The sequence below is a fragment of the Bos grunniens genome, chromosome 12 (genome assembly GCF_055505025.1).
Source record: "Bos grunniens cultivar Pamir isolate PY7600 chromosome 12, Bosgru_T2T1.0, whole genome shotgun sequence".
NCBI lineage: Eukaryota > Metazoa > Chordata > Mammalia > Artiodactyla > Bovidae > Bos > Bos grunniens.
The window spans coordinates 22,120,071-22,242,759 of record NC_141176.1 but is presented as its reverse complement, the minus strand read 5'-3'; the positions used below and the strand labels follow the sequence as shown (position 1 = coordinate 22,242,759).

The window sequence follows — 122,689 nt, the reverse complement described above, 5'->3', positions numbered from 1 at the left end:
TAGAGAATAAAATATACAACAGCCTCGAATTTAAACTCTATTAGGCGAATTGATTTTTGCAGCCAACATATGGTGGTCACGCAATTCAGCTGGAATTTGACAAATGCACTTGCATATCAATCCACTCTCTTCTCAAAAAGTTTAACTGACATGGGAATTCCTTGGCAGTCCAGTGGTAAGATTCTGCGCTTTCACTGCCAAGGGCTGGGACTCGATCCCTGGTCAGGGAACGAAGATCCCAGAAGCCATGCAGCGTGGCCAAAAGAAAAAAAAACATAACTGACATGATTTATTGTTAAGTCATTTCCCACTCTCGTTCAAACTGTATTTATTAAACTGAAACTTTGTTCAGCTTCAGCACCAGCAGTGGCAGCATCCCCATCATAAGATACAAGTTCAAACACCTCCAGAGTGGACAAGAGACGAGGGCATGATGAGTTTTGAGTCTTTACTACCTTTTTGTTAATTTTTTTTTGGCTGTACAGCATGTGAGCTTACTTCCAGGGCCAGGGATCAAACCAGCGCCCTCTGAATTGGAAGCACAGAGTCTTAACCACTAAGTCCCACTACTTTCGTTTTTCAATGTAACTTATTTAGTAGTAAGTTTCTCTAAGTCAATTGCAAACAACAGTGGTTTCTGAAATCAGCTCACAGGATTCCCGTAAACGTAAGCATCACTTCCTGTGAACTGGCAGTCAGGCTCCAGCACACAAGTCCCCCTCAACCTCAGCCTGGTTCTCTCTTTTCCTGTCTTAACAGGTCAGCCTATAAGGGCACATGGAGTTGGCAGTGTCTGGGTGAACATGACTGAGGTGAGGTCAAGGTCAAATTGTCTAAAACTGTCTCTCTCAATTTTCTGCATATGGGTCCACAGAGGATTTCTTGGGAAACAAATATCTCAAAAAGTTTAGACTAGGCACTTAGCAGGTTTACAACTCACTATGTGTCAAGTATTTCTGGAGTTACCAAGGAGAGGTGACAGACTCTCCTGGAGTTTGGGTCTGGTAAGATGTCCACCCACTTCCTGCGTAAGAGATGGAGGCCCGCAGATGGGAATGCAGAAATACGATGGAAATGGACCAAGCAGTCCTTCTGCTTACCCTGCAGGGAGCAATGACTATGCAGAAGCCCACTAAGGAAACAGATCTCCCGAGTCCTACCGTTATCTATGCTGACACCAGCTCCTACAGGGAGGCTTTTCCAGAGAGGGGACGCCATCTGCAGACATTATCTCATCCTCCAAACCTCACATCAAACCTGTGAGGCATGTAGCAGACGGTATCCTCAACTTACCTCACCTGTGGGGAAATCGCTGCCCAAGCATCAGACCAGCTTAGTGGCCTGCCAACACTGCGAGCGCCCCGCCACCAGCACAGACTGAGCAAGTGGGCATCTCTAGTTTGTTCTGCAACCACTTTGCAAAGTGCAAAACAGAGTGCCCCCTACCCCAATTCACCAGGGAGAGAAATCCGTTTTAAAATGGCCCCCTGTGAGCCCTGTTCTAAGCAGCTAAGACCATCTTGAGGGAGTGGCAACTGTATTCATAGTGACGTTACAGCCCCGAGTGTATCTGCAGAAACTCCAGCAAGTGGGTCACCATCCTAGGCCAAGTTGAAGTTTTACGGGAACTCGAAAGTTGCTTGTCGGGGGCTGGAGCTCATGGAAGGAAGGAGAGGTAAAGAATGACTACCAAGCCCTCACCAAGCTGCCTCCTCCTTCCTGAAGGATGTAAATCTCTACTTCCCACCCATGGCTTCCAATGCAAATAAGCCTCGCTTTTTGAAGATGTGAACCTGATAAAAGTACTAAGGCCAAAAAGTTTCGTTCCGCCTTTGAGTTCATGGGCGGGAGGGAAAAGTTGTCCCACTACCAGTCGAGTTGAGGAAAGCTGGCTTCAGAAAGCTGGCCTCCATCTCCCTTTTTTTCTCCTTCACAGGTGAACTTCTTCCCAGCACAGAGCTCTCTCCTCTCAGAGCCATGTTGGGAAGCCAGGGGTCTGCCCAGAGAGCCTCTTCTCCCAGCCATCTGCAAAACTCAAAAGTTCTCTCTTCACCTTTCAGAGACCCATGCCACTCTCTAGATCCTCTGGTCAAAGGATCCAAGGGCCTACCCTTGACCTTCAGCTCACACCTCGGCTGTCTCCTTCTCAGATCCGGATGACCCCCCACCACCCAGGACTACCTAACGCCCAACAAAAACCTCCCTTTCCAGTTCCCAGTAACTTCACTCGTCTTCCAGGTAATTAAACTGGTAAATGTCCTAGGAAGCATGTATCTAAGTGATCACCGGGTGATTTCCTACACCAAAATAACGAAATAGTAAATGAGAATAAGGAAGCCTTGCATAAGCACCCTCTCATTTTGGAAGCCATGGCCCAGCCCAGCTGCAGGCTCCTAACCCACAAGGTTCAACAGATGACACAAGGTTCGATGTCTGTGTGACAGTGACTACTGCCAAGGCTGCCACTGAGGGCTATACCTCTTGAAGAGCCTTCCACCTACCTGACCACACCAAGCAGTCTAAGTTTAACCAGCACCATCATTGTTTCAGTAGGTCACACAGAGACAATAGCCAAGGCAAAGTCCTGGTGGTGTGGCAGGTTCACAGGTCAAGAAACAATCGGTCGGTCTCTGGTCACAGCAGGCGCCGAGATACTGTCCGAGGAAGGAAGTCTCTCCCTCCATGTTAACCATCCAGCTCCAACCACGCATCTGTCCCTTCCTGCTGTGTTGCTTCCTCTTATCAACGGACGTGACAACGTGGGAACCAGCCCTAATAAATGACACTTAGATGTGTGATTTGGGGTACGTGCACGGCCGGTTTTGAAAGGAGCCTGCTGGTATGCTCTGGCAGTGCAGTCAAGGCGTTTTCCTGCATTTGGACTAGATGGTTGTGTTGTGCTGGCTGCTCAGTCGTGTCCGGACTCTGCGATCCCATGGACTGTAGCTGGCCAGGCTCCTCTGTCCATGGAATTCTCCAGGCAGGAATACTGGAGTGGGTTGCCGTTCCCTTCTCCATTGGATGAGATGAGTGGTTTTCACAATGATGTGTGCACGAGCCCCAGGTCTGAGAGCAGATGGGGTTATCTGTTTTGCACTCTGGGCTTCTGACTATTGTTATTTTAAAGCAAGGGTTCCAAAGCTGGGAGGGAGGGAGGAAGAAGAAAAAAAAACCCTGAAAGCTAGACTGATCTTCCAGTGTCCACATGGGTCAACACTAGAATGACCTCAAGCAGCAGCATGGAAAGCCAGGACTTAATTCTGGTTTTAAGATGCATTTTAACCATTATTAACCTAATCCTGGATGGCTCAGCGGTAAAGAATCCTCCTGCAATGCAGGAGATGAAGGAGACACCACAGGCTCAATCCCTGGGTCAGGAAGATCCCCTGGAGGAGGGCATGGCAAATGCCATGGACAGAGGAACCTGGTAAGCTACAATCCATAGGATCACAAAGAGTCACATGACTGAACTGACACGCGCACACACAATCTAATCCTAGTTTATTCCTCGAGCATCTTCTAAAGAGAAGCAAACATAGAAACCTCCCACCTGCAGCCACTGAATGGAAGAACTGCCCCCCGCCATCCCCCTTCATGTGGCCCTGGGAAGCCACTGTTCCCACCACCACCCATCCCCGCTCGGCGACTTCCTAGCCAGGGCCCTCCCCCCGTGACCTTCAGGTATTTTTACCTTCAGCTCTGCCTACTCCAGCACAAGCTCTCCTACAACCTAGTCATTTCTGTGCTGATGCTGTGTCAGGCACGGACAGATGAAGCACTCCAGGGTGGTTTGTTATCACGGACCCAACTTGCTCTCCAACCTTCGGGGACTATAGTTTGCTTCCAGAGGGAGTGTCTCCACATCGACCCCCCTTCACCAAAGAAACACCAGATATGAATTAAGCATGGCACTGTGGCTGCCAAGGTTTTAACTCATGTGATAGCTAAACGAGAAGGGGAAAAAAAAAAAAGAACCTAATAAAGAGCTTACTTTGCACAACTAAAAAAGAACGACAACAAACCATTTAAACATGATTTATGTACATTTATGGCTTTATACAATAATAGCAAAGATTGTTCTTGTGTCTGTAAGTACATCAGCATCATCAGGCACTTTTCATTGTATTGGAGCGGGAACGCAGGATCTGCACGGGTACTAAACTCGACTGGCCAAGGGTGCGGGGTCTGTCTGCGTCTGGATGGGATGAACGTGGCCAGGCCGCCAGGCTGTCACCCCCCTCAGGGAGGAGGCCAACAGTAATGCTAGGCTGTTTTGTCTACATAAACCACACTGCGTCTTTTACTGAACGATTACTCGGTAATCATTCAGCTGGGGAGAGGGGTGGGGGTGGGGAGATTGGTAACACTTATCCAGCAGCTGAATTAAGTCCAAATCATATACTTTGGGGGAACTGTTTCCATTTTGAGTGTCTTTCTCCTCCTTCTTGGGACCTTCCATTGATTTACTGCTCACTGGGATTTTAATTTAGACTTTGTCAGTTTTTCAAAGCAGACCTTTCCAAGTAACACATCGATCACCTAAATATACTCCATACGTCTATATTACGGAAACAATACTTTATATTTAAAATATCTGAATAGCTCTATAATACAATATGCTTTTAATAACAGTACAAACCAGAGGAAATAAATCAAACAAGGCTGCATAGGTGATATCATTTGCACATTTCACAAAGCAATCATGTACAATAACTGATATACTCATTACTCCAGAAAGTCAGTATTCGTACAGAAAAAGAATTACCAGAGGTCACATAATGTTTGTTTTCAAAACCGACAAGGTGCCTTTCACTGAACTTCACTGTACCCTGGAGAGCTACCCAGGATTCCTGTTAGAATTTTAACACACACACACAAAATTTGAAGGGAAAAAAAAAAAGATATTTACACAGACTCAAGAAGAAGCAACATCTTTTTAAAAGTCACTCTATGAAGTAGTAAGATTTGAACAGTGATTTTTTTTTTTTCTTTTGTAGCTAGTTGCCTCATCAGTGAACAATGGGCCTGATGAGGCTCGGTGTGTGCTGGCCTGGGGGGCAGGAAGTGGTGGTCACAGAGGGGAACACAAGAACTGTGGCCCCAATGAGTCCGAGCGCAGGTACAGGGGGCACCGGTCAGAGGAACCAGGGTTTCTGAAACCAGACTTATTTTGGAGTGGCCAACAATGAAGATGGTTAGAGGGGTGGCTGTTTAATGAATTTTCAAAAGTGTAGAAGTCACTGTGGAAAGTAAACAATACAGCCTGCCTCCTGGAGGAAATCCATCCAGAAAACTTGTGTTCTTGTTAAACTTGGAGAAAAAACCAAGCCAGGAGAGATGCAATTCTTGGGCAAGACAAAGCCAGTGTGATGTGGGCTAGGTCCACAGAAATCAGAGCTTCCTCAAGAAGGCCAGAGGAACACTTTTGCGCACCTGTTCCTTTCCTTGTGCTGACTCTGGGCATTCCGCACGACTTGAAAACACTGATGGACTAAATGGGATGCAAAGCCAGTTAACTTGGGTCTAATCAGTTATAGATAACTGGAAAATATTACAACATAATGACCATAATTATAGTTTGGGTTGCTAAAGGGGAAAGAAACTCTCCAATTCTTAATGCAATGGCTTTCTAAATAGATTCAAAGGTATAACTTACTGCTGGCTTGTCGGTTTTCAAATTTAGTGCCCGAATTTTTAAGCAAGTGCTAGTCTCTTTGGTAGCCATCTGCAATCATGAACACCAAGCACTTTAAAAATCACTCAATTTAAAAATTCCCCCGTTCAACCTCACTTTCCACAGTGCACCAAGTAATGTGCAGGACAGAAGGGGAAGGGGGTTGAAGAGTGAGTATGGACACAATTCTCCACAAGTACAAAGCCAACACCCGCCTAGACCAGGAAGAGCACAGCGTTACGAGGCAAAACTTTTGCTGAAGTTCAACTCAAAAAGGTTAAGTTGATCAAAACCCCAGCTTGAGAAAGGAGCACTGTTTTGGAGGTGGGTCTCCCCTTCTGATCTCCAAATACTACACAGCCTCCCCCCAGGAGTACTTGAAACAAAGCACATACAGGCACTGATCAGAAGATTCAATGCCGGGCAGGGATGCCTAGTTCACAAGGACAGCAGAAGCAGATGGGATTTCTGTAAAACACATACACAAAAACAAATCAAGTTCTCAACGTGAAACGCAAAATGTCCGTAACTATACATCACTCTCGTGCCAAGGTAGGGCCAGAAATGTTGGGTGTCCAAGTACTAATTACAAGGATTTTAAGATTAGTCAGAAAACGTCACCAAGGAGCATCCCCAAGTATACAAACCAGTGAAGCATGTATAAAATTAGTACTAGTCCAGTTAGAAATACAAAAGGAAAATCACGAATGCTGCTTCAAATGTCTGGGATTCCACAAATTTACAAGCAGACTATGTAACAAAGGTAGACTCGAGTTTTAAGAAAACATTACAGTTCAGTATCTATTCCAAAAATGATCTCAAGTCCCAACAGTAACATCAAAAATCATTTATATGGAAATTAGAACCATTTAAAGTGTTTGTACAAATTTGCAAATAACAAAATAAACAAACGAAGAAGAAAAAAAAAATAGAAAAGACCTGTACAAGGCTGGAGTTTAGTCTTTTTTTTCCCCCCAAAACAGTTTTGATAAGTCCGTTAATTCAGCAGATGGACAACAGGCTACTGGTTCTCCTGTGAATTATGCGGTGCCATGAACAGATGCAGAGCTGTCCAGTGGAGCTGTAGAACGGAGAGCTTGGTTCTCTGTGATTCATCAGTTCAGCAGAACACAGGTAGTACAAAACCAAAGTTTAACTTACCAAGGACATGAGACCATCACAGTATTACAAAAAGAGTATAAACTTTCCTTGGACCAAAATGAATATTAAAAAAAAAAAAAAAGCACACAGATACAATTCTGTAGCTACGGCTTATGTACAAAAGTTGAAAGCACACCAGGATCCAAAAGTCTTTTCTGCAATTATATGGTGTAGTGAGTTTGGCACTTCATTGTAATGAATTTCCAATGGCACAGTCCTTATCTGCAGCAGCACATAACCTGCAAACACTGGGCAAACATCCTGTACAGGAAGCGTCTTCGCTGCCAAGTCTGACGAAAGGAAAAAAGAAATGCGTTTTGTGTGTGTTTTTTTTTTTAAATCAAGAAAACGAAAAGGTAGGGTGAAGGACATCTTTGGACTGCTTCTCTCAGTTCCTGCTGTCAGACAATCTGAAGTACTTTTAAGTGTAGCCTAGGAAAAAACACATACACACATACAAGCATTGAAAACAACCAAATGAAAATCAATTCAACTTAACATATTAGGATGACAGACATACTTGGGGGGGGGGGGTTGGGCTTTCTCAAACAGCTCTGAAATCATTCAATGGGAGAAAATTCCACTTTAAAAACCCCTTCAGCATTTGATTTGTATCAAATGTATTCATTTATTGAAGAGTTACTAAGAAGATGCAGCCTTCTGTCAAAAGAAACTCTTTAAAGCCATTAGAGGAAGCTTCCTTATGTTTCGGCTCAGAGGAGAATTTATAAGCTGCAAAAAGGGCAAAGAATGAATGATAAAAGATGCCTCTACAAGGGGCAGCCGACTGACATAAAAATAAAAAAGTCCCGACCCTGGAAGATACAAGGCAAGTTACTGGGCTCCTCTCTTTAAGTCCTGTTTTCAGAAGGTCTTTTGGTATCGGGGTGCTCTTACCTGCTTGCTCGCTTGCTCACTCTCAGCCTGATACCCAGCTGTGTGTTGTCGTCTTGACACTGTGTGGGAAGCTTTGGTTGGGCAAAACGTTGTCAAAGTTAAAATCCAACGTGTCTCCGTCCATGAGGTCGTTCCGAATGATGGACTCCATGTCACAGTCCAAGCGCTCGATAAACATGCCGTCCAAGTCACTGGGGAGCTTCTCCTGGTGGAGAACGCCCATCCGGCCGTAGCCATTGCAGCTGCTCACAGAGGAGTAGCCCCCCAGGGCGCTCATCTGCATGGGGTGGGCCAGAGGCACTTGTAAAGCTGTCTTCACCGGGGCCAGGCGGTTCATACCCGAGGTGTGGGGCATGGTGTTTACCGCGTGGGGCAAGGCACGCCCGTTGACTGCGGATGTCGACTGAGCGTGTCCGGGGTGGGTGTGGGAGCTGGGGGTCATCATTTTGTTGTGAGAGGCCTGGCCGCCGTAGGCCGGCATGACCGAATTGGGGCCCATCAACACGCTCTGGCCGAGCACTCGGCTGTTGGCTTGAGCCACCCCCGGATCGACTGGCGTCATGATGTCGTTGTGCGGAGGAGAGTCGGACGTCAGCAGCTCCTTCAGGAGTCCCGGCGCACAGTACTGGCTCATGCCTCCATAACTCGATTTGTTGTCCTGCAGCGTCTGCATGGGCATCTGAGGCAGGGGGCTCATGCTGGACTGGCCGTATGTATATTTTTGGTAGTTGGGGCTGGGTGAATTCAGACTGGTGTTTGGCGGTGCAAAGGAGTAGCAGGGCGTCTGCTGCATCATGGTGCCCGGGGAAGACTGGGTGGACACAGTCAATGACGTTGGTGACGAGAGAAGGTTGAGATTATCCAAAAGGTTCTCCATGTTCTCAGGGTTACTGATCTCGGACAGACTGGGCAGAGTAGAAGCCATCTTTGCGGCAGACGGCGGGTACACCATTGAGTGCACGTCCCCGTCTCCCAGGTCGTCCTGCTCCGTCATGATGGGAGAGAGCCTCCCGCTAATGGTACTAGCGTTCGAGCTGGTTCGAGGGCGAAAGGTACTCCAGTTGTCGAAGTCGTCATTGCTGTGGGAGCCGGGACTTGCGGGCCACTTGGAAAACTGCGATCCCGGGCTGTCCCCGGCACCCTCCTGGCCCGACTGCAGGGATGCTTTTTTCTTGGCAGCTCGGCCTCGGCTCTTAGCAAATTTACTGTTGTTGTCCATGGATGCGGCTCTTCTCCTGGGGGATTTCCCACTCTTGCCTCCCTCTGGATTGAGCATCCACCAGGAGCTTTTTCCAGTTCCTTCATTCTGCACGCGGATGAACTTGCTGTGCAGGGACAGATTATGACGAATTGAATTCTGTAAAGCAGAACACCACGTCAGAAATACAAATACTGCTCTGGCTGAAGACCTAATATTACACACAGACATGTCTCACATGGAAGACACGTCTCACATGGAAGACAAGTCATGTTTTCAAAGTTTACGGTACAGATCTGTACCATCACTACAAGACAGCTCCAAAGAGTAAAGTAGTACTGTATCTTAAAAACAGTATCTGTATTTTAATTTAACAAGGGGAAAAAACTAAACAGGCATTATTATAAACACTTTCTTTTACATAGCTCTATTTTCCATGGAAATTACAGGACCTGGTTTTTAAACCACTTAGATTTGCGATGCAAATACTACTCCATTAACACAGTGCTATCAAAACCCCTATCCATCCAATCATCCCCTAGAACTACTGCAAGTTCTCTGGGGATGGTACATGCGCCACTTAACACGAAGTGAGAAGTTCTGTATTATGGGGTCCACGTGATCACCAACAAGAGAGAAAGCAAGCAGATTATATCCTCAGTCAAGACTCAAAACCCTGAAAACTAGCTAAGACCTAGGTTCATTTATGTTCTTAAAGTCCATTAGGCAGATATAGGTGAATAGAAGGAAAACGAGGCGGTGCTTGTGATTTTAATTTTAGAAAGTTGAAATACCAAGGAAAAAAAGACTTAAATTCAAGTGCTGTTCACGACCCTCTCTTCCCAGCTTCTACTCGAGCCAAAAAGCTGCCCTGGGAGGGAAGGAATGGTGGAAAGGGCAGAGAGCTGGTGGCTCTGATCCACTGAGTATGGCTCCATGACTAAGTCGTGACATATACAACCCCCAGGATGGTCAGGACAGAAAAACCAACTTTGAGCCCCTGGGTAGCTCTGCTACTCACTGGCTACAAACCTTGGGAAGCTGCCTGGCCCCCACGTGCTTTATAGCCCCCTTTGCGCTGGTTCCACGGGTCCAACGAGACAAGGTATGTCAGGAGCTCAGCCAGTGTCCACCATGGTAAATGGTTGGTGGGAAGAAGGTATCAGATCCCACCTTGGCGGGAGGGCACAAGGCACCACCCTTTCTGAGCCCATTCCCCTCCTCCTAGTCACTGGGTTGTGGGTAGGAGCTAAGTGGTATTACAAACACAAACCCGCAACTCCAAACACACTGCGACAGGAGCCAAAGACAGCGCAGGCCCCAGCAGAAGCGGTGGGGCCAGGCTGTAAGGGAGGAAGCCCGAGTGCGACTCCTGTCCTGGGTAAAGCGTGAGACTGCCGGCAGCTGGACAGCCTGCTGTGGACAAGGAAGAGGGGCTCCAGGGAAGCAGGGCGCAGCCCGGCTGGCTCGGCCCCAGCGCAGGACAGGCACGCAGCAGCCTCTCTCTCTGTGCACTCAGTGCTCTCTGTCATCAGGGCCTGGAGCAGGTTCCGGGCGTCCTGGACTCCCGGAGCAGGACTGAGCGCGTGGCCCCCACACGTCTCTGGCTTCCTCTGCCAAATGGATGCCCAGCTCCGCTGAGTGAGCCCCTGGGACCCCTGAGGCCCCTTCTCCCCGACCACGAAGCGGCTCTGGCTGGATCTGTGGTCACCCAGAGATGCAGCCACAGCGCCCACATCCTCATCGCTGTGGGACTCAGATGCTTGAGTGCCAATTACTGTGCCAGAACAGAGCCTCTGCACGTGGAGCCGGCCGGGGCTCCACGCAAACCATGAGCTCACCATCTCTCTCATTTAAAGGAGATAAAAAACAAACAAAGAGAAAGAAAAAGAAAATAAAAATCTCTCTTTCTAAAAGGAGACGCAGAAGTCAGAATGGGTCCAGACAGTCAAGGCTGAGAAATCTACATTTCAAAATGCCCTCTGACCCTCTGTCCTACATTCCACGCGAGGATTGCAACACAGCAGCCCTGGGACAGCCCTTCGGCCAGGCCCAGGCGAGCGGGGTCGGTCACGGCCCTGGAAGGGGGCTTCCAGGCTGGATGCTGGGCAGGCATGTACGTGGGTGGTGGGGTGGGGCTTCTTCTGTTCCCAAGACTCTGTCCTCTTTCTTCCCGCCTATAGACCTCACCCCAAATCCAGACTGGAGCCCCTGAAAGAGGCCAGGAGCTGCATCTCCCGCATATCCTATTCCATCCCCGTCAGATTCTCCAAACCCTACGGGGAAGGTTTCACTGACACAGACACAGACACAGACAGTGCTTCCGTGCTGGCCCCCAACCTCCACACACACACATACACACACACACACACACACACACACAGTGCTTCCCTGCTGGCCCCCAACCTCCACACACACACACACACACACGGCCCCCCAGCCTCTACATTCCTCCTCAAAGAAACAGGCCTGCTCCTGGGGCAGACCTGGAACTGAGTCTGTACAGGCTGGAAGTCTGGGCATTTGCACAATATTCCATCATGACTATCTTGTTCTTTAAACACAATAGAAACACAGATAAGCTACGATGGAATCTCTGGAGGAAAGGAAGCTTGACTCCTGTCCCTGTCACATTTGGTTAATGATGAAGGGGGAAGATCTTCCTAGATAGTGGCTTCCTGGCTGTCTGTACAGCCTGGGGGGCAGGGGCTGGTGGTGGGGGACACAGCTCTATGATACATATAATTAGGTCAGATCATTTGTAACTGCAACTGGGGGACACTTCCATTAAAGATGGAATCTTTAAGAAGCTCAGGAAGAAAAAAAAAAAAGGCCAGGAAGTATTCACTAACTGGGCAAGACACACACTGGCTTACCAAAAATGGGGGAGGGGGGGCGCGCGTGGGGGTGCACACGGGGTGTAAGCAACCCCTTACTTACCAAGACTTTATGCTACATACTTTCCTAAGAGGACATTTCAGGTCACTCTTTGAGTAACAGAGCTGTCTCCTAACTTTACCAACAACTAAAAAAAATTTTTCCCCAAACAGGAAAAGGTTTGCTGTGCAGGGCTGGTTACATAAATTCCTGTTTTTCACATAGCCAGCAGGACACTAAAGAAGCTATGATAATCCAATGGGAGGAATTGGAGTGGGAGATGTTGAGTAGGTAAAGCTTGAAAAAATACATGTCTCTAGTCATGATGTTGGGCTTCCTGGTGGCTCAGACAGTAAAGAATCTGCCTGCAATGCAGGAGACCAGGGTTCGATCCCTGGGTCAGGAGACAGAGGGCGAAAGAGGAAGAGATGATTGGATGGCGTCACCGACTCAATGGACATGAGTGTGAGCACGCTCCGGGAGATAGTGAAGGACAGAGCAGGCTGGCGTGCCGCGGTCCATGGGGTTGCAAAGAGTCGGACACGACTGAGCGACTGAACAACATCAATTCATGATGTGACGTCTGCAAATCTCAGCAGGACGCAGTGGACACGGCCGAGGTGGGGCAAGCGTGGTTCCCGTGACCTGGGCAGAGAGCCACACGCAGCCAACAGGGCTCTGAGCTTCAACTGGGAACGAGTATCACGTGAGGAGAGAGGCAGGGTGTGAAGACAGAAGCGCTCGCGCACTGCAAACAGCTCACCCAGATCCCGAATGTTCGCCCGAGACCACCAGAGAGGAGGAGCCCTCAGCAACTCCCCTGCCACTAGCTGTCGTCTCCGCTGCATGTGCCCCTCGGCTGCCTGTCCCCTGACCCTCCCTCACCATCTGCGTGCCTGGCCACCCTGAGCGTCGAGGCAAGTCTATGGGGCAGCGGCACCCTGGACCCGCTGCACCCCAGCCAGGGCGCCCCGGCTTGCTCAACCTGCTCTAGTGGCTGTTTCTAGCTCACGGGTTCATTCCGTGCCCTCTGCAGACCAGATTCCACACCTCTTGAAGGGTAAGGGTTTTTTTTTTTTAATCTTATCTCAAAGCTCATAGAAGACGCCTTACACACAAGACACACTCAATGAACGGCTGTTGACCAACGTCCCAAAAATATCACAGGGAAGGTGTCATGCCATCCACTTCTTTTCTCTGTCCATTCGTGCATCGCTTCATGCCAAGTAACTTTCATTAACACTGGGGCTGATTTATGCTGGGCACAGTGAGGGACGTCAGAAGGAGCTACTCACAGAGTCTGCCTTCTGGGTGTTCTATGATCTACCTGGGGAAGGAACCAGTCCACCTAAATGGCCACTCAGGACAGGAAATGTACAAAAGACTGTCCAGGAGCCTTGATGTTTTCCTGCCAAAGGTCACCACTCCCACCCCACCCCGCCACTTCTGTCTCAGCCCGACTGTCTCTTTCTTCTGAAAGCATTTCCCAAGAACCCATCCCATTCTGCAGCTAACACACGGCCTGGTTTGCTCACCACAAGCACAACTCTGCTCTGCCTGGCTTCCTACAACCCTGTGAGTTCCAGGAGCTTGGAGACCTGGGCTGTCTTCTTGGGCACCGTACCCTCACAGCTCTACTACCGAAGCATCTACTGGATAGATGAACAGATCTTACATTTACAGGCTGTTTTCAAGATTAAATGAGATAACAGATGCCCTTAGCTCAACCGATATCAGCCGCTGTTTTGATTAGGATAATGGCTGTGTTTCAGCAACTCATGCATATTACAAACATCGGTCTCATTCTCATTATTCCTTTATAACTAGATTATTATAATAGTTAAATTATTCCTTTATAATGAGAATGAGACCATCACCTCTCAGCCACCACTCTTCACCCCAATTTCTGCTGGGCATTCTAAGACTACTCTGGTCTTTGTGTTCAACCAAAAACAAAACCAGCAACTTAAAGCTGAATACATCCTGCTCAGGATCCCCTGGGCCTTCATATTTTACACCTGGATTTTACTTTAGCGCTTACAAACCGCTTTCAATACATCATGTCTCATTCTATCCTTGGAAGAGTCCTGTAAGGCAGGTTATCATTGGCCCCATTTTGAAAATGGGAGCACTGAGACTCAAAAAAAGAATCTCCTGCAAAATGTCTCTGCGTGCACCACCACTGCCGGCTGGAAAAACCATGTTTTGGCTTCACCATCATTAAGAAGAATCACAGGAACATATTACTTAAGACTGAGGTTACCTGTGTGCATCCTTGAGGGAGCGGAAATAATTCTGTTTACAAATACTAGTTTAGAAAGCTTGTTTTCTGCCTCAACGAGTAATAAATTTACAAAATATGATTTGTTTTTAATTCTAACTGGTTACTCTTCGTGGCAGGAAACCAGAGCAGCTTAAGTGTGAATTTCAGACGTGAGTGTTGCCTCGGGGAAAGCGTGTGCAAAGAGGCTGTGGGAACCCACAAGGAGAATGGAAAGGCCCTCAGTAGGCCGCACAGCCCAGAACTGCCCATTGCCTCCACGGGAGGGTGGGTGTGAACAACAGCCGGCCAGCCAGACAAAGAGAACTTCAAACCCAGACGCTGGGACACATGACTAAATGGACTTGTTGTTCCAGAAATTCTAGAAATTCTTTCAAAAATGCGAGACAAACTAGATCTTTCCCAGAGCGTTTTATCGAATTCCTGTGAACTCTGTCCGTGTGTGCGATGCCTTCGCAGGCTCCCGGCGTGGACGTGGCTCCTCCTCCTGCTTCCTCGCTTTTTACAAATCCCTTCCTGCACTTCCAAGAGCAAAAACAAACCAAGGAGAAAGTGGGAGTAATCTCTGTTCAGCAGAGCTCCCGTCAGAGATGAGAATAAAACAACTCTGTAAAGCAATGCATGGTGCTTGCAAACAGAAGGAAACGTGACCTTTTTGCCCATCCTTTTTTACAGGTGATGGTGACAGACTTATGTTACCAATCGAAGCATGTACATTCAATTTTGGAAAGTGCTGTAATGGTAGATCTGCTGTGGAGGGCTTGATCTACTACACGTGTTCACGTTAGGCTCCGGCACCCAGCTCTTCTTCTGGAAAGCTGGTTTCACCTCCCCGAAACCTGCCCTCCTTGCCTGCAATCAGTGGCCCCCAGTCTGCACTAGGATTCGTGCTTCCCCAGGAACCTTTGTGGACAGAGGCCTCACAGCCTCATTAAACTTGTGAGCCGGAAAGTCCTGGGAAGGTCACCTGTCCTCACACCCTTATTTTGTATTAGGGAAAATAGAGTTCGGAAAGATTAAAATGCAGATGGAAAGCTCATTTACAAAAGGCAGGAACCACGTGGTGCAGAAGCCCTAGACGAACTGTAAAATCAGAGTCAAGGGCATGCAATGGCCCTCCCCTAGACCAAACCAATCTCAGCTGCACATTCTCCAAAGGCTATAGGTGCACATTTAGCTCCAAAAGCAGCTTTATCTCTGACTCAAATCACTTCAAAGGAAGGAAAATATGACTACATTACATCAGCTTCTACTAAAAAAAAAAGCATATGGCAGACTATGCTCTCATGTGAAACAGAACCAAAAAGGCAAATGTAACATCTCAGAAGTTTCAGGTTTTCGGGGGCAGTGGGGAGGCGGAGTCCAAGGTCGGACGGTGGGCTCCAGGTCTCCCCACGTCCTGACACCCGTGACACAGCAGCGCCATGACACAGGGTCACTGGGGACGGAACGGCACCCTCTCCACGGAGAGTGCTCAAAGAGTCACCTGGCACAAAGCGGGGAAATGAAGGTTGGCTATTTTGTGATAGGAAGTAAAGGGATGTGTAAACAGGAATTTTTTTGGCCATCATGAATGGTTACAACTTGATTAAAAACCATTCATCACAGACTTCCTGTTCAACAAGGCAGCCAGCCTTCCTGAGGCTGTTTCCATGTCCTTGCAACCGAGCTGCGACCCTTCTTTGACAGAGAAATTGTTCTCGCCCCTTAAGAGGACTTTAAAGATAGAGATCTGGATCGTTTAACTAGTGTGCTCGCTCAGCTTTGGGGGTGATCCCTGTCAGAACCTGTGTCGTCTGCGAGGTTGTTCAAGGAGAGAGGCGCGCACACTGCTGGCTGATGAACAGCTTGTATTCGGGATGGCAAATAGGAGAGGGGAACTTGCTTCCTCGTCTCTTCCCACACTGGCCAAGAGGAAGCCTTGCAACAGAGAACCAGGCGATGCTCCACAACTGGCCTGATCCTTAATAAGCTTGTATTCGCCAGAAGCCTCAGTGTTTCAGGGCAAATCTTCAGCCACTAACATCAGATATTGAGGACTTAAGGAAAAATCTTCAGGATGGAACAGAAATTTTACTTGATGATATTAAAACTATGCCAAGCTTTGGCTCCTCCGAAGGTCGTAAATGAAAAGAAGCACAGTGTTTCCCCGTGCTGTGCCCTAGAGGCAAACTGTGTGTCAGAAAGCTGTATTTCATGAAAGGAAGGGCACAGCCCTTGATTTTCAGGATGTGAAGACCCATGCCACGCCATGTCCTGTGTTCTACACACAAGCAGAAACTACGAACTCCAAGAGGCAAAGCCCCAACATTCCAGGTGAGCTCGGAGCCTCAGAGGCAGGCACCTCCCTCTGTTCCAGATGCCGAGGCATGCACCTGAACCCCTGGTCCAGGTACAGTCTCCCCAAGAGCGGCTGACGTGGAGCCCTGCTTAAGCAAAGCCTGGAAAACAGAAACCACCTCCCACAGTCACACGCTTGGGCTGGAGGTTGCCATGGGAGCCAACAAGGCCAACTCTCAGGTGAACGTCATCACCCCTGGCTAACAAGGTCCCAGGGGTGGATATACAGAGACTCAATTTCATTTAGCTAAAACTCTCTTAAATACCTCAAAAAGGGGGATGGGGGTGGGGAGAGGATGTGTCGGCTACTAAGGATTTCAAAGTAGAGCTGGTTTCTCCTGGGATTAATTTAGTTCTAGTGCAGCAAGCAGGCAGCCCCGGCCCTTTAACCCACTCACTGCTTCCCCAGGGAGGCACAGGGGCCGGAGGGCACTGCCAAGTCCATGGCGGGGAACCACCACTCCCCACTTTGCCTGTCGGCTGACCAGAAGGACCCCTTCCTTTCTGAAAGGTCTTTTTAGTTAACTGCCCAGAATAGGGATTTTTTTTTTTTGCTGCTTTTGCCTAATGACTGTTTCAAACACATAAGGCCCTACCAGAACAGAATATTAAGAGGAAACTCATTTGTTGAAGCGATTTTTCCATTTGCCTAATGAAAGTCTTTGTCTATTTTATAGGCCATACCATTTATCGAATCTGCAATGGCTTTATAAACACGCTGCTTTACAAATGCAATTAACTACCTTACATATTTGGCTACCAGAATGAGCCAAAACAAAATAAAAACCAAAAAACAAAGAATACGTTAGGATTTACTTTCTTCTGGTGAGGAATTTAAATCGGGCATACAGTGAAACCTCATATAGCATGAGTTTGATCCATCTTAAGTTCTTCTAAACAGAACTAAGTGAATCTCAAAGTATTTGGTCAAAGTTAGTGATGAGCCCATTAAACCTGTTCATGTTAAGTAAATGTTTATCCAAGGTGTGCACCTAAACTGCTTACAAGAACCAACAAAAAGCTTTACGAATGTAAAGGCGATGTTGAAACTTGGGACAGATTAGAATCTGCAGGATAATATCCCACAGATAGGATGTACTGTCTTCAATTGCCTTTTACCCTAAATATGTTAATATGTTCACTGTCTACAAAATGCTAGGAAAAGATGAATCCACTGAATGCATAATCTACTTACGAAGAGCTGGTACACACAGTAAACAGAATTACAAAGTACAAAATCTAGGTTTATATGGATTTTTTTTTCCTATTTTGGAACTCAAATATGATAAATCTATTTGAGTTAATAGATAATCTAGATAAATAGATAATCTAGATAAATCTATAAAATAGATAAATCTGATAAATCTGAGTTAATAGATAATCTAGATAAATAGATAATCTAGATAAATCTATAAAAATAGATAAATCTAGATTGCAAAATGAACAGCAAGTTGCAATAAAATATGCCACTCTGAACCACACATTATTTGCAATGGAGCTATACAGAACCTTGAAACCAGCTTTCGGGCCATCATTCTGGCTAAGGAATAAAGCAACAATGATTTCTTAAGTACACATTGTTGTGGGGCCACCCCAAAAAAATTCTTCAGAGCTTGTCCCAACTCAAATAGTTACAAATATTCACTGACTGACCCAATACGAGCAAAAACACTGGACCCATTTACTTTAAGATAAAGCAAAATTCCACCCACCATGGGAGACTGGGCTAGCCAGAGCAGTCCCCACACCCTGCAGACGGCAGGGATCCACCTCGGTGAACAGATCACAGCCCTACTCCCCACACCTTCCTTCCTTCCAAACAACAAAGGCTTCGTCAGCACCAGCAGGACCCATGCCAGTTCAGAGACCCCAAGCTGCTGCTGCTGCTAGGTCACGTCAGTAGTATCCGACTCTGTGCGACCCCATAGAGAGCAGCCCACCAGGCTCCCCCATCCCTGGGATTCTCCAGGCAAGAATACTGGAGTGGGCTGCCATTTCCTTCTCCAATGCATGCATTCATGCAAAGTTGCTTCAGTTGTCTCCAACTCTGTGCGATCCTATGGACAGCAGCCCACCAGGCTCCTCCGTCCACAGGATTCTGTAGGCAAGAATACCGGAGTGGGCTGCCATTTCCTTCTCCAAGAGACCCCAAGAGAACCCCCAAAACACATCAGAAATGTAGCTTTCCATTAAGTTACCTAAGTGCCTACATATACGGGTCCCTCGGGGCCTTTCATAATGTGTCCACCCCCAAAGCCGCACCTTCTCACCAGCACAGCTTGTCCGTGCATGAGGCTCGCGCCCAACCTGAGCAGCATCTGTCCGAGGTGCTCCTGCCGCAACACGGTGCCGCTCTTGTCTGTCACCTATGCTGTGAACAGCATTTTCACATCGGAAAACTGTGCATCAACTGAACAGAGAAGGAGCCCCAGAAGCGGTCCCCTCACTCTGCACAGTCACTGACACTCCACCCGAAGTAACACATTTATTAAGGGATGCCTACAAGGACCTGCAGCCTAAGTCAGGCCTCAGGTCAAGATTAAGGCCAGCTCTCGGAGAATGTGCTTCACCAAGACCTTCCTGGGCTCAGGGGGCTGGAAGGCTCCAAATTGAGTCTGCCCTGGAACCTGATTTAGATGACCTGGGGACATCCTACTAGGACTTCTGTGGATTCCATTATTTTTGAGCTTAGCCTGAGTTAGACTGGTCCATATTCCAGAGAGAAGAGAGAAAGAAAGTCAAGTAGGACAAAGTGAAGTGAAAAGTGAAAGTCGCTCGGTCGTGTACGACTCTTTGCGACCCCAAGGACTCTCCATTGGGTTCCAGAGAGTTGAACACCACTGAGCAAGTGAACTGAACTGGACTATACAGTCCATGGAATTCTCCAGGCCAGAATACTGGAGTGGGTAGCCTTTCCCTTCTCCAGGGGATCTCAACCCAGGGATCAAAGCCAGGTCTCCTGCATCACAGGCGGATTCTTTACCAGCTGAACCACAAGGGAAACCCAAGTAGAACAAAAAGGATCCCCAGCTGAGTGATTGCAAACCTTGCCCATCTGGAAAGCTCTCCTTGTACTAAACCTTTTACTCTCACACTGCAGTTTGAACTCATAACCTCTTTAGAAACATGAATGACAAAGTCAAGAGTCAAGAATTAAAAGCATAAGACTATGTTTACAAACCTCCAAAGACAAAACCTCACAGCTACTTCTGAATATCATTTTTAGGAGGTGTTGATCTCTTCAACTGCCCTGGCTTCACATATGCATTGTTTTGCGTTGAGAAAGCAAGGAGAGAATTTTGTACAGTTAAGCTCTATCTTAAATACTAGAGGGAAATGGACAAAGGAAGAATGAATAAATGATTATATGAACTCACTTTCTTAAGGTGAGTCAAACCAATGGAGAATGAGAACTTCTCGCCCGAGCCCAAAGTCTGTGGTGGTACACCTTAAACTCCTCTTTGGAACTTTAGTGCTCAGTTTTCAATTTTATCACTTTGAATTTTGCCCAGAACGAACTGTGAATAGCAAGCACTGTGGCTGGAATCTTGCACAGGGCACAAAAGTTTTGTATCTCTTCTGAGCTACTGAATTCAAGTTCACTCTGAACCACTGCTACAATTCACCACAGTATGTTAGTACATTCGGGGTGCCTTTCCTCCACTTTGTTAAAACTATGCATTTGCCAAAATGCTTCAGTATTAGGATCTTCGCAGAAGAGTAAAGGTTTATACTCATGTCCAAGTTAGGCCATTTCTTCTGCATATGAATCTGAGCCAGGTAGGTGACGCCCTTTACTTTACCATCATATAACCCAAAGAAGCATGGTGAAAAGGTAGTGACAGCACATTGGGAAAACACAATATTTATTATTAAAAATGTGAAAGATGCTAAAAATTTCAATTTCTAGAAATCTTTGATCATCTAAAACAAAAGCAAGATTTTCTGGATTTTGTTGGGCCCATTATTAGACACTTAAACTATGAGCAGTGAGATAAGTCTAATTTCAACTCCTCTCACTTTGTTCTAAACAACAGGTTAGTGTCTTTGATATTAGTTTATTTCCTTTCTATTTTTTTAAACTACTTGGAAAACTAATTGAGACAAATTCTGAAAACCCAGTTAAGACTGTTAGAGAGATTAGAATTTTAAGCAGGTGAACTAAGTTTGAAACACTCACTCTTCACTGCACCTCTAACCCCAAAGGTAAGAAGCTTTGTATTTTAACCATTTTGAAAGTCCATGATACATTTCTATCAAACAGTTAATGAAGATAGGCGCCAATACATTGGGCAACTATTTTGGTCCTCGAAGTAGCCATAAATTAAGCAGGAGTAGCATGAAATTTTAGAACAAAATATTTTCTTTACAAGAGTCTTCAAGGTTGGGTTATCTGTGTTTTTATTTAATTACACAGACACCCGACTGTTTCAAAAGGACCACAAGGCCAGTCAGGGCTGGAGCAGGACGTGTCCGGTCAGCTCTGCCCTAGTGGATACCAGGGCCGTTTTGCTCTTGGAGGGATGGAGGGGGCCAGGGTACCATGGATATCACAGGACCCAAATCAGTCATTTTTATTGCGAATACAAATGGAGGATAAACTCTAACTTTCATTTTTATCATTTAAAACTCCATCCAAAATTTATCAAGAAATCAAACAAAGCTTGGTTGAAGTGGGTCTACTGCAAACTATTTAAATCCAGACCACCTCAGAAATTAACATTTCCATTTCCATATCAGTAACATAAATCAGGGTCTTCTACAATGTCATTTCCATTCAACAAGTATTTATTGGGCCTCTACTGTATACTAGGTACATGGAAAAGCAAAGTAACACATGCCTCCCAGGCTGACAAACGATAGGAGGCACACGCTCGAAACAAGGAAGGAAAGACCCTGACCTGGAAGTGGGGCGTGAAGAAAGGCGAGAGTCAGACCTCTGGATGAAGGAGAAGGGGTTCTCGATGTGAGTGCAGAAACAAATAGAAGGTGATGGGCATACTGTGTAACAGCCTCCCAGATGGCTCAGTGGTAAAGAATCTGCCTGCCAATGCAGGAGACAGGAGTTCAACCCTGGTTTGGGAAGATCCCCTGGACAAGGAAATGGCAACCCACTCTATTCTTGCCTGGAGAATCCCATGGACAGAGGCGCCTGGCGGGCTGCAGCCCGTGGGGTCGCAAGAGTTGGACATGACTGAGCAACTAAACCAGCACCACACACTACAGAACGAGCTCTAAAACCCGAGAAACCTGGATTCAAATCCAAACCTGAACACTCCTGGGCAAGTGACTTACAACCTAACAAAAGTTTTACCTTACTGAATCACAGTACTAAAATGCTCAGTGCGTAGACAAGTTTGTGAAAAGCACTAAAAATGTGTTTGGAAGAGAAAGAAGGGGTAAATGTGGCCGTATTTGAGTTCAGACGCCAAAAGAGGGGGAAACAAGATGGGAGGGGACTTGTATTAATAAAAACGAGCTAGGAGCCTGTGTTTCATCCCACATGCAATGCTCAGGAGATCAAGTGAAAAATCGGAATAAAGTTATGACATGAAACCTAGAGGAACGAGCCAACCTGTCTTCCCACGAAACGGCAGAAGAGGAGACTGTGTCCCCGCTTGAAAAGCAGATATTAATATTTTTGATTATCCAAAAACTTAAGAATGTGAGGGTGTCTGTATTTTTATGTGCACACAAATGCTTGCTGATTAGCAAAAGTATCTCGGGAAGGTGCTGTCTTTGTGTGGTTCTTCCTCACCTGGAAAACTGTCCTTGGTTCAGATCACCAAGGTTCAGATCACCCCAACCTCACCACAACCGGAGGTGGCTGACCGGAGGTGGCTGCAGCTTGTGTGGAAAGGCTGAGAAGCATCATCTCGAGGACTCCATGCATCTTTCTCTCTAAAGCTGCTGCTGGGCTTTTTTTTTCTCATGATTCTAACGCTGCTTGGTGGTTCTAAGACTCATGGCATGATCTCAGAAATATGACTGATTTTTTTTTCATAGTCAGAGAAGGGCAGGATACTGGAGCTGGGACCATTTGTTTTGAAAACAAATTCTAAAAGTCGTGAAGTCTGCTGTGTTTTCATATTTTTATCCATCGTTCACAACATTTGGCATATGAACGGCGTTCTTACTCTTTGAGAGGTTTATTTTTGTTTCTTGAGGTCATTGTCTAGGCTCAACCATAACATCTTTCAGGGTGTTTTGAAAGGCTAAAGGGAAATTAAAGGAAATAATGCCCTACAATGTAACCATGGACCGTTCAACATAAACAGGGATAAAGTTGCTACAGATCACTCAGCTATTCAGTACCCTGGTGGGTGCATGTGAGATCCAGGGCCAAGACCAACCCGTGGCTGGACGGCAGTGGTGTGAGGATAAACAGATGGCGTTTTCCCCCCAAACACACTCCCTCCACCACACATCACACATCACCTCCATTACCGTGGAGCACACACCACCACCCCCAACCCACACACACACGAAAAAGGTCTAAATCTTGGCAACTTAATGTTCAATGGCGAACTATCCAGTCAGAATTTGATTATACAAGTACATGATTCTGGATAAAAACCCTACCCTCAGCAGAGTCCACCCTTTCTTCTTCCACAGCCCAGGGGCCCTGGCCTCCGTCTGCTTCCCTTGCTCTCTGCCGCTGAGGAACACTTGCTGAGAAACACCACACCTTTCGTTATTAACGTCCCATCTATTTCACGGCACTTTCTCCCAACCGTGGCTCCCTGTGGGATCATTTTATTCTCCCCATGAAAACAAACAGAACCAAACTAAGCACTTCCACCGATTCAGAGTTTCTATCTTTTGGATTTTAAAATACTTTATGTGAACTTTCCATCTACATTCAACTCCTGAAACAGCTTAGCTGAGGTGAGGATGAAAACAGGAAGAAAGAAACTAAGACAGAAAGAAAGAGACCCAGAGAAAGCAGGGAAGGAGGGTAGCAGGGTGGGGAGAAGAAGGGGGCAGGGGGAGAGAGACGGACGAAGGAAGGAAGGAAAGAACATCGAGTATACTGCCCAAGGATCAGGTCTCAGAAGGTGGACTTGCTTCCTTAGTTTGAGATTTCGGTGCAAAATATTAAATCATTCCTGCCTGGCTGGAACAATGTCTCTCAAAACAGAAGAGTTCTGCTAAGAAGCTCTGCTTCTCCCAAAGCAGAGGGCTGACTGATAGGTGAGAAGGACGCGGAATCTGCCACTCGCACCTCCACCATGCTCCCCACACCCGCCCCCGCCACAAACGAGCAATCTCCAGAGAGCAACAGAAAGCGGCCAAGGCGAATACTGGATATTAAGGACGAGCTGGGGGAGGGATGCTGACACACAGGGCCTCCCTCGGGGAACGGGCCTGGTCCAACACCTGCCAAAAGGCAGCGGCACGCTGCTCTGGGTCCAGGTTTCTGCAGCCCGTCCTTGCCAAACAGAACAGCTGTCACCCAGGCTACAGTTTATGAATCTTTACCTAACAACCCTGACACGAGGGCCTGGGGCGCTGATCCTGGTTGCGTTATGGTTCAAGTCCTGCTCCACACAGCTCCAGCTGAACTGCTGACAGTGACAAGGTGACAGACAGGACTCCCCACGACCAGCCTCTACCCCACCCCCACCCCCAGGGGAGATGCTCTATTCCTCCAGCTCTCCAAAGGTGAGGTGTCCCTCTCCCCACAGAGGTCGCCTGGAGCACTTCCAGAGTAAACACTGGACAGAGCAGCACGTTCTGGCCAAGCAGAGCGTCTCCAACGTCTGAGCCAAAGCAAGGACTCCTCAACTTACACTGGACTCCCAACTGTAGGGTTTTTAGAGCCTTTAATATGCTAACTTCATGTTCATACACGAAAGCAACACAAAGCAAAACGCAACAGCCTTCATTAACGCGGACCTTTTGTTTGTTTTGTGGGTGTGATCACGTGCACCCGCCACGTCTCTGACACTTCCTGACAGACCATGCTGTGAAACCAATGTTTAGCGGCAGGCACACACTTTGGGAAACGCTAGTCGACTGGCAAGACAGTGGTCAAGGGAGTGAAGGTCTGGCTCTAACTCTGTATAGACGACTCTGGACAAATTTCATCTCCTGTGTCTCTCCGCTTTGTCCTAACTCCAGAGAGGAGCTGAGCCGGGTACAGCGTCTTCAGGAAGCACACAGAGGGTACTGTGCACTTGTGAGGTCTCAGGATCATGCCCAGGGTGGAAGGGCAGGCCATCCGAAAGCTGCTGAGCTGCCTCCCAAAGAGCATAGCTGTCCCAGGCGCCCCGGGAAGCCCGGGTGCTCGCTGAAGCCTCCCTCTCTGAACGATGCAGGAGACACAGACTCCCCTGAGCAGGCCAGGAGACTCAAGACTGCGGGTCCCGCACAGACTCTCGCCCACGACCTCACAGTAAGAGCCAACATCTTCAATAATACACAAGGCAGACTTACGAAGGGGCCAGAATGAGCCCACTCTAATTTCAATTCCAAATCCCTCCCACCCCTCCTGAATGCTTCTGTGGGAGGAAGGAAGGCAAACACCAGGTACAGGAGGAGGAAGAAGGGGAGGAGATGACAGGAGGAGAGCATGATAGGCCGATTGTTCAGAAGACAGGGGAATGGAAAAAATGATTTGATTCCTAAGAAGTCTCCTACGTCAGGAAAACATACCCCAGCCCTGGCCGTGACACTATACTGGGTAAGAACCATGATGTGAGCAGGGAGCCAGTTTCCAGGGTCATGGAAACACAGTCCGGAGGAGAGGGAGCTGCACACCTGCTCGCCTAGTTAGTACAAGGCGTTAGCAGAACTACTGCAGAACTAGCCTGGGCAGAAGCAGCAGCCAGGATTGGAGGGCTCATTTACATACATTTGACGAATGCCAACGATCATGTCCCTGAGACCTCCAGTGCGTATCAATGTACAGCAGCTAGTATCAACGGTGATCTTCACTGCCCGTTACATGGAATCTGTATGGTCAACTATTTCTTCTACAAGACAATCTCAACGAACATAATGATGTCTCTCAGTGGTGAAGGCAATGGGGATCTTTACTTTCTAGTTGTACATTGTCTTTTTGCTGTTGTTAAAAGAAAGAGCACATGTAACTTTCAAAATCAGAATAAAGCTACTTCCTCTGGGGGGCAAGACCAAAAAAACTCTGCCTGTTCCTCTTTCATTTGTTCATTCAAAAAAACTGATTTCATATCAAGTGTCAAGACCTGTATCATACCACACACACACACAAATATTTTCATAGTCAAATAAAGTGAAGTTCACAAACTATATCCTGGGATTTTTTATTTTTTCAGGAAACAATAGTTCTTTCCTTAAGCAGGAAGTAGAAAAAAACAAGTTCTATAACAAAACCAGTCAAATATGGTGGCTGGGCCAAAGAACCTGAGCCTGCTGTCATACAAACCAGATTCTAACAAGCCAGTCCTAGCACTGAGTGAACACGTGACCTTGGATGAGTCACTTCAGCTCTCCATGCTTCTTTAATCACCTCATCTGCAAAATGGGGACAGCAGCTGCCACTTCAAAAGACTTTTCATAGGAATTAAAATGAGATAATCACACAAAGCACTTAACAAACACAAAATGTCAAGCAAACGTCGAGCCGCTGAACAGAGGCAAGGCAAACCTCAAGTCACCACCCTGCACAAACTCAAAGAAAACCGAGCACTGGTGCGTTTTTTTAGGCAAAACACATCCCTGGGCACTGGGTCTTAATGTTGATCCAACCATTACTAGCAGCAGCAACAAAAGACGCTGTCACTTGGAGGTGAAAGTCATCCAGGGTATGATCAAGCAAAGTCAGAAGCTCAAAGACACTTCAAGCTGCCAAACTACTCCTTAGCCCTTGTCCACACACAGACACGATGGCTCAGATGGTCAAGAATCTGTCTATAATGCAGGAGACCTAGGTTCGATCTCTGAACTGGGAAATTCCTCTGGAGAAGGGCATGGCAACCCACTCCAGGATTCCTGCCTGGAGAATTCCACAGATAGAAGAGCCTGGCGGGCTACAGTCCACGGGGTTGCAAAGAGTGACTAACACTTTCACTTTTACACATAGACACACCAGGCTAATGTAGTTGGCGAGACATGGGCACCAACATTCTGAAACCCAGCAGGAGAGGGTGCTGGAAGAAATACGAAAATAAAATAAAATCAAGTGCTTGGGCATGTCCTCAGAGAATACAGAAAGGCATTTGGGCTTTTCCAGAGTATAAGAGGTGTCTGGAGTGGACAGAGCACCACAGAACATCTCTGCTATGTTTTGTGACCCCCTTCCTCCATCATGGATAAATCCGGAGGAGAAACTGCTTGGAGGCATTTAAAAAAAAATAGTGAACAAAAATAGAGTCCAACATCCCTCACACTTGTTGCTAAAACACATTCCTTCACCTTGGAAAGACAGTCAAGAAAACTTGTGGAGAGCTGTCCTCATACAATTGTACAAATTGTGTTTAAATTGGGAAGCCAGCTGCTCCTTGATCAGTCATCCTTTTTATCATCAACAGAACTTTAATTAGCCCCCATCTGCTTCCTGTTTTATACCACAAATTTTAACTTTCACCTGTCTGGAGCCAAACTGTAGTTAACTACACCCATAGTAAATAAAAACACTGAACTTTTCATACAACACACAATTAATTTTCATTAAGTTGATACTGGGCTATTCAAAATAGTGCCTGATTCAAGTCAACTATTTTCCCATAAATGACAAAGTTCTATACTAAAAATTCAACAGAAACTCTCTCCCACCCACATCTTCTTGCATTTTTTCCATTAAGAAGGTTTTCAAGCTGTCTGGCTTCAATTTCCTGATTTTACTGTTAAGTATGGGGCCATGTCAGGTCATGTAGTAACAATGGCTCAATCTCACACACACAATGCTGACTTAAAAAAAAAAAAAAAGTTGCAGAATGATACCTACATTGACAACATTTATATAAATGTAAAGGGGGGGGGAGGGGTGACTATATAGGATTTATGGGCCCTCATACATCAGCCCAGCCAGGGGACAGGCTTCTCTAAGAAAGCCAAGAGCCCACCTCTGAAGCAGTAGCCGCCTCTGGGGAGACAGGAAGGCACGGAGCAAGGTAGGTGGCATCTGTTAAAACCGCGCGGTGGCATGAGCACTGCTGCTGTTTAGTCGCTCGGTTGTGTCCAGCTCTCTTGCAGCCCCATGAGCTGCAGCCTGCCAGGCTTCTTTGCCCATGGGATTTCCTGGGCAGGAACACCGGCCACACTAGCCTCTGTGTACTTCTAGATGCTGGGACTATTTCATACAGTTGTAAGCCAAAGCCAGAGGGAGGGAGCTGCAGTCAGTAAGCGAAGGTGAGCCGGTGCCCTATGCCTTCTGACCCCACTTGAGAGCTAGGATGGCACTGGACACAGCTTGAAAAAGCTCCCCCAGATTCTCATGCCCTCACCCTTTGGAAAGGCCGAGTAACAGTCCACATGCCTCAAGGGCAGGCACCCCACTCACTCATCTCGAAACTGCCAGTGCTTACCTACCCAGTCAGGACCCGAGATGTATTATCTGAGTCAATCAATAGACAGCACAAGAGGATTTCTGTGCTGCTATTTCCTAGCCCAATAACCAAGCACATCAAGCCAATTTACCTTTCTTGAAGGAGTCTGAAAAGATGATGAATGGTTACCACTCCAGACTAATGACTGCCGACTTCTAGGAAGCATGTTGGAAACTGAAGCCCTAAAGCCCGTGGCTCAGAGGTTGGGATTCAGCAAGTTCAGAGTGGGGCCCAGGGCTCTGTATTTTAAAAAGTCCTAGTACTGGGACTTCCCTGGCAGTCCACTGGTTAAGACTTCACCTTCTTACGCAAGGGGTGTGGACTGGATCCCTGGTTGGGGAGCTAAGATCCCACATGCCTCATGGCCAAAAAGCCCCCCATAAAACAGAAGCAATACTGTAACAAACTCAATAATGACTTTTAAAACAGTCCACATCAAAAAAAATCTTTAAAAAAATTTAAAAAGTTATAATACTGAGCGTCACAAAGTTTGAGAACACTTGGACTAGCTTCATGTCCAACATTCCTTCTTTCAGTTCTAATATTCTAAGAAAATAACTCAACTGTGTCATTCCAAGAGATTCTGATTCAACAGGATGAAAAAGTGAAGCCCCAGAATATTTTTAACAAGCATCTCATCTGACAGCCAAGTCTGAGAAACACAGTGTTAGTGGTACTTTGCAGTCACTAACACCAAATAATATAAGGCAACTTACGGTATGATGTTATTTCATAGATAAGTATAAAAAGGATGATTAAAAATATAATTATATGGTTATGGATAAAAGCCACTGTGTTCTAAGATCAAATTTTAAATCATCGTTTTTTTTTCAGAAAGAAAAACAGAAGCATCGTTAGTGAATGAGGACGTGTCAACCTCACCTTTCAATTTCCTGGAATTTTCCTCCCCCACTTTCCTCTTTAATATATAGTATTTCCTTTGGACACACACACAGCCAGCTTCACAATGGAGTCTTTACAAGATCACGGCTGCAGATACCAACAGGCCAGCCAGCGACTCTGTGGGAGGGACCCTACTGCAGCCTGATTGCCCCCGCTTCCAAGGTTTCTGCTCTGGCCGAGAAAGGATAATCACTTCTTATCAAACACTGATAGCACCTAAAATTCCTTCTCCTTTCTGACACGCCATCTGACTCCAGGGTGGGGGCAGACATCACATCTGCTCGGGAAATCACCAGTGGAATGTACTTTCATGGGAGCAAAGGTTCTGGCTCACAGCTGACCACAGGTCAGGAGAACCTCAAATTACTGCAGAAGAAAAGGAGCTGAAACCCCATCCAGCAAAGTGGATGCAAGCAGCCGCCAGTTTTCAAGGGCTGAAAGCAAAATCTAGATGACCAAGATAGCCAGAAAAGTTCAACGTTATCCTGGCTAGGATGTCACATGGACTCACTTGGCATCAAACATGTAATTTAGCACATGCTTTTAATAAGTTCATGTGTAAGATAAAACCAATCCAAAAAGGGGCTGTGTGCCCAAGGGAAGTGTGGGCCCCCTCCTCCCGGTCCACGACCAAAAGCCATGTCTTCCATATACAGAGACATCCACTTCCCCCTCTAACTCCAAGGTGACTTCAACATGAAGGTCTTTTAAGAATAAATGTGGAAAGGCCCTCAAAAATCTGGATCACAATCCACAAAGTAGTGAAACCAATCTAGAGGGTGAAGGCGAGCGATTTTTTTTAATTAACACAATAGAAAGCTTTTTTATTTTGTAGAACTCTTGTGTCACATGTGTACACATGTACACTGAGTCATACTAGAAAATGGACTTCTTACTATGCATCAGGCTTGGGGGGAAAAAAATGAGAAAGCCACAGAAACAGAAAGAAAGGTACTCCTTACCAGAGGACCCGCTTTCCCTCTCTAGGAAAGGCCTAACGACAGAGCCCAGTGAAAAAGAACACGGTTCCGTCCCCGGGGTTTCCGGGAGATAATACCCTCAAAACCTTCAGGGAATGCCCACGCGGTGCAGGCGGCAGAAGGGCCTTGTCCCCGATGTCCTGTGAGAGGTGGCTTACCATCTGGGCCTGGGAAGAACAGAGGCAGGGAAAAGGTTGTGTGCTATCATGTTTGACTTCTTTTTTAATCAGGTAAGTTCTGGCCGAGCTACTTTTTCATCAGGAGAACGAAACGGGTGCTAAGCCTTCATAGGCTGAGATTTCAAAGAAATATTACTTAAGTGTCCATCTTTCCTTCAGGGAGGTGCAGAGTCAGCACAAGAAAACCATGGCTAGGGCAAGCAAGAAAAGTGAATTTAGATTATGTTTACAAGCCAAGGGAAGGAGAAAAGAAGACGCATTGAACAAACCCTCTACTGGAAACATTGCTGAAGTGTTTTGAAACTGAAGATTATACCACCACTTAAGATATTTTTTTTCTCTACTATTTTGCCCAGCATATTACAAAACTGCATCTAGGCCTGAAATAGCAGATTGCCTCAAGAGCAAATGACAATATTTGTACCAGAAATGTTGGCAACCAGCAGCACAGATGGGTTTCTGCACAGCAATCTTCAAAATGGGGCTCCGAGAATAACTCCACCTACTGCACCAATGCTAAATTGCTGAATCCAAAGTCAGAAGGGCTCATTATTCCAAATTTTCTCCACCACCTCCTTCCCCAGCGCACGTGTACCTGCCTGACCTCCTCTGCCTGGGAAGAAGAGCGCAGAACAAAGAAGAAAAGAGAGAAAGAGCAGAGTCGAGTGAGAAGGTCCCCGGGCACCAACAGGTGGTGGATGGTCAGTTATCCACAAGCAGCAGGATCACACAAATAATGGAAGCCAGTTATTTACATGAACAGTTTTCATCTTCCCCTTCAAATGCAAGTTTTTAAACACTGTACCCAAGTTTCATCTCCTCTCCAAGGCCGGGTACCTTGGTCAGGTGATGTCATTTTTGTTAGACTTGAGAACGGAGGGAGGGACCAGAAGAATTACTAGGATGGTCCCAAAGCTACCCTTCTGCACCTACAGCATAGCTCAGTGGACAAAAACCAAACCTCCTTCAAACCCCCGAAGAAGAAGAAAACAGCCACCTTTAAACAAAGGAGCTGGCACCTCCACGTCTGCTCTGCCTGCCAACTACGACGTGCTGTTCTCTCCCTCCGTTCCTCTGCAATTTCTACCAAATGGTCTGGAAAGGCAAATTAAACATAAGTCTTCACTTAAGGAGACATTAATTATGAAACCCATCCAATTAAAGCACTGTCTCTGGCAGTCACCCTATCCTTTCCCTGTCTCTGAAAGCGCCCAGAGGGTTGGCAGTGGAAATGGGTCTCTGCCTTTGCGCTCCGTAGGCTGACCTCCAAGCAAACCAGAGGGCCTGCCGCACAAAAGAGAACAAGCGAACAGACTTTTTTTCAGGTTAGGACGGTGCTTTTCAAGTTACATAATGCAGAGGGCAGAAGACGGCAACGTGTTCCGAGTTCCCGCACGGTCTAAGGTGGGGGTGGCGCAGGAGGCCTGCGCTCTCACAGAGCAAACTCAAGTATTAACAAGCTTAGGGCTTCCGGCAGACAGAAGCCCTACATTTAAATACTTGTTAATTTAATCCTGAAGAAACCAAGAGTGGAGGATTAAGGGAGTGCTAAATCTCCCACCCTTCCTCCCCTCAGACAGGCTCTGATGATAATTCCACGGCCTATAAGCAACAGTTAGAACTGGACATGAACAACAGACTGGTTCCTAAAAGGAAAAGGACTATGTCAAGGCTGTATATTGTCACCCTATTTATTTAACTTCTATGCAGAGTACATCATGAGAAACACTGGACTGGAAGAAACACAAACTGGAATCAAGATTGCCGGGAGAAATATCAATAACCTCAGATATGCAGATGACACCACCCTTATGGCAGAAAGTGAAGAGGAACTCAAAAGCCTCTTGATGAAAGTGAAAGTGGAGAGTGAAAAAGTTGGCTTAAAGCTCAACATTCAGAAAAGGAAGATCATGGCATCCGGTCCCACCACTTCATGGGAAATAGATGAGGAAACAGTGTCAGACTTTATTTTTCTGGGCTCCAAAATCACTACAGATGGTGACTGCAGCCATGAAATTAAAAGACGCTTAGTCCTTGGAAGGAAAGTTATGACCAACCTAGATAGCATATTCAAAAGCAGAGACATTACTTTGCCAACAAAGGTCCATCTAGTCAAGGCTATGGTTTTTCCAGTGGTCATGTGTGGATGTGAAAGTTGGACTGTGAAGAAGGCTGAACGCTGAAGAATTGATGCTTTTGAACTGTGGTGTTGGAGAAGACTCTTGAGAATCCCTTGGACTGCAAGGAGATCCAACCACTCCATTCTGAAGGAGATCAGCCCTGGGTTTTCTTTGGAAGGAATGATGCTAAAGCTGAAACTCCAGTACTTTGGCTACCTCATGCGAAGAGTTGACTCTTTGGAAAAGACTCTGATGCTGGGAGGGATTGGGGGCAGGAGGAGAAGGGGACGACAGAGGATGAGATGGCTGGATGGCATCACCGACTCGATGGACGTAAGTCTGAGTGAACTCCGGGAGTTGGTGATGGACAGGGAGGCCTGGTGTGCTGCGATTCATGGGGTCGCAAAGAGTCGGATACAACTGAGCGACTGATCTGACCTGATCTGATCTGATACTTCTCAGGGATTTCTTTGGAAGAAATGATACTCAAGCTGAAACTCCAGTACTTTGGCCACCTCATGTGTAGAGTTGACTCATTGGAAAAGACTCTGATGTTGGGAGGGATTGGGGGCAAGAGGAGAAGGGGACGACAGAGGATGAGATGGCTGGATGGCATCACTGACTCGATGGACATGAGTCTGAGTGAACTCCGGGAGTTGGTGATGGACGGAGAGGCCTGGCGTGCTGCGATTCATGGGGTCGCAAAGAGTTGGACACGACTGAGCGACTGATCTGATACTTCTCAGGAAGGTCAGGTACTGTGGCGAAAGGACCTCTTTCATTACTAGGTCTTGATTCAGCTAATGCTGGATAAGCCAAGTGATGTCACAAGTGAAACAAAGTTCTCTGCCTTCCTTTCCATTTTCCAGAGTTAACTAAAATCCAAGTAAAAATGAGGGTGTTAAAGCCTACACAACGGCCACTAGCAGAAGCAGACAATCTTCACAGAATCCCCAAGTCCCGGGGGAAAACTCTTGTAAGCTTTGGAATGGGCTTCCCTGGCAGCTCAAATGATAAAGAATCTGCCTGCAATGCAGGAGACCCGGGTTCGATCCCTGGGTATGAAAGATCCCCTGGAGAAGGGAATGGCAACCCACTGCACTCCAGAGTTTTTGCCTGGACAATCCCATGGACAGAGGAGCCTGGCAGGCTACAGTCCACAGTGTCGCAAAGAGTTGGACGTGACTAAACAAGTAACACTTTCATCTTATACTTGAATGAGTATATCAGGTTTGGAGGGGAATTTACTCCAAGGCAGAAAGACACCCAAAGACGACACTGGAGAGCAGTGTGATCATTTCCATCTAATTATCCACTGAACCTCCTCAGGTCACCCTGGTAGAAGGTAGGAGCCTCATCAGAGCAGTCCTCAAGCGGACCTGCTCTGGAGAATTCAGAATCCACCACGAAGCAACCTCCCTGGTAAAATAAAAGGCAGGTCCACCTCTGTCAACCAGACAGGGATTCAGAGATGCCATTGGCACCAACAGCCCAGGCGACAACCAGTCAGGGCGGACCATCCAGAAAAGCCACAGGAGGACCCAACACTAAAAGAACCCTCAAATATTCCCACCTGTTCTCACACACAGTTTCATTCAGTTCTCATTCACTCTAAACAAGAAAAGACTGGCGTGAAATTTACATTTTCTTCCCAATCAAGGCCATCCTCACCCACAGCAACATGGAATTTAAAAAAGAAAAAAAAAAAAAAGAAATTACATAAGCAGTCAGTATTATTTTTAGAAACAACTTTCATTTCCATTTCAACGTACTTAAAATTCAAAACTTGCTAATAATAGAAAGCACTTCAGTGTCACTAAAACCGGAAGTTGCTGCAAAATAAAATATGGTATATTTCAGAGTCAAATTCAAGGATCCCATGTTGTAAAATATTTGGTCTCTGTTACTCTTTCAGCATTCAATTTGTAAAAAGGAAACATGTTCTAGTCTGGTTAATTAACCAGTAACAGAAGTCAAGTCATGAATGCTGCTGCCTCCTAAATAAATCAGAATAGATACCCTCTGAGCTCATTTGGTTTCGGAGCCCACGGTGGCTCCGCCTGAAGTTGAGAGAGAAGGCATGTACTCCTGGGTGTCAGCAGCAGAGGTGTGCAGGAGTGATCCCGCTCCCGGGACGGGGGCAGGCCACCAGACTCCTGGGGCTGGTCACGGGGGCATGGCTGGGCTGACAGCAGAAGCGACAGGTGTCTGAGGGGCGTGTGGAGACAAGGCGAAGATGCGAATGCTGGGAACCCGCAGACACACACAGGCCTTACTCTTCTGCCATAATCTGCAATCAACAAGCTTTAGTAAAAGCCTGCAATCCTACCTCTGGCAGCCTCTCTCTGCCTACTGTTCGTGGCCCCTACCCAACTCCTCCCAGTAGCAATGGTGTTATTTTACAACCCCTCCAGCAAGTCTGAAAAATGTAACAGATTCGAAAGCCATCCTCTGTCCCGGAAGAGCTATCCCAGCACGGTGGCAGAAAAGAGACTCTCTCAGGTAAACAAAAAACCTATTTTCACAAAACAAGGGATTGGATTCGACCAGAAACGGCTAATAACATCTAAGACAAAGGATGCACACAAAGCACAAGAAAGAGGAATTCACACCACGGCCTAGATGCCACACACGGGGAAATCTTCTCCTTGTTGAGATGCCCGGGTCTCTTCTTACATAATAACTCCTAGCAGTTACTGTCCCTAAAATAAGCTTTCTTTCCCAAAGAACCATCATCCAAATGTCCACCCTTTCCACAACTAAAGTCACTCAAGTTTGAGAGAAGTGTTCACCAGTCAAGGGTGCAGGATGGAGACAAGACTGCCTTCCGTGGGCTCTGCTGGCCAGGCAGCTGGGAAAAGGCACTTCGTGTCCAGCGGGAGGCCGCTGAGCTGGCAGCCAAAAAGCCCGGCTCTGCCCAGTGTCACCTGCTGGCCTGGCAACTCAGACCCAGCCCTAACCTTTCAGGCTCTTCAAGTAAACTGGAAGCCCCCAAACATCCTTCAGTTCCTGTAGTCGTCTATGGGTCTAAGAAAACTGGGCTCCATTTTGGTAATTTAGCCAATTCTCGGGAAATAGAGGGACCTAAGAAAACCCTGCAGGGTGGATGCAGACTACATGCCAAGCTTGGAGATACCGTGGTTGGGTTCCAGACCACCGCGATAAAGGGAACGTGGCAATAAAGTGGGATGTGCAAATGCTTCGGTTTCCCAGTCCACACGGAAGTTATGCTTACACTATCCTGTAGTCTATTTAAAGTGTGCCATAGCATTATGTCCTACACATATATATATATATATATATATCTTCTTTTAAAAATAATGCTGTTGAAAAATGGTGCCAACAGACTTGCTCAACACAGGGTTGCCACAGCCTTTCACTTATGAACACGCACTATCTGTGAAGCGCAGGAAAACAAGGTACGCCTGTATCCCAAATGGGAACCTAGCCAGCCTTCTAAAATACAGAAACTCCAAACCGGAACTAGTGAAATCTAAAGATGAAGCCAAAACAACACAAACCCAGAAAATTCAACAGACAGAACTGAGTTTTCCATCCTCACAGCACAGGTTAATCCCAGTAGTCTCAAAGTCTCGATTTGTTACGATGGCTCAGACTGGCTGTGAAAGGAAATGCGATGAGGATGGGGAGACACGATGAAATGCCAAGCCAGTTTAAAGAACACATCCAGAAGTGGACTAATGCCTTCTGTGCAGATTTTTTTTTTTTTTTTTAAAGAAAATCAAATTGCTCTGGGGAGAGCAGTGGACTTAACGTTAACTAAACGTTTTGCCTGGCACATGACAATTTTTCATTTAACATTCCATTTTACAAGCTGCCCAGCAAAATCCTCTTTTACTTAACATCCACTCCTCCATTCTTCCTTTTATTCCCTTCAGGTTTTCAAGGTGGTGTGCGTGTGTGTGTGTTAATTGCTCGGTCGTGTCTGACTCTTTGGACCCCAAGGCCCACCAGGTTCCTTTACCCGTGGAATTCTCCAGGCAAGAACACTGGAGTGGGTAGCCATTCCCTTCTCCAGGGGATCTTCTCTGGAGATGGAACCTGGGTCTCCTGCATTGCAGGCAGATTCTTTACTGTTTGCACCACCAGGGAGGCCCCTTTCTAAGTGTTAGATGTCGCTAAAAACACCACGTATAGGTTCTAGAGCTCTGCAGGGCTGGAGCGTGGCTGATGGGGGCAGGATGAGAGTCCCAGGCAGAGAGGGTGACACTCAGTGGGTTCGTCAGAAGTCCATCATTTCTGCTCTGCAAATCCACTGAGAACCAGAGAGGTCCCTCTGCCAACAAGTATGGAGGATGGAGGGGAGCACTAAGAAGTCCAAGAGGGAACGCAGACCCTGGAAGAGGGTGGGTCGGCCCCTTGGTGCTGAGGGACGGCAGTGATGTAGACAGATTCCTTGAAGCTCCCACTTTCTGGACATAGAACACGATGACTAGGTCCAGACATGGTCCAGCAAACTGTGGCTCACATGGAGAAGGTAAGCATCTCAAAAGAAGAAACCGTCATTGGCACTGAGCTACAGCCACACTGGGCAGAGCTGCCAACCAGATGGAGGTAAAAGAATTGTGAGCAACCAAAGTCCCAGAACCAGTCAAGGGTAGAGGGGCCGAGGAGGTGAGTACTGACTCGTCCTTCCCCAGCAGGCCAACTGGGGAGAGCACCCACGACTACTGAGCATGACAGCAGAGTGCAAGACAGAAGAAATTCGCAGTTGTTGTTGCTGTTCAGCCGCTAAGTCATGTCCGACTCTTTTCTACCCAATGGACTGCAGCACACCAGGCTTCCCTGTCCTTCACTCTCTCTCAGAACTTGCTCAAATTCATATCCACTGGGTCAGTGATCCAACTATCTCATCCTCTTGTCCCCTTCTCTTTATGCCCTCAATTTTTCCCAGCCTCAGGGTCTTTTCCAATGAGTTGGCTCTTTGCAGCAGGTGGTCAGCATCAGTTCTTCCAATGAATACTCAGGGTTGATTTCCCTTAGGGTTGACTGGTTTGATCTCCTTGCAGTCCAAGGGACTCTCAAGAGTCTTCTCCAACACCACAAGTGCCAATTATCAATTCTTTGGCACTCAGTCTTCTTTATGATCCAACTCTCACATCCATGCATGACTAATGGAAAAACCATAGTTTGACTGTATGAAACTTTGGCGAAAAGCGATGTCTCTGCTTTTTAACATGCTGTTTGCCATAGTTTTCCTTCCAAAGAACAAGTATCTTTCAATTTCATGGCGGCAGTCATTGTCCGCAGTGGTTTTACAGCCTAAGAAAATAAAACCTGTCACTGTTTCCACTGGTTGCTCTAGCTGAGTAAGTTAAAGCTCTGCAAGTAGACTAAATGCAACAAATCACAAGGCTGAGTTCTCACACTGGCATCTTCACGCGTCAACATTCCACGTCTACACGCGTCGCTCTTCTCAGCTGGGTATATCACAGTGTGCAATCCCCATCTCATTCCATCATCATGCCACTCTCACCTCCTCTTCCAACAGCTCTCGGGTTACTTCTGCAGACAAACCAATTTAAGGACGTGTGAACCTGCCATCACTTTAAAAATAAACTTTTGTATTAAAAATCAAAACTCTGGACACAGAGCCAGTTGCTTCCTGCCCACTGCACAATTTGCTTTGAGAACTAAGCCTATAATGTCTTCCAGGGAGTTATCTTAAATGCTTAAAAGCAGCAGATCAATCTGTATTTCAAAGATCCAGAACAAAGAACAGTCTCTTTTTGAATAGCTGTGAAAGCAGAGAAGAAGCAAGACTAAACCAGAAGAGTGCCCGATGACTACATTCCCCGGGAACATTTTCTGAATAGCTCCGATTCTACAACTGGAACTGCAGCATCAGGTGACCCCTGCCTTGGATGTAAGCTCCCGGGACTAAAGCTCAGTCTGACCCTGTCTTTCTGCAGTGCTCAGCACAGTTGGGAAACCAAACTTCCAATAACTGAGGAGGATCTAAGTTACTCCCTCCTTCTTTCCAATTTCAATGGTCCTAATTTCTATTTTCCAATTCTTTACTGCTTAGCAGAGATGGCAGGTCCTTACTGTCTTGCCATGAAATATTAAATATAAGGGACATTTCCAGGTCTCACATTATTAAACATAATAAAAAGGCACATGGCTGATGATATTAACAATATAGTAATACACAATCACTTCACAACAGTTACGTTTATAAAACTTAACACTAATAAAATATCTACTACGCCTCAAGAATAGGAGGCATTTTGAATGAGATCATTTAAAATCAAAGACTTGAGGAGGAGAGGTATTGAACCTTGGATCACACACATAATACACTCATTAGAAAAGAGTTCACTTTCAGGGTCTCAAGCCCCAGTATTCAATCACTCAAAGAAGCTGCTGTTTTCTACCTACATGATATAAAAAAGCTTTTATACAGACTACAAAGAAAAGCTATTACTACTGCAATAGTGTGCTTTCAAAATATATTTCAAGTTCAGATATGAACTCTGGTAATAAATACAAACTACTGAACATCCCAACCTGGGATATCACAGGTAAAGAAAAGAAAAAATTTAGCTTTCTGTTTGTTACTTCTTCAAATGGCAATTTATTATATGAAGAATCCTCCAGCTTCCAGTAAAATCTACCCCCATATAACAAGGATTCAGGACTCTGGATCCTTCTTTGCTCCTTAATTAGATGTTTCATAGGCTTCCAAGTGAAACTCAACAAGTGGCCCTGAGATCATCTGCACGTAGCCAAACAACACGAGCCGCCCTGTCACCATCCTAGAGCACTGCCTAACGAGGTTCCCTTAGACAAGCCTCACTTGACAACAAGCCACAATTCAGTTAAATACTGGAGTGATCCGAGATTTCCTGATTCCTCTGAATTTGGAGAGGATGCAGGGAACCCTCCTCCCTAAAAATGGAGGAATAAAGAGAGGTAAGATTTCATACAGGGGTGTCTTCTGTTTGAAGGGCCCCCAAGAGAAAGGGCGCTGCATCGTTACCAAGTGAGCAATAATACACACTCAGATGCATTCACGAGCTTGCCCCCGAGTCCTTGGCAGTAGATAGACAGTGCACAAAAACTCCACGCTAGTCACCTCTATGCTGCTCTGGAGTTTAAGGAGGTCCGTGAACGCGGGAGGAGCAGAGCAGAAGGCAGGGCACTTAGGAGAGTAGGGAGGATGAGCAGAAAGAAGGAAGGGGTGTTGGAAGCACGCGCAAAAGCGGCCCCGGGCCAGAAAGAGCTGGCTGGAGAGAGTGGAGATGGGCTGGTAAGGGTCTCTGGAGAGTCAGAATCCCATGCCTTCATTTCAGGTGTGAGGAAACAGGCAGTGGTCACAAAGCCAGTAAGCGACAGGAATCAGCCCGGGCTGCTCAAGTCTCCCTGCTGGAGAAGTCAAGATGCATGGACCACAAAGGAAGACGTGCAAACCACACGGTGCAGAACAGCTTTCTACATGTTCACCTCACACTCCCCTCCAAGGAAGAGCACAAGATGAAGGCAGTAGAAAAGTTGTGCCCCAGGAGGAGGGGCCGTCTGGACCATACCGCTGGTCACTGAGCATCTATCTTCAGTGGCACCTACGAGAGACATTTGTAATTGGGTTGTGGTTGTTATACTCTTAAGAGGCCAAGATCAAGTCCTCTCCCCAAATAAAGGAACACCCTAGTAACTCTGGGGCTTCCCTGGTGGGTCAGACAGTAAAGAATCTGCCTGCAACATGGAAGACCCGGGTTCGATCCCTGGGTTGGGAAGATCCCCTAGAGGAAGGCATGGCAACCCACTCCAGTGTTCTTGTCTGGAGAATTCCATGGACAGAGGAGCCTAGTGGGCTACAGCCCACGGGGTCGCAAAGAGTCAGACAGGACTGTGCCTCTAACGCTTTCACTTTCACTAGAAACTCTGAATTACAAATGGAGAAAACTGAGATGGCGTGATCAAGAGGTTTAATAAAGGTCAGGCTTTGCTAGAAATGGCAAAATGCCCCTTCGGTGCTCAACAGCTGGATTTCTGTTCTTTAGGGCCTGGCTCCAAAAATATGAGATTATATTCTTGAAACAGGCTTCGTAGAGAAGAGAAAAATCTTCATTCAACAAGCTTAACCATTAACTTTAGGGTGGCGGGGGTGGGTGTGGGATGGGGTGGGGGGTGGGGGAGAGTACCATAAAATCCAGTGCTTCTCATATTAACATGCACAGGAATCGCCAGGGAATTTGTCAAAATGCAGATTCTGATTCTGCAGGCCTGAGGTCAGGCCTGAGATTCTAACAAGCTCCTGGGTGATACTGACGCCACCGGCCCCGTCCATGAACCATACATCGAGCAGCAAGGCCATAAAACAACAAGAGGTACAAAAACCACATTTCAACGAATGTTTATCTCACAACTCAGACTGCTGGCTACAAAACAGTGACATGTGAGTCTTTCTCCTCCTGATGAGTGACAGGCTCTGCAGAAATGTCAACACAACTTCTTGGGGGGGGAGGCGGGGTTTTAAGTCCAACAAGTATACACAAAAGCATTCAGCACATGGCATTGTGATTATTTAATACAAGAGAATTTGCTCCGGGTCTGTTGGCGGCGGGGAGGGGATCATAGCCTCTGTGTTTGTCATACAAGAAACAGAGAGTAAAGGCTGGAGACACAGAAACTGGTTTAAGTCCTCCTGGGTGGTCACATGGACCATGTGTTCATTTGCATGAAAGCTAATCCCCCTAGTCGCACTCAGAATGGGCCCTGCTTCGCCTTCCAGGAGTCCCATGGCTTCTGTTGTGACAGCCCGCAGGAGAGCCTGGGCTTAGACCACGGAGCGCGGCTACTCTTACCCAGGCATTTCTAGAACACCTGACGCCACGTCTTTCCACGGTCTCATGTGCTGTAGTGGAAACGTAAAGCTTTCTGAAGACTATCTTACAGTCTTTGCGGGCTATTCCACACCTGAGGAACCCAATTTTTACAAGGAGCCTTTAGGAAGCAAAGTAGCTTTGGAGATCTGAGATTTGGAGATCTGATCCAAATCCCTGACCGTGACGAGTTACATGACCTTGGGTAAATTATTCAAAGCTTTCTGTTTCCTCGACTATAAAAGGAGGATAACAGCCACCTAGGGAGGTTTCAGTGAGCTCAGGCATTCAGTGGCCGGCCTGTGAGGGTCAATGGCACGCGGACCACCAGGACCACCTTCTCCAGCTGAGCCAGGCAATCCCAAGCTGCGCTGTAATAAACACACGCATCACTAGTGGGCTCTCTTCTCAGTGACCTTATGCCCCGGGCCAGCAACAAGTATAAATCACCTACTTTTTAAACATCACTGAGAACTCCTGATTCCTCTGCACTCATCTAACCACTGTGGTATGGTAAGAAGGAAGACTGTAATATTTATTGTCCCCAGTGCCATCTTATCATTAATCCTCCCTGCATGCCACCTTCCCCTTGCATCCTCATCCTGTCAGAAGACGGCTCAGCACCCCAAAGTGGAAGAAGAGAGGCTGTCCCCTCACCTCATCTCCCCACTATATGTCCTCCCTGAGCCAACAGCAACTGGTCTACCCAGCAGAGTGTGAGAAGGAAAGGAACTGGCCTTTCCCTGCCAGTTCAGCACTGACCACACGGGAAGGCTACTTAAGACAGCAAAACCAGGCAGAGCATGGTTTACAAATAAATGAGTGTGATTAATACTTTAAAGAAAGCTGAAGAATTGATACTTTTGAACTGTGGGGTTGGAGAAGACTCTTGAGAGTCCCTTGGACTGCAAGGAGATCCAACCAGTCCATCCTAAAGGACATCAGTCCTGAATATTCATTGGAAGGACTGATGCTGAAGCTGAAACTCCAATACTTTGGCCACCTGATGCAAAGAATTGACTTATCTGAAAAGACCCTGATGCTGGCAAAGATGGAAGGTAGGAGGAAAACGGGACGACAGAGGATGAAATGGTTGGACAGGATCACCGACTTGATGGACATGAGTGTGAGCAAGCTGCGGGAGTTGGTGATGGACAGGGAAGCCTGGTGTGCTTCAGTCCGTGGCGTCCCAAAGAGTCAGACACAACTGAGCAACTGAACTAAACTGAACCGAATGCTTTAAAGTCCACAGTATTCCAATATATATTATCTCACTCAATCCCAACAGTAAGCCTGTTAAGTATTTAAAACTGCTCTTCTTATTACCATCATGACAGATAAAGGCTTACAAACAGTGATAAATGAAACAAGTTCATGGCCACCTTCTCTCATTCGCTTAAGACGGAGGTCTCCCCAGGAAGATGGTGGGGAAGACATTCCAGAACCACCTGCGTCACTCAGTTACACACATCCTTCTGACAGAGCCCACTGGAGCCCACTCTGTCAGCCTGAGCTGCACCCGCTCTAGGTCATCAGGCTCCGTAAACCACAGCTCACCAGCTGTGGGCCCTTAATCATAGCCTTAAGAAGGTCTCGCGCGCTGGAATGTAAATGGCAACGCTGAGTCAAGGGTGAAGCTGAAACCCTACATTTTCCCTCGGAGCAGGCAGGGCCCTGCTCTGTGAAGCACCTTCCCTTGAGCTCGGGATTCAGAGCCGAGCAGAAACAGCCAGCTGCACAGGCAAGAGGACCGCGCGGGGGCCTGTTCACCAGCGTGCGAGCTGCCTTCCCCCTCCCTCTGCCCACACACCCGGCCCAGGCTGAAAGGGCCTTTTCAAAGGCATCGGAGGTGCTAGAACATCTCCGCTAAGTAATTTAATAATGAGCATCTGGTACTTGAGTCCCAAACAGAAAGGAATGTGCCCGGGAGCTGGCGGGCTGAGCCACATTCCTCCTGTCACCCTGCGGCAGCGGGCGGGTGGGCGGGCTGCAGCCGTGCTAGGGACAAGCCTTCTGACAGCTCCGCCTGCCCAACATCAAAGGGCCAGGCCGTGTCTTCAATTTGTAACTTGGGACTTTTTTCTCAGTTTCAAATCACAGGCTGACAGAGGTTACAGGCTGACGGGGTAATAAAATCATTCTGTAGCGAGTCAAGAAAATGACAAGCAAAAGGAAACAGCGGGATAAAAGAGGAGAAGGGGATGGAAATCTACCACGCAAGAGGCAGAGCACCAAGCAGTGAAGCTGGCTCTTCAAACGGCACAGGGCACAGTGGTGGTGATTCTGCCAAGTATTGTTCACGGAACAGAGTCACAAATGGGCAAGGGCTGTGTCCAACTGGTGATATTTTTTTTTTAAAGGAAGAACATTCACAAATGATTCCAAGTTATTTCTCATTTTCATCCCCCTAAAAATTCTGGTTGGATTCACAATCATGTCCACTGATACAATATTATTTGCCAGAGGCAACAAAAATAAACACATGAAATCAACCAGTCTTGCCCACTAGCATTAAAAAAAAAAAAAAGAAAAATCATATAACACCAGAACTTTAAAAGACGAGTCAATACTTTTTTGAATGGATTCTTTCAGGAATATTTACACAAACGTGGCCCACATGGTCACTATCCACCCAAATGTGAGGAGTGGTTTTTCATGGGCTAAGCTGTTCCTGTTTGGCCCTTTATAGTGTCACATCCCTAAACCTGAATATGCCCCTGACTCTGTGCTAGTTAAAGTGTGGTTTGGGGACCAGCAGCCTTGTCCAGGCGCTGGTTACAAATGCAGGATCTCAGCTGCGCCCCAGACCTACTGAGTCAGAACTATGTTTGAACAAGATCCCGATGATTCATATACACATTGAAGTTTGCTAACCACCATCTCAAAAGATGTTTTATTATTTAAAAATCATTTAAACCCATTTTAACAGCTCTGCTAAGAAAGTCTTCCTTACACGGAGTTGTAATTTGCCCTCCCATATGTCCCATTTATAGATGCTTCCTGGTAACTAGAATACTCTTAGGCAAAGAATTCCAAACTTAAGCCTGTTGTGTGAAATACTTTTAAAATATACTCAAAGTTCTTTTTGTTTCTGTGTGCAGTGCATGAGAGAAGAAAAATCTCTCAATTCATTCTAAGCTATCCATGACACACAATATTACTATTCCTATTGAGGATCAAAAATGTACCCAATAAACAAAAATAAAAGCAAGTATCCACATTAAATAAGCAGTATCAACCAAGCAATAAACACAGCAATTCAAGTGAAAAAGGTACCCAAACTGTCTCCAAGACAAAATTATTTGCAAAATTCATCTTGCCAGGGAATATCTGCTATACAGTTCAGAGTGACAAAGACAACTTTTGTTTCCCCCCACATGCCAGTCTCTGCCCTCAGCATTTTCAACACTACTGAATTTAAGCCGTATCACAGCCCCGTAAGATGGATACCGTTTTAAGTCTATGTTTTATTGATGTTTAACCTACATATAGACGAGCCCTGAAATCTGCTGTGTACAGCTCGGTGAGTTTTTACATCTGAACACCCTCATGGAACCACCCCCCCAGTCATTCCCAGCATCAGGCTCCCGGCCGCACGCAGTCGGCAGCCCCTTCCCCACAGGTTAACCAGTCATCTGGCTTCTAGCAGATACAATAGTTTTGATTGTTTACTGAAAGTCATATAAATAGCACCAGGCAGACGTCACCTTTTGAGCCTGGTTACCTTCCTTGAACAGGTAGGTAACAGGTCTAGAAGGATCTACCTAGTGTGGCTAGGGAAGGGGAAGGCCTTGCTGGGGGAACAGAGTGAGCAAAATAACTAGGAGGGAGGAGAATGTCCTGGGGCACGAAAGCAGGACTGGTAGAGGAGTCTGCAGGAAGGAAGTTGGAAAGGTGGGCCTGTTGGATGGTGGGTGGCCGTGGATGCCAACAGAGAGTGTGCAAGTGTTTGATGGGGTGATTGACATAATTAATGACAAAACTAAAGTGACATGTCAAGGAATCTGATGTCACAGCTTGCCCAGAGGCGAGTGGAGGAGGAGGAAACTGGAGGCAGCAAGCCCAGTGTAGGGACCCAGGTACCAGACGGTACTGACCACAGGGGAAGGGAGGGAGGAGACACTCCAAGGCAGCCTCCGCTGTGGAAGCTGGAGTTGATGGGAGGAGTTTTCTCCACGGCTCCAGGATGAGACTTCTTTCAGCCAACCAATAGAGAAGTCAGGAGGGGAAACCAGTTTTAGGGAGGAAAACACCCTGGGTTTAAGGCCATTTGGTCACCTGGCTGGTGGACAAACGCGACTAAAGCTCAGGAGGAAAGATCCGAAGATGTCATGTAGGAGGTGATGAACAAGAGAGCAAGAATTAAACGCTGTCCAGAAACCATGTGTTTGAATCAAGGCAGCTGAAGCCAGTGAGAAAAGAGGACCACCCCGAAACAGCATGAGGTACAGGACTGCACCCTGGGGAAGACTCACAGGAAAGAGGAAAAAGGAGTGTGCAAAACAACGACAGCAACAGCGCGGGAGCAGTATAAAACCTAGAAGGTGGTAGAATATACTTAGCAGCAGTTCCCACAACAGCACTGCATTTAAACACTCTTTTTCTCAAGTATTTGTTGCTGTTCAGTCGTGCCCGACTCTGCAACCCCGTGGACTGCAGCACGCCAGGCTTCCCTGTCCTTCACCATCTCCCAGAGTTTCTCAGGTATACCCACTGAAAATCCTGAAACCAGATTCTCTAAGAAAACGCAAGGCACTTTAGAAGCTTCATTAACTCTTTCTAGCATCTTCAAGGTATTACTTTGCAAATTACTGTCTGGGTATGCTAAACTTAGTAAATTATTGTTTGGGTGAACTAAATAGTAGCCTAGCGCTCTGAAAGAGTTAATGGGGCTTTCAAACTATCTAATTTACTCCTGAGGTGCTCGTCATACTCAGAACTCTAACTCGACTTACGTATCACCAAGGATGATTAAATCCACTAAAAAACTGGGCATTCGCATTTCAGTCCAAATTGAAGCTAACAGATTTTTTTATTTAGGCTTCCCAGTCATCATAACAACCACAGTTCAGATGATTAACAACCAATCAACAGTGGTCTTTCATAAAGAAAATCCACTACAAAGAAAAGCTGAAGAGAGACAGGAACATAGAAAAGTGCAGAGCAATGTCTGCAAGGTGATAGTGTGTGGAAGCAGGATTCGAAGGTGGGTCTGGTCTGGGTATAATAAAATCTGCCCTGGCCTTCCTTCTCTGCACTTGTTTTCCCCCTTTCACCAGATGACAACTGCTAAATCTGTTTGTTAAAGCCCAGTCTTTGGGAAATAGTAAGTGAAAATTCCTAAGAGCAGGTATGTTTCTTTTCTCTAAATGATGACAATAGATAATAAAAAAAGGAAGAATTTAGCTTTGGATTTAAAGCTTAATTTTTACTTGCTCGAGTCACTTCCAGTTATGTTGCCAGTGATAGCATTTTATGTTATTCTCTGATTGAACTTACTTTATTAATCAGAAGCAAGTTGGCCAAGTTTATACATAGCATTAAGCGGAGATTTTTTTTAAAAATACTGCATGGAAAAGAAAAGGGGAGCATTACTAAAACATTGTTTTCTTTCATTAAAGAAATATGGCTCTTTTCCCTATTCTTTCAAATGTCTTTTATGATTATGTTTTTTTTAATTATAAATACAAAGTCGAATTAGTTCACATCAAGTCTTCAAGCAAATCTGAACAAATCAATGTTTTGAGCTGCCCAAACACACTGAACACGGATACTTCACTAAAATGTGATTCTGAAATTCCCATTAAAATTCACAGTGGTTGAATGGCTTTTTTGTCAGACTGTCACTTTTTGGCACACGTTTTCAAAGATGTCATTCTTGCTTTGCTATATAGAGCAATAACTAGTCATATCTTTATAAAAACACAGTTTTATCATTAATATCTTCATTTGAAAACTAGCTTGAAATAGAAGTATCACCAAAGATTCTCAGTTCAGACCAGTTATGAAATCTGAAATTAGTACCATGTTTTCAAATATTAAGAGATTATAAAGAAACAAGGTAATCGGAACCCTATTATGAAGGTACATATATTACTGTTATATATGTAATATACAAAATTTCATTATATAGCTTTCAGAGCACACAGAAAAAGAACAACACAGACCTTAACAAAAAAGTTTAGTCCCATCGTGGTAGGAACAAATTAAATAAAGTTTTTTCAAACTTTTTTAAAAACTAAGTGCTAATCAAATGACCAACCTATCCCTTAAGTGCAGGCAGGGTTACGCTTCCTCTCTCGAACTTTCTGAAGATGAATCCAAGCAAAGGGACAGGGCCATGCACAGGCAAGGGACAGTGAGTCTGCACACTCTCTGGCATTGGTCATCTGCAAAGCCCTAAGCCTGCTGCACAGAGAAATTTTCAAAAGGAGTAGGTATGTGAGAGAAATAAAAGCTTTTAAAGGAAATTTGAAAAGCCTTCCTTCTCTTTCTCCCCAGTCTAACTCTTGAGGACCAAAAAAAAAAAAAAAAAACAATTTTTAACTTTTCAAAGCATAAAACTCATTAACACAGATCCCTAAGGGATTAAATGTGGAGGATGGGGGACAATGTATAACCAATGCCAAATGTAAAAGAGAAAGAAGTCCATACAAGCAATACAAACAATTATTTCAAACACCAACGGAGTGAAAGTCGCTCAGTCGTATCCAATTCTTTGGGACCCCATACAGTCCATGGAATTCTCCAGGCCAGAACACTGGAGTGGGTAGCCACTCCCTTCTCCAGGGGATCTTCCCAACCCAGGGACTGAACCCAGGTCTCCTGCACTGCAGGCGGATTCTTCACCTGCACCAATGGGAGAGAAATGCGAGATTTCGTGCTAAGTCTATTCAGTGGTGTCCAAGTCTTTGCAACCCTATGGACTGTAGCCCGTCAGGCTCCTCTGTCCATGGGATTCTCCAAGCAAGAATACTAGGGTAGCCATTCCCTTCTCCAGGGGATCTTCCTGACCCAGGGATCAAACCTGTATCTCCTGAGGCTCCTGCATTGCAGGCAGATTCTTTACCACTGAGTCACTAGGGAAGCAATGGAGAGACACTTACCTTCAATCACTAATAGTGCTTTTTTAATGCTATTGTTTTTCTACACAAAATCATTTGAACTGGGGGTGGGGAGGACTTGTTTTAATTTCATCCTAAACAGTACATTCCATCTAGCAGGCATCGTTTGTTTACACAGCCCCTAACACACCACCTTTGGCTACTAACTGGCAATCTATCCTTTTTCAGGATTTGTACCAGAGATTCAGGAGTAGATTAACAATCTATTCTTCTTTTAGCTGACACAAGTAAAGATGAACCCAAATGCAAAGCAAAACCAAAAAACCACACTATGAAGCTCACCTACTCAATGAGCAGAATATTCTACACCTTACTCACAGTACCATAAAACTGGTACAGAGGTCAAGGTCCCAGGCTAGAGGCAGTTCTGTGTGGGATGAGTAAGGGATGAATGTGAACACTCCACCCACAAGTACCCAGCACACGCTCACTCACACACTGCCTCAGTCACTCAGCAGCTACACCACAGTTAGGGCCATTTCCCCAGTTTTAATTGAAGGCATTGGCAATAATCCTTCAAGTCTCTTTGAAAGCCTTACTACGCCTGGGCCTTTTATTTGCATTTCGGACTTTTCCTAGCACATGCCTGAGATGATCTATCATTCCAACACAAGGTAATGAAGAGAAACAAGACATATCCCTAACAATGTGGCTTTTGGTGGTCAAAGTTTTTAATACCACAGGTTAAAATACATTTGTCACCCAATACAATCCCAGATCAAAACTGGAGTTGGCCAATTAACTTTAAAAAGGGAACATTGAAGTGCACAATTTGTTAAAACTGATATACAGGCCTTAAACATTAACCTTAAAATAAATACATGCAGATGTGTGAGGTGAGGCAAAATCTTTCCTTTGAGACAGGCCCCATCTTCCTTATAAACCCACAATACACCATCACCAAAGGTTTACAACATTGATTTCTTTAAAGTGGCTTCCCTCGTGGCTCAGATGGTAAAGAACCTGCCTGCAATGTGGGAGATCTGGGTTCGACCCCTGGGTTGGGAAGATTCCCTGGAGGAGGGCATGGCTACCCACTCCAGTATTCTTGCCTGGAGAATGCCATGGACAGAGGAGCCTGGCGGACAGTACATGGGGTCACAAAGAGTCGGACACGACTGAGAAACTAAGCACAGCAAAGTGGTAGAATCTACCAGACTACTGCAGAGCAATCTAACTACAGAATTCTTCATGCTTTCCCCCTTATTTTTTATAGGGTCTGACCACACCTAATTTATCAGCAATTTATTTCCAAAGTACCCAACTTAGTCTTCCTAAAGATAGTTATTTCAATTCATATTTAATGGATTCATTTAATGTTTAACTACTTTCTTTTATTAATTGGGAAAGCGATACAACTACATAAACATGTCTGATAAAAGAGTTTCAAGAAAAATGAGACCCAGCTGGTGTACCAGAGGGTAGCGTGAGCAGCCAGAGGAAGGTATATTTCACGAGGGAATGCAGAGCATGGGTTCACGTGTGTGTTGCTCAAGCACCAGTCGACCACAAGGCCTGATCCTGCATATGCTGGCATTACCACCAAATTGTACACGTTTTTTTGTGCATCCAACTCTTTGCGGACCCATGGGCTGTAGCCTTCCAGGCTCCCCTGTCCATGGGATTCTCTAGGCAAAGATACTGACGTGAGTTGCCATTTCCTCGAACTTCAGAGAGGATCTTTCCGACCCAGGGATCGAATCCCCGTCTTCTGCACTGGCAGGCAGATTCTTTACCACTGAGCCACCAGGGAAGTCCCCTATCACCAAAGTGGACCACAGACATTTATCTGCCAGATAGGGGTAAAGACAGGGAAGAATATGGGATTTCTTTTTTAAGGCTCAATTTATGTTGATTGTGACTGAATTAATCTGAAAAGTTTCACTTCCATTAAAAAAAAAAAAAAAACACAAAACTTGCCACCCAAGAAGCACTAATATTAACACATTAAATGTGTAAGAGTCGAATGTTACTTGTTCCTACAAGTCCATCTTCTGGAAAAGCTGAAGAGTGATACCGTATGTGTATGTGCCTGTATGTGCATGCTCATTGCACATACGGCTGCATGCAACTCAATTATCTCATAATTAGCTTGGTGCCAGATAAATTGTTTTTTTTTTAACTCTCCTGGGGTGGACATCCACGGTATGGTCTTCAGGGAGGTCTCGTGGCACAGTTCTCTTCCCTCCTGCTCTCTGTATTAGAGCTGACTCAGCGCCCTTTAGCCCAGTGTCACCCTGGGACCAGGCAAGACGTGCCAGCGCGGATGAAAAGATGACAGACACGCAACTGGATGCTGCAGACACTGAAGGGGAACGCCACTTAATCACTTTTCTTCTTCAGAAATGCCCTAACAGGCAATGTGGCTCTACACCACACAGCTCTGTATTTGCTCACACACTTGTAAAGATAACTGTCATCCCTAAAAACTGTCCTGTGTAGAACAAAAAGCCATGTTCTACCAGGTTAAGATGTGATTTTTTTTTTCCAGACAGAAATCCAAAGTGTATTTACTTAAGAGAGCAAAACAGCTGTATGTTAACTCTTTCTAAAATCCAGCTGGTTCCTATTTGATTCGAACACTTTCTCCTGGTTCTTAAGCTGCTTCAGGAATGCAGTTTCTGCTATGAATAATCACATTTATTAAACACCATAGAAACTGAAGTCTCTGTTTCCAAAATTTAAAAACTGCTAAGTATTTCTTGATTTAAAAAAAAAAAAAAAACTGGATTGTAATGTTTTATGTCACTCAAAAAAACTATGATTCTTTTTTAAATGAGATTTAGCATTTTAAAAAATCTTTGAAATGGACATGCTGAATCTATAATAGTAAAGGAACTGACGTTCCCAAGAAAAATAAGTATGCTCAGTTATGTCAAAGTCCTCTTAATACAATTTAAGCAGACAAAATTGGTAACTCAAAATTTCCAACACAATAATTAACATATTTTTCTTGATAAATTATAATCCTGTCCTTATTTTTAGTAAGCAAAAAAATACACTGTAGGAAAAAAAAAGTCAATACTGAATGAAAGCCAGTTACTGGTAGTCACAGGAGTAAATAACTAAATAGAAAAATAAAACTCTTAATAACACGTGATCATATCATGTTATTCCTTGATCAAGTGGTTATTTTCCAGGATAATTCCAGTCTGTTCTCTGATGCTCAGTCATAAATCCAAGCAATCATAATTGGCACTTAAAAAAATTAATTAACAGCATTAATGTCAGCAATAATACGTATGAAATAGTTCCTTCTCGATAATTCCTGACTCTTGATTACAAATGACAGGGACGGGACAAGGCACCCACTTAGCATGATCTCTAGGACCCACCTCCAGCTACACTGCACGTCTCAATTCCCTTAACATACAGGCTCTCTCCCACCAACAGCCCTGTGTTCGGGCCGCTCCCCCCACCCGCCACCTCCTCCCTGCTCGGCCCAGAAGCCCAGAAGCGGGGTCAGACTGCTGAAATTCGACTCGCACTTCTACTCCTCCTCCTGGTGCTTCCACCCCTGAAGCCCCAGTGTTCCCTGTCACGTTGCTCTCAGGTCATTGCCCTTAACACCTGTGCCGTCAGTGGTTATCTAAGCCTTGACCCGTGGTGACCTCTGAAGGCAGAAGTTGTATCATCATCGGCTGCACAAGGCGAAGGAATAATACCACTGGTGATCCATGGAGAGGCCGGCTGGCAAAACCAACCAACGAGTGTGCGGAAGAACGCCACAAGTCACACCAACAGCGCTGTCAACACTCACCGCTCAGAGATGCCTCTTACTACCAGCTGACGAGTGCTTAAGGCCACCTAGCATGAGCCTAATAATCTAGATGTACGTGGACCGAGCAATAAAAATACCAACAAATCTGAGACACCATGAAAGACATTCTGACACGGCACTGTGGTGGAATTTACTGAAAGGCATGTTCTACTTAACCAAAATACTGTAAGAACAACTTCTCTCCCAAGTGTAAGATAGTGAGATGAAGCACACGTTAAAAACTGAAGAGCAAAATAACAGCCACTACTACAGTGAACAAGGTGTTTTCAAACACCCCAAGGAGACGTTTTAACCAAACTGCGGTGGTATCAGCCTTCAACCCTGAGACTCTGCCACACCCATCCTGTCACCTGTAGCCACCATCTAGTCTAAAACAGCTGATTTCTGGGCTGGGCCACACTTCAAAAGCAGTACACCAGCTCCTATCAGCAGAGAAAAAGGTTTTCATCGACTGCACATCATGTTCTCTATTTTTTGGAAGGACGGTGGGATGAGGCAGGGTGCCAACAGCGGTGGAGGAAGACGGTACAGGCAGCTGTCCCGGGAGACTCTACCGTGAGGTGGCCCCCTGCCCCTCCAGCCTCCCCACCCATGCAACTTCCTCACGGCCACTCCTAGTCCCACTTTGTATAAAAGCCCATCTGCTCACATCCCTGACCCTGCTTCAAACCCCCCTGGTTTCCTTTTTCCATCAGATAAGGATCAAGTTCGTGTAAGCCTCTCAGACCTGACCCTGCCTGCCTCTGCAGCCTTGTTTCACCCTGAATCTCCCTTCAGACTTCGTACTTGGACTCCCAAAATGTACTGTGTCCTTTCACGCTTCCAGGAGGCTCTCAAGAGAAAGCCCTTACGTTCCTCCCCGGGGACAGCTCCCTGTCCCTTCTGAATGCAGGGAGGGCACTGCTATCTCCTGTTTTCTTGTCCTGCACCCTGAGTGCTTTGCAAAATGCAGGAGCACAGAGCATGGAGTCAAGAGTACGTGACGTCTGAGCACTGGCGTGATCCTGGGAGTACTGTAACATTCCCAACGCCCTGAGGCGGACAACTGTCCATCCCAGTCATATGAAGGAGCACCAGAAAGCCCGTGTTCTCCTCTTAAAGACACTTTTAGGCTACACCCTCACAAATTTCCCAGTTGAGACTACAGGGGAGGCACTGTACTAGGCACTACAAATGAATGGATGGATGAATGAAAGACAGACAGACAGACAGACAGATAAGGCACTGTCTCCACTCTCAGGAAGCTGAGTGCCTACTGGGGGATTCTATAACCCCTCAGTACAGCCTTCAGTAATTATTTCACATTTTTAGTACAGTACACACAGACGGTAAGTCTCTCCACATTCGGTGCCTTTATTCTCATCCACTATTTAACCTCCTTTCCCTACTAAAGTCATCCTCTTACGCTTGGATGTTTCCCAAGTTTTACACCCTTATGACACATGGCAGCATAAAGGTGGACTGGAGGCGCCAATAAATGAAACCTGCAGTTATAGCCAGGGAATGGAATCTCAATTCTAGTGGTGCAGAGAACTACGAAGACTAGCCCAACATCTTCATTCTACAGAACAAGCAGCCCACGACAGGAGACGAATAACCCAAATGCCTGGGTCTCCCAACAGATTACAGCTAAACCTGACTTGGAATCGAGGCCTCCTGCCTCAGCTCCATTCTTTTTCCCTCTGTCCGCTCTGCCCCTCAACCGACAGTAACATGTCCCCTGTGTATGTCAGATTCAGACCACAGTCACAGGAAAAGCTGAACTGGTATTTCTTGAGGGCAGAGGAAAAGACAAAAGCCAAAGGCAATGAAGTAGCACCAAAGAATCTCCTAACCAAAGGCTTCCTTCAGCTGCCAGCATTTTTCGAATTTGTGGTAAACAGAATCATCGGTCCCAATTGTTCCAATGTGGTTACTCTCATGGCCCCTTGCTGAAGTGTACTTCTCTACTCCTTGATTTCAGGCTTGGCCATATGGCTTATTTTAGCCAGCAGGGGCAAGGAATGAACTTGCAAAGTAAGGCTCCCCTCTTGTGCATCTGCCATCACCCCAAGAAGAATTTACCCCAGACGGTTACTTACCTGCCAGTGGGGGCCTCAGAGTGAGAAGCAGAGTGAGCTGCCCTAGATAACTTCATGCAGGTGAGCAAGATGTAGAACAATACATGCTTACAGGTGTACAGCTCTGAGATGTCCGGGTGGTTTTTTACACAGCAAAGCTGACTGATAAAATGTCTTATTTATCCTCAAGCCAAAAATGCTTACTTCTAGTTATCTGTCACTGCTGCATCCCCTCAGAGTATTCGCATGCTGTCAACGTAGAAACTGATTTACTCTCTTTTACTTCCATTTTGCTAATTTCTTGAGACCATCTCTTATTTGAATTATCTTCAGAAAAGAATCCTGTTTCCAAATTAAAGTGTTATCTCCAAGTGCTTCACTGATTCTTGTGGTAGGTATTATGTAAGTGGGAGAAAAATGTATCCTTTCAGCATAATCTCATGAAATGCCTTGTCTCCCTTTAAAGCAGTAAGATCTGTCATGATCACTATTAATTTAATAAAGATAATTTTCAGCTCATATGATAGATCCTACAGATAGGTGGGAAGGGAATACATGTATCTTTCAATGTAGGTACTAATAAAATTTTCAAGGCTGCTTTAAAGCCCTCACCCGGAATAAATGCTAAAAACACCAATTAAAAAAAAAAAAAAAAAATATATATATAAAGGTCCTCTAAATCAGGGTTACATTAAACAATGACATTCAATGTAAACGTCGTTTGATTTAGCCATTTTCTGATTTCAGCACATACCCTGATGTTGTTAAAACTACTCCAATTTAATTATCATTATCATTTGTAATTTTTGAAGCTCAGTAGACTTGAAATAGAATTACATTTGGATAACAAAACCCATTATGCAATAGAGTCATCTGGAGGGTAGAACACCACACTGGAATCTAGGAATCTACAGCTTATTTTGTCTTCTGCTTGCCAGGACAAGGTTAATTTGTTTCCTTTACTCTTTTTTCTGTCTTGCAAAATGAAAAGGATATTATTTCCTCTGAAAGGACATAATTTCCACTTTGTATATACATATATAACATGTCTAATATATTCATTTACTATATATGCACAGTATTATATACCTGGAATGCAGACAGAATTATGTATGAGCAACATATATGTGAGTCCACTGATGGGACACCACAGATTTGAGGGCGTCTAACTTTTGATGTCAAAGCACTTTATGATCTTAGGAAAGAGAAGACTAATTTGTCCATTTTGGACTGCAGATAGTTAACTAGAATTTGACCAGGAAGACAAAACGAAACATTCCTTCTTGTTCTGGAACCAACACCAGTAGAATAGCACTATCTTCAAGGAAGACTGGATTTGTATAGATCAACCTGATGTCTAAGGACAGCCTGCAGGAGAGAAAAAAAAATCCTCAAGGGTTCTTAACCTGGAGCCTGTGGGTAAAATTCAAGGGATTTAAGAAAACTTAGATGGGGGCGGAGGGGTGGGGCAGGGGAGAGACTTACATTTTGATATTTACTAACCAATCATTGAAATTTAGCATTTCTTTCACTTATGAAAAGAGCAGTGCAACACAGCATTAGCAGTACCTGTGACTGTGACACCAATGGAAATAGCTCTGTCAAAAATTCAAAAGACTATTTCTTACTTGCGATGAGTAATTACCTAAAAATTATGGTGCCTTGCCACTAAATCCTGTTATTTTAATGTATTGATAAAGAAGCACATGTCTTAACGAGTGACAATTCTGGTAACTGTGTTCGCTATAACTGGTTTTCTTTGCCATCACATGCATTGCACCCACCTACCACATCCCTCACTCCCCAGTCTTCATGAACGAAGGAGCCCAGGGCAGGGAGGGAGACAAGCACTCTGGGGAGAAGAGAAGAGATAACGACCTATATGTGTGTCTATAGCAGTGAAATTAAAAAACGGTAATTATGATGAGGCATCTGTCTGTTTGGCACCATCTAAAACCGGCAAGCAATAATTGTCCAACAAGGGGGTGTTTAGTGTGTGAGGTTTAGGACATTGTGCCAGAAAACCTAAAGCGTCCAAGTTGTAAAACTCTGTAATAAGCAGGTAATCCTAGGCCCAGCGTCCAAGTTTCTGCCCTAACCTGTTCCTTATGATTATGATTTTAAAACATCCCAGTGTCAGCAGGTTCACTGTGAGTCAGACCTGAAATAATAAATGGCTTATTTTCCATCCTGATGGAGGAAATACATCACGGCTCATTGTGGCTCACTTAACTGAGGCTGTTTTTACAGGAAAATATAAAAATAACTAAGTCATTCTGCCTGACCACTTTTAACTTTTTTTTTTTAAATTAACAAAGCTCTTTACTACATCCACTTTAAAAAGAAAAAGCATGTTTTCAATATAAGTTGCAAAAACAATACCTCACAAACATCTAGAAGGAAAAGTAACATAAACATTCAGAAAGAAAATTAAGTTTTTGACTAAGAAATACCCTGGCGGGCCAAGACAACCAATCAGATGCATTCACTTCATCAAGATAAAGTGTTGCTTATTTAAACTGTCAACCATGTGATAATGCCATTAAATGACAGTCAAAATCCTTCACCACTATTTGCTAAGGCTGCCAGGTTTTCGAAAACTACATTTATTTATACACAAATATAGAGACACATTCCAGAACCCAAAGTCTTAGCTATTGCACCCTCTCAACTAGAAGCTGATGGAAAGGTGACATCGTCACCAAAGGTGAAGACTTATTCAATGACATTATGCTGCAAGCAGACTGCCAAACCCATCATGTCTGTGGATAAAATAACTAGAGTGAGTGAGCAGTATATTCTACGAACAATGAGCTGATTTCGTCCTGCATTTCAACACTTTCTGTGTGACCTTACAGAGTTCTAGAGATCACTGATGCCACCGCTTCAGAATGTAATCTTGTTTGCTACCCAAAACTCTGCAAGAGTAGTTCAGTACATTTGGAGGAAAAAAAAAAAAAAAAAAAGACATCATCACTGCAGCCAACATTAGGTACAAACTGCATACTTCAGGATCTGACCAAATGATTGAGAATTACATATAAAGTACTCAGTGTGCAACACATCTGAAGACAAAATGAATCCACAGCTCTGCTGACTTACTACAAGGAGAGGGTTAACTTTCATTCCATCGCCTTGAAATGGTGCTAAGAGGCAGAAAAACCCGCTGGGAGCGCCCACTGACTTACCTGCCCATTCCCTTCTCACCCGTGTCCCTGAACATGGATGGGGGAGTATGGAAAGAAGCCATGAAGGCAGACGGCAGAAGCTTCATTTCAGCATGTTGTTGCTCCCACTTTCAAATAAGTTTTATTAATAAAAGGCAGAAACTCTACATACAGTCCATCACAAGCCCTTCTGTCACTCTCCTCCCATCACTGTTACAGTGTTACCGACAGTTTAAAAAAAAAGAAATATTAAGAACTTTCTTTGGAAGGAATGATGCTAAAGCTGAAACTCCAGTACTTTGGCCACCTCATGCAAAGAGTTGACTCACTGGAAAAGACTCCGATGCTGGGAGGGATTGGAGGCAGGAGGAGAAGGGGACAACAGAGGATGAGATGGCTGGATGGCATCACTGACTCTATGGACGTGAGTCTGAGTGAACTCCAGGGGTTGGTGATGGACAGGGAGGCCTGGCGTGCTGCGATTCATGGGGTCTCAAAGAGTTGGACATGACTGAGCGACTGAACTGAACTGAAGAACTAAGGGTCTAGCTTTTGCCCTGCCTTCTGCAGGAATTACCAAGGGCAGGGTCCTTAGGTTTTATAGAGGCTTAGCAGGAAAAAAGCCTTGCATTCAGACATTCCAATTCTCCCTCTTCTGTTTATTAGCTGTCTCCCTGTGGAGACCGATAAAATCTGGCTTCACCACCTCTCCCAGGGGTCCTGTAAAGTTCAAGTGGGACAGAGCGTGGCAGGCACACAGCACGTCACACACTCAAATATTAAGAGATCGTGCCATTTACAGGGGGAAAAATGTTACACGGGTTTCATGCATCTGTAAAAGAAAAGTATCAGGATGATACCTCAGGTTTTCAAACTTCAGGGAGAAACAAGAGAAGGGATTTTTTTTTTTTTTTTTTGACCACACCGTGTGGCTTGTGGGATCTTAATTCCCCAACCAAAAATTGAACCTGGGCCCTCAGCAGTGAAAGCTCAGAGTCCTAACCACTGGACCGCCAGGGAACTCCCCAGAAGGAGTTCCTGATAGATATATCTGCTGTGTTACACACACACACACACAAACAAGTGCAAGCATACTGAACAAAATGCCTTTCAAAAAGAAGGCTGACCCTACAATTTCTATAGCCAAGAATTGTTAAACTCCCAGGCACAAAATTTCTTGTTGTTCATTTTAAGTCAATTCCATGACTGGTTTATCAACCAATCTAGAATTTTAATGTCAACTTTTTAAAAAAGAAAATGACCCACAGACTCTGCTTTCCCTTTCCCCATATTCCTTTCATCATCAACATAAAGGCAAAGAACTAAACTTCTACTGGTCACAATTTTCACAAACCTCCTCTATGATCTCAAACATTTGAACCTTGAGATCTTGGGCTAAAAAGAACATCTGATGGGAATAAACTCTTATTTCCCCATCAGGATTATTACTAGGCCAATGAAACACAGCCGAGTGTAAGAGTCCTCTTCTGGGGAGTGGGGGGCCCCGGCATGTTGAGAAGGAAGAGACAGTGAAAAGGTCAGTGGCCTGCCACCTCTCTCTTCCTGAGGCACACAAGGATGTGACATGCTGACATGTGGTTAGCAAGAGGCCTCTCCTCCCTTTATGATCTGCTTCTCTACCCCATCCCCAATCTAAATCAATTTTTATTTTCAGTTAAAAAAAAAAAAAGTTGCCACACATAGAGGGACTTTAAGTAATCACATCAAAGTCTGGAACTTCAAAGATGCAGCTCCCACAGCAACAGAAGCTCGGCTCCCATCTGCAGCATGAGTGGTACTATGCACACCAGCGTCTCTGATCGAAGACCCTGATGAGTGTGTGGGCAGCGGGGCCGACACACGCACTGTGAATCTGGGTTTCCTGACCCTCGCTTGGCTGAGTTGAGGCGGGTGATTATGGGGCGTGAGCATCTGCGTTTGAAACAGATCCCCAAAGAGGAAGCACATTCAGGTCACTTGAACAAACACGAGCGCAGTCACACCAGAACCATCTGCCGGCCTGCCCGGCAGCCCCGCCCCTTCAGTTGTACAGTCTTCCGGGCCCGCAACCAGGACCTATGCGACAGCTTTGGCAAGACTTAAAGTTGGACCCTCATGGCTTGTACCATGAAACGGCTCATTTTTCCAAGAGCCTTAACAGACAGAAGGGAAAGTAAATCAAGTAAAATCAGAAAGAGAAAAAAAACTAGCATGTGACCCAGCATCTGAACTACTAGTGGTTACCTTTCCTCTACCAAGCAACATAGTGGTTTCCAAAGGTATTTCCCAGCAATTCTACTTCCTGATTTCAGTAGCCACTGTTTCAGGAATAAGAACAAAATTCAATACAGAGGCGAATGTTGGAAAAGTCCCAGGGAACTGACCCGGCCCAGTGGTTATGGGTAAGTTCACCCGGCCATGCCAAGATGCTTCCCAAAGCCTAAGTGTTTGCTGTAGGCTTGGTCCCTGTCTTGAGTTTAGGCGGGTTCCATCTCCTTTGGTGGCTGGAAATTTTGAGGCCAGATACATTCAACTACCAGGAAATGACACGAGCTAAATGCACTTTAGGAAGGCAAGAGCACTGGTGGGAATATGACCCTCTGTTTCAAAGCACGATCCTGCAATATGATGGCACCACACTTGATTCATCTGAAAATGATACCCAGAATGTAGCCTAAGTTACTCAAGGTCACTAGAATTGCAAAAGACCTGTAAGAGACCAGTCAGTCTGGCCCACCTTATTTTGCAAACAGAAAACTAAGGAACAGAGGAGACAAATTTTCACGCAGAGGGTCTTGTTCCTGAGAGTGAGGCTAGACGATCTTTGGTGTTGTGCTGTCCGTGGAAGACACACAGGCCCTGGGCCCTGCAGAGGAAGAAGGACACGCCCAGTAGTGCTCCTCCCATCTGGTGGGCAGCCTTCCAACAACCTCGACCACTCAGAAAGCATTTCTCCTATTCAAACAACTGTGAGTCAGAGAAGCCGGGGCAGAAGGAAAATGAGGAGAGTACTAATCTGCAGAGCACAGAGACCATCTGAGACCCTCGTCCAGCACCTGCTGGATCTAAATAACCTGAGTATAAAATAAGGTCAGTTATTTAGCACACTCTATTACCCAGGTTCTCCTGAGGCCTCACTCGATCCTACGTAGAGGACCATTTTTAAGGAGCTGGGAGACCAAACAGTGCACAGCTGAGAAGAGGTGCTTCAGTAGCCCCAGAGGACACCACGACACAGGTGGAAAGTAAAAAAGTGGATGTTCCCAATGACCACCCCAGTCACACAGTTCGGCAAGAGCATATGGGCACATGAGACGTAGAGGGAAAGCACGCTCCTGCGGCAAATGGTTGCTGGGCACGTACACGTCCTGGGTTCAAAGGCACAAACAAAACACACAGGCGATGCTTGTCCTTGTGGAGCCCGGGCTCTGCAGGGTAGATGGACAGAGCAAACGCAGTGGATCAGGTAGCAATAAATGCTGCGAGGGAAAATAAAGTGGGGATGGAGGCGGCTATAATTATCAACAGAGTGGTCAGGGAAGGTCACGTGGGAAAGGCGACATCTGAGTGAAGGAGGCGAGGTGAAGGAAGTCAACCGTTCAGACACTTGGAGAGCGTTCCAAGCGGAGGTGAAGGACGGCACCAAGGCCCTGAGGCAAAAGGATGCTTGGCCTGCAGGAAGGTCAGTGTGACCAGAGGGACATGAAGGAGGAAATGAGTTCAGAGAAATGACTGGGGGTCAGGCTGGGGGAGGAACACTGGAGGAACCTGGGCTTGCACACTGAAGTAGCGGGGCGGTGGCGGGGTGGGGAGGGTTAAAAGAGGGGTTGTGAGCGGAGGACTACTCTGGGCCTTCTGGGAAGAGAAGCAGAGCAGAGCAATTCTCTGCTCACAACCTCCCCCGCCCCACCCCCCGGGGCTCCTTCTGTGCAAGCCAAGGTTCCTCCAGTGTTCCAGAAACCAATAGGTGCCATGACTGTCAAACTCACATTATCTGCATTTCTAGGTATTCCATCCAGAGTAATTCAAGACTTAAGGACAGCAGAAGTACATGTACAAACTCGTAACAAACACTCCTCGCGCTTCCAATCTCCAGAGTGGTGTTTCGTGTTAGAGGATTAGATTTTGGTGGGTGACTTTCCTAAACTGGGTGATGAGGCAGAGAGCAGAGTGAGTGTCATCTTATTGACGAGCAGAGTGACAACTGAGAACAGAGTGGGAGCTTTAAAACCAAGAGCCTTGGAGACAGACAGACCTGGATTCGATTCCAGGTTGTCCTTTTCATTAACTATGTCATCTACCTAAAATAGCTAAGCCTTGATTTCCACTCGGAAGAAGGGGAATAGCAGCATTATCTACCTTATATGGGTGGAATAAGAATTAGAATCGCACTCAGAATAAGTGGTGCTCAGTAAAAGGCAGCTATCTCATTAGCTTGTCTCCAGCTTAAGCTTGATTTTTATTTCTACTGCCATTCCAGAAGTAGAAAGCAGTACAAAAATGAAGTTGGCTGCACTCCTTAAAGTCCTGAGAGAAAGACTGGTGGTTATCTACATATGCGTGAGCCTCCTTAAAAGAAACTTGATGGATTAATAGTACTCTTTAGCATTATACAATTATTTGTATATAGTATTAAATATGATTTGTATAATTTCTCCTAATTAAAACGCTTGGCATCTCTCTTATGTAATTGCCCATATTCCAGCAAAGATTTATCCTTCATTTTAAAATCTCAAACACACAACTGTGGTTAAGAGCTAGACTTACAGATGGGATGTTTATTCAAACCAAAACCTTTGATTGAACTGGCTGAGTCTCAACATGACACCCCAAGATATCACTCCTTGGGTGATCCATGGCCTGGTCACCTATGGAGTTTCCTTCTTTTCTGGCAAAGGCAATTCTGCTTTTCCCAAGTCAAAGACACGTAAACAAAAGATACCAACCTTTCGTCAATTCCACATTAATTTCACTTTTAGCTAGCCGGTTTCCTCAACTGTGAACATGGTTAAATAGCAGGTAGTTACTTCAGGACTGCTGTGATGATTAAAGAAGGTAATTAGGTTGTATGCCAGGCACAGAGTGATGAAAAACAAAAGTGAGCTATTTGCTGTTATTACTAATATTACTCCTGTTTTTGCCCATTCTGCAAGAATTCCTAGAGCTGTAAGGAAGCATGGAGGAGGAAGGGAGCTCCTTGTCCAGATAGGCGACTCCTCGGGGCATTATCTGCTTGGATGGTTAGAATCACAGATCTAAGCCTATGCCAATCATCTCTTAGGGCTCGAGTAGGCTGATGGTTAACACATTTATACAGCCAAATTCTCAGCTGAAAAAACACCTTTTATCAAGAGTACCACTTAATCGAAACAAAACAACCTAATTTGCATTAATTTACCTTTCCACTAATCCTCCAATGGGAGAGTTAAAAAACAATGAACCACAGGTAAAGGAGAAGAGGAACAATGGAACTAAGTGGCTTCTGAAAAATAACGCAACCTTTATATTGAAATATATTTCCCCAACTATCAAAAATCTGACCAGAAAACATTAACCCGCTAGAAGACCACTCTACGAACACAGGCTTTTCTCAGTGGTAGTGGGCATCATGTGGGACATTTGTCCTTACTGGTGCTGACTTGTTAACAAAGCTCTTCACTCTATGTGTATATCTATCTATCACATGATGAAGCAGAAGGCAGACCAGCAAACCCGCTAATGACAAGCAGCAAAATAAGATAAGGGAAAATCAATAGAAGAGTTAATTTACACAGGCAAATTAGAATGCTGGGCTAAAAATCAAGGTAAAATTGAAAGTTTAACAGAGTTGTTAAAAAAAAAAAAAAGACATGAGATAGGATATTCCTTATATGCGGAATCTGAAAAAATGGTACAGATGACGTAGCTTATTTACAAAACACCAAATTAAAATAAGTAAAACCCAGGTGGTCCAGTGGTTGAGACCCAAACTTTCATTGCTAAGGGTACAGGTTCAATCCCTGGTCAGGGACCTAAGATCCCACAAGCCATGTGATATGTCCAAAGAAAACATAAAAAATAAAATAAAAAAATTTTAATTGAGACATTTATGTAAAAAACAAACTTATGGTTACTGGAGGGAAAGGTTTAAACTGGGAGACTGGGACTGACACACACTACTGTATATAAGATACACAATAAGGACCTCTGTATGGAACAGGAAATTCTACTCAATAACCTGTGATCACCTATATGGGAAAACAACCTAAAAAGTGTAACTGATTCACTCTGCTTTACACCAGAAACTAACACAACAGTGTAATCAACTATACTCCAGTACAAATTTTAAAAGATGAGAGAAACTGGGGGAAAGTATGTTTGGAGGTAGTCAGAGAAATGTCTGATGACTGCAGGCTTCAGAGGAAGCATCAGAGTGATACAGATCCTGAATAAGCTGTTTAAAGATATAACCTGCAGAAACAAAGTATAGTTTTCAGATCACAGGAAAGTCCCATGTGCTCAGAAGAGGCCATGTAACAGCTAAAGGACCAGTGAGCTCTTTATTATCACTTAAAATGCACACGAGAGTACCTGTCAAAAGGAGAACGGAGGCGGTTCTGCAAACTCGGGTCAAAGAAGTCCTTACCTCTGGAGACAGAAAGGGACTAGGTGACCCTCTCTAGGAGATGCTGAGAGGAGATGCGACCCAGTCTCAGCTCTGAAATCATGCACCTGGGAATTGCTGCCATATCACAGCCTCAGAGCACCAACAAGAAATAGATCAGTAACGTGATCAAAGTTGACAGCCGCTAATATTGCTGCTTTTAACAGCAGACCACTCATGAAGCTCCTCTGACCACAAAGAAATGATGGAACACAGGCGCTTCCCCAAAACTTACCAGAACCCACAGCGGTGCTTTGCTTTATAACATCTAAAATTGCACCGAAGAACAACCACCACTTACGGGGTTTCTCCCACCCTATCCCACCACTGATAAACTTCTAGAACTGATTCATGTTGTATTATGAGGAAGGTACTCTGACTAAAGGAGAGGGTGGGCAACCATCTCATCATAAATTAAATGGGGGTTAGCCAGGCAAATGGCAGGAGGACATTGTGTATGAGTTTCAATTCAGTTCAGTCGCTCAGTCGTGACCAACTCTTTGTGACCCCATGGGCTGCAGCACACCAGGCCTCCCTGTCCATCACCAACTCCCGGAGTTTGCTCAAACTCATGCCCATCCAGTCGGTAATGCCATCCAACCCTCTCATCCTCTGTCGTCCCCTTCTCCTCCTGCCTTCAATCTTTGTCACCATCAGGGTCTTTTCCAATGAGTCAGTTCTTCACATCAGGTGGTCAAAGTTCTGATAGCTCATTTGGTAAAGAATCCGCCTGCAATGCAGGAGACGGTGGTTTGATTCCTAGGTCAGGAAGATCTGCTGGAGAAGGGATAGGCTACCCACTCCAGGATTCTTGGGCTTCCCTTGTGGCTCAGCTGGTAAAGAATCCACCTGCAATGCCAGAGACCTGGATTTGATCCCTGGATTGGGAAGATCCCCTGGAGAAGGGGATGCCCACTCCAGTATTCTGGCCTTGAGAATCCCATGGACTCTATAGACCATGGGGTTAGCAAAGAGTGTATGAGTTTAATACTTTTTAAAACTTAACAACTCCACTCAAAATATTTTTTGGAAAATTTTAAAAGTGTATGGAATCATCCATTTTCCCAATCTCCTTATAAATGTGAAAAGGAACATATGATTACAACTTTCAGTGAGATCGTTTCAGTAAAGGATGTAACTATCTCACTGAGTACGCCTAACAGTTTTTCATGTACATAACAAAGAATATGTCTGGCATTTCATTAGTTAGAAATTTTAATAATACCAGTATCAGCAGATTTGTGTCTATGTTCTAAAGTCCCTTGTCAAACAATTATAAAACATGGTTTTAAATGCTATTTGAAAAATAACAAAAAGTGTAGTAACAAGGTTTTGATTGGATAAATTTAAGTCAGAATTCATGAAAGTATTACTATTGTGAAAAGTGAACTGTTAGTACAGACAAAACTGATTAAAGCTCTAATGCAATAGAATTACCACGGTGAACTGAAAGAAACACAAAACAGTAAATTAATCCCACTTAAGCAAACAAAGGACTTCCCTGGTGCCTCAGATGGTAAAGCTTCTGCCTACAACGTGGGAGACCCAGGTTTGATCCCTGGGTCAGGAAGATCCTCTGGAGAAGGAAATGGCAACCCACTCCAGTACTCTTGCTTGGAAAATCTCATGGATGGAGGAGCGTGATAGGCTACAGGCCATGGGGTCACAAAGAGTCGGACACAACTGAGCGACTTCACTAAGCAAACAAAAGTGGGAGGGGGAATAAAAGCATTGCCACAGACTATCATACATATGGGATGTTGATAAACTGTTTATTATGACCGAGAACCAATATGACATCGCACAAATACACTTACGATTAAGTACAAAATGTGTCATCTGAAAACTCTCACTCAACAGGTCTCCTTTCTACTTAAGCAAAATATAAACATGGCATCAGCAATCTATACTGCTTGTAGTCTCCAATGCTAACGGATCACTTCTCCAACAAACACAGCAAATTCTGACTACTGCTCAGTTAAGTATCCACAGTTTTCCACCATTAATGCTCAGGATGGAAGAGTAGAAATCCAAGTGTGGCCTAATAGAGAATTTTGTAAGCTAGAGTTTAGAACTGATGCTTCCAAACTGTGGTGCTAGAGACACTCTTGAGAGTCCCTTGGGTTGTGATATGAAACCAGTCAATCCTAAAGGAAATCAACCCTGAATAATCATTGGAAGGACAGATGCTGAAGCTCCAATACTCTGGCCACCTGATGCGAACAGCCAACTCATTGGAAAAGACCCTGATGCTGGGAAAGATTGAGGGCAAGGGGAAAAGGGGACAACAGAGGATGAGATGGTTAGATAGCATCACCAACTTAATGGACAAAAATCTGAGCAAACTCCAGGAGAGAGTGAAGGACAGAGAAGTCTGCTACAGACCATGGGGTCGAAAGAGTCCAGCTTGACTTAGCAACTGAACAGTAACATAATACGTAAATCTACATTAACTAAGGCTCAGTTTAAAAGTCTAATTCTCCACAAAGAAAGAGAACACGGTTACATGATCTTTTGATAATTCTGCAAATTAAAGGAAAATACAGCTCATGATAGGTAATTATATGGACACCAACCTTCCCACAACCATCTGAAGACAAGTCTTCGCATGCATACCATCAAAAGCAATTCAGGACATGAGAGATTATCATCTCTATTTTACAGATGCAGAAACTGAAACATGAATGTCTAAGTGACAAACGTGACCAGGGATCAGGGACCAGGGCGAAAAGCCTTTTCCATCTTTACTACTCTTTACTTTAAAACCTAAGACTATTTTATAAAATACCTGGTTCTATATATTCTATTCAGATATAATAATAGAATCACTGATTTTAGGCATTGCCATAGACTAATGTAAGTGATAAACACTTTACCAAATGGAAAACCTAACAGTTTCTAGAGCTGCCCTGTCAGTGAGAACTCTCCTGCCCCACACCCTGCAATGTTCTTTGCATTACAAGGATTATAAAAATAACTCTTAGTTAAGATTGCTAAATTTTCCAGACTCTACTATATGGAAGATCCAGAGGTAACTCCTTGACCTTAGTGAACTATTACACACGCACAGAAATGATAACTAGACTACACAGGCTACATAACAAAATTGTAAACTCCACCTATGCCTCTCTCCGTTCAAAGCCCATCCTTAAGGTGAGGCTCTGCATATGGTCTCAGCTGGAGCTCTTGGCCTACTTTTCCTTGTGGGGCCATGCACTTCCCTAAAACTTGGTACACTAGACTCAGCCCAAGATGACACCAGCCTTAAAGCTAAGAAGACAAACCTCCCTCCACCTAAGGCTGAAGAGTTACCAGCTACCAACCTGTGCCCAAGGGTGACTTCACTGCACAGGCCCTTCATGCAAATAACTTCAATCTGGCCACAGGCTCTAAAACTCCTAAGATTTCACAATCTCTGTCTAAACTGGAGGTGTCACAGTGTCCATCAAGTATGCAGAAATGAATAAATACACCTCGGAGACATAAAAATGCCTTCCCAGTTTTTCTTTACTTCTCCCGCCTCCTCTTTCACTATTTCTTTTCCCGATCACGAGCCTTACTGGGACGCTGCAATGTGCTCTGCTCTCGTCCAGTGCCATCTACAGCCAAGTAATTTCATCAGTATTTCCTCCCCCTACTTGGCCCCTCAGAGCCAAGCAATGCGGCCACTACTCTCAACCCGCTCTGCCTCCCCCATGCATCTCACACCTGTTCATCGCCCCCAAGTCCAGAGGATCCTATTTCCCCACCTGCTCAAAACCCTCTGACAATCTATAGAAGTTGTACTCTTCCAAACTGTCAATTGCCTAAAAGATGAAAAATGAGGAACTGTTCAAATCCAAGGAGACTAAAGAAGGTGATGCTTAAGTGCACGTGTGCTCCTGCACTGGACTGTACCATGAGAAAAAGCAGCTGTGATTAAGGACGTCATTGGGAAGCTGAAAAAGCTGGAACACAGAATAAAAAATAGGATAAACAAGGCTGTATTCCTGAATGTGGTAGCTGCACAATGGAAACTAAAAAGCTTACACTTGTTCTTTGAAAATATACACTGCAACATTAAGGAATAAAGCGACACCATTTATATCAGCTACTCTTTTTAACTGGAGTATAGTTGATTTACAATCTGTTAGTGTCTGTTATATAGCAAAGTCAGTCAGTTATACATATACAAATATTCACTCTTTATATAAGCTACTCTTGAACAAACTGGGGGGAAATGTATGTCTACTATATAAATTTACACACACTCATGCATATATATGGGACTTCCCTGGGTTTTCCCAGCAGTTGTGTACAGATGTGAGAGCTGGACCATAAAGTAGGTTGGGTGCCAAAGAATTGATGCTTTTGAGTTATGGTGCTGGAGAAGACTCTGAGTCCCCTGGACTGCAAGGAAATCAAACCAGTCAATCCTAAAGGAACTCAGCCCTAAATATTCACTGAAAGGACTGATGCTGAAGCTCCAATACTTTGGCCACCTGATGCAAAGAGCTGACTCAATGGAAAAGATCCTGATGCTGGGAAAGACTGAGGGCAAGAAGAGAAAGGGGCAGCAGAGGATGAGATGGTTGGATGGCATCACTGACTCAATGGACATGAGTCTGAGCAAACTCCAGGAGATACAGTGAAGGACAGGGAAGCCTGGCGTGCCGCAGTTCCCAGGGTCACAAAGAGCTGGACACAACTTAGCGACTGAACAACATCAAATGCTTATATACATCAGAATGCAGGCAAATGTGGCAGATGTTAAAAACTGGTAAATCTGGGTAAAGAGTGTGCAGAAGTTCTTCATGTTATTCTTTAAACTTATCCTTTGAGGGGACACATAAGGAAACTTCGACGTGATGGGTATGTTCATCATCTTGACTGTGGTGAAGTTTCACAAGTGCATATGTGTGTCAAAACTCATCAAGGAGCACAGTAAATGAGTGCAACAGATCACTGTCAGTTATGCCTCAATGAAGCAGTTTCTTAAAAACACATACGCACAGCCCTTTGAGGGTTTCAGTCTTCGTGAGCTCTCTCACAAAAGCATCTCAACACACTGTGTGTGTGTGGCCCTCTCATCCCTCTTCTGCACTTTTCACCCTTCCTTCCCACAGTCCTGAAGAACTCGCTGTGCTGTCTGAGCTTGCCTTCTTCCCTCCTTTTGTTCATTCTTCTACTACTTCCTGGAAAAGGGGGAGTGGAATTTGAACTTACATGGCCTAGACTCAACTCTCATCTGTATCCAGTCACACGCTCAGTTGGCAGCCCAGCTCCTAGCCTGAGAGGTAGGGATTAAGACCACCTACAGTCCGGACACAGACGGGGGACTGGTCCAGCGGCCGAGGTTCCAGCTGAGTGAGGTGGAGAGATGAGAGAGTTCTACAGACTGAGACACACACGACAGCGTCAAGGGTCATTACCTGCACACATCTGAAGCCTGCAGGCTCAACCCTCTTCCCCACGTCTTCTCTGAAGCAGGCTCACCTCTCCCCTGAATTCACACAGTATTAGAGAGACACTCAGTGAGGCCACCCTAGGTTGGCCAGGTTCGTCAAAAGGGCACGCCATGAATAAGGCCCACCTATCTCAATTCCCAAGTGTTAACAGCCTCATCTCCATGTGTCCTCCTTGCACAGCAGAAGAGCGCAGTATCTGAATGCAATAATCATACTGAGTTACAATGATTAGATCCTAATCACTGAAGGAGCTCAACCAATAAATGGCAATGAATAGTTGTAATGGTAAGTTCTGAACTGCCTATGCCTTCATGCACAACCTGAGGATGTACAAAGCAGCTGGATGTGGCCCCCCCATTCTCAGACTGAGTTGTGAGCCTTGGCTAAAACCTGGGAGGAGCCCACAGATCCAGTTTCCCTGTGGCCATCTGGTTCCACCTGGCCCTTCTGAGGCACTGAGTGCTGTAAGAGGAAGCTACAAATGATGGGACTCTGATAAATATGCACTGGTGGAGCGAGTACACATCATTCAGAAACCAGGGGACCTAGAAGGCGGATGGGAACTGGTGGTCAGGAAGCCTCTGAAAAAACAAGAAGCCGAGTTAAGGCCTCTCTCAAGCTCAGCACTCAAGCTCATCAGCATATGGAATGACTGGAACCTCTAGCTACGTCATACTTAGGATTTTTAACTCACTGCTCACTACTTTAAAAACACTGATATCTTCTTCCTTTCTATCTTCAAAATGCAAGGGAAGAAGGTTTAAAATGTAATTAGCTAGATCAGGAGCCCCAGACTGGCCAAAATGCCAGGCATTTTGTTCTAGGAATTCAAGTACTGTTAATTTCAACAGCAAGAGGAACCAAAACCTACAGAATCTGATTATATAGAAAATCTGCATGTAGTTTATACACACGCAAGCCAGGGGAATCCTCCAAAACAGCCTGGGCCAGTTTTATCTTTGTTCTTACAGAAGAGCAAAAATGATTGGTCAACACTGGAAAAACCAAGGCAGGCTTGTCATTTAATGGGTGGTCTGGTAACCAAGAAAAGGGGCTAAACAATCTATTCATTCCCGAGAAGTCCTGTGAAAGCTACACGCCTTGGCAACAGCACTCTGTCCTTTTCTTGGATTAAGTCTTCTGTATTTGTTAGAAGGGAGGAAAGTTGCCTTGAGGTGTAACACCAAGATTCCTCCTGGGCCCACTCTGCTGGAATGTGGTTCAAAAGGAGACGAGAAAAAGAACAGAAGAGACGATGCATCCATACAGGTGTGACTTCCGAAGCCCTGAGAGGCTTGCTCAAGTGTGGGGGGATTTTCTGCCTGACATAAACGATGCTGTGGGGGTAGATAAGAGAGGAAGAATGAATCCATTGCGATGAATAAAGAAAAAAATGAGGAGAATACAAAAATAATCACTGCCGAAGTCATCGCTCCAGAGTTCTCAATCCTGCGGGGCTGAGAGGCCGGGCGTGGGGAGCCGCTGCAGGTGGGAGTCGCACTGTGGCAGAGAAGGGCTCCCCGCCGACACCTTTAAGCTCCAGCTTCGCAACACAACCTGAGTGGACCTCACAACCGGAGGGTAAGTTTAGCGCCACCGTTTTGTAAAGCAGAATGTGACCTCCCAGTATACACCAGCATTAACTCCAAAGGATCCAAGACCTTAATGGAAGAGCTAATGCTATTCAACTCTTAGAAGGAAATGGAAATGGAAATCTTTGTAACCTTGAATTAGGCAATGGGTTTTTTCTTTTTTTTTATATTTATTTATGTATTTGGCTGCTGTCGGGTCTGCTTGCATCACACGGTATCTGCGTTGTGGCATACAGATGGTCTAGCTGGGGCAGGCGGGCTCCGGGGCCCACGGGCTCAGTAGCTGCAGCCAGGAGGCTTAGTTCAGTTGCTCTGCATCATGTGGGATCTCAGTTCCCCAATCAGGGATCGCACCTGAGTCCCCTGCACTGCAAGGTGGCTTCTTAACCACTGGACCACCAGGGAAGTCACAGGCAATGGATTCTTAGACAAAAGCACGAGCACCAAAAGAAAAACATAAATAAATTGGGCTTCATGTAAATCTAAAACTGGTGTACTTTGAAGAACACCACCACCATTTTCTACACCCATGTTCATAGCGGCATTACTCACAATAACCAAAATCTGGAAGCAATTCAAGTATCCACTGACAGATGAATGGATAAACCAGTGTGGTACATACACAGAAGGGGATATTAGCCTTAAAAAGGAAGAAAATTCTGTTCTATACAACAGTCTCTGTTTGAAAACGTTATACTAGGTGGAAAAAGGCCAGTCACAAAAGGACAACACCACATGAATCCTTTCATGAGGCACCTAGTACCTAGAATAATCAAATTCAGAGACAGAAAGGAGAACGGTGGTTGCCAGGGAACGAGGCTGGAGGGTATGGGGAGTTACTATTTAATGCATCAAGAATTTTTATCTGGCAAAATGAAAAGAATTCTGGAGATGGAGAGTGGTGATGGTCGCACATTACGATAGCACTTAAAGCCACTGAACTACATACTTCAGATTGATTCAGATGGAAAATTTATGTGGATTTTACCAGTTTTTTTAAGTAGAAGAAAAAAAAAAAAAACCATACCACCACCAAGATAGTGCAAAAGCAACCCACAGAATGGGAGAAATTATTTGCAAATCATATTGATAAAGGACTTTTATCTAGAATATATAAAGAACTCTTAAATCTCAATAATAGAAAATATAAATAACACAACTTTTAAATGGGTACAGAATCCAGGGAGCTCCCAGGTAGCCTAGTGGTTGGGATTCAGCGCTTTCACTGCTATGACCCAGGTTCGATCCCTAGTCCGGAACTGAGATCTTACAGGCCACGTGGTAAGGTCAAAGGAAGAACAAAAACCTGGAATTCTCCAGGCAAGAATACTGCAGTGGGTTGCCATCCCCTTTGATGATCCCCTGGAGAAGTGAATGGCAACCCACTCCAGTATTCTTCCCTGGAGAATTCCACGGACAGAGAAGCCTGGCGGGCTACAGTTCATGTCAGACATGACTGAGTGATTAACGCTTTTAAAAAATAATAAATAAGTAAAGAATCTGAATAGAAATTTCTCCAAAGATGATATGCAAATGGCCATTAAGATGCGCAACATCATCAGTCATCAGAAAAGTGGAAAACAAAGGCACAATGAGGTACCACTTCATATCCACGAGGATGGCTAAAATAAAAACAGTAGTAACAGCCAGGGTTGCCAAGGATATGGAGAAATTAGAATCCTCACACACTCCCAGCAGAAATATAAAACGATGCAGCCACTTTAGAAAAGTTACCATATGACCCATCTATTCCACTCCTAGGTATATATCCAAGCCAAGGGAAATAAAAAGGTATGTCCACACACCAAAAACATGACACATGAGTGGTCCCACAGCAACATTATTCCTGACAGTTTAAAGGCTGAAACAACCTCAATGCTCATTAACTGATAAAACGTAGTTTAGTCATACAGTGGAATACTATTTGGCAATAAAAAGGAATGAAGTGCATACTACAAAAATGGGTGAGTCTTGAAAACATCATGCTAAGTGAAAGCCAGTCACAAAAGATTGCATATTATATACGAAATGTCCAGAAGGGGCAAATCCATAAAGACAGAAAGCAGATGAACAGTTAGTAGCCTAGGGGTGAAGTGTAGGGAGCAATGGAGAGTGATTAGTCACGGTGACAGGTTTCTTTGGGAAGTGATGAAAATGGTCTACAGTTGACTGTGGTGATGGCTGCACAATTCTATGAATATACTAAAAATACTGAATTTTACTATTTAAATGGGTTAACTGTACAGTATGTGAATGATATCTCAATGAAGCCACTATGAAAAAAATATAATGTGAATGTCTACCTATATGCCTTACCTAAAAGATACCGAGACACAATAACTCTCTGAATGGTAAAGGAAAAAATTCACAAGTCTCCTTAAAATCAACTAGAGGAACTCAAACCACTGGCCCAGGCACACCTCATCAGCAGAAGTGCCTGTTGTATGTATCATGCCCAGCATCCAAGGTCATTCGAATAAAGTGACAAGGCACTGTACCCAAGCACCTCGCTCACTATCAAGGTTGGAAGCTTACTCATGAGAGGTTCCTTTACGGTCCAGGACTTGACTACGACTCCTGAACGTCAAACTGTTCTGCCCACATGACAGATAGGCACGACAGCATACCAAGGTGTGTTATTCCATAGCTATGACTTAACAGCAAAAGATAAAGAAGGCTCACTTTTCTAATTAAACTGCCCATGATAAAGTCACCTCAGAGTTTTCCCAATGACACCACAAAGTCTCGTCTTATGTTGGGGAAATCTTCAGGAGAAGACTCAACAACATAACTGGTTCATGTCTACATGAGTACATATTTAATTATTTGGCTATATAAGCAATAACAAATCTCACTTAAGACATTAAGAAAGTCTCATGTTCAATAAAATGAATATAAACTTAAGTTGCAGTAGAAAACATGTAATTTATAAGTGAGTATCATTACTAAGAAAAGTGGCTTTGGTCTTATTTAAAAACAAAAGTATAATTTCAACGTCACTTTAACATCATTCACTAAAATCTACGCCTCTAAACATAACTCACGGAGAAGGCGATGGCACCCTACTCCAGTACTCTTGCCTGGAAAATCCCATGGACGGAGGAGCCTGGAAGGCGGCAGTCCATGGGGTCTCTAAGAGTCAGGCAGGACTGAGAGACTTCACTTTCACTTTTCACTTTCATGCACTGGAGGAGACGGCAACCCACTCCAGTGTTCTTGCCTGGAGAATCCCAGGGACGGGGGAGCCTGGCGGGCTGCCGTCTATGGGGTCGCACAGAGTCGGACACGACTGAAGTGACTTAGCAGCAGCAGCAGACATAACTCACAACACTTGTGAGTCATAACCAACCTTACAGGGCATCTGGCATTGTCCTACATGCTTGAAATGGAATATTAGACATCAGAAATGCTTATTATTACAGAAGAGCCTTTCAACCAAGAAATCGTAGGCCTACTTCCACATTAACTAACCAGAAAGAGTTTAGAAAAGTATTGCTTCCCATTCATCCTGCTTATTCAATTTTTCCTAAGAAGATAATAGGGAGTGAATTCAAGGTAATATTTTTCTTTAGGCCATGTATAACTTTACAGAACCATTACATTGCAAGCTTCTCTTAACATTAAAAAAGAAAAAAATGTAATTACTTCCAATAAAAAGCCTTTTAACCCAGAAGGGCAACTTTTAAAGACTTAATTACAGTTTAATATTACAACACACTGGACTGAGGAGGAGACACTTTATACACTGCCAGCATTGTTTAAAAAGAAAAATTACCATGGCCAGTTTTGTTTTTAGTCAGCTTCGTAATTCGCTTGTCAGGCACTAGTGAAATTTTTATAATCAGGTTTATAATCCTTAAACAAGTATCTTGTTAAGACTAAAATGAAACGGAATCCTGCCAGAGAATTTGCATATAAAAAAACTTAAAGAAGATGTCATGTCTGGGCGATTCCCTGAACTAGATTTCTTACCTCTAACCACTGCCCTCTACAACTGGGCAGGGCTGGTCCCTTGGGCAGGCAGGGCCTCTGGCCCACGGCCAGCCACGCCCTGATGAGGGAAATGGCTTTAGGGAGTGCTTCACCCTCCACCGGGGGCCCACCCCTACCGGCCAAGGGGCCTAAGACAGCCCTAGCCATGGAGATGCAGGGCACTCTAACTGCTGCTCCCTTCCTGGGGACCCAACATGCGCACTTCCCAGGCCCACAGGAGCACGTGTCTGCAGGAAAAAGCTGCAGGCTCAGCCCTACCTCTGCCACAACAAAGGATACAATCTCAGGCAAAGTTCTTCTAACTCTCGGGGTCTCCCGATGATAACACTTACCTTGCAAGGTTTGCTGAGAGAACTAAACGACATCTCCTAACAAAGCTAGCACAGTTCCTGTCATGAGGTACAAGCTGAATAAATGACAGTGATTATTAACTCCGACATTCCTTGAACAATGACTGTGCCAGGCACTGGTTTTTTAAGCACTTTACAGGTATTAACTAACATGGTTCTCAAAACAACTCTCAATCATTATTATCCTGACTTATAGATGAGAAAAACTGAGGTCAAGAGGTTAAGAATTTCACCCACCAGTCAGGCCATCTGGATCCAAAAATCAAGAAAAGAAATATTCCCAATTTAATGGTTATCAGCCCGTCAACTAGTGACGGTATATGCAACAGCTATGGATCCTAGTGTGAAAAGCTTACAACAGGGACCTCCTCTGGTGGTCCACCTGCCAATGGAGGGGACATGGGTTAGATCCCTGGTCCAGGAAGATTTCACATTCCGAGGAGCAACTACGCCTATGCTCCTAGAGCCTGGGCTCTGCAACAGGAAAAGCCACTGCAGTGAGAAGGCTGTGGATCGCAACTTGAGAGCAGCCCCTGATCACCGAAACCAGAGAAAGCCTGCATGCAGCAACGAAGACCCAGCGCAGCCAAAATTAAAATAAATAAATTTTTTTAAAAAGCTTCCAAGAGGCCCACATTGGGATTTCACCCTTGACCCAGCTGTTCCTACCTATCAAACTTTAACTCAAACAAGTCAGCCTCATCCTTCTGCCTTCTGTTATGTTCTGCTGCTACTGCTAAGTCACTTCAGTCATGTCCGACTCTGTGTGACCCCAGAGACGGCAGCCCACCAGGCTCCCCTGTCCCTGGGACTCTCCAGGCAAGAACAATGGAGTGGGTTGCCATTTCCTTCTCCAATGAATGAAAGTGAAAAGTGAAAGGGAAGTCGCTCAGTCGTGCGCGACCCCATGGACTGCAGCCTACCAGGCTCCTCCATCCATGGGACTTTCCAGGCAAGAGTACTGGAGTGGGATGCCATTGCCTTCTCCGTCTGTTATGTTCTAGTCTATGCTAAATAATAGCTGCCATTTATAAAAGACACTTGTACACACCAAACACTGCACTAGAATATTTCATACTTTTTGTATTCTCATAACAACTTACAAGAGAGTTCAGTTCAGTCGCTCAGTCATATCCAACTCTGCGACCCCATGAATCGCAGCACGCCAGGCCCCCCTGTCCATTACCAACTACTGGAGTTCACCCAAACTCATGTCCATCGAGTTGGTGATGTCATCCAGCCATCTCATCCTCTGTCATCTCCTTCTCCTCCTGCCCCCAATCCCTCCCAGCATCAGAGTCTTTTCTAATGAGTCAACTCTTCGCATGAGGTGGTCAAAGTATTGGAGATTCAGCTTCAGCATCAGTCCTTCCAAAGAACACCCAGGACTGATCTCCTTTAGAATGGACTGGTTGGATCTCCTTGTAGTCCAAAGGACTCTCAAGAGTCTTCTCCAACACCACAGTTCAAAACCATCAATTCTTCGGCACTCAGCCTTCTTCACAATCCAACTCTCACATCCATACATGACTACTGGAAAAACCATAGCCTTGACTAGACGGACCTTCATTGGCAAAGTAATGTCTGAGCTACTGAACTGAACTGAACTCTCTTGTAAGTTGTTATGAGAATACAATAAAGTATGAAATACTCTAGTGCAGTGTTCGGTATGTACAAGTGTCTTTCATAAATGGCAGCTATTATTACTTTAGCATAGACTAGAACATAGTAGGCAGGAAGGATGAGGCTGACTTTTCTGAGTTAAAAGTTTGATAGGTAGGAACAGCTGGGACATAAGAGAGCTACTGTTTACATTTTTCAGAGGAGAAAACTACAGCACAAGTGAGGCCCGAGTGACAAAGCTGCTAAGTGCGAAAGGTAGGAATCATCTGGGGCATGTGACTAGCTAACTCGAGTTCTTACCACTCTAGAATACGGACTTCCTCAGCAACGATTACTTTATGAGAATAACTGTCACATCTATGGTTCAGATAACCAACACTACAGAATTTCAGGAAAAGCGTATGCTTATCTGTAAACTACAGATGAGGATAAAAGGTTTGAACCATCACATTTCAGGATCACTTCCAGGTGCAGTCTGCATTTTTACCAACAGTGTCTTACTAAGTTAACAGTGATATGTTTGTCTACTTTGTATCTATGTTTTTTTTAATTCTTGGAATTTCTTTTTCTGCCAGTATAGTTCAGCAGCAGAGAAGACTGGAATACTGTGGAGGATTCTTTTCCTTCCTAAATCTAGGAACAGCATGGATTGGTTTCAGTTAGGTTGCTGAAGCTAAAGCTCCAATACTTTAGCCACCTGATGCGAAGAACTGACTCACCGGAAAAAACCCTGATGCTGAGAAAGATTGAAGGCAGGATGAGAAGGGGACGACAGAGGACGAGATGGTTGGATGGCATCACCGACTGGATGGGCATGAGTTTGGGCAAGCTCCAGGAGTTGGTGATGGACAGGGAAGCCTGGCATCCTGCAGTCCACGGGGTCACAAAGAGTTGGACACAACTGAGTGACTGAACGTAGTACAATTAATAGAGAACCAGATAATTTAAGGACCTGGTAATTTAAAAGGTTGCTCTAGAAAAACACATAAAGCAATATGAAAATCTCTGGCATAATCATCATCTAACTTACAGAGGAATATTACAGTGACGTATGAAAATATAATAAGAATGAAAAAAAGAAATATCTTTTGGTCCTCCTCAAGAAAAATGTAATATGCTGTTTTCCAAATGTTTGTTTCCTATCCATTTATGTGGGAGGAACTATATTCAACTGTTTCCAGAGAGGAGGAAACAGAAAGGAAGAATTCTGCCCTAAAGAGCTCCCAGTCCATGGTGAGACAGGAAGCAAGAGACAAATCCACGAGAAGGCGCACCCATCACAAGGAATCAAAGGCAAGAGATCCCTTTGGATTGGGATTCAACTGGGAGGGAACCAGGAAAGGCTTCGTAAGGCAGTGAGCAAAAGAGGCATTGTGAGCAGAGGAAGGAGGCCATGCAGGAAAGGGGGGCACTGCCAACTTCCATCACACATCAGTGCGCGAGGACCAGGCGTGGGCAGAGCGCTCTGCCACCACACACCCGGGGGCACCCAGGATTTCAGAAGGCAGCAACTGTCCAAGAAAACTCATTCCCTCTTATGACAGTACTGAAAAGAACTGAAGCGAAGTATATTCACGCCAGGAAGAGGGAGGAAAAAGTTCTGAAGTCATTTAATAAAACAATAAATGAGGCTTCCTCGGTGTCCGAGTGGTAAAGAATCCACCTACCAATGCAGGAGACTGAGGAAACGCGGGTTCGATCCCCAGGTCAGGAAGATCCCCTGGAGGAGGGCATGGCAACCCACTCCAGTGTTCTTGCCTGGAGAATCCCATGGACAGAGGAGCCTGACGGGCTACAGCCCATGGGGTCAGACATGACTGAGCACACACAACAACACAACAACGATAAACAACAAATAATGAGATTTTAGGGCAGGAAAAAAACAAAGGGAAATTTTACATAGAGCAAGGCTTCCCAATCTCAGCAGTACTGAGGCTTGAGGCTGGATGGTGCTCTGCTGGAGGGCTGCCCTGGATGCCCCTGGATGTTTAACAGCAATCATGGCCTTTCCCTTCTGGGTGCTAGCAGCCCCACCCCCAATTGTGACAACCAAAAAATTCTCCCAAATTGCCAAATATTCTTGGGGGCAGGGGGTGCACAAATCCCTTCCAGTTGAGAACCACTGGCCTAGTCTTTTGTCAGGAATGCAGAAATACAGACGTGCCTCGGACACACTGCAGGTTCCATTCCAGACCACCAAGATAAAGCACACATGCAATAGTGAGTCACACGCATCTCTGGGTTTCCTGGTGCATATAAGTCACGTTGACACTGTTGTTACTGCTGTTCAGTCGCTCAGTCGTGTCCAACTCTTTGCGACCCCATGGACTGCAGCACACCAGGCTTCCCTGTCCTTTACTATCTCCCAGAGTTTGGTCACACTCATGTCCACTGAGTCCGTGGTGCCATCCATCCATCTCGTCCTCTGTTTATTAAGTGTGCAACAGCATTACGTCTCAGAAAATATATACATACCTTCATTTAAGAATGCTAACTGTCATCTGAGCCTTCAGTTGTAATCTGTTAGCAACAGTAACATCAGAGATCACTGATCACCGTAACAAATACAATAATGAATACTTTGTAATACTGCAATAATTTTTTGCAATAATTGCCAAAATGTGCCAGAGACACAAAGGGAGCAAATGCTGTTGGGAAAATGCCATCAAGAAACTTCCTCAACACATGGTTACCACAAACTTTCAATTTGTTTTTGTCTTAAAAAAAAAAAAAAAAAAGGCAGTATCAGCAAAACGCAATAAAGAGAAGGGCAATAAAATGAGGTAAGGCTGATCTTGGAATTTTTTCCTTCCTCTCCTCAATCTGAAAAATCTCTCCAGATAAAACAGGTAAGAGGACAAAGGAGACGGTAACCTTTGTCTTCTTATGTAGCAACCCCAAGCTCTTAGCCTTCACAACAATCCCAGGATGTAGTATTCTCATTTTACAGATGAGGAAACCTATATCTAATGTTAACCTGCCCAAAGTTCTGCTAAGTTCAACAAGCCTGAATGGATCTGGTGACAATACTCCAGGTTCTAAACGCTACTGCTATTGCTTCTCAGCCTTTCGGCTAAGATCAAGTGCAAACGTTACTGCTCCAAGGGGTCCTTTTACTTAGGTAAAGAGAAATTCCATTACCTAAATAAAATGAATATTAATAACCTCCTATAAAAGCCCATACTAAATTAAATGGCACAAATCCTGTCCATCTATTAGGAACTACTTGTTCAGGAAAAACCTAACATGTTACCACTTCACACAAAAGCAGATGGGAGAAATAATTGCTGTGGGTTGATGCCATTTGCAAGGCTGTATGGGAAAGGTAGGGAGGAATGAACACCATTTGGAAGGAGGATCTGAAATTAAGCGGTATCTATCCCTGAAGCATGGCTACCATTTCCTCCAAACCACAATCCTCTGGCCAAGCAGCTCCCAACGCAGAGGACTTTCTCTCAACAAGGGGCATCCTAGAGTCATACCGACCCACTGATGGCCTCGTAAGGCCCCAGCCTTGGAATGGAAACAGGGCCTGCTGGTAAAGAAGGCTGACCGGACCTGGTCAGGTAAGAATTTGCCTCATATCCTTGTCCCTTAAATGAGGGCTCAACTGCCTTCCTGAGGCATAAGCTCGGCCCAAACACAAGTCTTTTCTGTCCAAATGGGTCAGTTTTTGTTCTCTGTTAACCCCAGAGCATCCCCAGGCCAAGTCCATCATTCCCCGTGCAGGAAGCACTCTTCCTCCTAAGCGGTGTGCGATGGAGTAACAGAGCCCACAGAACACCCCAGCACCCACCAGGCCATCTGGTGAGGAAAATATGGGCCAAAAACTCCTTTCTGGCACACTGAGAACCATGATCGGGTCACTGGGTCACTTCTCCAAACCCTTCATTAATCATCACCACAAATGCATGCCTTTCCCTCCTGAGAGGAGCAGAAAGCTCACTACCCCAAAGGCATACTATACCAAACAGTCTAGTTAACTAACTGAACAAGCTAGCAACGTTTTGGTCTTAGGATCGTCACTGTGTGTATTAACTGTTTGGATGCTGAAAAGTAACTGATCACCTTATCCATTAATTTTATCTTATTTCCAACTTTAAGTCCTAGTTTTCCTCCAAGATCCCAATCAATCATTCTCTCTGATACAGCAAAGTGAAGTGGTTAAGAGTCTGAGATCTACAATAAAAACCCACCAGCATCTCGCTTCTCTCACTTACTGTGTGACACTGGGCTGTTTATGACTCAGGTTCCTCATCTAAAAAATAGGAACAGTCAATTTTTATAAATTATCTTTGTTCAATACTTGGTATTGTCATATTTACAGTGTTTGCCAATATGTAGGGTTTAATTTTTTTTTTTCCCGGGTTCTGAATGAAGGGGAGCAGATGTCCCTGTGTTGCTGGGAGGCCCGGGTGGCCTGCTGTTCAGACGGCGATCCTCGGGGCGCTGACCCTCCGGGGCCTCAGTCCGTCTCGGTGCAGATGGCCTGCCCGCCCTGCCTGCTCCTCGGCGCGGGGCCCGCGGCAGCCGGCGGGTCGGGGGCCGGAGGGAGCCGTCTGCGTGGTTGTGGGGGGCTGGGGGGATAGGTCGGGGAGGGGGCCCCGGGCGGGAGGGCAGGGCCAGCCCCGCGCACAAAGGAGCCCTGGCGGCGGCCTCTCGGAGGACCAATATGTAGGGTTTTAAATAGTATATTACAGTTTTAATTAGTAGTTTTCTGGTTACTGATGAACTGGATCATCTTTTAAGGTACTAATTGGTCATCTGCTTTTCTCTCTCATATAAATTGCCTATTCATACCCAGTGTTTATTTTGGGGAAGAGTTGTTTGATATTTTCTTATTGATTTGTGGGAATATTTTTAATATTCTGGATAATAATCCAATATACCTTTTATTACATGCTGCTGCTACTGCTAAGTCGCTTCAGTCGTGTCCGACTCTGTGCGACCCCATAGACAGCAGCCCACCAGGCTCCTCCGTCCATGGGATTTTCCAGACAAGAGTACCGGAGTGGGGTGCCATTGCCAGAATACTTCAATTCTGACATAATAAAATGCATCAATCCTTTGAAAAATGGGGATAGTAATGGTAGCTACTACCTTTCATGTTTATGTGATGGCTTGCCTGAATCCAATATTCTCTCTCGAGGAGGAGGAGGAGGGATGGAAAATCTCAAACTTCATTTTCATTTCAAAAACCTTAATGCTCCTAATAAAGGCATGTGTTGCTTAAAATTTTAAAAGGTAAAATATAAAGGCAAAAAATAAATTACACATATTTATACAATTTAAATACAACCCACCTGTAGTATCTAGGGATATTTCCTTCCAGACATTTCACACAATTGGAAATTGAAACTGAAAGATATATCATACAGTTGAACAAGTTTACATACAATTTTACTCTCTGCTTTTTCATACTGCCAGCTATTTTCCTGTACTATCAGAGGTTCGTCCAAAACACAAAACCAGTCTCCAGAACACCCTTATTAAATTTGCTACAGAATTACTAGGAAAGTTTAGGAAAGAAAGGTCTAGTTAGCCATTTTAGCTTTCTTTGGTTCTACTCTTTTTATCGAAACACATTTTTATATACTCAAGACGTCCAGAAACAAAATATGAAAGCCCCAGGCTCTCACCTACTCTAAATTTCAAGTCCAAGTATTTTGGCTAATGCCGAAACGTGTAATATGGCCTAACTACCTAGCTCCCTGCTCTGAGCACCTCAAAGTGCCCTCCAAGTACTCCCAGTGTTATCATTAGCCCCATTTTACAGATAAAGAAGCTAATACAGCAGAAATGTGACTTGTTTAAATATGAATTATCTGTTTACCCATCTAGAAACAAAACCTGGGACCTCCTCTAACAGTCACTGAAAAATCACAGATCTGGACTAGGCTCATGAGGGCATTAGGAAAAGCAAATGCAAGAGGGAATTCTGATGGCTCTGTAGTGACCTCAACACCGAGTCTCAAACACCTTGATGGTCTATGGGCATCCTCCCAGGGGTGTAAGAAGAGATTCTAAGTGTGTTGGCACTGGCCAGCCAATTATTCCCAACAACCCGTGATTAAAACAGGACGAATGTTCCTCTCCTGCCTCAGCTCATCCCAGGTGGAGCCAGGTAAGCGAAGCCTCCAGGTGGACTGACAAGGAGTGGGGACTCTACTGTTTTGAACAGAAAGGGCAAAGGTACTGACTGGGAGGACCAGGGAAAAGGCAGTGATAAGAGTGAGCATCAAATCCAAAGGACACAGAGACGCACCCGTGATGGAAGAATGTCTGCATGCATACAGTACTGGCTCACGAGCTTAAGTGATTTATAGGAGCTTCACGGCCTTAGTATTGGAGATCTCAACTCCATAAAGCCTGGTTTGCCTGGGTCAAATCTCTGCAATTAACAGGGGCAGCATTCTCTCTCCTCATTAAAAAAACAAAAACAACACAACCCTGAGATTTTAACTGCTTTTACTAACTGTAGACTTCTCCAGTCTGCAGTGTCATATTCTCTAGGCCCGAAGCTGAAATTTAAAACTTCAGAATGTGAAATCAACCAACACTACCCATCTCAAAAATCAATCATTTCCACATTTAACACGGATGGAGCAGGAAGGTTATACAATTCGCTAAGCCAGACTCTGGCTAGAGACAAAGTTCAACGTTCACCACTGAAAAGCAAGAGGACACACTGGAGCTCAGTAAAAACAGCTGATGACAATATACACCTGGCACAACGCTGATACGGCTAGCATTACTCATCCTGCACTTTGGTGTGGTTCTCCCTTCCAAAAGGCAAACACAGGTTAACTACACCGCACGGAATGGGATGAATGCGCAGTGCAGAAAGTCACATCTACACATTCAGACTATCCCACATCCAAAATGTTCTTTCCTTCCATTCCCCTGACTACTTAACAGTACAAACTGTAGTTTAAAAAAAAAAAAAAACAAGACAGGCAGACTAACAGGTTTTTAGCATAAAGGGCTAAAATACACTGAGTTGCTTCCATTAAGTTTATTCCCCTCAGTTACTTGCCTCCTTGCAGATCTCCTCTTCACAGGTCTGGCTTAAGGTGGGGCTCCTACTTCCTTCATTTGAGACACAGGACCACCGTCCTCCAAACCCTGATGAGAACCCAACGCAGGCCTCCCAGCCCTGTTCCCTTACCTCTCTTCTATGTCAACGGGAGACACAGCATCCGAAAGTTAGCACAGGCTTTCTCTCAAGCCACCCGACCAGAAGCGTGCTGTCCTTGGACAAGGGCACCGCCAGCCCCACCGTGTACTATACTGGTCATTCCCCGTCCACAGACAACTGGGTTTGGGGTTCGATATTTTGACAACGTGTACAAATCTTAAGTCCTTGGGAGTGTTTATTAAGGAGTTGGGAATGGTCAACTGGGAAAACAATTATGGGAGCTGGCTTCAGGTACACGAAGGGGAAATAAAGTAAGCTGATTCAATGAAGCTCCCACGTCCAGACCCAGGAGCAAACCAGGGGCGAGGAGGGGAATTACACATCAACACAGAGGCTCAATACAGAAATAAACTTTTTAGCAGGCTGGGTGGTAGGGATTCTCAAAATCTCCAAGTGGCCAACCAGAGGCTCACACAGCAAGCAGCGCTTTTAAAATTTATTCAACTAATAACTTCATGATTCCTCGTACCTTCTCTTACACAAAGCTCAGTACACTTTAAAGGCCTTGAGCCAAAAGTCAAGAACGAGGAGATAAACAGGAATGCCAACTCTTTCAGGTCACCTCTACACAGACAACCTCCTTGTTGTCTGTTTCAGACACAAATCTCCTTGTAAATACTTCTGAATGGGATCAGATCCATCAATGATTTAGGGACCATTTCCAATGGCAGTCGTAAATACAATCAGGTTGCTGGAACCAGCAACAAACTTTAAAGAAAGGTCTCACCTAATAAGCTGGAAAAATGTATTCAAAACAAATGAGGGGGCTGAAATGAGAAGGAAAGAAAGATGCGATGAAAAGAATGGGGGGTGATGATCAAAAGCAGCACTATTTTAAACTATTTTAAAATACGAGCTCAGAAGGCTGCACGAGGCATTCTTCATTTAGTGCATAACTGAAAACAAAATACAGTCCCCACATCGTCACTGTTAACTAACCTACCCTGGGTATTGACCTCAGATGGGGAATGAGAAAATTAAATGGCAGGCCTGCTGGTGGGTTACTGGGAGGTAGGGATACATTACGATTTTCTGTTTAAAGTGCTTACAGCAAAAGGTGACTTTTAAAAAGAAAATACTGTAAAACTCTGACTTCAACAGTTTCTCTCCACTTCATCAAGTTTCAGATGCTAAATTTCAGATGCTAAATGTCAGACTTCATGACAATTCAAAGGGGATAATTTTTGATGTCAGTTTTTACTACATTCAGGAAACATAATCACACACGTAAGCTTTTAGTCAGCAGCAGCCAACACTCCCCTCCTCAGGGAGAGGTGCAAATACGTCTCCCCTTTGCAGTTGATGGCAAACTTAGGGCTGGTAAAGACATCACGAAAAGACAAGCATTTTAGTTCTCTTTGCCATGTGTACATAGATGAAAGAAGAGTTCAAAGACCCTAAAACGTCGAGCTAGTCAAAAATTTCAATCCAGATCAGAGAAAATAAAACTAAATACGAGTATAGTTATTTTCTCAGGATTTGGCACTACTTTCGTAGGCTCAGACTCCTAATAATAAGCATGCCAACTGTACCACACCCAGAAGAGAAAACTAATACCCTCTTTGTGCGGTCCAATTTTACTTTTTTCCTGTCTTCCTCCACCTCTGACTGCAAGAGCCAAAATGCGTACTCCCCACACTATCACAGGAAACAAAGCCAGGGAATTCCATCTAAAGTGAAGGATGTCAAATGGCCAAGCATGCCAAGCAGGATGTCAAAGGTCATGCCTCGTGTTTGACCACACAAAAATACAACTAAATATATTTATAGACTGAATGAGTTACTGTAAATCCAAAAGCTGCAACCTGGTGAAAAAGGGCAGAAGGGACATTAAACTCAAAAGGGTTTAAGCCTACAGGGGGGAGCTGTCCCGGTTGACTTTCAAGTTCATTTGCACAATAAATGTGGTCTGACAAGTTATTATGCTCTTCTCGGTGGGCCCCATGCAGGTCTGCAGAAAGGTGGCTGCCGGCTTGTTTCAGGCCTGAGGAACGAGACAACAGCCCAAGGCAGCAGGACAGCTCATCTGCAGAGGTGAGCTTGTCTGCAAAAGGCAGATGGAGGACTTGAAACTCTGCTTAATAAAATTCAATGTCATTTTTCTCAGTGAGTCCCTCAAACAGTCTCAGCAAGCCACCCAGAAATGAGTTTAATGGGGCACATGATTTAATGGGTGGGGGGCTGTCTCCATTTCCAATCCCAGGGGTGGATTCAGAGAGTTAAGGATCACAAAGACTTTAGTCATGAAAGGAATCCCTCTGAAAGCGTTTAAGTTTTTATGGTATCCTTCATTACTTCTTCCTCCCAGTGCTCTTTCAAGAGTGATTTGAAACACCAATGGAGGCGGGGGTGTAAATGAGGCATAATTGGCGGCCCTGAGTTGTCAACTGCAGTGCAATCCATCTCAGCTCTAAGACTTCCAGGACTGAAGGTGTTTTCCCTTTTCTCTTCTTGGCTTTTACACATAAATACAGGCAGAGGTAATGGGCAGTCTAAGGACACAGCCATCAACAGCTTGTCTTTGATTAAAATGTCTCCATAATTTCATCACAAAAGAAATTAAGCAGGAATTCCTTCTAGGAACACATTCAGCATTTCAAGTGACTCAAGATAGTTTACACTATTCGATGGGAGCACATGGCACAATAATCAGTATTTTTAGTTTTTTTTCATAGAAATATAATTTAGAAGGCATGCAATCAGAAAGTCTGAAACTGACTTCAAACATGCACCTATTGTTCGTGGAGAAAAAACTACTCAGCATAAATATGAGCTGCCTCCTTATCAATATCAATATTCCATTTTATTCTCTATCCCCTACCCTTCAGTGCAAAATAAAGCAATCACATCAAGGAATGCAAGGGCACAGACTTAATATTCAAACTACTCACCAAATGGCTTGTAACTCAACTCAGCTGAACAGATTAATTTAATACTGACTAGAGTCAGACACCACAGTGAGAAATTCAGGCTGAAAAGACCATGAAGAAGGGCAGCCTCTGAAAGGCTGGTGACAGACAGGGAGACAAGCCCTCAGGCACAAGGACCCACCTAAACACTGAAGCGTGGGCAGAGGAATTCTGGAAGCTTCTGACAATCATGCTTCTAAAATTTTATTTAATAAAGTGACTTCTGCATTTAAAAAAAATGTTCTTGGTACAGTTCATTATCAAAAGTATCAAAATGGCATTTCAAGAAATATAGAGCACTTTAAGGAAACACCTCAAGAATATTAGAATATAATATTATAGGACTACAACAGAGCAGGGGGATCACAGCTGGAGAAATACTCATTATAGAAACAAAAAAAGAGAATGTAAACTGCATCAAAATGTGTCTCATTACAGGAATTTCTAAATCTAGAAAACTTCTTTCTTTGGTATTAATTTTTTAATTATCCCACGTATTTCAGAAGATAATAAAAACAACAATAAAAACCATTACAGTGACCTTCTTCTAAAACAGGTCACCAAATACTGTGCTTAACATCAGCGTTCCATCATAACCTGAAAGCCTGCACATTAATGCAAATGCATATAATAAATATAAACCCAGGCCCTATGTTAAGTAATTCTACTCCAGGAATTCTAAAGGGTTCAGGAAATCACTTTGGGTAACAAGAGTCGGAGTACAGGAATCTTTCACATTCAGTGCATGCAAATGTCACAATGGGTCACCAAAGAGAAAATTAAATTCCAAAAGGCTGAGGGAGAGAGACCAATACAGTCGCACAGATTATAGAGAACTCTCTCAGTCCTGAGGATTCTTTCATATTCATTGCATGTAAATTTCATGACGGCATGCATATCTACCCATCCAGAGAAAAAAGGTTTACATTCAAGTTTAGAGAGGTGCAGCCAGCTAGGTTACCGGGTATACAAACAACCTCAGCTGATATTTACAAGTTCAGCAAGTTCCCCTTGGCTACCTCCTCCTCCGACCCCTTCAAGGCTGGCCTTGCGGAGCAGACAGGTGATGCAACGCCTGCCTTTAAGGTGGCTGGGTGTCTCCAGTATTCAAATCACAGTATTGGCGGGCTGAAACCTGACAAGGAACCCTCGCTGGTGTGACAAATTGATGATCCTGCAAATTAAACATTATAGAGTAAAGAACATTTCAAATGCACCTATCTCGCTGCAACCCTACACTAAGGAATAACTGCAAAAATTCATGTCAAAATAGGAGTGCGATGAAATCCACTGTCTCAAGAATCTGCCAAAATAAGACCCTCTGGCTAAACCATATGCAAACCATTTCCTTTTACCCTTGCTTCCAAACAACCAAACTGTCTGAGGTATGATATATATTTACTTCTATAGACCATTTCCAGATATTTATGTGGTTATTTTATTTTTTTAGCTTTGAAGGGCAGACAATATTAACAAGTCTAGGAATTAACGCAATTCAATTTTTTATCTCTCCAAATTGGACTTGAAATTCAAATGCATTTCTTTTCAGGTAGACGCTCTTCACTCTTACCCTCAGCATCACTACAAACATACTGCCACCTCATTCTGTGGGCAGGCACTTCTCATTCAGACAAGAGAGGTCGTCCCTCAAGCCACCTACATGGCAGGCTTCTGAGGCATGATATTGGTGGAGGAAAGCACTTATTTTTTTAATTAAAATAGCAACACTGATATGGGAGGGGGCCGTGCAAAGAGGCAAAGCTAAGTGCCTCCTTCTCCCCTTCCTCCTCCTGCACTAGGCAGGCCTCTGTCTTGGCTTGAGTCCAAATAAGAGGGGGTTAATCATGCTCTTGGAGAAGGAAATGGCAACCCACTCCAGTGTTCTTGCCTGGAGAATCCCAAGGATGGCAGAGCCTGGTGGGCTGCCGTCTCTGGGGTCGCACAGAGTCGGACACGACTGAAGCAACTTAGCAGCAGCAGCAATCATGCTCTTTGAGACTTTTTTACTGCAGGTACAAAATACAACCTCTGAGGTCCCCTCCCCCTTCCTGAAATCAGGTTCCTTTAGCTACTTTCAAATTTTTAACTCAGCAAACCAATCATGTAGGCCCCTCACTAGCAGTGCAAAGGCAAGCTGTGTAACAACTCAGGGTCACAGCCGCAAACAGAAAAACATTTCTTCTCAAACCCTGACTGTGCGTGCCTGCTTTGCAATGAGTCCTGTCTGACTCTTTGCAACCCCATGGACTGCAGCACACCGGGCTCCTCTGTCCAGGGACTTCCCAAGCAAGAATACTGGAGTGGGTTGTCATTTCCTATCCCAGGGGATCTTCCCAACCCCGGGACTGAACCCACATCTCCTGCCTTGGCAGGCGGGTTCTTTACCACTGAGCCACCTGATTCTGATTCTTATCAAATCTCTAATTTAATAAAAGGAAAGATTCACAAAACCATGACCCATTTTCTAGATTCAGAAGGAAAGGCAATTGAGAAATAGCCTTCATCAAAATAGCCTTCATTTGACTTCATCAAATGAAGGAAAAACAAATGGACACAGGCCACCAGCTGTGCCAACCCTCTTTCTCAGGACAGCTCTGCTTTTAATCAGGTGAGCTGGACAGTATCTCCAAAGCTGTTAAGATCACGGGTCTGTCACTTCAGCCAAACAAAGAACGATGCTACAATTAAGACAAATATCATCTAGGGGAGAAAAATTAATCAAGGCAGAAAAAGACTTTCTTTTTAGGTCAAAGACCAATGCAGAGATTATAGAACCAAGTCACAGTCAAGAAGGTGGCAGCTTGGGCATCTCCATGCATGTGGCTGGCGAGGGTTGGAGAAGAGCAGGACCTGTCGGAGGCAAGAGAACATGCCAGGTCACACACGCCCATGGGCCACGTGCTTTGGAGGTGACATTCTCTTCTCAAAAGACGGTAGTGCCACCCACAATCACTAAGAACTGAAGAACTCATATGACTTTGTGTCAGCAGGAACGGGCCACCGTGGAAGAAATGACCTGTCAAGCCACAGACCTCCGCAATGACTTCTGACTCTGCCCAGAGGGAGATGTTTTACCTCTCTCTCTGCTTATGGAATGAAAAGGCCAAAGACCTGGCCAGCAATTTTCACCCTCACTCGATCTACAGAAGTTGAGAGGGGGAATAAAATTAAGACTGACCAATCGTTTCCTAGTTGCTTTTGACTAGATGACCCGGACATCGTTAGCAATCACACAAGAGGGATGACCCGCTGTGCTGTGAAAGCTATTTCATCTAGGTGGATGGTAACTTACTCATTTAACAAAACCTCACACTGGTGAACTATGTGGTCTATTTTTGCATCACTGTCCTCCTCCCAGCAGCAGGGTATCTTCTGAATAAAGTGCTGTCTGCTACTATAGGTAGAAACACACAAGTAAAACAGCTTCCTATGTTTCTTCAACGCCTGTCATTTCTAAAATGGCTAATAAGCTTTAATATATCTGTATGTCTGCCTTTTGATATGCCAGAGTTTTTACTATATAAACCTCTTAGTTCACCAAAAGGCTAGTCAGACTCACTCCAAGTATTCTGAATTCTTGCAGTTATGTCTACCTTCCTGACATTAATTTGGGGTTTAGTCTATCTAAATTTAACCTCCTCTGGATCTGTTGAAACACCTCCTTATAACCTTCTTCATCCTGTACTTGGGTTAGTGGATAAAGATATAATATAATGAGAAAGTTATTAAGGATAGCTAATATTTAGCTAGTATGAGAACTGACATTTAAACTGTAAAGCAACATAACTTTCACTCATAATTGCTGTGGGTTTATTTAAAGACTGCTAACTTCAAGATTTCTCATTAAAAAAAAAAAACAACTAAGAATTACACTCAATCAGCTTTCTTCGAATCACTCTGTCCCCAGGACACTGGGCATGAAAGTTGATTTTAAAGAACAAACCAAGCAAAAAGCTAAATATTTTATAAACCTCTACTAGTCACAGGAAGTTGATTCTGTTCCACGTATTACCAAATTCTGTACATCGGTTTTAAATCAAATGCAGCACATTGTCTTTAAATTGCATTCCACGGGCCTCTATATTTACATGAGAGCATATTTCTGAGAAATTGTATTTAGAAAACTAAAAATGTAAGCCTATTTTCACAATTTATTATATTAGAAAAACAAAGATACAATCTCATAGAAAAAAGTTGGCTTCTATTATTTTCATAATGTATCTAAAGTTCAAGTTCAGTCTGACAGCAGGCTCTGCTTCCTATACTTTTCAAACCTTCCCCATGTGCAGCATGTATCCATCTCACAGAGAAACCGTGCTTCCCTATTTTCATGGCCTTATGAATGCCAACCCATCATTCCAAAAATAAATTTTAAAAACTAAGACTGATGGGAAGATGGATGTGCCAATGGACAAATATATGATAAAGCAAGCTCAATAAAATGACAGAAGTAGAAACTAGATGGCAGGTAGATGATGTTCAGTAGAGAATATTTTATACTGAAATCTTGGGAGAATAACATTCCATTTTCAAGGTCCATCTCAATGGCCAACCCAGAACTCCACTCTTCTCAAAGGCACTTAACCATGCTACCATGTATCATAATTATTACATGTCACATCTAACCTCCCTACAGGATCCACATCTGAATCATTTTTCTATCAATCAAATGCCTCTAATATAACAACTTACACATAATAATCATTCAACAGATGGGAAGAAAATACTATGACTACAGACTGAAAATAATCACTGTTCTTTAGCTGTACTACTAATAAAATTATCCTCAGGTATTAGATGAGAATAATTGCAGATTTAGCTTTCCAATTTTATTGGGCCTAATACGGAAACTAGCTCACTTTTCTTTCTTTTGGTTACAGCAAAGCTACATGAGGATAGATAGGGGGGATTGCAGGGGAGAGGTGACCCAAATGCTTTCCAAGTGGCAAGAATAACTCAACCTAAGACTCAGCACTTTCAGCACTTAGCCCACAAGTCCATAAACCATAGACAGACTGAGTGGAGTAAACTGGGATGCCAGTGGAAAAAGAAAAAAAGAAGTTGGGTTTTTTTTTTTAAAGGTTGAACCATATGACGTCACCAGTGTACAAATAAGCATTTTCATGTTTCTTGTGTTCTGTATAAGACTACAAAAAAAAAGGTAATAATTATCTCCAGAGACTTTCTGTGCCTCTGACTTGAACATTGTTGGTCCTTATTGGTAATTAACAAAAAGGGAGACTCCATCAACACTTGAGTGCATTTGTACACAGAGTACCCACTGAAATAACAAGCCTTTACCCCTCAGACACACCAAAATAAACACTTTCAGGTTCATCTGGTCCTCTCTGGTTCACAACTGAGTAACAATCTACCAACTTCAGACCTCTGTGTGCACCAGGGCAGGTGGGGGACTGGGCAAGTCTTTGCAAACTTTTACTATGAAGGCACACCTTGAACTGCAGAAGCAGGGCTGGATCCGCTCCTTGAATGTGGAGCGCAAGTGCAAACTCCTCTCCTCTCTCCCATCACCATGGGGCTTACACAGCCTTTCTAAGAGGATCCCAGGAAGCCCCAAAGTTATGGCACACAAGGACCAAAAAAAAAAAAAAAAACCCAGCAGAGTCAATTCCTATGATGCCAGGGTACTGGGTCATTTCCAAGAGCAGAGGGTTCCAGAAAAATGCAAACAGTTCAGGCTTCCCAAAGAAATTCCAGGCTAATACAGACAGCTGTTCTCTTAGAAAGTCACCCAGAACTGCAGTTTAGGAGCTTGGATCAAGAGGGTAGAGAACAAGGGCAAGCAAAACGTTGGGGCCCTTCCTAGCAGGGGTTCTAAGCAACCACTGGGTATTCACTTCTCCGTCCCCATTTTCACGTGTGTGTGTACTCGTGTGCGTGCGCTCAGTAGCTCAGTCACATCGGACTCTGCAACACTATGGACTGTAGCCCGCCCGGCTCCTCTGTCCATGGGATTCTCCAGGCAAGAATACTGGAGTGGGTTGCCATGCCCTCCTCCAGGGGATCTTCCGGACCCAGGGTTTGAAGCCACATTTTTTGCGCTGGCAGGCAGATTCTTTGCCACTGCACCACCTGGGAAGCACCCACTTAAATGATGCCCGTGCGGTCCATGATAGCTGGCAATACTCGTGTCCATTGCCGGTGCCTTACAATTGCCTTACAGTAACGGGGCGGGGGGGCTATAGAATGTCAACAAACGTTAACATTTTTTCAAGTTTCCATGAGACATGAGAATTAAAAATGCCTTCTTTCTAGTATTCACGTTTGTCACTTAAAAAAAAAGCTGAATATCATTCAAAAATAGAAGCCACCCCTCCCACCTCATCTCCCCAAGGATTTACCAGAAGACCAAAAGTAAAATAAAAATGAAGCTCTTATGAGGGGCAATTAAATATTCATATTTGACATCTATTTGGGAACTTCTGAACAAAACATCTCAGCCACATACATGTTCACATAAGGCCCACATACCTTTCAGCCTATAGCAAATAAGACATCACACTTTCTTGCATTAGCCCCTTTCCCAACTCTCTTTCCTCATGCTCCTTTCCTCAAACACATATATTGAGATTTTCACCTGACGGTAAAACAGGTTTTCTTTAAGGTTAATTTCAATAATCCTCACAAGGTTCTGTCAAATGTAACTGTGCAGTAAGAAAGCAGCCATCACACCTGCCATGGAATCTCTGTGGCTAAATTACTCACCTGCAGTTTGAAAGCCCTTAGAATAGAACAGGTAAGAATTTTTAAACATTATGAGAAAATGCACCATCAGGTCACAGACCAAATTAAAGAAACTTCATTCCAAAATAAAGACTATCTCAGGTAGCTCATAGTAAAACAATTTTAACAACTGTTAGGTCTTACTGTTGAAGTAAGCTATTAACCTATATTAACTGTTTCAAATAATTTCAAATCAAAAACAAAACACAGAGCCAGAACTCACAATATTACTTCCCAAGCTCTAGAAAACTTTCTGTATGGGAAGAGAAAAAAAAAAAAAAACAGATCATAGAAATGAAGTTTCACTATTTATAAATACTGTACATGGTTTAAAAGATCCCGGGTTTTCCAAAAGTCTCAGCTTCCACTTTGTGTGTAGCCTTATGACAGCTCTAAGCAATATTCAAACAAGTATAGAGAAGATTTGGCATACCATTCCTACAAATACAAATGCATATCCCACAAATAAAACCAGTCTTTAAGGAATCAGAAGTTTCTGAACTTTTCAACAGCTTTCCAACTATTCTGTCCTATGCAAATCACTTTCAAATTCTCAGGCAGGCCTCAGGAAGTAAAGCACAACAAACTATATTTAATTAAATATTCAATCTAATTCCCTACAGTAAATCACAGGAAATAACTTAGTTCCAAAGCAGCCTCTCCTAAAGCAGTCAAGTTTGGGTTGATCTGCATTTTAGAACTGAATTTTTTTTCAAGCTAAAAGTCATAGTAAAATTTCTCCTTTTTATGAATCTTTAAAACACAGCGAGTCTTTCAGATCTGAGAGTGAAACCTGGTTTTAACAAGTAACTCATTTTTATGAAAACTCCAACCAGAAGACGAGTTATGAGTTAGAAAACGCTTCAGGTTGTTTCTTTTCTTCTTAAAATACTCTTTTACTCAAAGTGAAAATGCACTTGCTGTAATCTGACTTGCACCAACTGACTGATACACCTGAAACATTTCCTCACTTGAGAATGGCAGCCGGCTCCCTCCCAGCGCCCACGAGGTTTCTACTCGGAGCTGCAACTGCTGGGAGCTGCCACTGGGCCTCTAATTTTGGACCAATACTTCTTACTAACATTTAACACATCTTCCAGCTCTAAGCAGTACTTTTACATTATAATTGCATTTGGGGAAAAAAATTAAAACAAGTAAGAACCTAATATAAATGACTGGGGGGGGGTTGATTTTAGACTTAGAATCGTTTATTTTTAAAGTACTTAAAAAAAAACCAAACTAAAAACATTTAAGTTATATTCCTAGTTTAAGAATGTCTTGACTTAAGGCCATATGAGAGGCGAAATTAAAGATAATTCCCAAACTTTGCCTTCCCCTATCTTCAAAGAAAGGCACTCCAACAAGCTGAAGTAGGCTGTATCCATTTCCAACGACATGCAAAAACGGTGTTAAGTACATACTGTACTCTGATTAAAAAAAAGGGGGGGGGGCGGCGTTTAATGGCAAATGCTTTATAAGAGCTCAAGTAGAATTGATAAATAAGTCAAGCACTTAAATTCAAATGTTAAACTAAAACTGAATTTGGCAGACATCCTCTAACTTAAAAGAACATACACCGCGCGTAAAGTACAGAGGCTCTTTTTACCTCTTAGAAGCACTTGGTAAAATTGCATGTAATGCCTAGTAATGAATGAGATTATATGTGAGGCTTTTACTCTAAAAAACACTTCGGAAGAAATAAGATCCTGGCTCCTTCTCCACGAGTTTCAATACGATGTGATCAACTTAACCTTTCCAACACACATTAACCACTGGGATGACACTGTATGTAAAACCACCTTGGTGTAACAAGTGCGCAGCAAAGAAAAATACTACGCTGTACAGTCCAGATGAGGAGCGAGGAAGGAGTCTAGATCAACTACAGAACCTTCACATCCATCCTTTCACCTGTGACACTGAGAAACTGCCAGATTCTGGAAGCCGCAGGGCGGACGGAAGGCCGGTCAGCCTCCCAGGAGCCCGCCCTCCTGAGCACCCCAGGGCCTTCTCCACCTCTCGGTAGGGATGAACCTGCCCCCTCCTGGGTCTCTCCTGGTGGGTCTCTGTCTTTCTCTCTCTCCAGAAAGGCAAAAAGGGCCAGAGGCACTTCATCTACAGGGTCTCCATCGATGCAGGAGGTCCCTCCGGTTCCCTAGATTCGAACCTCCACTCCAACTCCCCCAAAACACTGGTCTCAAAGCTCTCCGCCTTGCCTCTCGGATCTGCACCTCCGTGCTAAGACGGAAAAGCAACAGAGGACACATGTTCCAGCCCCGGTCATCCAGGGGAGCCTCTCTGTGCCTAATTAAAGGCCTTGAACCTAGGGCGAGGCCAAGGTTGCCGGGCACTTCCTGCCGCGAAGAAGCGCTGGCCTCGCCGCCCCGCGGCCCGGGCCCGGCGGCGCGCGCGGCCAGAACGCGCTGGCCCTTTAAAGGCTCTTGCTTCCTGCGCCCGCGGCCCCTCCCTCGCCGTCGCCAGCTCCCGCCCCCGCCGAGGGTCACACTTGAACTTTAGCTTGCCCCGCGCGGCCGGGCGCCGGCGCTTCGCCGGCGGTGGCCGCCCCTTCGCACGTGTCGGAGGCGCTACCTCTGGCTGGGCGCGCCCGGCCCCCGGCACTCGAGGCCACTTCGAAATCCAATCAAAACAAAACAAAATGCACGCTGGCCTCCCAAAACGGCGAGTTCGGCCCCGCGGGCCTCCCGGCTGGCGCCCTGCCGGTCCCCTCCACCTGCAGCTCCTTTCTCGGGCGGCGGGGCTCCGAAGCCCCCATCGCCGCGCCCTCCTCCGCCCCGCGCGGCGGAAACGGCTCCGCGGGGCGTCCTGGGGCTTGGGGGTGGGGAACGCGCGCCGCGTGGGCGGCGGAGAGCCGCCCTCACCCCCGATGTCCTGGGGGATTGGGGGAGGGGGGTCAATATGAGCAGCGGCTTGAGTCCGCGCGAGCCGAGGGGGAGCAGTTCCCAATGAACCCCCTGCACCTCTCTTTCACGGGCGAACTTTTCTGGCCGCTCGGAGGTCCACTTCTTGTAGTCCTTTTTCTCACCCCCTCTGGTCCCAGCAAGCCCCTTCCCTGTCCGGCTCCAACTCTCACTAGAGCGGGCGCACACACACTCATTCCTGCCCCAGCCCCTCGACGGGTCCCGGGCAAGCCCACGACCCACCTCTGCCACTCTCGCCCTCACCCTGCACGCGCTGCCCGCGTGCCTTACACTTTCAGGCCAAGCGAACTTGTACCAGCGGGCCCCCGCCCCCCGTCCTCCTTCTCTGCCCCGCCGCGACCTCAGGCAGAGGCCGGCTCCCCCCAACACCTACCCACCCCTCCCGCTCCGGCCGTGCGCCCGGAGGCCGCTCACCTTCCAGCCCGCTGAGCTGTTGCTGTCGCCCTTATCCTTGAAGTAGGGCACGCTCTTGACCATCCACTCGTAAATCTGCGACAGCGTGAGTCGCTTCTCGGCCGAGCTCTCGATGGCCTTGGTGATGAGGTCGGCGTAAGACAGGTTGCCCCACGCGTTGCGGCGGGACGAGCTGCTCTTGCGCGGCTGCCCCGCGAGCTGCCCGCCGGCGGCGGCGGCGGCCGCGGCGGGAGGCACAGGCGGGTGCTGCGACAGCGGGCCGGGCGGCGGGGGCTGCGGCGGCGCCGGGTGCAGGCAGCCCGCCTCTGGGCCCTGGAAGTCGCCGCACAGCCCCCCGGTGGCGGCAGCTGCGGCCGCCGCCGCCGCCGCCGCCACAGCCGCCGCCGCCGCCGCGGCCGCCGCCACGGAGCCGGGCGCCTGCTGGAAGTCCCCGCTCTCCTCCAGCAGGCTCAGGTTGCTCATGAAGTCGGCGTTGACAGCGGCCGCCGAGGCCGAGGGCAGGCCCGCGGCGCCGTCGGGGTTCGCCGCCGCGCCGCCCGACGGCGCCGGGCTGGAGGTGGCCGAGTTGGACTGGCTAAACTCCGGCCGGGGCAGCGGCCAGGTGCACGAGCGCGGCCGGGGCAGCGGCTCGAAGTCCGGGTCGATCTCCACCACCTGGGGCGCTTCGGCCATGGTGACCCCCCAACCCTTCCCCCAGCCGCGGGACTTGCCCAGAAGTGAGAAAAGCGCAGCACCGGGCAGTGGGGGGTGCCGAGGGGAGAGAGGGCGCCGAGAGCCTGTCCGAGATTTGCGGGAAGGGGTGAGGTCGGTGCAGCGAGCGGACGGAAACCGGGAGGGAGGCGCGGCGGCGGCGGAGTGGAAGCGCGAGCCCAGAACTTAACTTCACGGCTCCGTCCGCATCTAGGCGCCTCCGGGTCCGCTGCACTGACGGGACGGCAGGCCAGAGTCGTCGGGGCCCCGACAGCGCTGGCGTCGCGCTCCCCGCCGAACGAAGGACGGACGGACGGACGCCGCGGGCCGCTCGCTCTCCCCAGGCGGGCGCGACCGCGGCGCTGCTGCCTGTTGAATGCGGCGGCGGCGGCAGCAGCTGCAGCGACTACGCGGCCGCCCCGACTTACGGGATCTGCCGCCGCCCCCCGCCGGCGGCGGCGGCGGCGCGCGCGCCGGCCCGCCCCTGACGGACGGCCCCTGCGACCAATGAGAGTGCGGCGGCGCCGCCCGGGCCGCCAATGGGCGCCGGCCTTGGGCGGGGCTCGGTTTTCCACGGGGAGGCGGCAGTGGGCTGGTGGGGGGTAGTGCGGTGTTTTTCTATTTGACATGCACGCTCGCTCGCTCGCTCGCTCTCTCTGGTTTTTTTTTTTTTGGCTCTCTGTTATTATTTTCTGGTAATTCTCGAGTGTTTCTGTGAGTCTTTCGCCCTCTCAGTGTTTTGATTGCTAGGAGGCAAACCAACGTGGAGGCGGCGACGACACTTTGTTTACTACTGAGGAGCCCAGCCGAGTACTCGGGAAGCCCGAGTGGAACGAGCCGCCCGCTTCGCCTCGACCTGCGCTCGGGAGACCGAAGCTGGGCCGGGCGGGGGCCGGGGACGCTCGACTCTCAGGGGGCCGCCGGGTGGGTGGGTGCGTGGGCGGGCGGAGGCGGCCTCGTCAGAGTTCTGCTCACTCGCCCCCTCTCGACTCCGCCCACGATTTCTCTGCAGAGAAACGTGGGCAAGTCGGTGGGTTTTGTTTTTGTTTGGTTTAGTTGGGTTTTTTTTTCCTTTCCCTGCGATGTGTCGAGTTCTCCGGCCCCGGACGCGGGCCGCACACACGCGTGTCCCCATCCCCGCGCGGGGCCGGGGCTGGGGCTCTGACTGCCGAGTTGGCGCGGAGGACCCAGCCGCCGCCGCAGCGCCGGGAACCCACCTGTCCGCACCCGCGAGCTGAGCCTCGGGGGTCAGTGTAGACTAGTAGGGGGGTTGGGGGTGTGGGGCGCCGTCGGCCAGCCGAGCCGCCCCGAGCCGGGTTCACTCCATTCTTGACCTAAAACTAGAAATGAGAGAAGGGGGCTCGGCGCCGGCCGAAGACGGTTGCTCATGCACACGCACCCTGAGACCGGAAGGCAGCCTCAACCCTCGTGCCCTCCGTGGGAACCTGTTCCCCTGGGCGGGAACCTCAGACTGTCCACTGAGTCAGTCCGGGACGACGGGGAAGGCGGGGTCAGAGGAGAGCACTTAGGGAGAGCCTTGTCACTTTATTACTTACTTACACTAAGTTCGATTGTTTGCTTGTCATTGCTTTGCTATTTAGAATGCAAGTGCTGAGATGTTGAGAGGTGAAAACCTAACAGGGGACAGAACCAAAGGCTTGGGGCGCAGCCCTGCCCCACTCATTCCCAGGTGTTGCTTTAGGCTGCTTGTCCCGCGCGTGTCAATCACCGCCCCCTCCCATCCCACCCCACCTCGCTCCATCTGGGCTCTAGGTCCAGGCTGTCCTGCCAAGATCAGTGGGGGCCAAAGGAAGACAATGGCCCTTGTGTCTCAGGGAGCAGAAGAAATACTTGTCAAGTTTTGTTTTGCTTTTTTTAGAAGGAATATGGAAGGCATTTCCTTTCAGAGAGATGGGATCACTGAAGATGTAAGACTGACGGTAGAGTTTTAAATATCTTTGTCCAAAATGACAGCTTTCAATCCACCACCACCACCCCACCCCCCGGCAAAAAAAAAAACTATGACAGTTCTTCAGTTGAAAAAGTGGCATCTAAAGGAAAGGAGGCCTATTTTAGAAAAGTTTGAAAAGACTTAGAGAAAAATTTGGTCCTCGTTGACATTCTCACCCGTCCAAACTCAGATTTCTTCATAATCCGATTATCACAACAGCTTCCTACTGATACTGGGGGTGGCTGGGGGTCGTGAGCCTGATGGATTGAAAATACGTTTGGCTCCCACCCCACCCCCCACCCCCTCCTGTGGTCTCTGCGTTTACTATCAGATTGAGACTGTTCCGGCTTCCTCAGCTAGCCGCTAGAGGACCTCAGTAACCCAGATGATGAGCCGAAAGGAAGGCGGTAGTGTACAACCGCTGCTACCCTCTACCTTTCCGACTACGCTTTATACAGGCAGCCCCCATTCAGACGGCCGCACCCTACAGATAGGCGGTGCCCAAGTGGATCATGCCTGGCAAAGGAAGCCAACTGCAAATTTGGCCTTGCCTTCATTTCAATTCCGGTTTTTCAGGACCTCAATTGGAGGAAGGTATTTGGTTAAGGGAGTTTTCTTACAGACTTTCTCCCCAGATCCTTGAAATCTTCTGAGCTATCATGCCCAATTGTTCCTTTAAATGACAAATTCGCTTTTATTTGGTCTTTCCTGAGTACCTACAGCACCAATGTCCCTGCCACATGGTTACAAAAAATTAAAAATATATATTTATAGCTGCCTACCATACCATTGTATGTATCAGTTTACTCACCCTTGCTGGAGGACATTTCGCTTGTTTCAAGTCTTGAGGGATCACAAACTGTTCTGTAATCTCATAGAACAAAGAGATTTTGCATATGTGCAAGTACATCCACAGGAGGAATGTCCAGAAAGATCACTGGGGTCAGCAGTCAAGTGCATTTGTAATTCTGAGACACTGCCAAATTGCCCTCCATTATGGGTGTATCAGGATGAACTTTCTATTCAGCTAGACCTAGAGGATGTTAAAGTTGGAAGAAAATCTGGAGATCATCCTAGAGGTGAGGCACCACGCAATGAACTGAGACACAGCAAAGTGAACTGATTTGCCCAAGTTCACATAAGTAACAGTGATGCTGTCAGGGTTAGAGCTTCAATTTCCTGCTTTCCCATCAATAATCTCAATACACAGAAAATTATAAATACTACATAGTACCAATGTGGGCTTCCCTGGTGGTTCAGACAGTAAAGAATCCGCCCACAATTCGGGAGACCTGGGTTGGATCCCTAGGGTTGGGAAGATCCCCTGGAAGAGGGCATGGCAACCCACTCCAGCATTCCTGCCTGGAGAGTCCCACGAACAGAGGAGCCTGGTGGGCTACAGTCCATGGGGTCGCAAAGAGTTGGACATGACTGAGCAACTGAGCACAGCTCAATCCCAAGGTATCGATAATCAGAATAAAACTTTGTGGTGTATTTCTCAGTCGATCCCATAGGTTTTAGTAATTTTACTTCGATGAAATTACTGAGCTAGAAGTTTTGATTTAAAAGATTTTTTAAAAGCTGACACACACAAAAAATGATAGTGATAGTAAGATAAAAAGATTACAAAATGAGTTTTGTGGGGTTTTGCGTTTTTTTTTTAGTCAAAACATGTAAATGTTTTCTTTGAAGGATGGCGAAGGATTTAGGTTGGCACTAGTTCTTCTTAAGAGAAAAAGGTTTATTTATTTTCTCCTTCAGTTTTTTTGTTTTTTTTTTTTAATGGTAGCTGTTTGTTTTTAAGGCTTTTTCTAATGATTCTCACTTCTTAATAAGTAAGTGGGAATCATTATCATTGGTGCGTGTGGCCAAACTGGGAAGAAAAACATTTCATGTCAGGTAAGAACAATTAAGATGAAAAAGGAAGTTTATGCTCACAAAGTCCATCTCACAAACCATAGTGATATTCTTTCCTCTGCCGCTTTTCAGAGTAGTTATTACATCATCCTTGACAGGAAGACTGAGGGGATGGTTTCCTTTGATCAATTCCCAGGCAGAAATTTCTATATTTACCCCTCACCACCACCACATTGATCTCTGGTTTAAATTCTTACTTGTCAAAATAGGTAATTTAAGTCCACTTTAATGAGTAAAAAGCTTGGATGCTTATTCTTCTTAAGTGGATGGCACTTCATACTCCACCTTGTCTTCCCCAGAATTGTTCATTTTCAATATTTTGTCTGAATCATTAGGATACACTGCTATCAACTAAAAACAGTCTTTCTTTCTTCCATTTGCCCATAGAAAATAATCACCTCAAACAACACAGCTTTGGCTTCTTAAACCCATGTCCTGAAACCTGGCCTATAGCAAATATCAGAAGTAGTCATTCATTTTTCTTGAGGAATAATTATCTTTGGATTTTCTTATTCATTCAACAAATATTTATAGAGCACCTACTATGTACAGGCTACGTGCCATGCATCTCAGAGTACCCTGTTTAGATGGCAAATTCGTTGAGGTCATAAAAGAGTGAGTGAGTGAAAGTCACTCAGTCGTGTCTAACTCTTTTCGACCCCATGAACTGTAGCTCCTCTATCCATGGAATTCTCCAGGCTAAGAGTATTGGAATAGGTTACCATTTCCTCCTCTGGGGGCTCTTCCTGACCCAGAGATCAAACCTGGAACCCGAGTCTTTGGTATTACAGACAGATTCTTTACCACTGAGCCACCAGGGAAGCCCAGGTCATAAACAGTTTATGTTATTTTGCTTTACATGATATTTGATGTCAGAATTAAAACTGTGTCACTCTTTAAAGAATCAGCAATGCATCTTGACAATATTTTTTGAAGGAATTACACAAAAAAAGTATTTCATAGATACAAGGAGTGCTGAGGCAGAAAAGAATTGAAGTATTATCATAGTCACCATTTTGAAGAAAGATAATAAGATGAGGTAAAAAAAAACTGAATAAATGCACATCCACACGTGTTGGGAGTATGAGCTCTGAGCACCAGCCTTGGAGTTCGGATGATCAAAAAATACAGGCTACATCAGATTGTCTAATACAAGTGACACTCACTAATCTGTAACTGGAGACAAGCACTGGGCAAATCATAAACCAGAGACCCAATATTTTCAGTTCTCTTGTGAAGATGTTTGTCATCTTCAATAAATTCTGTTCCTTTGCTTTGTTAGTGAGAGGCTAGTTGTGGGTCCCTACAACAATACTAAAAATGTATTTGGAGATAATCTAAATGACCAACAATAGAGAATGATTAAAGAATGACATATTTGTTCAGTTCAGTCAGTCGCTCAGTCGTGTCCGACTCTTCGACCCCATGAATCTCAGCACACCAGGCCTTCCTGTCCATCACCAACTCCCGGAGTTCACTCAAACTCATGTCCATCGAGTCCGTGATGCCATCCAGCCATCTCATCGTCTGTCATCCCCTTCTCCTCCTGCCCCCAATCCCTCCCAGCATCAGAGTCTTTTCCAATGAGTCAACTCTTCGCATGAGGTGGCCAAAGGATTGGAGTTTCAGCCTCAGCATCATTCCTTCCAATGAATACCCAGGACTGATCTCCTTTAGAATGGACTGGTTGGATCTCCTTGCAATCCAAGGGACTCTCAAGAGTCTTCTCCAACACCACAGTTCAAAAGCATCAATTCTTCGGTGCTCAGCTTTCTTCACAGTCCAACTCTCACATCCATACATGACCACTGGAAAAAGCATAGCCTTGACTAGATGGACCTTTGTTGACAAAGTAATGTCTCTGATTTTTAATATACTGTCTAGGTTGATCATAACTTTCCTTCCAAGGAGTAAGCGTCTTTTAATCTCATGGCTGCAGTCACCATCTGCAGTTATTTTGGAGTCCAAAAAGATAAAGTCTGACACTGTTTCCACTGTTTCCCCATCTGTTTGCCATGAAGTGATGGGACCAGATGCCCTGATCTTAGTTTTCTGAATGTTGAGCTTTAAGCCAACTTTTTCACTCTCCTCTTTCACTTTCATCAAGAGGCTCTTTAGTTCCTCTTCACTGTTAGGTAGAATCATATATAGTCATTTAAAATAAAGTGGACCAAGCATTCGCAATGGCATTGTGACAGTACTGGTGATAAGATATTTAAGAGGTTGGAGATATCACTATTGGCTAAAAATGTTAGCAGTGGTTGTATCTGAGTGATGGATTTATAGGTGCTCATTACTGAGCCCACAGAAACCCCTCCTTTTACAAGTAAGAAAGCAGACACTGAGAAGTTAAGTAATAAAGCCCAAGGCGCTGGGGTCAGAATTCAGGCCTCGTACTCTTGCCTGGAAAATCCCATGGATGGAGGAGCCTGGTAGGCTGCAGTCCATGGGGTCGCTAAGAGTCGGACACGACTGAGTGACTTCACTTTGACTTTTCACTTTCATGCATTGGAGAAGGAAATGGCACCCCACTCCAGTGTTCTTGCCTGGAGAATCCCAGGGATGGGGGAGCCTGGTGGGCTGCCGTCTATGGGGTCGCAGAGTCGGACACAACTGAAGCGACTTAGCAGCAGCAGCAGCATTCAGGCCAAAAGTCTTTCTTTGTATCGCACTGCTTTTCACTTTAACTTTCTAACTGGAGGTTTTCAGATCACTAATGAAATTCAGCCTATTTTAAACACTAGATCTCAACTATCTTCAAAACAATAAAATTAGTCTCCCAAACTCCCAACATTACATTTAAATTTTTTTCTAATGTTAAGGACTGCAAGTTGCCCTAAAAATGAATGGGTGGCACATGCAATCCCAAGTTCTTTGAATGTCATGAATCTGAATTTTGCATGCATGCTTGCAACACAATGTGTTTTTACTATTTTATTTCTGTTTCATGTCATATTAAAGCTCTTAGCATGCTTCCAAAAAGGGGGGGACATATGTATTAAATAAGAAAAAGCTGCCATCTAGATCACAGATGGTACTACATTTTTGGCAGAAAAGAAGTTTAAGAAAGAGTCCTACTTATTTACTTGGAAAACTAATTTGTATGAATGTTCACGTTAAGTAGTAAGAATTAATCACCGTGTTACAATAATCCATTTTTTCCAATCAAACTGCCCTATTTCCACAACATAACAGAAGGGAAAGGGAGTCAAGTGTGATTGTAAACAAACCCCTAAAAAGAAAGTCCACAACAGTAATAAAAGAATGAAGCAAGAAGAAACAGCTAGCATTGTATAGTGACTAACTAGGTTGCTCGTCATTTGTTGATAAAAATCAATAACAAGAGGTAATGACTGTGTAGTCAGAGCACATGTGTTTTTAATATGATATGTGTAGTCACCGTCTGTGTCAGTTACGCTGTGGAAACAGGAGGTAAGAGTTTATCAAATTTCGGATTTGGCTGACTCACAGGGCCCACCCATATGTGAAGTCTGCTATGCCAGAGAATAAACATAGATGAAGAATGAGTATTTCTCTGGGATATCAGGTTTTTATTTTGTGGTAAATACAGCCTTTAAGACACACAGAGATACTCTACATTCTAAGGTTTAACATTTAAAAATGGAACTTCCAATTAGTTGATCACCGATATCACGCTGGAAGAAAAAACTGATTTGTCTCCTGTGATGCTGTGTGTACGTTAAATAATTTTGTGTTTGAGCAACAAACTGAAAACAGAACATTTGACAACTACATGGCACGCTTGCACTCCAGAAGATTCCAACCTGGAAAAATTCTTTCTACAACCCAGAACGAGGCTGGGTGAGATCCCACCCTCCTGTTTTTCAGATTTCTCTATCATCTGAAATAAGATGATATGTATACTGATAAATATAAATATATATTTCTCACTTCAAAATGTTTTCATTTCTAAGTCATAAATCATTCTTCACCCAGAATCAGAATATACACATTTTCTTTCTCCCCCAGGGTTAATAAAAACTACTATTTTCAACAGTAATTATGGATGAAGTGTTATATAGCTATTATCTGAATCAGTCCTCAAACCAATAATGTAGAAATTATTAGGAATTATACTTTATAGAAATTGAAACTGAGGTACAGAGAGCTAAGAAACTTACTGAAGGTAAGTTTACTTACTTTAGAAGCTTATCTAATTGTTATCAGACTTGAACCAACTACTATCAAAATCCAGAGCTCGTCACCTGTTTCCACACTTTCTGCCTTTGTAAAATGTTGGGGTTTTCTAGAGGCCTAGAAATTAACCAGAGATTAATTTGATGATTCCATTTTTTCTTTCCAGAAAATTGAAATTTAAACATATTAGGGGGTGGAGGGATCTTTGTCAGCTATCAACTCTGCCTGAAACCAGTTTAGTTTATGTTAATGAAGGAGTCTAGAGATAGACTATAAATAACAATAATAATGCTGATGTTTGCATTTGTATAACACAAATTATGTGGGGGATTCCAAGCCATTAGCACTTGCTTATTTGAACAGACAGCCTCAGACCTTCTTCAGTAAGAGCAACCTGCCCTTCCGGAATGGTTGGCTCATCTGAAACTCTTTCCAAAGCTCTCCTAAACCTGAATAGACATCAAACCAAATTCAACAGCTCTCTTGAGCTCTATCCCCGACGAAGAAAGTGGTTAGCACTGGATTTTTATTGAAAAGTCATTCCACATATTGAAACAGGAGGTAGATGAGCCCCTCACAGGGTAAAGCAATTGAAGATGCCTTTTCTGGTGGATCAAAACTCCAAGATGAGAAGAGCAGGACAATTAGGGGAGGAGGAAGGGCCCTGCCCAGACCACACATTTCTTATTCTTGAGGTCAAGAGACCTCCCCAACCACACAAGTGCAGAAAGATTCCTTGGAGGTCAAAGGGAAGTGATGCTAACTAATGCCAGGCTTACCCACAGGCCTCTTCGGTAAAATCCATCTTGGCTAAGAGATGTGTGTGCACAGCTGGGAGGATCCTGACGTATACCAAATATGGAATGTGTACCAAGGAAATAAAAATGACTGGACAAAGGAAACCCGAAAGAAATACCCCCATAAAACTAATTCAAACTGCCACGGGGGCACAACTCAGCGACACTCTCTCCCTGAGTCCGCCCGTATGTTTATCCACACATACTGTACTTTTTTTCCTGTTAATAAATACTTGTTTTGTTACTTTCCGTCTCTGTGGAAATTCTTTTCCGCAAAGCTGAAGGGCCAGGGCCCTTGTCACCAACCCCTGGTCTAGTGGCTAGGATACATGCTTTCACTGTCTCGACCCAGCCCAAATTGTGGCTGGGAACCCAAGCCCTGCTCCAAGTCATTGCAGGCCCGAGGCCACCCGAGATCAGGAAGAGCTTCAGAAGCTTGGACTTAGCTTAGAACAAGTGAGCGTATATTCTACAGTTCAAATGGAGGACCTTATTCCCATACTATTTAATCCAGCTCTGTTTGCTGAAAGCACTGGGGACTGATCAGAGCCATAACGTTCACTTACATGAGACAGTAGACAAAATTAAGAGCAAAACAAAACCCTTGTGTTCCTCTCGACCTCAAAGTGAATTAGAAAGTGCCCTCTCCTCTCCGCCATCAAGTGAGCATAAAGTATCAGGAATATTTGTAAAGCACCTGTAGAAAAACTTACTTTGGAAGTGGGATGGGATCCTATCTTAATGCCCCCAGTTTTCATTAAGAAAGCATGAGTGGAACACCCTTCGGCTGAGAGTTCAGGAGGCGGTCTCCTGTCTTCACAGAGAAGTATCTGCCACCTCCTCAACCCACAGATTGCAGGCTGGCATTAGTCAGAAGAGCTTATCTGTGGCTACCTTCCCTTCAGCCAATTTAAATTACCAATGAATCACAGAAGGAAAATCACCCCTCCGTGCTCTCCCATTTCCAGGAGATATCCTAGTTTTAATTAGCTGATGCATCCAGTTCTGAGAGTCGGAATATGTTGAAGATTAATGCAACTTTTATATGATTATTGAGTAAAGTCAGTAAGATCATCCAAATATATAATCTCTTTTCTTGAAGAGCTGTATATTTGATGTTTTGCTTGTCATGGTAGGCACAGACCCTCAAGGCCTGGGGAAGCAGGGTGGAGAAAGGAGTAGGATGCCTCCACCTGGGTAAGAGAGCAAATCACATGTGTGGCTTGCTCATCTCTGCCGAGGCTAGTATGAGTAGAAAGTTGCGGACAGAGGAAGAGAAATATCATATGTCATCCCTTATATGCAGAATCTAAGAAGAAAGGATACAAGTTAACTTTTTAGCAAAACAGAAATAGAAGAAATAGCAACCTACTCCAGTATTCTTGCCTGGGAAATCCCATGGACAGAGGAGTCTGGCTGGCTACCAATCCATGGGACCTCAAAGGGTCAGATACAACTTAGTGACTAAACAACAACAACAACATTAAGAATCTAAGAAGAAATGACACAAATGAATTTATTTACAAAACAGAAATAGACTCATAAACTTAGAGAAAAACACTTATGATTGCCAGCAGGGAAGGATAAGGGGGAAGGGGTAGTTAAGAGAGTTTGGGATTATAGGTACACACTGCTATATTTAAAATGGACTTATTGGGATTACAGGTACACACTGCTATATTGAAAATGGACTTACTGTATAGCACATGGAACTGTGCTCAATGCTATGTGGTAGCCCGGATGGGAAGGGAGTTTGGGAGAGAATGAATACATGTATATGTAGGGCTGAGCCCCTTAGTTGCTCACCTGAAATTATCACAGCATTGTTAATTGGCCATGTGCTGAGTCGCTCAGTCATGTCCGACTCTTTGCACATTGCAGGCGAATTCTTTACCTTCTGAGCCACCAGGTATAATCAGCTATATCCCAATACAAATAAAAAGTTTAAAATATAAAAAGATTTGTTAAAAATGTAAAAAAAAAATTTTTTAAGCTGTGGAAACACAGTGATTCTCATAGACCACAGTAACTGTTTTAGCAAATATGCAGTGCTGTTGGTCCTACCCTGCAAAATATGATAAAATGAAATCACCAATGGACTGTCCAAGAAAAGCAGCAAAGCACAATCAACTAAAGTTCTTTTACTAAGTAGTGTTCAATTTATTCTGCATTTTGAATTTTTATCTTGGTATTACTTGCCACCTACATACCTCAAAGAGGTATTGTAAGGATTAAAATAACATCTTAAAGTGCTTTGAAACAGGGATGAAATGTTTGTTTTTTGACATCGGTACAACCTCGTGGGTAGGTTTTTGTTACTAGACAAATGACTTCGGCTTAGGTAAACACATGATTTCTAAATCACTGATATTTGTTCTAAATCCTGCTATGGCTCCTTCATGTTTCAAGTGTTACGTACATTGGTTGCCCAAATCCAACTGATTCTTTGTAAATTAAGAGATAGTATGTATAACATCCATGGAATGTCATAGCAAGAATTTAGGGAAAGCCTCAAATCTCAAGGGTTTTCATTACTTCTCCATTCCCTGCAGCTGAGTATTAAAAGGAAAAATTCGTGGAAATGACTTGAGAATTCTGAACCTTCGATGCACCTTTTTATATAGCCTGATATACCAAAACATTGCTATAAAGGCTTTAAAAATCCTGTTACATTATTCTTGATAGTCTCAGCAGGCAATTAAAAAGCGGTTAAAAATAAAGTTAGCTGACTCATTTTGGTAGTTTAGCTGATGATGATTCTGACAGCTTCATTTAACAGATAATGTTATCACAGAAAACAGCACAACTTCAACAATAGAGCAAATTTTTCTAAAACAATTGCAAGAGAGAATTGATACAATATATTCTTAGTTTTCTGCAGTTCTTTTGGGGAGTGAAATTCTTAAAAACTAAACCCACTCAAACACCAAAATGTATTTTATAAGAGTTAGATGTTGTCTCTAAGAAGCATAAAAGCTGGAGATGAGTGACTTTCTCATGTAAACAAAACAGTCCTAAAAAATTAGCTCTCTTTCAAAAAAAGAAAAACATACAGAACAATAACAGCAAAAAGTATTGTACTTAAAGGCAATTGGAATAAAATGGCTTTTGAATCCAGAATCTTTTTTCCTAGATGTGATTTAAAAAAAAAAAAGACTATTAAAACACTAATTTAGGAAAAGGGCAGTAGCTTAATTTTAATGTTCAGTTTTAAAATTAAAAAGAATTCACGTCTGTTCGTGTAGACATTATTTCTAACATGAAACACCACCTGTATTATCAGATTCTGCAGTTATTCCTAGATTAGTTATTCTTGGCAATGGTATCGTAAAACTATGTCTCAGTCTCTGGTTTGTGTACACACACACACACCCACACCCACAGGCGCACACATTCACATTCCTATGTATACACACCAGAATTCTATTAAAAGATTGTAAATGCCACCTTATTTTCACAGCCCAATTAAAACATACAACAAATTTATTCACCAATAAACAAAAATTGACGAGAACCATGGAAACCTCTTAAATTGGAAATCAGGAGGACCTGCCTGAAATTAAGAAACAAAAGAAACTGCTAAAATTACACAGTGAAGGTGAGAATTTGTAATGTAAATGTTAACCCTGAACACTCTAGAGGTGTGAAAGTTTTTTATTAGCAACCTTGCTGATAAATTCTTGAACCGGTCATAACAGAAAAATTACTTTTAAATGGGTCGTGATGAAAAAATTATTAAGGTGGTCATAATGGCTAAAGTGGGGCTTCCCAGATGGCATAATGGTAAAGAATCTGGCTGCCGACGCAGGAGACACAAGAGACATGGGTTCGATCCCTGAGTCGGGAAGACCCCCTGAAGTAGGAGATGGCCACCCACTCCAGTATTCTTGCCTGGAGAATTCCATGGACAGAGGAGCCTGGTGGCTACAATCCATGGGGTCACAAAGAGTCAGACATGAATGAGCAACTGAGCGCACACGCACACACACACACAGAGCCCTAGAAAACTAATCCACTGACTAAAGGATCAGTTACGTTTTTCTAAAAGTTAGTATAGACCTTTAACATTCCACCGGGGGACTAAAGAGCCTTAACCTAAAAATGCAGTTAAACAAATAAAGCCCTAACTTGAGAGCGAAGTCTCAACCAAATCCATGCTGGTAACAAATGGTTTATGAACAAGCAGCAGGGTCAGCATTAGAGGAACACACACACTAGAACTTACTGTGTTCCAAGCACTGAACCATATAAACTTATTTACCTTCCACAAACCCTGTGGGGGACGTACTGTTTGACAGGAGGGGGAACTGGGACCAGGGACGTTGAGTAACTTGTGCAAAGTCACCTAGCTAACAAGGACACCTACCCAAGCAGTTGCTTCCAGAACCTTTGCTCTGAACCAATAATCCATGTGGTTTCTTTAGTTTGTAGATCTAATATCTATTGGACTTCCTTGGTGGCTCAGACGGTAAAGCGTCTGTCTACAATGCTGGAGACCCGGCTTCGATCCCTGGGTCAGGAAGATTCTCTGGAGAAGGAAATGGCAACCCACTCCAGTACTCTTGTCTAGAAAATCCCATGGATGGAGGAGCCTGGTGCAGGCTACTGTCCATGGGGTCACAAAGAGTTGGACACGACTGAGTGACTTCACTTACTTACTTACTACCTATTACCACTCTGTCACAAACCCAATACACGGCAGGGAAAAGTGGTAGAAGTTTAAAGAAACTACACTCAAATTCAAACACCACTTTGAAGAAGTGATGCTTTTCAAATGTGGTGCCGGAGAAGACTCTTCAGAGTCCCTTAGAGAGTAAGGAGATCAAACCAGTCAATCCTAAAGGAAATCAACTCTATTCGTTGGATGGACTGACGTTGAAGGTGAAGTTCCAAAACTTTGGCCACCTGATGCAAAGATCTGACTCTTTGGAAAAGACCCTGATGCTGGGAAAGATTGAAAGCAGGAGCAGAAGGGGGCGACAGAGGATGAGATGGTTGGACGGTATCACCGACTGGATGGACATGAGTTTGAGCAAGCTCTGGGATATGGTCAAGGACAGGGAAGCCTGGCGTGCTGCAGTCCAGGTCGCAAAGAGTCGGACATGACTGAGCGACTCAATAGCAACTCCTTACTCCTCCAGGCAGCTTCCTTCTCTGAGTAATGGGAATGGAAACACTGCTGTGAGGCTCCACTGAGGTAATTATATAAAAGTACCTGCAGGTGGGATGAGCCCCAGGCATTGCAGATGCATTTACAAGGTCTGAGATTCTTTTTAAAGATATTCAGAAGGGCTGTCTGTTGAGGGAAGTCCAGCATCCAGCGTGGTTTTAGATCCACCAAAGACTTAAATCCCCTTCCAGTTAGTCTCGTATCTGTAGTGCAGGAGGGCTCAACCGTGCCCACCCGCACAAGTCCATCACTCCTTGCTTTCAGTAAACTGTCCAGTGGACAAGTAAGAACAAGAAGGAAAAAGAGGTCCTCACTGTCTTCTTCACCCCCAGAGGTCTTCTCTCCCTCCTTCACTAGGATTCTGGAGAGCCCTTAGAGGTATCACATTTAGGGATGTGGATGAAAAGCATTTGTGCAAGGGGGCTCACTGAAAGAAAGGGAAGGCCAGCCTATTGAATAAGGGAAGGATAGACCAGACCCTGTGCGCGTGCACAGTCGCTAAGTTGTGTCCAGTCTTTTGCAACCCTACAGACTATAGCTCGCCAGGCTCCTCTGTCCATGGGATTTCCCAGGCAAGAATACTGGAGTGGGTTGACATTTCCTCCTCCAGGGGATCTTCTGGACCCAGGGATCAAATCCACGTCTCTTATGTCTCCTGCATTGGCAGGCGGATTCTTTACAACTCAGCCACCTGGGAAGCCTGGGAAAACCCCATGGACAGAGGAGCCTGAGGGCTACAGTACATGGAGTCTCAAAGAGCCAGACACAACTGCAAGATTGAGCACACACGGACCAGACCGTATGGCAGTCCCCTCAGGAGCCTACAGAACCAGAAGAAGTTGCTCCCTCCCACACCCAGATAAAGACCATTCGAGCTCCCAGCGCCCCCCAACCCCTCCAGGTCCACGAGGCTGCAGGCATCCTCCTGCAGAACCAGCCTTCCCTGGAGCCGGCCTCCCACGTCGCCGTTGGATCCAGTCTGTCCAGACTGTAAACACTGGCTGTCCAGATAACCTCTGTGCAGGCTGCCCGCAGCCTGGGCCTCTTGGACTCACTACTGTTAAGCTGAGTTGTCAGTCAGTCGCCCTCCTCTCTCAGACTTGTTCTCATCCCCGTTGTCCAGGCTTCTGCCGTCCACCTGTTTGGGTCAATGACAACATGTCATTGATTCCCTTTCTGGACTAATGTTAGCCTCTTGTCGGGGAGAGAAACACTCTTTGGAGAACCCGCTTTTGAAATCCACACTCCCCACACACGCTGGCATTCCTCTCTGCTCACGTTACTGCAGCTGCTCCCGTGTCTGGATCTAAACTCTCATCTTGTGTCTGGTGCAGCTGAATTACCTTGTCCCGGGAGTTTTCAACATCTCGGCGGGGACAGAGCGCAAGCCTATCCCACTGGAGACTAGCTGGGCCAGGCACTGTATTTGATAACAATCTCAACATATTCAGTGCCATAGGAATTTCTCTCCCCTGTGCTCCTAGTTTCTTTCGATACTGCTACAATTTGCAGAACAAACAACCAGAATGCCACAGGCCAGGCTAAATTCAGGGCACATTCTCTAACTCTGCAGCATAGCCAAAGAGACATGCATGGGCTTGCTTTTCCCTCTCATGGAAATAAACACTCCTAGAAGCTTAGCACTCACTTGTTTAGGACCAGATGTTCCTTCACCTCGTGGTGTTGGTTGTTCCTGACAGTAAAGAGCAGGTCGCTCCAGGTCCAGGCTGACCAGGTCAGTGTGGTACTGACACCCAAGAGTGTCATCTGGCCATTCCCCACCATATACTCTTGCCATAATTCAAGTGGACTGTCAAAGGGCCCAAGCCCAAACTACCATCTACCTGAAAGTGATTACAACCTAGGATTTTTAAAAAATATTTAATAGATTTTTTTCAGATTTTTTTCCCCCTGTGGGTCACTTTTTAAAAAGTCTTTATTGCATGTGTGACAACATTGCTTCTGCTTTATGTTTTGTTTTGTTTTTGATCATGAGGCATGTGGGATCCCAGCTCCTTGACAAGGGATCAAACTCAAAGCCCCTGTATTGGAAGGCGAAGACTTAACCACTAGATCACCAGGGAAGTCCCAATTCAGGATTTTAAGGTTATGTATTCTAGACCCTGAATTGGAAGGACTGATGCTGAAGCTCCAATACTTTGGCCACCTGACATGAAGAACTGACTCTTTGGAAAAGACCCTGATGCTGAGAAAGATTGAGGGCAGGAGGAGAAGGGGATGACAGAGGATGAGATGGTTGGATGGCATCACAGACTCAATGGACAGGAGTTTGAGCAAGCTCCAGGAGTTGTTGATGGACAGGGAATCCTCTAGTGCTACAGTTCGTGGGATTGCAAAGAGTCAGACATGACTCATCGAATGAACAACAGCAAGACCATCACAGGATATAATGGACCACGTACAGCTGGGTCTTGCCATTTCTTTCCATCTGAGGGATCCCCATACGTAATTGTCCTCAGTCGTTACGGGGTGTCAGAGAGCCAGCATGAAGTATTGTGTCCACAGTTTCACTGATTCCAAACATATTAATCACAGCTGTCACATTAGTTTTTACACAGAAAAGGATTCTCTCTGCAAACTTAGCTAAGAAAATTTGCTAGCTAGCTTTGATACTCTAGTTGAGCTGTTTCTCTCCCTTGCCATTGCCCTCCATCATTTCTGATTAACCTGATGGAGCTAAAGTTGCCAAACGTGATTTTTTTAAACATTTAACAGCAATGTTTTAGTGCCCCCTACTGGTATGTGACATTCTTAGTCCATTTGCAAAAAAAAAAAAAAGCTCACTTATCTTTTTAAAGTTCATAAAACAGAAAAATAAGTCTTTTTGAGCTTTAAAAAATTGCTTAATTTTTATACTATATTAGTTCAAAGCAGTATAAATACTCCACCATTCTTGTTGTTGTTCATTATACAGACATATTTTAACATTAAGTGTCTTATTTACATCTTTCTCTGTATCTAATTTTTAGTTTGGGTGGAAAAAACTATTTTGGAAAATGGCTCCTTTTTATTTAATTAGAAAGCATACTCATTAAGAGAGAATTTCCCTTACATCCTCACACCCTCTCTGAGGCTGCTTATTAGTCTAAAATAGAACTTTTGTTTCACTTCAGAAAAAGGGAGGAAGTAAGCTTTGGTAAGTAGGCTTTATTTTTTATTTTTTAAGAAATATTTATTTGGCTGCACCAGGATCAGGCGATGGATCAGTCTTCAAAGGAAACTGATGCTTTGGATCTTCATGAACAATGATACTGGTTACAGAGGCAGTCCATCCTAAAGGAGATCAATCCCAAGTGTTCACTGGACGGACGGATGTTGAAGCTGAAACTCCAATACTTTGGCCACCTGATGCAAAGAGCTGACTCATTGGAAAAAGACCCTGATGCTGGGAAAGACTGAAGGCAGGAGGAGAGGGGATGACAGAGCATGAGATGGTTGGATGGCATCACTGACTCAATGGAGATGAGTTTGCGTAAACTCTGGGAGTTGGTGATGGACAGGGAGGCCTGGAGTGCTGCAATCCATGGGGTTGCAAAGAGTTGAACACGACTGAGCGAACTGAACTGAACGGAGGCAGATTGCCGAACAGCCATTATGATAAAATCCAAAATCCCTGTGCAGAGAGTAGACACACTCCTCATAAGAGATAGAGAACAGACCAGAGATCAGTGGACAGAAGACCCACTAGAGGGGACGGGATGTAAGGCAGAGATGTGGGTGGGGGGTAAGGGTTGGAACCAGAGTGACAATTGATTAAATATGGACAGAGTCTTGTCCTTGATAAAACAAACCCTGTTTTAGATAGTAAAATAATTTGGGAACAACAATTTGCACATGGGAATCTTTTTTTTTTTTTTTTCCTCACGTTATTTGGGTAGAACGTGCAATCAACTAGGGCAGAGGGAGCCCATAATGCTTCAAGCTCTTGTTAACTCTTAGCCAAAGGGGAGAACATGTAAGCGAGGGTGTGAGACCACTCCACAGTGCTCCCCAGCCTACTGGAGCTTGGTCTGCCCTGAAAGGTCCCAGGGGCCCAAGAGGGGAAGATAAGCAATGACTTGGGGTTTCCACTTCAGTCAGTGAAGGGCGGGCCTGTTTTTGCAAAGCTCGAGGGAAACAGGAGATAACTTCATGTCAAAAATGGGCCAAGGGAAACCTTTTCACCTAACAATCTTCTGCCAGATCTGGAAAATTAGCCCTAACAGTGAAAGCTGCCCTCAAAGTATAATGTCCTCACAAAGAGCAAAATTTCCCAGGAAATTTAAATTGCCCCAAATATTCTCCTCAAGGATTTTTGAAGCTGTTTTCAATCCTTTAGATTTGATCTTCTACTCAGACTTTTTTTTCCCTTCTCCTACTTTAAATTTTAAAATTCATTGGAGGAGCATTTGAGATACATTTGTCATATAACTTTTATTTCTGTCATTTATTTCCACCTCTCGCTTTTAAAATCTTTCAAGTGAGACGCGAACATTTCATCAAGGCATATACTTAAAATGTCCAAAACCATGGAATGTCTCTGTGTGTTCTGCCAAAATCTTAATTCTAGGTATTTTAACTTCAATTTTAATAACTGCCATTATTAGTCATACTGTGGGGTGGGGGGAAATGCCGCCTTAACTGACAGTTCTTCTCAAACCAAACCTACCCATTATAATTTTGCAGGAAGTAGACAACTTGAAAACTGTCTCCAGGGCCTGTTTTTCATAAGGTCAGAAGCACATTATAAATTTGACTCCACTTTACATTTCAGCTCTGTGGAAGGGAAGGGACAGGACAATTAAAAAAAAAAATAACCAAGCCTATTAAAATGCAGGTCTTTATGACGAAAGAGTTCATATTCATCTGCATTCCCTAGTTTGACTAAAATATCTACCTCAAAAAAAAGAACACAAATAGACGGTCACCTACAAACACATTATGGCTTATACAGTCTTGAATGGGAGTGCGGAGCTTCTTGTTTTCAAATCACAACCCCTCCAGGTAGGTAAGGGTTTCCCTGGTTCCTCAGTGGTAAAGGAACCTGTGCCTCCTAAATTGCCTGCCAATTTAGGAGGCACAGGTTCCATCCCTGGGTTGGGAAGATCCCCTGAAGAAGGAAGTGGCTACCTACTCCAGTATTCTTGCTTGGGAAATCCCATGGACAGGGGAGCCTGGCAGAGCTACAGTCCATGGGGTCACAAAAGAGTTGGATACGACTTAGCCATCAAACAACAATGACAGGTAGGTAAAGTTGGAAGCTCAGACATAAAAAGCAGTTTGCTCTAGGACTTTCCTGGTGGTTCAGTGGCTAAGACTCTGCACTCTGAATGCAGAGAGCCCAGGTACAATCCCTGGCTGGGAAAATAGGTTTGTCATGCTGCAACTAAGACCTGGCACAGCCAAATAAATTAAAATTCAAAATAGTTATCATTAAAGAAAAACAAAAAAATAGTTGCCCTGATTTTCTTTATGCTGAGCCCTACCACAAACTTAAGAGAAAACCTAGGATTGCATAGTTGTTCAAGGAGAAACTCACCTATGCTTCCTTACCCAATGTTTATGAAAAAGAACTATCATTTAGTTGCTGCTTGTTACGTATCAGGTACTGTTCTCAGTACTATATTACACAGCATAGCACAACAATCCTATAGGCTGGGAATCAAACTTTACAACTGTTATCAAATGGGGAAACTGAGGTACAGAGGGGCCTCCCAGGAGGCTCTAGTGGTAAAGAACCTGCCTGCCAATGCAGAAGACAAAAGAAACATGGGTCGATCCGTGGGTCCGGGAGATCCCCTGGAGGAGGGCATGGCAACCCACTCCAGTATTCTTGCCTGGAGAGTCCCATGGACAGAGGAGCCTGGCAGGATGAAGTTCAGAGTGTTGCACAGAGTCGGACACGACTGAAGCCACTTAGCATGCATGCATGCCCGAGGCACAGAGGCAGTAAATAATTGCTGCACAGTGGCACAGCTCATCAGAAGCCTGGCTACTTGTGGCACTGACCTAAGTGACCTAAGTGCTGCATGGACACTGGGCCACACTGCCCTGCGGGATCAAGGATAAGGCCAGGACCAGCTCTGCAGGGAGAGCCTGGAAGGAAGGCCCCCAGCAGCCGAGTGCTGAGCTGTGTCTTTCAGGTGACCCCTGTTAGAATGGGAGTTGGGTCGTGACACTTGCAACTTACAATACAGTTCTTCATCACAGAGAGTACATATTTATATATACCTCGCTCTTTACCACCTGGTTGCGAAATTTTTTAAAGAACTTTTTTTATGCAGACCATTTTTTAAAAAGTCTTCATTGAATTTTTTGTTGCGATATTGCTCCTATTTTATGTTTTGGTGTTTGTTTGTTTGTTTGTTTTTGGCCATGAGGCGTGTGGGATCCTAGCTTCCTGACCAGGGGTGGAACCCACGCACCGAGTACTGGAAGGCAAAGTCTTAACCACTGGACCAGGAGGGAAGTCTCTGGTTATGCACTCTTAAAGATACCTGACTTCCTCTCAGAATACTGTTTTTCAATGCGTAAAACAAAATATAAAGGACCATAAAGGAAGCCAGTTCCATTGAAATACACTCATCAAAATATTTTTAATGTGATATAATAATGAGTTATTCTTTTTCAACAACAAGATCCAGTGGCAGGTCTAATAATTACTGTAATTTTGAAGTGGTAATGAGCATACATTATATTTTGAGATGGCTGCAACAACTCCAATGTTGATGTGAAAATAGACTTCAATGGGTGACAGAGTCTTAATACTGCTATTACTACTGTGTTTTGTTGTGCACATTCATAATTGAAGGAAATGCTAATTTTCAGTTCGAGGTGAGTGGAAATAAGGAAGTAATTTTTTTCCTCTAGGTTCACAGACATCCCCTCATCCTGAACTCTATCCGTAGACCCATCTCCTCTCCCAGTGAGACTCTAGATGCTAGGTTAAGACTCTGTTCCAGGGGCGGTCAGTTGAATTACTTCATTAATTCAGGAGCTATTTATTGCACATCAGTCTATGCTAGACATGGAGATATAAGGATAACTAAGCTGCAAGGTGGTGCAGTGGTAAAGAATCCGCCTGCCAATGCAGGAAATGCAAGAGACATGGGTTTGATCCATGGGTCAAGAAGATCCCCTGGAGAAAGAAATGGCAACCTACTCCAGTATTCTTGCCTGGAAAATTCCAAGGACAGAGGGTTTTGGCGGGCTGGACTCCTTGGGGTGGCAAAGAGTCAGACACGACTGAGTACACACACAGAAAGCTAACCTATAGGGACTTCCCTGGTGGTCCAGTGGCTAAGGCTCCATGCTCCCAATGCAGGGCCCAGGTTCAATCCCTCATCAGGGAATTGGATCCCACATGCTGCAATTAAGACCTGTGCAGCCAAACAAATAAATAACAAATAAAAATTTAAAAATAAAGCTAAAGTGAAAGTGAAGTCGCTCAGTCGCGTCCGACTCTTTGCAACCCCATGGGCTGTAGCCCACCAGGCTCCTCCATCCATGGGATTCTCCAGGCAAGAATACTGGAGTAGGTTGCCATTTCCTTCTGCAGGGGATCTTCCTGACCCAGGGATCGAACTCGGGTCTCCTGCATTGCAGGCAGACGCTTTACCCTCTGAGCCAGCAGGGAAAGCTAACCTATACATAATTGACTGCTCTGCTTCAGAATTATTACTGGAGACGCTGCATGATCCTATGCTGGTAGGTTTTCTGATATAAAAGCTTTATAAACATCAAAGAATGTCTTCCTTTTGTGCACAAAATTTGTTTTCTACATGTTTTCCTCCAGTAAGAAAAACCTCAGAGAAGTTATTGGGTCCAGGGTTGGGGCAGGGACAGGATAAGCCTGTAGCATCTTGGGATGGCAGACAACAGGAAAGTTCTCTAAAAAGATGGGAGCATGTCAGAAAGACACAAGCGCCAACCCGAAAAATCTCCCAGGCTAAGGCTCCAACAACTTGAGCAACAAAGCCAGTAATGGTAGTACAAGATCTTAATCCATAGAGCAAAATTAATATCCATAAGTCTGAACTGATGTGGTTAAATTACTGAATAAATGCAGAGGAGGGGGCCAACTCTTTTTCAGAAGAATTCCAATAAGTAAATGTAGCCGGTAGTGGGAAGGGACTGTGTAACCCAGGGAGCTCAGCTCGGTGCTCTGTGGTCACCTCTGTCACCTAGATGTGTGGGATGGGGATGACGTCGGAAGGAGGTCTAAGGGGGAGGGGATATACGTGTACCTAAAGCCGATTCACTTTGCTGTACGGCAAAAGCTAACAGAACATTGTAAAGCAATTACCTTCCAATTAAAAATTTAAAAAAAAATGTAGCAGGAATGAGGAAAATATAAACTCCTCATTAGAAAACCATAGTAATAATTGCTACAGGCAAGGTCCACTGACGGATGTTAGTGGGGCAAAAGTTTGAAGAGAAAAAGGATGTTCACAAAGTGTCAAAGTATCTCTAAGACATTTCTCACTGCAAAGGGGAAAGCAGTAAGTTTACAGTGGAGAAACCCTGCAGACACCACCTTAACGAAGTGATCAAGCTTCACTAGTAGTGAGTCATGTTGATATTGTGTACCCCCGAGACGAAATAATGAGACCGGAGCTTCACCTCTGTGGCGTTCTTCTCTCAAACCTGTAACCTCAGTCTAATCATGAAAAGAAAAAAAAAGGACAAACCCATCGGAGGAACACTACAGAACAGCTGACCAGCACTCCTCAAGAGCCCATGGGATGAAGAACCCCTATTTGCAGGGCAGCAATAGAATTACAGACATAGAGAACAGACTTGGGAACACGGAGTGGGGAAGGAGAGGGTGGGACAAATTGAGAGAATACAGACATTGACATATATTCACTGCTGCTGCCGCCGCTAAGTCGCTTCAGTTGTGTCCGACTCTGTGCGACCCCATGGACTGCAGCCTACCAGGCTCCCCCATCCCTGGGATTTTCCAGACAAGAGTACTGGAGTGGGGTGCCATTGCCTTCTCTGATATATTCACTACCACGTGTAAAACAGACAGCTAGTAGAAACCTGCTGTGCAGCACAGGGAGCTCGGCTTGGTGCTCTGTGATGACCTCGAGGAGTGGGATGGGGCGGGGTGGAAGGGAGATTCAAGAGGGAGGGGATACATGCATACATACGGTTGATTCCTATTGTGCAGCAGAAGGCAAGACAACATTGTAGAGGAGTTATACTCCAATAGTAGAAAAAGGAGAGTCCATGGGAGAAAAGGAAAGACTAAGGCCCTGGTTCAGAGTGGAGAAGGCTAGGAAGACACTAAATGCAACGTGGGGTCTTGAGTCATATCCTGGGACACAAAAGGAACATTGGGGGGGAATGATGATACTCAAATACAGTCTGTGGTTTAATCGATAGGATTGTATCAGTGTCAATTTTTAAAATTTTTTTTAAAAGAATTATTTACTTGTTGGCTACACTGGGTCTTTGCTGCTACATGGGGGCTTTCTCTAGTTGAGGTGAGCAGGCTTCCCATTGTGATGGATTCTCTTGCTGGGGAACACAGGCTCAAGGCGCTCGGGCTCAGTAATTGTAATGCATGGGCTTAGTCGTCCTGTGGTATGTGGCGACTTCCTGGACCAGGAACCAAACCTGTGTCCCCTGTGTTGGAAGCATGGAGTCGTAACCACTGGACCACTAGGGAGGTCCCTCAGTTTTTGCATTTTGATCACTGAACTATGGTTGTGTAAGTTGTTAACATTAGAGGGTGATGAGTGAAGGTGTATATAAACTCTACTATATTTGCAACTTTTCTGTAAGTCTAAAATTATTTCAAAAGTAAAAATATTAATTGAAAATAAAATAAGCTTCACCTGAAGCATGATTTTCACTGTACACATTAGAAACCACATCCTCCTGGTTATGGTTATGCTGAGCATTTGAATATTATTCAGCATTTCCTCTAATACTGGACTGCTCTTCATCGAAATCATGTGCTTTCATAAAAATGGCTGAAATGGTTTTAGAACAATTTGCATTCGCTTCCATCTTTGAGTTTATGGAATTTACTATTGTTCATTCAGAAAATAATTGTTATCAGCTTAAGCTATTGATTAATGTCAAAGAGAGAGGTAGGACACAGTAGAAGAGCCCCTGATATGAATCTGGGGTTTTTGTCTCAGCTCAGCCATAACTGAACTATGACTTCCCTGGAGATCCAGTGGTTAGGATTCCCTGCTTTCACTGCTGGGGGCCTGGGTTCCATCCCTGATTGGGGAACTAAGATCCTGCAAGCCTCCAGGCGTGGCCAAGGAAAAGTAAACGAACTGTGAAATCACTGGCAAGTCACTCCCTCTGGGCCTGCATTTTCAACACTTATGAAATAGAGAACCAGTAAAAGATATTTGTCTTTCTCAGTTTGGGAACTCTGTGCTTCATAGTCATAATTCTTGGCTCCTATTAGCTTGACCTCCATCTCCAAGTTAGGCTAAAAGCTTTGGTATAGAAGCGACCAAAGACTATAAATGCCTGTTTGTAGCTCAATATATCAAGGCATGAACCAACGTTAATTTATGTGGCAGAGGTAATTGGATTCTTAATTCTTAGTATCTCAGAAGGAGAGGGTGGGATGATTTGAAAGAGTAATAAAGATGTTAATCTCATTTAAATCTCTTGATTTTTCACAATAATGAATAACAGGGAGCTATTTTCACATGGTGATATTCATTCCAGTTGAATCAGATGAATGGAGAATCAGTAAAAGATGTTTGTCTTTCCCAGTTTGGAAACATTTGTGAGGTTCCTCTTTTTGGCGGTAGTGTTCATGTATGACTCTGCGACCCCATGGACTGTAGCCCAGCAGGCTCCTCTGTCCGTGGGATTCTTCAGGCAAAAACACTGGAGTGGGTTGTCATTTCCTTCTGCCGGGAATCCTCCCGACCCAGGGATCAAACCTGCATCTCCTGCCTTGCATGCAGATTCTTTACCACTAAACCAGTTGGGAAGCCTGAGGTTCCTCTTGGGGCCTCGCAGTATGCTAGGTCTTGAACACAGGACCTCATGGAGG

At 44.9% G+C, this 122,689-nt stretch overlaps 1 protein-coding gene and 1 non-coding gene across 3 annotated transcripts; one reads left to right on the top strand and one right to left on the bottom strand.

Moving 5' to 3' along the window:
- Positions 1 to 4,019: 4,019 nt before the first annotated feature.
- FOXO1 (forkhead box O1) lies at positions 4,020 to 98,101 on the bottom strand. Of its 2 annotated transcripts, none has more exons than XM_086329265.1 (3): positions 96,969 to 98,101; positions 7,733 to 9,089; positions 4,020 to 7,267 (listed from the first exon to the last, which is right to left on the bottom strand). In XM_086329265.1, exons 1-2 carry the CDS (start codon positions 97,638 to 97,640, stop codon positions 7,755 to 7,757), a joined length of 2,007 nt encoding a protein of 668 aa, XP_086185391.1. In that variant the 5' UTR covers positions 97,641 to 98,101; the 3' UTR covers positions 4,020 to 7,267; positions 7,733 to 7,754. The 2 variants fall into 2 exon arrangements, with proteins under 2 accessions (XP_086185391.1, XP_086185392.1); XM_086329266.1 differs by lacking the exon at positions 96,969 to 98,101 and adding an exon at positions 95,527 to 96,008.
- An 18,843-nt stretch (positions 98,102 to 116,944) lies between these two features.
- On the top strand, positions 116,945 to 117,017 carry TRNAQ-CUG (transfer RNA glutamine (anticodon CUG)). Its single transcript has one exon. It is a non-coding gene; the product is annotated as a tRNA-Gln (tRNA).
- The last annotated feature ends 5,672 nt before the right edge of the window (positions 117,018 to 122,689 follow it).

Coding starts and splice junctions, on each gene's coding strand:
- FOXO1 (XM_086329265.1), bottom strand. CDS start 97,640: ATGGCCGAAGCGCCCCAGGTGGTGGAGATCGACCCGGACTTCGAGCCG. Junction 9,090..96,968: donor ACAGCTCAGCGGGCTGGAAG/GTGAGCGGCCTC, acceptor TCTGCTTTACAG/AATTCAATTCGTCATAATCT.